The 144,179-nt window shown below is 33.0% G+C and overlaps 4 protein-coding genes across 5 annotated transcripts; 1 reads left to right on the plus strand and 3 right to left on the minus strand.

Annotated features, from left to right (window-relative positions):
• Window positions 1-46,180: 46,180 nt before the first annotated feature.
• Window positions 46,181-73,276, minus strand: LOC124368770 (RISC-loading complex subunit tarbp2-like). 2 transcript variants are annotated; one of them, XM_046826122.1, is made up of 5 exons: window positions 72,956-73,276; window positions 56,820-57,400; window positions 55,877-55,896; window positions 55,690-55,768; window positions 46,181-46,338 (listed from the first exon to the last, which is right to left on the minus strand). In XM_046826122.1, the coding sequence occupies exons 2-5, from the start codon at window positions 57,377-57,379 to the stop codon at window positions 46,260-46,262; spliced, it is 738 nt and encodes a 245-aa protein (XP_046682078.1). In that variant the 5' UTR covers window positions 57,380-57,400; window positions 72,956-73,276; the 3' UTR covers window positions 46,181-46,259. The 2 variants fall into 2 exon arrangements, with proteins under 2 accessions (XP_046682078.1, XP_046682077.1); XM_046826121.1 differs by having other exon boundaries at window positions 55,690-55,896; window positions 72,956-73,268.
• A 7,537-nt stretch (window positions 73,277-80,813) lies between these two features.
• On the plus strand, window positions 80,814-83,691 carry LOC124368772. The gene is made up of 2 exons (XM_046826125.1): window positions 80,814-81,191; window positions 82,422-83,691. The coding sequence occupies exons 1-2, from the start codon at window positions 80,814-80,816 to the stop codon at window positions 82,590-82,592; spliced, it is 549 nt and encodes a 182-aa protein (XP_046682081.1). The 3' UTR covers window positions 82,593-83,691.
• Window positions 81,213-84,110, minus strand: LOC124368771 (putative nuclease HARBI1). The gene is made up of 2 exons (XM_046826123.1): window positions 83,691-84,110; window positions 81,213-82,101 (listed from the first exon to the last, which is right to left on the minus strand). Exons 1-2 carry the CDS (start codon window positions 84,108-84,110, stop codon window positions 81,301-81,303), a joined length of 1,221 nt encoding a protein of 406 aa, XP_046682079.1. The 3' UTR covers window positions 81,213-81,300.
• Window positions 84,111-110,081: 25,971 nt separating this feature from the next.
• LOC124369392 lies at window positions 110,082-114,675 on the minus strand. The gene is made up of 3 exons (XM_046827392.1): window positions 114,600-114,675; window positions 112,965-112,998; window positions 110,082-110,379 (listed from the first exon to the last, which is right to left on the minus strand). Exons 1-3 carry the CDS (start codon window positions 114,673-114,675, stop codon window positions 110,172-110,174), a joined length of 318 nt encoding a protein of 105 aa, XP_046683348.1. The 3' UTR covers window positions 110,082-110,171.
• Between the last annotated feature and the right edge of the window lie 29,504 nt (window positions 114,676-144,179).

Genomic DNA, 144,179 nt, shown 5'->3' on the forward strand with positions numbered 1-144,179 from the left:
TGGATAAAACTCGCGTATTTGCGTGATTAGTTTATGTTGATACGTAATTGAGTAGTATACATGGTTTAAACACTGAACCTTCACATTCATTACAAACTAAGAAAATATAACTTTAATGGTGATTTTAAATACTTTATTTTCTTGAGTAAAACCAACGCTTTATTGATAGATTATACCAGGTGTCTGTAAAATGTTTCGTTCGCGAGCCAAATGGAAAGATTTCAGGAGACAGGCGTAGCAAGTATTTTCACGTGAATATTGATGAAAGTTAATATGTTTAAAGATATATACTAACTACCAATTATTATTCAGTAGAAGGATTACAATTATTTTTACAAGGAGCGGCCGATCCTACTTGAACCTTATTCTGTCCACTCTCATGGGCCACTGGCCTGTGCAAGGATCTTATCAAACAGAATAAGTTGGTTCACAGATATATGTTGATCTAAAAACTGAAAAACATTCTACTTGTAAATTGCTTTCTTCTCTTGAAATTTGAATCGTTCAATTGTATTACTGTTGAACCCGTTGTCATATGGCAGCAATGACACGAGAACTCTATAAGTTTTGCCAGTCTTCTAAAGATGCCCGCCATAGTGTTCACGTTCTGCCTCCTGTCGGCCACATCGTTGGTCCCTGCTAGAATCACAAAGCAGTGCTCCGGCGACGCTGTTGAAGCGAGGCGTATGTCGGCAATACAGTTTTAGATTTACATGTACCGATCACAATGTTACAATGGTATTAGTCTCGTCCTCTCCTTAGTAACCGCAGCAACATTTGGATGTGACTGTTCCCTACTTGAACGGAATAACACGTTTTTAGCGTTACTATTGATAAACGTATATATTTTCTTTCTTTGTTGTTTTTGTGATGGATTAGACAAAGCTTTAGTGTTTTATTCTTTCCTAAACCTTTTCAAACTGAACCTCAGTACCTTCGCTTATACCGTTACGTAACACTTCAGAACAATTGCGAAGAGGTATGGCGTGATGGACATATTTCAAATGGAGGAAGTTTTATTTCCATTTCTTTAGTTTTTCCAAATCTGTTATAGAAGATATTGCTCTGTTCTTTTAAAATTATATAGCTTCTGCGCGCGATATCTTTACTTTTCCAGAAGAATTATTTAGTTTTTTCAGCTTCTAAATATAATTATAGCATAGTATTGGTATTTTTAAAAGACTCAAAAAGTTCTACTTGTTTTTTCCCGTCTCCTCAATAAATTCCGTTTCCTGGTGTCAGTGGTTTTGATAAAAACGCCTTATTGGTGTACAATCTGACCAAATAGAGTGGTGTAATATAGCTTCCTTTTCCATTTGGAGTTTAGCTAACTGTTCCTTCAAGGCAGCAATATCCGATAGCAAGTCGGGGCTGGCCGGGGTGTGCGGTGTTGAAGGGGGTGGTGCACGATGATGGTGACCACCCAGGCATCGCGACGCGTTGTCGGTGCCGTGGGGGATGAGTCTCTGCTGGTATATGCCCAACGCAGTACTTACTTACAACTAAACAATGCTTGCTCTTAAAATCAGCCATTGTTTTTATCCCAGCATCTGCCTTAATCCAGCTATTACATCCTTGCAACAACAGCGCTAACAAAGTGCACCATTTGCTGAAGTAATTGTTTCTCTGTACTTTTACCTATTTTTGATTAAATATTGCTTCCTAGCAGTATTAATAATTTTGAAGTTCATTTTCGTCACTAATGCCAAATGGGGCAGTGTAGCGGAAACAACGGCTATCGTAAGACAACCAGATCAAGCAACGTCGAGTGTGGCTGCTGTTTGGATTGGTGACCGCTAAGCGATCTTGTCCTTGCAAGTATATAGTCCTACCCGACCGTTGGTAGTGGTTCGGAAGTCACCTTTAAGCCGTAGGTCCCTAGGTTAAATGTTAGAGAGGGCTTCTTAGCCCTAACTTCGCCTGGTAACATAAGGCATCTTCACTTTACTTTTACTTTTAATAATTCGAGATTACACTTTAAAATAAATTTAAAAAAAAAATGAATGATAAAACCAAACCTTTTAGTAAATAGGATAAATTCAATCATGAATTAGATTGCATAAATAGCATACCCAAATTGATAGCACTTAGCTACTGCGGACTTGAGTGACGAGAGCAAAATGTTGCTGTTAAGGCTCGTAATTAAGACTCTGATTGAGCGTAACTATACGTGCCAAGTATGTCTAGATTCCTCTCAACCTTACTCGTTAAATTATGTTAATGTGTACGTTGAGTTTTTGAAGCTGTTATTTACAGCACAATAACACCGAAAAACAATGCGGGCAATGAAGTTACATAATACAACTATTTTATACCTACCAGATTTATGATTTAAAAAGGGTGCAATATTTAGAAATTGCTGGTAAATTGGCGCATACGCACGCAATCCTCACACCCCTTTACTCACACGCAGTTAATAGCACACCATACCTTCATTATCACCTGAGTGTGAAGAGTACCCAACAAAAAAAGTTTAATAATGCTGTTTCAGGTTTTGGGTAGGTTACAGGGACCTTTCACTCTCCCTTTCTTCACTTCCGCTGGCTTACGTCGTTTGAAAACAGGCTTACTAGTCTTTTGTGCTATCGAGAATGTGGATGAATAGATCTTCTTGGTGATGACCGACTACAAAGGGACCTTCCATTTGATCAAAACTATCGTAGCTATCAGGTAAAACACAATTATAAATTCCAAACCATGCAACCACATGCATATCTAACTCAGTCTGAAAAAATCTCGATCTTGTCTGACACTGTTGCAGAAGTCCAACGATAACAACTGTCATGACCAAGAGGATAAGCGATAGACTAGACCTTGGAGTTTTAAGGTATGGATTGAAATTTTCTGTTGCTTGAAGGATTTAGTTGTCCAGAGAGAATGGACGCTGTTTCTGCATGATAGTTTAAAAACATTTTTAACAAATTCCAGATTCTACTTTAGGTTAAATGATTCAAGTAAATTTCTCATAACCGCATCAAACTTCATGAGACATCATAAGTAAATCGAATCCCCTTTTCCAGCTGGTATAATTATTAATATGGCCTGATCTTGCGGCCATCTTTTGTCAGTGATCTTTCTTAGTATAGTCACAATTTAATATTGCTCTGATATTAAAAGGCTATGTTATCATTATCATGGAGTAAAGACATCAGACCTTGATCTTAACTATTATTCAGGTTTTCCCTCGTACTTTTTGTAGGCCATCCTTAAGGTTTGAGCATTATATATGTCACATACATTTGGTATATAATAAAAATATATGGATATTACATTTGAATATAGATAAACGGGAATCCATAGGAGTGACATATAGATCCACGTAACGTCCAACAAATTTGCTTATATATTTTACAAATTAAAATTTTGCCATACCATCTTGTCTATGTCATAAACGCTTTATACAAAAGATACCGGCTTAATTTAAGTTAGCGCTCAAAAGGGCAGATCCTGTGAGGTGCGACAATGATAAAAAAACACTAACAGTATATTTATGGTTAAGCTGTTGAAAATAAGATCATAAACTCGAAAACAATAATTCAAACGTCTATTGACAAAATGCATACAGCCAAACATACAAAATGAAATGTTTTAACACATAAGTTATCAGTTTCAGTATGCTCAGCCAATTCACTAAGTTCAAATATTTTAACTTGTTTAGGTAAAATAATCGTAAAACCCAAGGTTTCCACAGAAAATGTTCTTTCAGACTTCAGTCATTCTGTTAGTATCTTGACTTATGAATCACAAGATGGACATTGTTTGAAATTGGAAATTTTGTGTGTGTGTGTGTGTGTGTGTGTGTGTCTTAACAATTTGACAATTTCTTTGTAATCTAATAAGCGATATATTAATTACATATACTGCGTCATAATCAGTTTACAAACTTTTAATTTTTTAACATAAAATTTACAGATAAGATTCCTTTCCGTTTTTTCGGTTTTTTTTCTGTCTGTATCTATTATTATCATATGTCTATTTATTTTCATATCTTTAAATTTGTTATAAACAAGATAAGGGGCAATAATGGTAATAGCTAAGGACATAGCCAGCGAGGAGGTCCTAGGGGTCCGGACCCACCCCCATATTTTCAAGGGTTTCAATTAATTTTTAGCAAACTATTATTTTTATTTAAATAATTCAGTATTACTTAAATGTAGGGTCAATAACTGCTTAAGGAAAAAAATGGGGAATGAGCGGTTGACTGCACTTGCCTTACTTTCTGTCCACTACGGGAAAATATCAGTCGTCTTGAACCCCCCCCCCCCTCTCAAAACCTTATGCCTGGCTATGTTCTGGGTAACAACCATGTCTTTGGTTTAAGTGAAACAGAGCAGTGATACACTTGCATGGGAAAATATCAGTCGTCTTGAACCCCCCCCCCCCCTCAAAACTTTATGCCTGGCTATGTTCTTGGTAACAACCATGTCTTTGGTTTAAGTGAAACAGAGCAGTGATACACTTGCATGGGTCAATGGCTAACCCTTACTGAAGTGACTGTAAAAAGTCCACACATTAGTAGGCGGAAATAAATTTTAAAAACAAAACGTGTAGCGTGAATAAGTATTATTAAATGATCTGTTTCCTATTCCTATTGAGTTTTACAGAGCTTAGCGATTCTGCCTATACAACCTAATGCTAGATAACATTGAGATTTTTAAACTATTTCAACTAATTAGAAACATTTAAGAGGGCACACTAGTTGGCTGGCGACTGCGCATCTGTGACCGCATAGGCCTAAAATTTAAAACTTTCAAATATGAGAAATGGCAAAGAATTGTACAGAAGGAAACATTATTTGGATAATTCGTCATGCTCGTAGGTTAGAAAATCAAATACTGTTTACAATAGCCATTAAATAAATAACACTTTAATTATTTTAATCAATAAAAGTATAAAAATATACATAATTAAAATATATTGTAAAACATATGAAGAATAGTAATATAGAATATAGGAATACGAATATTAATATTGACGTTATGAAGAAAGAGGAACATTCTATAGCTGCTCGTGGTAGTTGGTGATGTCGCATTCAGCTACGTGCACAGTTGTGAGTTAGTGAGATAAGGAGGTATTTTGTGGCTGGAGTCAGCAGAGTTCTCGGTATTCAGTAGACTGGAACTGATAACAAATAGGATGTGACGCATGGGTCCAGACTACAGACTGACCTTTTCTTGTTTTAACGCAACAAACATGTCACCTCACTACAGTGGAAGATCCAGAATTTGACTTTTGGGGGCTACAACATCTAATATCTTATCCAAAGGAAGAGGGAGGATAGTTTTATATCTTCTTGTCTGAATATTACGTAAGGTACAGGGTGTACGGTACACCACTCCCTCCCCCTCCACCCATAATTGATACAAATATTCAAGATGTATCTTGTGTTACACTGAAAGAATACTACTAGCTGAACTGTGTCTGATATTTTAGTATATTTGTATTTGTTTTGATATTTGAGGTATAACAGCTGACAGACAGTACGATACAGGTTTCTCGCTTGGTAATTTTTTGAATGACGAGTCGATCTGCGACCCGTAGAGGTTCAATCACAGCCAACCACTGTCGCTTTCACACTTACCTCATTTCCAGCGAGAGATACAGCGGAGTAATGAACGTCTGCCGATCATCTCTTTGTGCGACTAATTATGGTCTTAAGGTAGTTCTCCCCGCTTTCGTGTCTGACGCTAGTCGTATATTAGTGAGTTTTAATAATGTAGTACTGCTAGGGATAGTATTAACGACAAAATAAAAGTACAACACCTTTAGTTAGCTGATTGTACTATTTTAAAATATTTTATTTATTCAAAGTAATCAAATGTAACTCGCTGTTACTGTTACACGTCTCGGTATTGATTCTGTCAAATGTGTCTTAGTTCATAGTTGACCTGCCTCTAAAAATAAAATAAATAACTATCAACCCTTTGGCTGTGAATCGACAGTTGTGCAATAATCCTTTTAATCGATTTTCTAACATATTTTAATCAAATTTTAGAACCGCCAAAATAAGGACATGTGTTTGTTTTTTAAATAATATTTGAATTGAAGTTCATGTTCTTTAAACTTTCGTATTTTATACATTAATAGAACATTGAATGTTTTTATACATCTGTTACATTAATAGAATATAAATAATTATAATATTTAAAAAAATTCAGGAATTAAATATTAAGATTATATTCAAATGATGTTGGGAACTTGGTGCAAAACTAAAAACCTTTCCAACCAGATAACGTCCAAATGTTGTCATACATAATGTAAACATTTTTCTTTCAAGAGGCAAAAAATAAAATAATTAAGAATTACGTCCAGACCAAAAGTAAAGGGTAGAATTTTTATAAATGATTACCTTAAAATTCTCTATTATTAACTGATTTTAGTATCTATTGTTGTAGCTATGGCCTGGAAATTCTTTTAAAATGTGGTTATAATGTTAGATTAATACGGAGGGGAGTGTTATCTGGGAGAGAATATTCTCTGCAACTAACTATGGCAGTCCGAGACCTCGTACGATCCGCAAGGCCAATGTGGAACGAAAATTCTGTTTACATTCCATATAAAACTAAATCTTCTGAAAACTATGCCATATCTCAGCCTTGACGCATATACCACCCTGAGAGTCTCGTAGTCGACAATGTCAAAAGCGAAATGGTCATTTGACTCAACGGAAACCAAAAAATAATAAAGGAGTAGCTAAAATTCTGGAGATTATGATGATATTCAAATTGAAATGAACATATCATATTATTAGTTCCAAGAAAGTAGTACATTAATGAATTTTGTGTATAGTGTATAGATTTAGACTGAACTGTGATAAGACAGGCCTGTTTGCTGGAAGAAGAGGATTTAGATTTCAATGTAGTAAAGCTGTGAATAAAGTTAGTGCTTAAAACTTGTAGAACTTTCTTGAGGATCGTGTATGGCATTTCCCACTTCCCGATTATATGACGTAGATGATAATTTAAATTTGTTAATAATTTTCCAAGTTCCTCTCAAAGAGGTGCCACCGGCAACAATTGAATCCCTAGCAAGATCGGATTTTACTCTAGCAAGAAATAAATTTATACTGTTTTTAGAATTAAAGGGAACACTCTGTTCGAATGGCCATTACAAGCGTCGCGTCTACAAACATTTAATGGATTTCTTTTTAGATCTGTTTTATTAAAAGTATTATTGAAATACGATATTCTTGATGTAATATTTTCTGAAAACTTCAATTAGTTTTTTAGACAAAATTTTCAGTTTCTTTTTTTTTAGGTTCAGTATGCTAGTTTCAGAGAAACTGCTAATTAACTGCCTTTGTGGTCAGACAAGCAAGATTGGAAAGCTCTGATTTTTTAAATGCTGTATTCACCGCAACTCGTCTGGCATATGTAAGGTGCATGTCTGTAGTTTGTCGGAAACTGTAACAAAAAGCAATATCTAATATGGCATTAGGTTTTTTGTTATTACTAGTAGGACAACATTAAAATAATATTTAAAGATTTCTTGTTATTACTAGTAGGACAACATTAAAATAATATTTATAGATTTCTTGTTATTACTAGTAGGACAACATTAAAATAATATTTATAGATTTCTTGTTATTACTAGAAGGACAACATTAAAATAATATTTATAGATTTCTTGTTATTACTAGTAGGAAAACATTAAAATAATATTTATAGATTTCTTGTTAATACTAGTAGGATAACATTAAAATAATATTTATAGATTTCTTGTTAATACTAGTAGGATAACATTAAAATAATACTTAACCTTAAGTTCGTAGCTATGTGCAGAAAGGTTGATTCAATGAGAATGTCGAGTTCAGGTCCATTTTACCCTCTGTTTAGTGCATCACCTGAACTCTGATGCTGTCACAGCCATCGCTCCTGGAATCTAGGATCCACGTCATTCTGAAGGGGTCGAAAACGTTGAAACGATGCAAGGGGTCAGATACAGAGGGACTACAAAATTAAGTGTAATTTAGATGACGAGGAATTCTCATTGTCTCATCAGGTGCACAATTGAGTGCACTACGATGTTTTAGACACGATTCCAAAACACAGATGAGTACCCAAGTTTTAATAGATAGCGAAGCTATGGTGGGAAGGGTTGATTCAATGGGAATGTTGTATTCAGCTCCATTTCACCCTTCATTTAGTGCAGCTTCTGAAATCTGATGCTGTCACAGAATTTTTGGATTCCTTAAGGATTAAAGTGAAGTTCGTATTTTCTACGCCCATAGGCATACTTGGGAGGGGAGTTTGTAGGGTCGAAACCCCCCCCCCCCAATTGATACAAATATTCAAGTTACATTTTAAATTGCGTTAAACGGAAAGTATACTCGTATTCGAACAATACTTTAGTATATTCATAGTTCAGTTTTGTTTGAATTTGTATTGAGATTTTTGTATAACAGCTGACATATAGTAAGACAATCATCCTTCGTAATTTTCCGGAATGACGAGTCCGTCTGCCACCCATGAGGTTTAAAAAATATAATACTGACCTCACTGCCCGTGCTTTGGGCGAGAGAAACAGCGAGTAATACCTTGCTTACCAGTCATCCTTTTAACGGCTAATCTGTTATAGTCTTAACGTAGTTCTCATCTCTTTCGTTGTTTAGTTAGTTTAGTTTTGCTAGCTATGTATTAATGACTTTTTTATTAATGAATACCGATTTTATTTCTTAAGATATAACAATTTTTCTGAACCTCTGTTATATTAATACAGCGTCATTTTCTTGAAATTCTTTTGTGTTATCGGGCACCCTCCAAAAGGGTAAATTTCGCTTATGTTATAGCCGTTTTCATAAAACATAAAGTAATAATCATAATAGTGCTCTCAGACGTCTGTTAAACATACAATTTTTAATATTATTACCATTTAACATATTCCGGGTGGGGGGAGTGCTCCCCAGCTTGCCCGGGAGGTACGAAAATTTGTAGCCCATCCCCTTTAGGTCATCCCAGATACGCCTATGGTATCTCCCCCCCCCCATAATTTGGTTATCCTAGATACATTTATGCAACACTCTTAAAAATTATCATTGGAATTAGACCAAACAAACGTTTCTTATATTTTAAATCACCTTTCTCACTTTGTTTATCACCACTCTTCTCCTATATAACCTTACCTGGAAAATGCCATATTAACATTCTCTACTCTTACACAAACTGGTGTGTGTGGCTGTTGTCTCCAACAAAACACTCAAATGTGGTTCCTGGAACCTAAATAGAAATCCCTACACCCAAAAGTATCCAAGGTTACTTATATTAATGCAGTAGGCAGTAGATTTAAAGAGTCAATAACTACTTGTCTTTCTACAATGTATATGGAATGCTAATTAATGTGTATATACTAATAATAAGATATGAGATTATTTCTGAAAATTTTGACATGTGAGCCTGAATTAAAACTATTCTGCTCAGTTGTCCATACTCATTATCTCATTTCCATAGTGCAGATTGACCTATTTTTTTATTTTATGTTTAAAGGTGTTCCAATCTACAATTTACTTTAAAGAGTTAAAGTACCATTATGCCATCCTATTAATTAAAATGTGGGTGTATCCATATGTACTCTGTCTTGATGGCTGACATGGAATAACGTGAATAATTTTTCCCTAATCCTATATGAGTTGGAATCCTTTTTTGAAATAGATTCAAATCAGCTATAATAAAAATCCCTAAACTAAAATGACTGCGAGATACACTATCCAAGCATGGAATAAATAATTATATATTTAAACTAATATCTGATTTTAATTCTTATAGGATTAACTTGATCGTGATGGAAATGGAAGGGTTTGGGCAGAATAATTAATTGTTTATGATTAATTGTTTCTCTCTGGTTTTGATTTCACATATTACAATGGTCACAACTATAATAGGGATTTTTATAATGGTCTTAGGGTTAAGTTAATGTAAATTTGTTATTTCTAATAAATATTAATGTTTGTATTTCACATTTTAAACTTGAAAATTAATGAAATACACAATTGTATACAATACTTAAGTTATCAGTGCACCTAAGAGAGAATTGTAATAATTTCTATAAATGGGTTGGGGGGGACATTGCCCCCTTTTGCTTTGTTCATAGCATGAGTGGTTGTAATTAACCAACAAGTTATTCCTAAATTACTTGTTCCAATAAGAGGGTAAAGTATATGATTCAAGGATTTCACAATGATTGAAATTATGAAAATGTTAAAAACAACATTAATTGGTAAAATTTACTATATGTAAAAATTTTGCAGTCACAGAGTAAACATTCTCTTCAGAAAGTTGAGATTTTATATCAATAAATAACAGTAAATAATATAAAATTATGAACATGAAATAATATGTTACATGCAAGTAAGAGATATCATAATTTTATTATAAGCAAATCATGTTGTATGTGTTAATTATTAGAGCATAAATTAAATGTGTTTTTAATTTGAAAATTGGTACGGTAATGTATTTATATTTGTACAAACATACAAAGATGTTAATCCTGTATATTGCATACAGTCATGTAGCAATGGAACCAGCGGTGCAACTTCCTACCACACTGTACCAAAACAGCTGTTAAATTGTATTACATTTCTAATACAATATACGGGATAATTTTGATTATTGGTTTATAAATTAAGGAAAACATTAATATAACAGTTGATAATAACATTGATAACAGTATGAAAGACATGAATATTTTGCGACAAAAGTAGCTGTGTTGATACAGTGGTGCCATCTGTAGACTTCCTTCCACTCCCAACCATACCAGCCACTTCCTCCTTACTTCTCCACTGTACTCTGTGAGGTGAATACCTGCTCTGCAATTAGTCAACAGGTAAGGTGTATTTGAAACTACTAATCATTTCTCAGTTTATTGTATTTTCTTTATGAAATCGAAAACCTTTTTAAATCTTAAATGTTAATAAAACGAATTTGATCAAGTAATATTCAATTTTAACATTTTTATTAATTATTAATCTTATAGCTATATGATACAAAATCTCTGTAAAGAATGCATGAAAACACAGGTGTTAAGAATTTAGCTTCATGAAAACTATTAAATTCATTAAATATCATTTAATTTGAATGTAAGAAAATTAAAACTCATAAAACAATAGAACCAAGAACTTTGAATTATAGAATAATGATAGTTTTCAAAAAAGTGTTTGTACTACAATGTTTTCCTAAACTTCTTGATAAGACAACGTTTTGTCTATGTTAAATATTTTTCTATATTGAATTCAGCCTTTTGAATCTTTGTTAAAATGTTTGAAACGTTTTCTTTTTAAGCATGATTGTAATGGTAAAAAACTGTACCTTAGACAACTATTTTGGAGTGATTACATTCTATCAATATTGCACCAGACATGTTTCATTTTTCATGCTTATTTTACGTTATAGTTACTGTAATAGAATTTACATCCAACCGTTTTGCCCAGTATAAGCTTAATCTAATAGAGGTACAGATTGTAGGTCTCTCTCTTTGTTTAATTTAGTATTTATTTTGCACTACATGGATAAAAGTGTTCTTGAACTGCATATGGAAATAGAATCTTAACTACTTAACAAAATATGAACTAGAGCGGTGCATTGAAATATCTTCTAAACAGTTCACATATTAAATCAGAGTTAACTACTATAATATTGTCTTTCATCCACTTGTGGTGGAGTTGTTTTAAATCAAATAAACTCACTCTGTATTCTAGCACTGCTAACGTTTCTACAAAAATGGATCGTGACGACCATAAGGAAGATCCAAAGAAGAGGGTGGATGAGGAGAGAAAGGTTCGATTCAAATCACCTGAACGTACACGAAGATCTCCTCGCCGCAGAGAAAGAAACGAACCTAAACCTGAACACATAGGTGACTCTAGGTAAGCCAAGCAAGTAGCTTTCAGCATGGCTGTCACGATAGTATACTTTATATCCTTTACCATCAATGTTGACATTAAATGGTCCAAATATAATGACAAGCCAACTTCGTCTCATTAAATGATACAACTTGAAAGTGGCGTACATAACGGAATGTTTAATCTAAACAATAAAGAAATTATTAAATTTGTTTATACTGTTTTGAAATCTTTGGAATGAACAAATCACTGTTGATTAAGTATTTAACACTTTGATAACTATCCCTGTAGTGTCTAAGAGACCTTGAAGAACCATGTGGACTGACGTTACTGTGCGTACCTTCTCTCTTCAGGCTATAGAAGTGGGACCTATAGGGAGGTTGTTTTCTTCTCAGGGCTGTAGGGTTTCCGCACACAGATGATTATGCCTGTAGAGACTACATTTTCAATGCAAAACTAACTGCCAGAGTTAATCAGACTTATTAGTGATGTCAGAAAAATGTTTTCTTTGGGATTAGCAACCTTTACTTGTGTACAGTAGACTTTCAGTTGTGTTCTTAGTGATATGGCTCAATGTTTTTTCTATCACGCCAAATCAAACTACAGTGATTGACTTTTAGAACTTATTTACTTATAAGACAGTTTTAACTTTTAAAATTCAGTGGTTACACTTCTTTTGGATTTAATAGACCAATTAATTAGGTATCCTTACTTCAGTTAAATCCAAAATCAACCAGTGTAGTGTTCTCACTCATTAGATTTTTTGGTGATAACAATCCATGATCAGACTATAGCTGTAGAACCTACCAGTAATATAATCGTTGAACTGTTCATGTCACGGTTTGTCATGAAAATGTAACCCTACAAAGATTTAACGGTTTTAATTGCACCTGTGTGAAGTAAGTAATTGAGTTGAGCAAATGTACAATAACGAAGCCATTCGGCAGATTCACTTTATTACTGTACTTTGATGATGGATTAAAACATATAACAACACCTCATCGGTTGATTTTGGATTTGACAGAGATAAGGATACTTAATTAATTTGTTTATACTTTAATTAAATCTATTTACTAGTGCATTTTAAGAAGTAATAACATTCTAAACTCAACAACTTTTCTCTTTTTATGTAAGAATAGAGATGTAATTTTTAAGTTTTTAACATTTTATTTTAAAAGCTTCTATTAATTTAAAGTATTACAATTTGATTGGTTTTTTTTCTTATAATATGTCTATTCATTTTCATGTGTTTAAATTTGTTATAATTCGTTATAAATAAGATAAAAGCCAATTATGGTAACAACCAAGGACGTAGCCAGCAAGGAGGTCTAAAGGGTCCGGACCCTCCCCAAATTTTCAATTTTTTCAAATACTTTTTTAGCGAGCGATTATTATTATTTAGGTAATTCAGTATTACTGACATGTACTGCTGAAAGATCATTCAACATTGAAACAGGTTAAGAACTTGTTAAGGAACAAAATGGGGAATGAGCTTGCTTGGGGAGTTGACTGCACTTGCCTTACTTTGTGTCCACTATGGAAAAATATCAATCGTCTTGACAACCCCAAAATTTTTTACTGGCTATGTTTTCGGGCCGTGGCAAACTTGCTGCTCATATGGGCATATTGATCAGATCCAGATATTATTTCACTTCAAATATGTAATAAATCTCATAAAAATTACAGTGAGTCAAACTGTTGATGCTTCTTGCTCTACAAATCTATGAATCTATACATTGTATGAATGTTTTCATCTATCACCCACTCTAATAGGGCTTCCAATCTTGTTTTCATAATGGATGTTTTAGATGTTGGGCAGTGATTTATTAATGATTATTTTCTCAGTGTAATCTTATATGAGTATTATCTATATTTGATATTATATTGTGCAGAAAGGTAATAATTATCGTCAAGGTTTTGAGGTACAAACAGGAACAAAAATTGTCAGCACATTTTAACTTGAACCGTAATAGAAGTTGCTAACACAACTCAACTTGTACTGTGTTGGCAATTTTTGATACAGATTGGAAAATCTTGATAGTCACTATCAAGTGACTGAACTTTGTTGAAATGTGGAGGAATTGTCTCACAGAGCGGCTATAGTTGTTTCACATGTATAGCTACTGATACATGTGAAACAACAGTGACTGAACTTTGTTGAAATGTGGAGGAATTGTCTCACAGAGCGGCTATAGTTGTTTCACATGTATAGCTACTGATATAATATTCCAATTAAAATTTAAATTTTTAATTACCATAAAAAATATACATTATATGGTAAAAGTCAACCATTTTGTATACAATTTTGTAATCATACCACAGTGTCAATTTCACACATACAAATTTTGCTCTCATTTACTCCAGTCACTCTTCAGTTTACACCATCTTCAACGTCAAGGTCTGTTTTCGAAGTGGGTGGTCTCCTAGTTACAGGCCAAAAACTCGCCGACATTATAAAATGTCATTTAGGAGAGCTATTACAGTTAAAAATTAAAAGTATCTTCTCTACAACTGTTTGTTGTGTGTTTGAACCATAAAACTTTTACAATAGTTGTTGGTGTTCTTTTGTCACATGAAAATATTGTCTCACAGAGTGGCTCTAGTTGGGTCAAATGCATAACTACTGAGAGTATATTACACAGAGCTATGACAGTTACAGTGTATAGTGTCTCATTGTCTTCTCAATAGCCACTGGTGTTCTTTTGTCACATGAAAAGATTGTCTCACAGAGTGGCTCTAGTTGGGTCAAATGTATAACTACTGAGAGTATGTTACACAGAGCTATAGCAGTTACAGTGTATAGTGTCTCATTGTCTTCTCAATAGCCACTGGTGTTCTTTTGTCACATGAAAAGATTGTCTCACAGAGTGGCTCTAGTTGGGTCAAATGTATAACTACTGAGAGTATATTACACAGAGCTATGACAGTTACAGTGTATAGTGTCTCATTGTCTTCTCAATAGCCACTGGTGTTCTTTTGTCACATGAAAAGATTGTCTCACAGAGTGGCTCTAGTTGAGTCAAATGCATAACTACTGAGAGTATATTACACAGAGCTATGACAGTTACAGTGTATAGTGTCTCATTGTCTTCTCAATAGCTCTCTGTTGGGCTTGTCGATGCCTGTCTTCTGTAGCTTTCAGTAATAAAAAAATCTCCTAATATTTTACTAAAACCTTCTACATGCTTTACTAGAACTTTTGGTTATCCAATATTCTATAAAAACATATCAAAAGCTAAAATTTTTTGTTGCTCTGAAACGTTCTGGTTGTACTTTATCTAATAACAAATAGAATAATCAGTAGTTTTAAATAAATTACACAATTTATGAAACATCATTCAAAATGTAAATTCTGACAGAGATATTAAATTGTATACAATATTTAATTTGATTCTTGTGAATAATTTAAATTTTATTTACAAGATGACTTACAGCGCAGAATCATGTTGATATGAGTTGGTCGCACTTAGTATATAGCTGCAGTGAAGGTGTTAAACAGCGGTTTTAGCAACGTTTTAGACATTAACACATTGACTGCAGCAGATGACTTACAGCGCAGAATCAGGTTGACATGAGTTGGTCGCACTTAGTATATAGCTGCAGTGAAGGTGTTAAACAGTGGTTTTAGCAACGTTTTAGACATTAACACATTGACTACAGCAGATGACTTACAGCGCAGAATCAGGTTGATATGAGTTGGTCGCACTTAGTATATAGCTGCAGTGAAGGTGTTAAACAGTGGTTTTAGCAACGTTTTAGACATTAACACATTGACTACAGCAGATGACTTACAGCGCAGAATCTGGTTGATATGAGTTGGTCGCACTTAGTATATAGCTGCAGTGAAGGTGTTAAACAGCGGTTTTAGCAACGTTTTAGACATTAACACATTGACTGCAGCAGATGACTTACAGCGCAGAATCAGGTTGATATGAGTTGGTCGCACTTAGTATATAGCTGCAGTGAAGGTGTTAAACAGTGGTTTTAGCAACGTTTTAGACATTAACACATTGACTACAGCAGATGACTTACAGCGCAGAATCAGGTTGATATGAGTTGGTCGCACTTAGTATATAGCTGCAGTGAAGGTGTTAAACAGTGGTTTTAGCAACGTTTTAGACATTAACACATTGACTGCAGCAGATGACTTACAGCGCAGAATCAGGTTGACATGAGTTGGTCGCACTTAGTATATAGCTGCAGTGAAGGTGTTAAACAGTGGTTTTAGCAACGTTTTAGACATTAACACATTGACTACAGCAGATGACTTACAGCGCAGAATCAGGTTGATATGAGTTGGTCGCACTTAGTATATAGCTGCAGTGAAGGTGTTAAACAGTGGTTTTAGCAACGTTTTAGACATTAACACATTGACTACAGCAGATGACTTACAGCGCAGAATCAGGTTGACATGAGTTGGTCGCACTTAGTATATAGCTGCAGTGAAGGTGTTAAACAGTGGTTTTAGCAACGTTTTAGACATTAACACATTGACTACAGCAGATGACTTACAGCGCAGAATCAGGTTGATATGAGTTGGTCGCACTTAGTATATAGCTGCAGTGAAGGTGTTAAACAGTGGTTTTAGCAACGTTTTAGACATTAACACATTGACTACAGCAGATGACTTACAGCGCAGAATCAGGTTGATATGAGTTGGTCGCACTTAGTATATAGCTGCAGTGAAGGTGTTAAACAGTGGTTTTAGCAACGTTTTAGACATTAACACATTGACTACAGCAGATGACTTACAGCGCAGAATCAGGTTGATATGAGTTGGTCGCACTTAGTATATAGCTGCAGTGAAGGTGTTAAACAGTGGTTTTAGCAACGTTTTAGACATTAACACATTGACTGCAGCAGATGACTTACAGCGCAGAATCAGGTTGATATGAGTTGGTCGCACTTAGTATATAGCTGCAGTGAAGGTGTTAAACAGTGGTTTTAGCAACGTTTTAGACATTAACACATTGACTACAGCAGATGACTTACAGCGCAGAATCTGGTTGATATGAGTTGGTCGCACTTAGTATATAGCTGCAGTGAAGGTGTTAAACAGTGGTTTTAGCAACGTTTTAGACATTAACACATTGACTGCAGCAGATGACTTACAGCGCAGAATCAGGTTGATATGAGTTGGTCGCACTTAGTATATAGCTGCAGTGAAGGTGTTAAACAGTGGTTTTAGCAACGTTTTAGACATTAACACATTGACTGCAGCAGATGACTTACAGCGCAGAATCAGGTTGATATGAGTTGGTCGCACTTAGTATATAGCTGCAGTGAAGGTGTTAAACAGTGGTTTTAGCAACGTTTTAGACATTAACACATTGACTACAGCAGATGACTTACAGCGCAGAATCAGGTTGATATGAGTTGGTCGCACTTAGTATATAGCTGCAGTGAAGGTGTTAAACAGCGGTTTTAGCAACGTTTTAGACATTAACACATTGACTGCAGCAGATGACTTACAGCGCAGAATCAGGTTGATATGAGTTGGTCGCACTTAGTATATAGCTGCAGTGAAGGTGTTAAACAGTGGTTTTAGCAACGTTTTAGACATTAACACATTGACTGCAGCAGATGACTTACAGCGCAGAATCAGGTTGATATGAGTTGGTCGCACTTAGTATATAGCTGCAGTGAAGGTGTTAAACAGTGGTTTTAGCAACGTTTTAGACATTAACACATTGACTGCAGCAGATGACTTACAGCGCAGAATCAGGTTGACATGAGTTGGTCGCACTTAGTATATAGCTGCAGTGAAGGTGTTAAACAGTGGTTTTAGCAACGTTTTAGACATTAACACATTGACTGCAGCAGATGACTTACAGCGCAGAATCAGGTTGATATGAGTTGGTCGCACTTAGTATATAGCTGCAGTGAAGGTGTTAAACAGTGGTTTTAGCAACGTTTTAGACATTAACACATTGACTACAGCAGATGACTTACAGCGCAGAATCTGGTTGATATGAGTTGGTCGCACTTAGTATATAGCTGCAGTGAAGGTGTTAAACAGCGGTTTTAGCAACGTTTTAGACATTAACACATTGACTGCAGCAGATGACTTACAGCGCAGCTGACAGCGCAGCAGAATCAGGTTGATATGAGTTGGTCGCACTTAGTATATAGCTGCAGTGAAGGTGTTAAACAGCGGTTTTAGCAACGTTTTAGACATTAACACATTGACTGCAGCAGATGACTTACAGCGCAGAATCAGGTTGATATGAGTTGGTCGCACTTAGTATATAGCTGCAGTGAAGGTGTTAAACAGTGGTTTTAGCAACGTTTTAGACATTAACACATTGACTGCAGCAGATGACTTACAGCGCAGAATCTGGTTGATATGAGTTGGTCGCACTTAGTATATACCTGCAGTGAAGGTGTTAAACAGTGGTTTTAGCAACGTTTTAGACATTAACACATTGACTGCAGCAGATGACTTACAGCGCAGAATCAGGTTGACATGAGTTGGTCGCACTTAGTATATAGCTGCAGTGAAGGTGTTAAACAGTGGTTTTAGCAACGTTTTAGACATTAACACATTGACTACAGCAGATGACTTACAGCGCAGAATCTGGTTGATATGAGTTGGTCGCACTTAGTATATAGCTGCAGTGAAGGTGTTAAACAGCGGTTTTAGCAACGTTTTAGACATTAACACATTGACTGCAGCAGATGACTTACAGCGCAGAATCTGGTTGATATGAGTTGGTCGCACTTAGTATATAGCTGCAGTGAAGGTGTTAAACAGTGGTTTTAGCAACGTTTTAGACATTAACACATTGACTACAGCAGATGACTTACAGCGCAGAATCAGGTTGATATGAGTTGGTCGCACTTAGTATATAGCTGCAGTGAAGGTGTTAAACAGCGGTTTTAGCAACGTTTTAGACATTAACACATTGACTGCAGCAGATGACTTACAGCGCAGAATCAGGTTGATATGAGTTGGTCGCACTTAGTATATACCTGCAGTGAAGGTGTTAAACAGTGGTTTTAGCAACGTTTTAGACATTAACACATTGACTGCAGCAGATGACTTACAGCGCAGAATCAGGTTGATATGAGTTGGTCGCACTTAGTATATAGCTGCAGTGAAGATGTTAAACAGTGGTTTTAGCAACGTTTTAGACATTAACACATTGACTGCAGCAGATGACTTACAGCGCAGAATCAGGTTGATATGAGTTGGTCGCACTTAGTATATAGCTGCAGTGAAGGTGTTAAACAGTGGTTTTAGCAACGTTTTAGACATTAACACATTGACTGCAGCAGATGACTTACAGCGCAGAATCTGGTTGATATGAGTTGGTCGCACTTAGTATATACCTGCAGTGAAGGTGTTAAACAGTGGTTTTAGCAACGTTTTAGACATTAACACATTGACTACAGCAGATGACTTACAGCGCAGAATCAGGTTGACATGAGTTGGTCGCACTTAGTATATAGCTGCAGTGAAGGTGTTAAACAGTGGTTTTAGCAACGTTTTAGACATTAACACATTGACTACAGCAGATGACTTACAGCGCAGAATCTGGTTGATATGAGTTGGTCGCACTTAGTATATAGCTGCAGTGAAGGTGTTAAACAGCGGTTTTAGCAACGTTTTAGACATTAACACATTGACTGCAGCAGATGACTTACAGCGCAGAATCTGGTTGATATGAGTTGGTCGCACTTAGTATATAGCTGCAGTGAAGGTGTTAAACAGTGGTTTTAGCAACGTTTTAGACATTAACACATTGACTACAGCAGATGACTTACAGCGCAGAATCAGGTTGATATGAGTTGGTCGCACTTAGTATATAGCTGCAGTGAAGGTGTTAAACAGCGGTTTTAGCAACGTTTTAGACATTAACACATTGACTGCAGCAGATGACTTACAGCGCAGAATCAGGTTGATATGAGTTGGTCGCACTTAGTATATACCTGCAGTGAAGGTGTTAAACAGTGGTTTTAGCAACGTTTTAGACATTAACACATTGACTGCAGCAGATGACTTACAGCGCAGAATCAGGTTGATATGAGTTGGTCGCACTTAGTATATAGCTGCAGTGAAGATGTTAAACAGTGGTTTTAGCAACGTTTTAGACATTAACACATTGACTGCAGCAGATGACTTACAGCGCAGAATCAGGTTGATATGAGTTGGTCGCACTTAGTATATACCTGCAGTGAAGGTGTTAAACAGTGGTTTTAGCAACGTTTTAGACATTAACACATTGACTACAGCAGATGACTTACAGCGCAGAATCAGGTTGATATGAGTTGGTCGCACTTAGTATATAGCTGCAGTGAAGATGTTAAACAGTGGTTTTAGCAACGTTTTAGACATTAACACATTGACTGCAGCAGATGACTTACAGCGCAGAATCAGGTTGATATGAGTTGGTCGCACTTAGTATATACCTGCAGTGAAGGTGTTAAACAGTGGTTTTAGCAACGTTTTAGACATTAACACATTGACTGCAGCAGATGACTTACAGCGCAGAATCAGGTTGATATGAGTTGGTCGCACTTAGTATATAGCTGCAGTGAAGGTGTTAAACAGTGGTTTTAGCAACGTTTTAGACATTAACACATTGACTGCAGCAGATGACTTACAGCGCAGAATCAGGTTGACATGAGTTGGTCGCACTTAGTATATAGCTGCAGTGAAGGTGTTAAACAGTGGTTTTAGCAACGTTTTAGAAAATTAATCTCTATAACCAAAGTAATAAAAACAAACTTGCAGATAGTAGTATGTTTAAAAATCTTTTAGAACTGTTTAAAAGGATAAAAATTTATGCACAGATTTTACAACAAACTTTTCACCACGGTTATATTGGCCAGAAAATTTCTAATAGCAGGATCTTATTATAAACTTTCCTTTATTATTAATTTCAACTCCTGGATAGAAACTTTTATGTACACTATACAAAAAAACAACTAAACAGGCTTCAATTTAATTTTTTCAATATTATTATTATTAACTGTTCTTAAAATATTTTAATATCAACTCAAATGTACATTGTTTTCTTGTAAAACATAGTAAAACCTCTTACTCATTTCATATTTTATTGATCCATCAACAAATTCACAAACAACTAAAAAAGTAGAAAATAAATTAATTACAAACAATTAATTTCTTTTCTCTATAAGAAATCATAGTACATTATTTTTTGTAGTTATTTCAATGTTTTATGTCGAGTGCTTGAGATGAATTTAATTACTTTTATTTCTGATTCCAGATCACGCAGTAATGTTAATGAAGAAGATGACAGGAGCTACAGCCCTTTGCGAAGGGTAATTGTTCTAATACTTTTCTTATATTTATCTATAGAATGCTATTCGGTACCTCCTTATCAGAAATACATTGTAATCGCCAAAAAAATCCAGTGTAAATACAAAATACTAGATAAATCACTAGATCTTTTCTTTGAGTTAAAATTGTTATTATAATTATTCTATTATCACATTTCTTATGCCAAATCTTGCTTACTCCTTGAAGCTTATCTCATCTTTGGTAAGTCAGGTAATTCACCACCTAAATTTTATCTAGTAATATAATTTCTAAGATGTCTTGAAGTTACTAAAGAAAAATCTCAGTTGACAAATTTTTAAAATGTCTAATAGAATTTATAGTAATAAATAACATTAAAATAAAATGTTATGGTGAAATTTAAATAATTTACATAAGCTTTATCCAATTCTAAATAAAGTTGCAGCCCTTTCCAGTTACAAATAAATTTGTAATGTGTACTGTTTTAAAATAATTTTCTTTGTGTTATTTAAGTTGACTGGCTTTATAGTTGTGAAAGTCCCAATTCACTTTCAGACTGATATTTGGCCATAATTAACTGAAAGTCATTATTTTTAGTGGTAAATTTTGTATTCCTGTGCCTGCGCAAACAACCAGTTGACGAGAGTTCAAATTGCTGAAGAAGAATAGAATAAATGCTCATTTGATTTTCAGAGTCTAGTAGAGAAACCTTCATAAAATTTCAGCATAATGTTACCGAGTTTATAGCATTTGATTGGGATATTGCCCAATCTGGAGATTGATTTCGGTGCTGTAGGTGGATAGTTGGCAAATGGATGAAGGATGCATGAATATTGAATTGTATGTTTGAATGTGATCCTGATGTGGTAAGAATGTGCAAAAGTTTAGCATAAATTCTAATTATTGACTTTTGCTATGAATGTAAATCATGTCTCCGAAATAAGCATAGATTGACTGATTGGTTGGTTTAAATTAAACACGATGATGTACTCAGAAAAATCCTCATAAAACCCAAAAACAGCATGACTAAATTGTGATGACAGTGAACTAAAAGATTATAAATCACAAGAGCGTGTTTCTAAAAGTATATTTTTGCAGGCTTGGTTAGAAAACAATAAAAATAACTTAATAAGAAAATTCCCAATGTGATGTTAATGAGTTTTATATATGACAGAGTTAGCTACAGCCAGCTAGATTTCAGTAAAAAACTGTTCATTACTTAGACAGTGTCAGAACAAGTAACAAAAAGTCAGATATAATTACATTTTATAATAATTGAGAATGGTTGCTCTGGAAAACTTCACTTCTCATTCTTTAAACAATAAAACACTTAATTGATTCATTGTCATATATGAGTGTTGATGTTATATATTAATGTGTTTGTTGATTGTGTGTCGTCCTGTTTTTCAGGTGCGGGGACAGTTGGATTTCTCGCAGAAAAAGGAGCAGGAGCCCGGTGACAAGGGTCAAAAGTAAATTTGTATAATTTACCCAATCAGACATGAACCACTATGAATATAAATAATTTTTAATTGAAACATTTCTGATGCTATTTCTTGAATTTTTTTTGGTATTCTAGTGTATGTCTTAAAGATTAAAAAAATTAGAAAAATACAACAAAGAGTTTATTATTAGAACCACTGCACAAAATCTTCAATATATTTTGAGGGGTTGGGATAGATTTTCACATCCAAAAATAATGTCTTGTGAAATTACTTCTTAAAGATTATACTTTAACAGTTGTATTATTCCATAATTCTGTTACAAATAGGTTTGTCATCAGAAATTTACCTGTGTCGATTAGCTTCCAAGCAATACTAGTAACACATTGCACAATGTATTTATGATCATGTAATTATTTCCAATGACAATAAAACAATTTCATCTTGAATATCCATTTTATAAAGTAAGCTTTGTCTTGGTCTGGGGTAATTTATGAAATATGTTATCACTATTTGTAACAACATAATATTCTATACCACAAATTCTAGTTATTGAGTAGGGTGTTAACAAAATAGTCTACTGGAGGATGAGTGGGTGTTAACTAGTGAATGTCGTGTAAGAATTAAATGAAGCAATGGATAGCTATTACATTAGGTGGGTTAAATAATAATGGAATCCACATTACATAGGTTATTTTAATTCTCCTAGTTACAGTGCAATAAATCCAAAATGTAATATAGAATATAGTCATTAGAGAAATACAGTTATAAAACTTATTATATTATAAGACAGAGCACTGGTGTTATGTTTTAAAATTTAAAGCATTAAAGTAAAAATATTTGTAGGTAAGGTAAGTAAACAAAGTAATTGCACAAGTAATGATACAAGAGTATTACTTTATCTTCTGACCTAACACAATACTTGTCTAATTGCAGAGTTGTAACTGTGATATAAAAACTTAATCAACTACATCTGTTTTCAACACAGATCAGTGTTTTTTGTAAAACTTTGACTCCAGTCCCATGGGTAGGAATTAATAAGGTAAATGTTCATAATTATAAAAAAACTTAAAGTCAGTTAAAATTTTATCTGAGTTTTGCTTTAATAAAGAGCAATAAATGATACTTGCCTAAATTTAGGAAACTGTGTTGGTTGAAGAAGTCACAAAATATCTTAATTACTGTGCAACACAGTTTTGATAGCTACAATACATTATAAGTGTACTTTCATAAGTATTAAAGATTATTAATTTTAAAATGAAGTTTATTTATGAAAAGAAAACCATATAAAGAATAAAAACTAGATTATGTTAAATTACAAAATGTTTTTATCATGCCACTATACAATCTAAACTAAAGGTTATACACTTGAAGCTAGTAATATAACTTTCCCAAATAGTACCCAAAGTATATGACACATTTAAGATGTATATCCTTGTGACATATCCGTGAATAGGTTTCATACATGTAACTAAGCCTAAAGTAGTGCCAATATGACACTAGTGCAGTACATTCACGTATCAGATGGTAACCATTAATGATGTTGCTGTCGATCAGCTGACAGAGTCAATACATAGGAATTTTGAGTGGCTCATCACCACTCATTTGGATACTGGCAAAGTTCTGGTAGTCACGTTGCCTTTCGGGCACGATCATCGCTACCACCAGCTCACCAATAAAATACCAGGCTTGTAAATGCCTGCAGTGAAGAGGTAAGTTTGCTCCTGTCAGAGTGCAAGTCTTGGACATCCAGCAGCTCAATAGGGTGGGGATTATTCACGAAGCATGGTATGCACCTGAAGATGAGAGAAAAGCAACTTCTGGCCGAGTTGGTGGTGATGTCCTTGTGGAGAACCTATAGATCTCCTGTGGGTCGGCCTGATCTTTCTTTCTCTGGACAGTCAACACAGACTGACTAAACACCCATAACCTCTCACCCAGCCAATAAACCAGCTTCAATATCTGTCCTGCCTCATACTCCTTCTGTTCTCCCAATCAATTCTAGTTCTGCTCCTGCTGATACAACCCAGCCTGTCATCTCAACTAAAGTAATCGAATCTGCCAGCCTAGGTGTCAATCGATCAGCTTCTCTGATAGTCAGAGCAGGTGCACCACCTGAGGTGGTTGGTCGTTCGTCCGGAAGCTCAAACCAACACTTGTAGCAGTAAAATTACATTTTATTTTGAGTTAAATTATAATCTTTATTTTATTTAAGTTTCACAAGAAAGTTACATTATTAATTCGATTTTATTATTTAAAAAAGAAGTTAACTTTAATTTATTTTATTTGAAGAAAGAAAACTTTTACAAAAAGAGTGGTTGTGTAGCCTACCTAAGCTTTTAGGATTTAAATTTAAATATCTTAGTTAATAGCCATATAGCTAGTTAATAAACAATGTTTTAAAGTAATTTGAGAATGTATTCTCCTGTATATCTACCCTAATAAATATAATTAATTAATTATAAAACTAGATAATTAAGTACAATTAAACAAATAAAAAAAATTATGTAAAGGGATTTTGTGAAACTTCCGGATGTCTTTACACATGCCAACAACAGGTACTACATATTCTAGCAGAGCTACCAAGAACATTGATACTTCAGTCTCTGTATTGGACACAGCTATTGCCAACAACAGGTACTACATATTCTAGCAGAGCTACCAAGAACATTGATACTTCAGTCTCTATATTGGACACAGCTATTGCCAACAACAGGTACTACATATTCTAGCAGAGCTACCAAGAACATTGATACTTCAGTCTCTGTATTGGACACAGCTATTGCCGATCACTATGCTTAGAAAGTTAGGGTCTTAAGTCTAAACCCGCACAGACCTTGTTTAAGGGACCATCCAAGCTGAAAATATAAGATGTCTCTATAGGTGCTTAATACAACTTTAAAATCTTGTACCTTCACACACACAAATAGTAAAGAACTTAGATCTACTGGAATAGTGTTTAGATGTGTACATTGCAGTCAGTTTGTTAAAATATGATAGTACTCTAACTATTTTGTTCATAATTTAACATGGCACGAAATCTATGACTATGGACAGTCGGAATAGTAGAACGTTGCTTCTGCTGCAATCCATGTGTTACATTACAGCATCTTTTTATAGGTAATAAACATATGTTATTAACAAACAGAAATCATAACAGTTTACACTGTAATTGACTGCACAATCAGCTACACCAACGGAGAAAGTCCAATTACCAGGGGGTTGTTGTCAAAAAAATATTTACAACCCAATCCATGCAGTTACAAAAGGAAAACGTGAATAGAATATAATACTATGTTTAGTTTTTCAGAAAGTTGAATAGTGGAATAGTGGAGAAATAAGAGAAAACTGAAATTTGCAGTAAAATCAAAATTTAAAATTTAATAGTCAAATCATACAATTACTGTAAAGTGTAGAGAGAGAAAGTAAGGACCCAGCAACCCCATGTGAGAGGCATCACTTCATATTATAGTTCATATTAATTAAGTATTATAATCATATAAACAACACAACATTGCCTTCTAAACTCAGATAGGTTCCATGTCATGTCAAAGTCATCTGCTATTGAGTTATATAGCGTAATAGATCCAGTGAGTAAGGAGAACTGGGAGGAGGCATGTGACACTGTCCTAACATAACCCTAGAATAACGCCCTGCTTGCTCCACTCCCACACATCAGCAGAGGAGGAATGTGGCACTGTCCTAACATAACCCTAGAATAACACCCTGGTTCCTCCACTCCCACACATCAGCAGAGGAGGCATGTGGCACTGTCCTAACATAACCCTAGAATAATGCCCTGCTTGCTCCACTCCCACTCCTCAGCAGAGGAGGAGGCATGTGACACTGTCCTAACATAACCCTAGAATAACGCCCTGCTTCCTCCACTCCCACTCCTCAGCAGAGGAGGTATGTGACACTGTCCTAACATAACCCTAGAAAAACACCCTGCTTGCTCCACTCCCACACATCAGCAGAGGAGGAATGTGGCACTGTCCTAACATAACCCTAGAATAATGCCCTGCTTCCTCCACTCCCACTCCTCAGCAGAGGAGGTATGTGACACTGTCCTAACATAACCCTAGAATAACGCCCTGCTTCCTCCACTCCCACTCCTCAGCAGAGGAGGTATGCGACACTGTCCTAACATAACCCTAGAAAAACACCCTGCTTGCTCCACTCCCACACATCAGCAGAGGAGGAATGTGGCACTGTCCTAACATAACCCTAGAATAATGCCCTGCTTGCTCCACTCCCACTCCTCAGCAGAGGAGGAGGCATGTGACACTGTCCTAACATAACCCTAGAATAATGCCCTGCTTGCTCCACTCCCACTCCTCAGCAGAGGAGGCATGCGACACTGTCCTAACATAACCCTAGAATAACACCCTGCTTGCTCCACTCCCACTCCTCAGCAGAGGAGGCATGCGACACTGTCCTAACATAACCCTAGAATAATGCCCTGCTTGCTCCACTCCCACTCCTCAGCAGAGGAGGCATGTGACACTGTCCTAACATAACCCTAGAATAACACCCTGCTTGCTCCACTCCCACTCCTCAGCAGAGGAGGAATGTGGCACAAGAGTCAGCGTCTCAGCATTATCGATGGATCCGAGATGTCTCATGAAACACAGATGACTCACTTTATGCCTCAGTTCCAACCAATCAAATCCAAAAAAGTTAAGTGGAAAACTATACTATATAGGCAAAATACGGTTGATACAATTTCTAAACGTTATATATGTAGTTCTCAAAAATAGAATTTGCAATTTTATTCAAATGGAATGTGTATTACTGTATGAAGACCAAACTATACTAGCGATCGTACTTATACTTTGAGCAACCAGACAAACGTGTTGTGTTGTTGAACCTAGATCATTGAATAATCTGTTTGTACGTGTGATGAAACTTAACATCTTGTGAGCATTGCTGACAATGTACCCTAATGGTCCTTAAAATACGTCATTCATCATCAAAACACTGAGATCACAAAACTGTGCATTCTACCAAGTTCGGTACCTGTAAATTTACAGTGTTCAATCTGTAAATTTTATATTTGAACACAAGCAGTTTTATTTTGTGATGAGTTCACACAAGATAACATTTATAAACATTTAACTTCAACTTGTCAAGCTACACCATTGAAACATAGAGTTTGTCATCTTGCAATATTATACAATCTTCCATTATGTTCATGCTATTATATACTGATGGGTCCAAAAAGATCTGATACATTTTAACATAAGCATTTATTCACAGAATTTAAACTAATACATAACAGTGTTTTTAAACTCAAAAAATTGTTAATTTAACTTAGTAAAATTTCGATATGGCCTCCGCTTATGAACTCAAAATTGAGCATATCGCACAACTTTCCTGCATTTCTTGAACACTGAATTAACATTTAACCTATGCTTTAGTAATTCCTCTATTGCCAGCTACTATTAGCAGTTCAAAGTGCAATTGAAGTTTACTGAATTTAGTTCAATACTCTCAGTTCAAACACGTTTTAGATTTGAGTATGGTGTAGCTCACTCTCCTTCATGTAACTCAATCAAGCTATAGGTATAAGGAAGTAAGTAGTAAGTAAGTAATTATACAAGAAGTATAAGGAAACAGGCAGTGTTTTGAAAGGCAAGTCATCAGGGAGGCACAGACATCAGAAGAGGTCATAGATTGAATGTGGCAGTCTGTTCTTCAAGTCCCACGAAGTCTGTAAGTAAACAGGGTTTTGAGCTAGGACTTCCAAAAAATACAGTCCACAGGGTGTTACATAAGAGATTTTGTTTATATGCTTACAAAATGTAGATACATCATCACATTAAGCTAACAGATAAACCTAAAAGGGTGGAGTTGTGTAATGTTATACTAACTAAAAGTAAGGATGACGATTTCTTAGAAGAGTAATTTTTTCTGATGTGGCAACTTTTCACATTAATGGTTATGTCAATCGTCGTAACTATAGAATGTGAGGTCAGAATCATGACATGAATTTGTCGAGCATGAACGTGACACTCGTAAAAGCAATGTTTGGTGTGCTTTAATGCACAATAGACGTTTGGAACCATTTTTTGCAGAGAATTCTGTAACCAGCGCAATTTATTGTGATATGATGGAACTTTATGCATTTATCTATATAGACGAAAATGTAAAACTACAGAAGGCCCAATTTACTTCCAGTTGGATGCTACTCCACCACATTTCCATAACAATGTTCGGCATTTCCTGGATGACAAGTTTAAAAGATCGATGGATTGGGAGGGGAGAATCGTTACAATGGGTACCAAGGAGTCCAGACTTAATTCCAATTGATTTTTTTTCTAGTTCTGTTTCAAAAACATGGTGTACCTATTCAGAGATTAGAAAGCGTTACTCAAGAAATGCTGAGATGTGGTGAGAGTTTGAATTTTCGATTTGAAACATTCAGAGCCATAAATGATGGCCATATTGAGATTTATTGAGGACTACTAAACATTGTTTGGGTTTTCCTATTGGTATATATATATATATTTTTTTTTTTAAATTAATATTGATGCTAAAATGTGTCAGTTCTTTGTGGACATTCCTGTGTTTCATTATAATGTGTATGCAATAAAACTTGGCTACTGAAAGAGAAAAAAAAGATAGTTCATGAATAAATTAAATAATAAGGGATCCAAGTTTTTCATTTTGTATCAAATTAATATGATTACCTCAATGATACTCATTTATTACTGGTAAAGTTTACATTGCAATTTGTCATACATTGTCACATTGAAAACACATCATTTTACACTTCAATGTTAAGAGCAACAAAATCCTACAGTTCATCCAGATCTTTAAATGTAGCAATACATTAAATAAATAAAAAATTAATTAAAACAAATCAATCAATTAATTAAAAACTAATTACAACATAGATACAAGAATTTTCTAAGATCAACAATTGTTTAATTCATGATTAATCCCAAAAAATTCATCCACTTCATAAAATGGGTGTTCCAAAAGGAAAAAGCCAATTTGTCTTTTAAAATACCAAATAACAGTTATCTTAATCTTTTTGGCAGTGCATTCCATAATTTTGGTCCAAGATAAATGTTGCTAATGAATATTGTTTGGAAGTAAGTTTTTTGGTTACAATATTGTTTGCGCCCCTTTTGTGTTATATTGGTGGATGTTTCTATATGTTAAGTTGTTTGACGTACCCATATAAAGTAACAGTTTATACACAACTAATCAAGAGACTGTCATAATATGAAGTTCTTGAAATTTTTGTTTACATGAAACATACTACAAATATAATCACCGTTTATTATTCCCTTCATTATCTCATAAGACATTTAATTATGGCTGGCAAACTGGATTTTCCCCTTGTGAATCCATGTTAATTTACAAAAAGTATGTTCTTAGCTTCTAAAAAATCAATTAACCTTACAAATAGCTTTCTAAAAAACTTTAGAAATAACAGGAAGAAGTGCAACTGGTCTATAGTTAATAATTTATGAGCAGTTTCCCTTGTTTCTAAAAATAAGTACAATTTTAGAAATTTTAAGACTCTCTGGGAAAATCCCTGATTAAAAACTTGTATTGATTATAGATGACAAAGGTCCTGCTATAGCATTTGAAATATTCTTTAATAAATTAGTATTTATGCAGTCCCAACCAACTGAAAAACTATTTCTCAAGTTCCTTATTATTTTAATAATCTCTTTTTCAGAGATTGGGTAAAGAAACATGCTGACTTTAACCCTTGAAAGAGTAATTCAGATTATTGAAACTAATAGCCAATTGTTCAGGGATGCCTTTAAAATATTCATTACACTGATTGGCAATAACATTAGGATCAGTTATCAAATTAACATTGTTTCTTAGTGAAATGTTAGCTCTATTTATTGTATTTCTTCCTAAGTATCTGTTTATGATTTTCCATGTATTAGCAATTAAGTTTTTTGAATTCATAATTTTATTTGTCATATATTCTTGTTTTGTTTTTCTCAGCAAACTTTCACATTTTTGCTTTTGCATTTTCAAAAGATTTTTAATTGCAAAATTATTACGATTTCGAACCCAAAGTGATTCAAGGAAAATTAAAATACTTTTTATATCAGTAATTTCTTTAGTTATCCAAGGTGTTTTATTTTTAATTTGATTCTTAATATTTTTATTTTTATTGGGCAACAAATATTAAGATTATGATTTAATATTTCAACAAAACTAGAATATTGCTTATCAACATCACAACTTGATGTCACTATATCCCAGTTTTCTTTTTGAAGAAGATAATTTAATATGCGTAAATTTTCTGCATTGTAAGACCTTGCTTTTGTTGGTATTCACTTTAAGGAATATTCTGTTGCATTATTAATAAGAATATTAAGTGTGATACCAAAATGATCTGATAATCCTGTAATTATGACTTATGAAGTTACCTACTTTTTTAAGGCCAACTTTTTATTGATTAATATGTTATCCAAAGCTGACTGTGTATTTTGAGTTACTGGTTGGTTGGGTTATAGGATAATTAAAATTGAATTCATTAAAAAAAGTCATTAGTTTAAATTTATTGTTAGAGTCCATTAAAATATAAATATTAAAATCTCCCATCAGAATACAGTTAGAACTAGAATCAACTGAGTCAACTATTCTGAATAATTTACATATAAAACTGTCAATATCAGAATTGTGCGGCTTGTAGATACAAATAATTATGTAATTCTCATTATTTATTATAGTTATAATTCCTGTAGCTTCCAGTAATCCTTCACATGAAGCTATGTTACGTTTTTGTAATGATACAGTATGTTTTGTGAAAATTGCAGCTCCACCACCTTTAATTGAGGTTCCAGAAAAAGAATTGGCCATTGCATATATACCATTATTAAATTTGATGCATTCAAGAATGTTGTCGCTCGACCAATGTTCAGTTATCAATAAAATATCAGGATTTATTTGGTCAATTAAAATTTCAAAATGGTTTAATTTTGGTTGTAAGCTTTTTGCATTCTTATGGAAAACCATAAAGTCTGTTACTATACATTTGTCTTTGCCTGTGTTAATTGCAAGTTTTTTTCTGATCTAATTCAAAATTTATTCTATTATTATAGTATACATTAAAACTATTTAAAGTGTCACTTGAACTTGATACTGAATGCTCCCTAGTAGAAAGAAAATCGATGAAAACCCTTTTTTTCTTAATTGCACTGTGAGGAGTAGACCACCCTGAAAAGTTAGTGGCCACCGATTCATTGTCGAGGGATTTGGTGTCCGTAGACTCTGTTATGTTCAACACTTCACAGGAGTTACCATCAACAAATGGTGTAGATGTCTCTGATACTATATTTGGGTTTGACATGTCAGGATTTTCATGATTCTGCAGCAGCACAGAGATGGTATGTCGCAGATGTTCAAACTCGGCATGTGTTACACCACTCCTTATAACTCTTCTGGCATGTTCATCATAAGTTACAATAGTTACTGAGGTTCGGGTGACATGCTGAAAATCAACTATTTGAGCAAAAAAATGTTCCGGATTGACACCATCCTGCACACATCCCATGGGCGAACAAATCAGCTGACTGAAATTTCTTTTCTTGAAGTCCTCTTTGAGTTGTTGAAATGCTTTATCTCATCATTGGGTTTTTGAAAGTGATTTTTGGTGATTAGACTATATACAACCACTCCCATTTTAGTTACCTGGCAAGCCAAGCAATCACTGAAATAATCCTTACCAACATCTGGTTTACCAAAGTGCCTCTTGAAAACTTTAGCTACACCAGCGCTCATATTTCTGTCATTGCTGAAGTCCCCCGATACATAATGCGCAAAGGCAACACTTTTGTCTGTACAGTTATAATAGATTGCCACAATCTAACAGCCTTTATTATTAAAGCAGCCAGTTTCTATTTCTCACTTTTATTCAAACAGAGGCCATGTTTAGTATAGTGAAATCTTCTAAGAGAGTTTAGATTCAGTACATAGATATTTTGCCGGAAGCTTTATATAAATATGAATAAATCAGGTCAACTTGAATGTTTTTTTTCTAGATTGTTACTATTAAATGAACATAAATCCGTGTTGCTTATTATTTTTGCTAAGCTTTATATGAGAGAAAACTATTTCATGAATCATTATTTTGAATAAATTACAGGTGTTGATTAAACCGACATTGGCTTATATATTCAAAATACCTTTCTGTAGTAATGATATGATTCTGGTTGTTTTCAAAATTTTTGGAAATTGACTTATTTAAAATACATAAATTAAATATATGACATCCTTTGAGAATATAAACAAGTATGAGATAGGGCCTGAACGGACACGAATAATGTACTAAATTTCAAAAACCGATTTACAAATATTTACTTGATTGAGGCAGGGTGAAAATTGTACACAAATAGAAAGTGAACCCGATAGAATAGAAAAGTTTGAGTCATAACATGGACATATTATCAGCAGTGGTGAGATGATGTAGCTGCTCGGATCACCAAACATTACTCGTGAACGCTGTCAATACTCCTGAACTCTTGCCCTGTGCTAGCCATCCTGTCTGTATATAGGAAACTGCGTAAAAAAATTCATAATTGTATGCTGACTCATCGAGCCAAGTCCAGTCAGACAAACAATTATGTGCTCTAACATAAGCACATTTGCAAAGAAAGCATTCATTTTAGGTTTTAGCAGTCTTACATTTTGATAGTATGATAGTTTGATAGTACATATTGATAGTTGACAAGAAGCTTATAAATTGCACTTAGTCCTATAAGAACCTTAGCGCTGCTTCCGGAGTGACATGATATTCAGGATGGGTAAGGTTGGGGGTGGGGGGCCAAATCCTATCGAGATCCATGAGGAAGAATTAGGGCACTAAATCTCAAAGTCATGTCTCTCTGGAAGAAGGGGAGTTAAGCTCTGAACCAGCCTCTCCAGTCAAAGCAGGCAGGGTGTGGCACACCCTTGTTGAGGCTAGCAAGAACCTCTGATACTTAGGGAACAAACTCCACCAACTCCAACAGTCATCTCCCGCAGTAGACTAGACCTATCGAATTGCCCTTGAACCCCAGAATCTCGACATTTGCGGTTAGTGATGTGTTGCTCCTGGACATCCGTAAGGTTGCCCAGATTTAAGTGACACATCGGTTTTGCTGTGCCCAGTGGTAGGTTCAACTGAAAGGTATAAACCAGCCAGAAGTGATCCCTACTGGATTAGCTTGACATTAATTGTCCCTCGTATTGACTTTGGAAAGATTTAGAATGCTCACAAAATGTAGCCTATAAGGTTTTACTTTTTAGAATTTTACTTTAATTAATTGTTTAATTAAAGAATTTAAAAAATAAAAAAAAATTGAAAATAAGCAGTCAGTTTATCTTTCTTTATTAGTTTTGGAGTAAAGCATTTGATTTTGTTCTATTGAATTGTATTTGAACTAAATTAGACTTTTATGGGATATCTTCAAAGTCTATGAAAATTATAAGTCGTATTTAATAAATTGTAAACAGTATGTAAGTTTAAGAGGGACATAGTCATCATTAATATATGTTTCTTTAGGTGTTCCGCAAGGTTCTGTCCTTGTACCCTTCTTTTTCCTTGTGATAATTAACGATTTATAAAAAAATTTTGGTGTGAATTCTGTCATCTATGCTGACGATTCAACACTGTTTTCCTGTCATAATAATCTAGAAAGTATAATGGTTACAATGGCTGCAGCTCATAGTAATGCTCAGAAATGGTTCACAACTAATAAACTTTTCTGCAATTAAAGTAAAACGCAAAATATATTACTTAGGCTTTCTCAAAACGATCACCGATCTGTCAAATTATTGAGAATTTGTATTGACACGAAATTGAGTTGGAATGATCATGTTAACGGTTTAAGCAAAGAACTTTTGAGAGTTGCTTTTCTGTTTGGGAAATTAAGTTCTATAATATCTACTGAGTACCTTAGGACAGCATATTTTGGATTATTCTAATCACATTTGCTTACGGCTTGATATTATGGGGCCATTCTGTCGCAGTCGATATCTGTTAATTGTCCAAAAAAGGGTTATTAAAACCATTTGTTATGCTGCACCATTAGATCATTGCAAATGCTTATTTATATAGTTACAAATACCTACCATAATTAATCTCTACATTTACCATATTATATTATTCACTAAAGCAAACCTCAGAAACTTTATCATTAGAAATCAATTTCATACACACGACACCAGAAATAGAAATAAGCTTGACATTCCTCAACATTGTCTGACCTAATTTGGAACATCCCATGGTAAATTGGTGTAAGACTTTTTAACAAGCTTTCAGAAATTGCTCATATTACTCCAATAACTAATTTAAAATGAAAATTTTACTTGTGGCTTTTAAATAATCCATTTTATTCAATTGACAAGTTTTTAAATATGTATGTCAATATTCAGTTTTAAATCATTGGGTTTTAATTTTAAAATATATGTTTATGTTACAACTGTAAGGTAAATGTTCTTAAGTCTGTTAAATCTGTTTTGTGGTTTTCAATAATGGTTTGTTTCTATATTAGTATATGTTTTATACTAATAAGTATATTGACAATGCCTATTTCATTGTATATATGATCAACGGCAATAAAGATCTTATGTCTTATGAAACAAACTACATCAAGCATATACAACTTTTTATAAATATTGCTAATATTTTGCTTATACTTTGTCACATTAGCTAAATAACATATCTATATTTTCCCTTTTCTCTTGCAATTCTTTCATGAATCAGTGCACATTTCTTTATGTAATAATTACTTCTATTGCTTTAATTTTTAACGTTTTCTAAAAAAACTACTACATTATGTACTGTCCGCATCTGACTTGTTTGCGAGCTCATGGAATGCACCTGCCATTGGCTGAGGCTGTCGACCAAAACTGTCACTTCCCGCACTACTACCCGGCCTAAAAACTATTATTTATTTGCCTTGACACATTATAACGCCAGGAAATTGGTGTATTTAAGTAATTCTATATTTTGGGTATAATGACATTTTTTACATGAGCTATAACATTGTTTACTCTTATCCTAAAAACTGTGAAGTTATTTAAATTATAAATTATTATTTAAACCATAGCAACATGGAAGTTGTTTTTACTTATTATCTTGAAAAATGTTGGGATTTGAAACCATACGTTTTATAATAAAAAGTCCGTATATTTTTCAAAATATGACACAAAATACGTTTTGTTTTCTAAGCTTAGTCGAGTGGACATGCGAGATCTGATTCAGAAGAACTCTGGTCGTCGTCACTTTTCACTGGAGTCCACGCCACCAAGTTCAATAACGAAGTGGTCAATGACGTCTTCTATTAATCCATCCTTTATCCAGAAGTCCTGCTCTAGTTTTAGGGTGTGATTTGTAAAACCTTCCCAGTCTATTTTGGTAACAGAGTTCATAGCATGTGTTGTCACTTCCTCAAGTTAAAATCACCTTTGATATTGTGATTTTTAATTTCGCGTTTCATGGTAGCCCAGGCCAACTCTATAGGATTTAGCTCGCACATGTAAGTGTGGTAAACGGATTACTAAATGTCCATGTGCCTTTAGTAAAGAATCTATATGGAAAATCTTTTGTGGAGGTTTGTGTTGCACTATTAAATCGTACAGTTCAAATTTTTTCATAGTCGAGGAAACAAGCTATATTAGTTTTCATTAACCATTCAACCATGTCATTTCTAACTGCATATTTTAGAAGGAGGTTTATTGTCCTGAAGGCAGTGATATGGTGCATTATCAAGGATAACTACGCTGTTTTTTTGGAAGATGGGGCAATTAGTTTTTCGTGAATCCATCGTTCAAAATTAACGCCATTTATTTCACCATGGTAATCCACCGGTAGCTCTGCCAGCTTTGAAAATTAAATTGCAGTTATGAAGAAATCCATCTTTCGTGCCGGCACTAACCACTATTAGTCCTATTAGATGAACTCGTGTTTGTCGAGACGCCAGGAACACCAGACCACTCCAACATTTTCCAAAAGTTTAATTGTTGTCCACCCACGTCTCGTCTAGGTACACAATAACATTAACCTCGTGTCTACACTTATGTATCTCTCGCAAATAACGAGCACGCCAGTTTAATATATCAGGCCGTTCTATTAAAATGTTCCTGATTTTTCCACATCTCTTCCACTTAAACCCCATGGTACGAAGTAAGCCGTCGTAAAGTGTTTTACTCCCAAGGAAATTTAATCTTTTCTTTAATTGCCGTTAATAAATTTATGTACCGTTGGCACTTTCATTTGTACAATGTAAAAATCATTAATGGTTACCACGAATCACTCTCTGGTCAAATTCATCGATGTGAAATTTTTTTTCCCTCTGAATATGGTCTTTTTTCCCAGGAGTACTTAAGGCTTCATTTCCGGCTTCGACACCTTCTTTCCTTATAGATGTTACACTTCGCACTGATATACCCGTGTAATTAGCTACCCGGATATTACTCTGCTTCAGTCTATGTTGGAGAGTACCCGTATTTGATTCTTCATCACACTTTTTGAATAACTCGCCTTATAACATCCCTTGCCTTACTGTGAATTGTCTGTCCCTTCTTGCGAACGGAAGCCATTTTGAAAAGCTAAAAACTCACAAATATACACTATATTAAATTAAACTTCCTTTCACCTAATGAATTTACACTATGTTATACAATAAATTATAATAATACAAATTTGAGGTGCACTGGTGAAATCACAACTCTCTACTACAAGGTATTCGCGGGCGAATGTGCGGAGGTGACTAGTAGCGCCGTTGCCGGGGACAAACGGTGACGTATTGTCTGTGGAGGGGAGTCCTCACCCTCGCCCCCCTCATCCCGCCGCGCGCAAACAAGTCAGATGCGGACAGTATCCTTTCTTTATAACTGACTAACATTCGAATATGCTAAAGGAGTTCACAAATTGCATTCACAACACCACAATTCAATTTTTCAAATTTTACACTCATTTTTTTACTAATTTTCTTATTTTTATGTAAATTATTTTAAATTTCATCCTCCTGGATGTCTGTTATTTGTATGTTTTAATCGACTTCCTCAAAATTGCTTACTCAAAAACTTACGCAAACTTACACAAAAATTTGATAGAGTGTTATGTTTTCCTTTCATATGAGTTGTTAGTATTTCTTCACACTATCTCCCTACTTCCCTTAATTTCCTAAAGTGGCTTAGAACCCAAACTAAAGCTGAACTGTCAATATATGAGGGTTGCTCAAAAAGTATAGGACCTTCTGTCCTCCTGCTTACGAATGAAGCGCTGGCAGCCAAGCTTAGTGGGGATGTGGAGGGGACTGTCATGCGCACGCATGCACTGTTTTGTATCATGACAAAGCTTTAGTTGCCGGAAGTCAGTCTAGTAGTATCTCCCTGTTGTACACGGAGGTTTTAATCAATTTATATAATGACAGAAAAACTAAAATTTTGCCAAAAGCTTGGTGATTTGCAAGTGGAAACATCCACAAGATTCAACAAGCTTTTGGAGAGTCTGCCATGAGCAGTACTCAATAAAAAAGAGTGGTACAATCAATTCAAAAATGGTCAAACGTTAGTGGAAAGTGAATTGGGTTCAGACAGGCCATCGACAAGCCGGAATGAGAATGTTATTGCACAAGTGCAAAATTTAGTTACCAAGGACCGTCGTCTTACAGTACAAGAAATAGAAGATATTGGAGCCAGCATTGGGTCAGTACTTTCGATTCTAACCAAGGATTTGAAAATGAGAAGAGTGTGCACAAAATTTGTTCCAAAGTTGCTGAAAATGGAGCAAAAACAATTTTGCCTTGAATTTGCAAAAGACATGCTTAACAGTGCAAACAGTAACCCTGACTTCCTGAACACAGTGGTCACTGGTAATGAATCCTCGATTTAAGGATATGACCCGAAAATCAAGATGCAATCATCTCAGTAGAAACACACAACATCTCCAAGACCAAAACAGCATAGCAAGTTCGCAGCCAAGGTCTTCTTTGACTTCAGTAGAGTGGTGCATCATGAGTACGCACCTCACAGCCAAACCATCACAAAAATATACTTGAAGTTCTTGGTGGCCTAAGTGATGCTGTGCGGCGCAAATGACCGAATCTGTGTGCAACAAAAACTTGGCAGCTCCATCACAACGATGGACCTGCCCTCTCTGCACATATAATTCAGAGTTTTGTGGCTAAAAACAACACACATTTGGTTCATCAAGCTCCATACTCCCCGGACATGGTTCCCTGCGACTTCTGCTTATTTCCTAATCTGAAAATGCCCCTGAAAGGAACTCAATTTCAAGAAAGAGAAAACATTATACAGAATAAGATGCTCGAGCTTAACAGTGTTCCACAAGATGCCTTCGAGAAATGTTTTGAACAGTGGCAGAAGCACTGGGAGAAGTGTGTTTGTGACTCTAGTTCAATAAATGCACTTTTAATTAACAAAAGTCCCAATATTTTTAAACAGCCCTCATATAACAAATTCTAAATAACAAATAAATTTTAGAAAACTATATATTTGGGTTATAGCCTCCTTTACATATACATACAAGAATCTGTGAATATTTTTGAAAAATAAGCGACTGGTTTACAATCTCCCATTTGCTTCAGGACAATCTCACACACAACATACTTTACTGGCATCTGTGTACAAGTGAAATGTGTTTTCAAAATTTGGTATCATTAAAATACAGGTGGATAGCCTACTACGACATTCTTTCAACTCTTGAAAAACATGATCACACTGTTGGGTACACTTCATGTTAACGTTCTTTTTCTGAGTTTGTTTATGGGTGCCACAATGGTACTATAATCTAGTATAGTATATTTACTTCAATATCATGCCATTCCTTTGAAATTAGTTACTTCAGCAAGGTTTCTGAGCCTCTTACACTTCATGACACTTTTGGTTTAATCAGGATCTATTCTTACTTAATACTCACTTACAATATTTCTCAAAATTCAACTTTATATCACACAATATTTAATTTTCTTCTGGTTGGCTGTTAAACTGTTATCCAACGGTTTCTTAAAAACATTTTCCAAATCTCTCAAATGCTCATTTAGAAATTTACTGACATTCAGAATGTTCTCAACAAAATTGTTCCTCTTGAAACATTTTGTCCAGACAACCACTTAACAGTACTCTCTCTATATGCTACGTGTCTTTCTGCACTAAAAGCTGTATACTTTCTATCTACTCTTCTCTCTAATACAAAACTGATTGAAACTATTTGTTGGATCTATAGATCTAAAATACCTGGCACCATTTAAATACTGCTAACATTAACTCAATGATCCTAGTGGATAATTGACTGTTTCATTGAGGGTATATCCACTCAGAATATGCCGTTTTAAATTTACAAATTCACTGTGCTTTAACTTGATCTCAAACTCATAATTAAAGGCTTTACCAATTATATGTGAATACATTGGAGTACTTTTTACCAACTTTTCTACCCCTTTTCTCGCTTCGTTACAACTGTCTAATGGTGAGTCAAAAATATTTACATTTTTCATCTGCCTATAGTCTTTAACATTAGGACTAAATTTAAATTAACTTTGATTTTCATTAAAATCCATTATCAGATGGTCTCTTTGATAACAAGTGCACCAAAAACCATTTTCAATTCTAATTCTTTTGCCATTAAAAATTGTACACACCAGATGAATCTATTTATTTTATCAGACAAGAACCAAGAATTTTAATCTCTTCCTTAATAGCTGAACCACATTAAATCTGAATTACCTATTTTTCTGACTGATTTATTGTCTTTAGTTTGATTCACCATATCTTGATATATTAATTGATTGAGGAACCTGAATCTACAAGAGTACACAAATGTTATTAAAAAAAAAAATGATTAACTAACTTCCCTGATTTATTTTTTTGCTTCGCTAATATATTTTTTTTATTATGTATTTTCCCTTATTTTTATACATATTTATTTTCTTATCTTTTAAGAATGAAGAACAAATATTGCAGATGGCCCCAGATGTCACAATCTCCTGGAGTTATAACAACCCGCAACATATACCTCAGCACACTTTGCAGTTGCGTTGAAAAATATTGCAGGGACTAGAATCCTACTCTTTTTATATATATATACACACACACACACATATCAAAAAATTTTGCAGAACTCATCCAGCCTCCAGCCAAATTTTTTTGGGTATTTACAACACTGGACTTGACACCAAGGAAGGATTAATGTTTTGATAACATTTACAGGTTGTAGTTCAGAACATTTACACAACAAAATGTCATTGTATACTTTGACTTCAGATACCTATAGACTAATATGTTCTCCTAATTTATGTGGCCAATTTAAAAATTCTTTCTTCATGTTTTATAACATGTTATGTGGTAAGAAAGAATTTAAGATACAATAATTTATTTCAATTACACTTAGTATAAACAAGTTCATTGCAAATTTAACAAATTATCAAGAAGTGGTCTTATGGAACTATTTAACAGTAAGCTTGAAACTTATCTGATAAGTTTTCACACGGTATACCCCAAGGATCTGTGCTTGGTCCGATTTTATTTTTAATTTATATTAATGATCTTTGCGATGGACGTTTTCACGGTCACATAACTTCTTTTGCTGATGATACAGCCTTATGTTATGTTGAAGATGATTAGGAAACGGTCAAAAATTCCCTTAGTTTTGATTTGAATGCACTTCAATGGTGGTTTTCTAGTAATAATATGCTGCTAAGTCCTGCCAAGACAAAATATATAAACTTTAATTTAAGGATTGAGAAGAAATTCCAAGACTGTATAGTTTATAAATGTGCTAAATGCCTTTGTTTTCAATCCAAATGCAATATTGAATGTGCTATAGTAGGTCAGACAACCACTATGAAGTATTTAGGAGTTATATTAGATCATGAGTTAAATTGGAAGAAACATATACAAAATTTGAAGTCTAAACTTACTAATGTATTGAGATGTTTTTACTTTTTGAAAACAATTTGTAGAGAACAAGTTTTAAGAACGGTTTATTTCTCATTAGTTAATAGTAGATTGGAATATGGTTTAATTTGTTGGGGTGGGAATTATGAATCAAATATCAAACCGATTTTTCTTTTGCAAGTTTTTTTTTTAAGATTAATGACAGGAAAGGTGAAGACAGAAGCTTCATATCCTCTATTTGTAACTAGTAAAATTCTTCCTCTGAGGCATTTGTTTGTTTTCAAGGTCCTAAAGCTGTTTTATGTAAGAAGTGGGAATTTACCACAAATAAATAGTAGTTATATCTCTAAATTAAGAAAAGAACCTGTATTTACTGTGCCCAAGCCTAATTTAACTTTTTTTCAAAAAGGTTACATCTTTTTAGGACCCAAAATTTACAACGTTTTGCCAAGTGTAATAATAAATTGTAATAATTCTAAATCATTTTCAAAAAAATTAAAAACGTGGTTATTGTCTTTTGAAAGTGTTGATTTTCTAGTAAATATAAATAGTTGATAATTAATTTTAAGTTTATTGTTGGTTAAGTCTATATGGAAGATATAATAACTGGATATGGTTATAATTTATATTTATGGCATTTTATGTACTGAATTAGCTTTAGACTTTGAAAATTATATAATGTGTTTTTTATTCAAATTTGTTTTATTAAAGCTTAGTTTAAATGGGAAGATTTATCGTATTTGAATTTATTTGTTAATTTCATTTGCTTGAGTGTTGTTTTCTTTTCAACAGGCAGTTCCTTGCCTTTTGAGGTCCTATTTTGTTTTCTTGATTTTTGTTTATTGATGTACCTTAGCTGTATTAATATATAAAAAAAAGACATGTTCATATTTCTTTAACAAAAAGTTACATTGTTTTATTTTTATTTTCATGTCAATTGTGTCTACAACTAAGGAGCAATGTTTGTGCTTAAGGTATAAATGATGTTTATATAATTTTACTATTGTACATATTTTCAAGAAAATAAATAATTTTTCTATTCTATTCTATTCTATTTTATATAATTTTTATGAAATTTAAAAGTTCACCAATTTTCAAACCATCTTTTCTTACTAAACTTGGCAGATATTTTTAAATCAAGGTTTTAACCCTGTTAACAATGTTTGCTTCAAATGGTAAGCTCATGTTTTAGTTTAAATGTTCACTTTAAAACTTGTTTACATTGTTCAACGGTTGTACTTACTTTGCAGTTACCCTCTTTCCACATTATAATATCCATAGTACATACAGGCCTATTCGTAAATACATTGTTATCCTGATCACACATTTTTTCCTTAATTTTACTGTCTGATATATGCCTAATTAAATTGTCTCTTGCATGGGACTGAATATTGAAACTTGTAACTCTAATTTCACATTCTTCAAACTTATATTTATTGTCATGTACTTCACTGATTTCCTCTGGCTTTAGTTTGCGCTGTAGTAAATTTTGATCACACCACTTAGTATGTATCATTTTGTTTTCTGCGCTCACAATGTCTTGTGATCTACCATCACTTTTAATTTCAGAAGCAATAATCTGAATATTTAAGATTTGATATTTTAACAGTTTAGTTTCATTATCCAAATTTAACTTGCCTTGTGAATTCTTGAGTGAACTTATATAACATACTGGTAACTACTGTTTTTCCCAAAGTTTTTCTTACATTTTTAACAGTTGTATTTTCTTGAAAGGTAATATCTCTGCATTGTAGTTCACAAATCAATTCTTCTCTTATTAAGACATCTATTTTGGCCTCAGTCATTTTGTTGCACTTTAATTCCACTCCAAAAGACGTTGATTTTCAAAATAAATTTGGAATAGAACACCAGCTCAAATAAAAATAGCAGAGTTGCAAAAGTTTATTCCTCCCATTTTGTTGGATTAATACAATTTCACGTATGTTAAAGAGTCTGTATTTTATATATATATATATATATATATATATATATATATAGACAAACAGCAAACAGAGTTAATCAATAAACAAGCTTCAAAGACCATATAATGAAAGACAAACTGCCGCTTCCGAATTAACTTTAAAATGCAACTTACATTCCTTTTTAACTATTATAAGGAAATGCGTGTTTTGACTAACGTTATACGAATCTTTTTACAATCCTACTGGAATATAGTTAGATCCAACACCCATTTGGACAATCCTAACCTCCACCCCTCTAAACTCGAATCTTACTGAAGTGTGGTCTCTGGTGTACAGTGTCCACTTATGAGAGCCTTTCTAAAACTTTCGAGATACTGGCAGACAGAGAACACTGTAATATCTGATTGTCTGAGCATCTATCAGTACCTGACAGTAACTTGGATTCGTCAGTGTACTTGTGTTGTTTGTTAGCAAAGATCTATTTTGTGAAGTCGTGAAGTTATCGAGAGAGCATTTTCGCCTTATAATTGTCTACGATTTAAAACTGTTTGTCTCAAGAGGAGTGCATCAAACATCTCAAAATTGCCTTTGGTTCTGAAGTACCTTTCCATGATTCCATGCTACTGTTTTAGGTGGTATTCAAAATTTCAAAGTGGCTTTAATTCACTAAGATGAACAATCGGGAAGGCTGCATTCTGCCGTCACTGAAGAAAACATTGATTGAATGTGCACTATGACCAAAGAGGATATACACTGCACTTATTTAATGATTGAAACTTCCATAGGGATTTGATCCACATCAGCGTGAATAATAGGACTGTAAAAGTCAGGGAAATCTTTTCTCGATGGGTATCTCACAATTTGACTCATGAGCAAAAAGCTGAGCATGTAAGAGTCAGCCAGGAGACCTTCCAACTGATTAATAATGGTGATCATCGTATATTTCCAAAATTGTCTCTGGTGAAGAGACTTATATACTATTTCGGGATGTTGCAACTCAAGGAGAGTTTTGTATGGGTGTTTGAGAACGAGGCATCCCCATAACTGTCTAGAAAAACAATTGATGAAGGAAGTAATATGTACAGTGTTCTCTACAGGAAAACAGGGCTGGAGAAGGGTATTAAGCTGGAGGAATAAATGACTGCCATAGCAAGTTAGTACACCAAAAATTGCTTGCCAAAAGTTGTTCCTCATTACTTGATGATTAGGGTTAATATTTTGCACCGCAACAATTCTTCTCACACTGCTGGGAAACTTTGGACTTGTTACTAAATTTCTGTATCAAATTAAAATATTCTTTTTATCAATATGGAGGTTAAAACATAAAAGTTGACTTTAGAGAAACTCTCTCACTATGTAAATTAAAATATATCTACAAATGTATGTGCTAATAAAATAATGGGAAACCTAGTGTCCCAGTGTCAATAACTAATTAAAAGTGTAATTCACAACTAAAAATTATATAAATAATTAAATTTTATGAATTAAAAACTGTAAGTAACCTTTACCTTTAATCATGTACTATATCACAAACTCAAATTGTAACCATTAAACAGAAATTTATGTTGATCCAGGCCCAGGTTTCATTGTGTATATCCTGCAGATTCTCCAGAGGTAAAGTCCGCTGATTGCTGTGGTCATCCCCAAGCTGATTGCTGATCACTGACAGCATAAATTGAAGGTGATCCCTGGAGATCTCTTGGATTCTGACTGTCAGTTCTCCATATTAATACCTTTCTATTCTAAGCAATTTTACCTTTTCCTTTCCTCACTGCATCGTTAGCAAAATAAAAAAGTTCTCGGTGAAACTTACTAAGGGAAGGAGATACAAACACTTTAAATTCAGATTCAAAATTATGTTCTGAACCAGACAGTCCATGATTAGTTTCTGGAATGATCAAACATTCATAACTGTTCTGTTGTTCTGGTGTTGAATAACTTTCACTATAACTCCTCAGGGTTTTAAATGATTCTTTCCTGTGCCATATCATTCACATCAAAATTCAGGATAAAAGACACTTTTCCCAACAACGTCACAAACATTTTCAGACCCATCTTCTGAGATACGTGAATGTCTACAGAGCTCTTACGTGTATATTGTTGAAGAGAATAGATGTTCTAATTCAACACCACACCAGTGGCGTAGCTACCTTGGGTGGCAACCGGTGCGGAAGTTGGTGGTGTCAATTTTTTCATGAGTTCAGAAGAAATACCCATGTCCCTCCTCTCAGCTTGGAATTCACACATTTTGTTGTACACTCTCTCTATCTTCTTACTAGATTGGACAATACTGTCACTATCATCTTTGCTGTTTGTTCATGTTTTAGGTTTATCTAGAGGAGCCATGGCACTGTTATCACTGTGGCCCAGGTACAGACTGAGCACTTTTTATGTCGAAGTATGCACCATTCTCCTCACCATGCCAGCTGGTGTTGTTCATGACTATCACTTAGAAAGCAAATATTCTAGAGGGGGAGTTTCTTGTTCAGTAACAATACCTTTATGAATTTTCTTTTTTCTTCCGTTCATCCTGAAGTCATATTAATTATTACTTTGAGTCACTAAATTTATCTCGCTTTTTGTCTTCAATAACAATTTTTCCTTTTTTGCTCAATTTTTTTTATTTTCATTCTAAAGCTGTTCCAAATAAGGCTCTCAGGAGAAAGTGGTTGAATCAGCAACTATTTTTAACCGAACACCATCTGAGCCGTTTGCTTTAGAACATATCTTAGCTCTAGCAATGTAAAAGTATAAAATATGTAAATATCTACAAATTCAACTCTTTAAGTATGTCTAGAAACCATACAAATCATTCTTATGAAAACACAACAAATAATTAATCATTATTTTTATTATTATAAAAATCACACTGAATACATTGTGTAAAACATTTTTCAAATACCTGATATACCTCAACTAGAACAATCTTCAAGACTTAAGGATTCCAGAGCTTTGAAACTTTGAAGATCATCAACTGATGGTTTGACAAATCTGTAAAATAACAAGATATTTTTAAAATATTGTTATGCGTGTTCATAAGTAAAATTTTATATAACAGTTTATTTACAATGCCAATGGCATGTGCTATGACATACATTAATTTTAAAATAACATAATTATGTAAATAGATAAGTATTTCAAAAGATGTATATACTATGTGTGATTTAAAACTTGTTTTGTATATTTTAATTTTTGCCCAACAAAAAATACTAATTTATACTTTTTGTTTTTCTGATAATTTTTGCTAAATGCCTAATCAGAATGTAAAAGTAAAACATATCTAGTAGCCCAATTAAGTTCATAACAATAGTTTAAAACCACGCATTTCCTCTAAAAATACATGCAAGTAAAACAGAACATCAAGAACCAGGAAAACCGAGTGGAAAGGGTTAAAGGATTGGATGAAAACCTGTAACATTAGTACTTCAGACTAATTTCATTCTCATTGATACTCCTGTCGCTGAATGTTATTTCAGGAACCTCCCACTGTTAAGATTACTACGGACTGATACCAGATAGCCCCTGATCCTCTCTTTCATCATACTTACACACATCATACACGGCTCAAAAGATCCGGTGGTAGTTCAAATGTGATTGTCCTAACAGCCTAGGTGGAATATACTGTATTTAGATATGGACTGTGATCAGTCTGTACGTTTTGGAATGAATATCTCTGTACAAGAATACAAACTATAAGCTGAAGATGTCCTATACTAAATTATCTTGTGCCATTATGTGATCTATTATGTAAGGATGTATTTTAAATTAGGAAGGCCTAACAAATGCATACTCAAATGTGTTACAAATAAAAAGTTAATTTAATTTTTTTAGCCTTATGCAAACTGAACTATTGTAGAATTTGAGTGTTGTACATTTATGGTACTAAAAGGAGTAATCTGATAACTTACCCTATTCCATTTGAATCGTTGATGAGTTTGCCTAGCATTTTACTGGCTACCAAAAGTTTTGCGCCTTTCTTCGTTGTGTCTCTGCCCTCAGCAGATAAAGTTCCCAAGGAGCAGTGTCTACCCCTGGTCTATGCAGCATAGCCAGTATGTACGTTCACTTTGACTACCCAGGAGCAGAGTGTCTACCACTGGTCTATGCAGCATAGCCAGTATGTAAGTTCACTTTGACTACCAAGGAGCAGTGTCTACCACTGGTCTATGCAGCATAGCCAGTATGTACGTTCACTTTGACTACCCAGGAGCAGAGTGTCTACCACTGGTCTATGCAGCATAGCCAGTATGTAAGTTCACTTTGACTACCAAGGAGCAGTGTCTACCACTGGTCTATGCAGCATAGCCAGTATGTAAGTTCACTTTGACTACCAAGGAGCAGAGTGTCTACCACTGGTCTGTGCAGCATAGCCAGTATGTACATTCACTTTGACTACCCAGGAGCAGAGTGTCTACCACTGGTCTATGCAGCATAGCCAGTTGTAAGTTCACTTTGACTACCATGGAGCACAGTGTCTACCATTGATCTGTGCAGCATGGTCAGTCGGTAAGGTCTGGGAGCATACTTGATAAATTAATTAAAAGGGATGAAAAATGTTTAAAGTTTAACATTCTTCTTACGGGTTTGAAACCAAGGTGTCAACAAGTACAATTGGCTCTTAAATATATAACTGTACAAATAGTCTTGAACAATTTAACCCATTATCTATTTATTTTTTCCTAATGCAATCACAAATACTGTTGTTTAATAAGAAAATGTGTACTAAGAAAATAAGATGCATTGTTAATATTGATTTGGGACAACCAAACAATTCTAGCACTAAATTAACCCTAGAGTAGACGGGCTGGGTCTGTGAGACCCAGGCGGTTTTGTTTTGTTCAGATCTTCAAGGTCAAAGTGACTCACGGTGGCGAAACTCCGTGTAGCTTTCCAAAACACTCCACATAGTGCTCTGCCGTCATTGTGTTTGTTTCCCACATCTCAGTCTTTGCGTAGTAAGTGATTGGTTACGTTTTGGGTCTGGTAGGCCCAGCCCGTCCGTTGGCGTCACGTTTTTACAGATATTTCGAATTATTCTTATTTTATTTCATCGCCTATTTTACATCGGAAAAGTGTTTATATACGATTGTTTTTTATTGTAATGAAGTTTTAGACCATTTAAATCAACATGGCTCATAGACATATTGACAGAACCAGTGATATTGACAGACTATTGTTACGAGACAGTGAGAGTGAATCTGATGACGCTGATCCAAACTTAAAATATACAGTGACCATGATTGGATGAAGTTTGTGAAGCAGGACAACATGAAGAGGAAAGTGACAGGAAGGGACGGTCACTCTTACAACCTTACATGTCACTTCGGGCACAACAAGGCAACTTACCTAGGGAAATTCGAGCCTTAGCTGCAAAATTTTTGGGAACTCCTATTCCTGCAAAAGAAACCCCTGAACCAGGAAAATGAGGCAGGTGCTCTTTGTGCAAAGACAGCAAAACCAAGTTTTTTGTAAGCAGTGTAAAGCGTGGCTGTGCTTGTCTCATGCGGAACTGCTGTGCCGGGATTGCGCTGAGTAGATCTAAGATAAGGACACAACCGACACCTACAGGTTGTATCTTTGATTGTGAAAGTAATTTACTATTATTTGCCCCTTATTAAGTTAGTTATAGTAATAAAATGATAGGTTTTATTGTGTAAATATCTATTAGTAGAGTAAGAACAGTACTTGTCTTCATTTTGCTTTCCTGTATACGGAAATGTACATTTGCAAAAGTAGATTTTTAACGCCTATATAATAAGAAATCAATTTTATTACAGAAATATTTTAAATTTTTGTTTTATTATTTAGGTCTTTCTTATTTCAAAAATATGTATAGTTTAATTTTTATATACACATCATGGTAAGGATAACGTGTTTTTGAACACGTTTAATATTTTAAGTAAATTTGTAAGATCTAATTAGCTATTTTTTATAAAAGCTCTTCATTTAATTAAGACATTAAAACTAGCCAATACTAATACAGTCATGCCTGTATTTTAATGTAAAAATAAATTTATATTAATAAACTGGTTAAAACATATTTTTTTTTCATTGTTTTTATTTGGGTCTGTCAGACCCAACCCGTCCTGATACGTAACTCTTTTTGCCCGTCTACTCTAGGGTTAATCTTTATTCAAAATTGAGTAGTGTTATTTATTTTATGCGTGCATCTAAGTATCAGTATTATTTGACCACACAAAGAAATAAATTATGTAATCACAGCCATTTAAAATCAATCAAATAATATTAACAACAGTAACATTGCGTTTACAATTGCACACCCAAGTTAAGTCACATTGAAATATAACATAACATGTAGTGATATGTTTTTTTTAATAATTATTCATCCCTTTTTTATAATTATTGCATAAAAAATAAACTTATTTCCACATGTAATAAAAAATACAACTTGATCCCAAAAACCATAAGAGTAACACACACACACATACGCACACGCACGCACGCACACACACACACACACACACACACACAAATAAATAAAAACATGAACCTATCAAAGACTAAATTTAATTTAATTAAGAAATATTCTTCATTCCACTTCTTCTTCTAGACCCCAATGACTGAAATCATCCTAAAATAACAGTTCCATTAATATTCTACTTGGCATTTTATCTTGAATCTTTTTTAATATTCTATGACACAACTAATTTGTAAATGATGGAGTAATTTTTGTTTAATACTAATACATATTTTGAACATTGATACATTAAAGAACACAAGGACACAGTACGGCACACTAAGTGCTGCATACTACACTTTAACGTCCCCAGCAATCAAAACAGAAACTTTGTTAGTCTACTGAGTGATGGGGCTTCAATGATGCTCATCCAAATTCCATGGTTTGATATACAATGGTTTAAACCACTCTTGTGTATGTAGAAATGAAATTGCATACATAATTTCAAGCAACAGATGAAATCTTAAGTAATAAATTCTTCACACCAAGTCACCATAAAGTGATGTTGACCATATTGAGATAATTAGGCTACATGTGTTAATATGTTACATGTTACAATCTTTAAAGAGTATACTGTGTTTCTCACCCCATAAGACCAATGCATAAATATTCACTACAAATATTTGTTAACGTTTAGCCAAACTGCATAGAGTGAGAGGCACCATAATTGAATTCAGTGTTCTTCATATAGAAATTAAGCTTCATGCATAATTTCGAGTTTGTAGGCCATTTAGTTTTTGATATATGTGGATGGACAGACAGAAATGAAATTTTTCCAACACCAATAGTGAAAATCTTTGCTGATGCTCAACCAATTACATAATCGTAATTATTATATTGTAGTGGTTGAAAATGAACAATTCTCAGAACAATGTTATAAAAATGATCCATCCATATGAAATAAACTGATGGAACAGACTATCAAAAGGCTCAACTGAATATAATGAAAGTGTTTACTGAACTTTGGTAAGGTTATTACTGTAACTTTGTGTCCTCTTAGATCGCACAGACAGAGGACTGCCCTTTGACGTACTAACCCTGACCCTTGAATCCTCATTAATTAAGAATATCTATTCTATAAGATAAGTTGTGTTTAACTTATCTTATAGAATAGATGTTTACAATAAAGTTTCTTATTTTTGTGATAACATTTCTTACATTTTTTAATTTAGCCAAGATACACATTTCTAATTGTAATAATTACATCTAAGTTAACAATTAAGCTAGGAGATTAAACCCACAGAATTGTACATTAGACAATTTTTTTGAGGACATATTCCCTAGTCACTCATTAAATGTTCATGCTCAATCTTCTTGTGTTTGTTAGTTTTTCATGTTTGTTAAATAAACATATCATAATCATAAGTGTAATCATTCTGGAAATCAAGTTACTTAGAAGTTATTTTTTAGTTTAACTTAATTTATGTGAGCTTTAACAACAGAAACTTAAAAAGAGATTAAATACCTTAAAATCAATAATATTGAGATTTCCTTGTGTAAAATTGAATACCTGTGTGAAATTGTAAATTAACACGTTACTAACCTCCATTTCTTACATTTAATTGCATGTTATTATAACATGCTTTATAATTATATTGGCCTATCTCATATATCTATTGTCTATTATTGTTTATCAGAATGTGTATATGTCTTCCTTTCCTCCAAGTGTTTATTCTGGTATTAATTATTAACCTAGATGAGTACTATAATAATACTACTGTTTAAAGTATTAAGCACATAATAACTTTCCAAAAAATGCAATAAGAATTAAAAGTACCAACTAGATTTCTTTCTAGCACAATAAAACCTAGTTCTAATTTGGGCACTCAATGCTGAATTCAAGTTTTATTTTCACCAATGGACAAATTTTAATTATATGAGATTAACATGTTTTTAAATTGCATATTTAAGTTCTGGCAGTATATGACTATTGTAAATAATTATAATAATTAAGGGTATGCAAAAATCAAATATGTCAATTAAACCATTTGCAGTAACGTTTAAAACAATGTTACAATACGTTTAAATACTATGTTTATACTAAGCTGTACTTCTTACTCTTTTAATACATTTGTATAAAAATCATCTTTGATGATGAAATTAATGGTACAAATTATTAATAGGAAGGATCCTACATAAAAATTTAATCAAGTTATCAAAAATAACATACATCATGAAGCAGACATTTAAGTTTTGTGGTAAAAAAAATCATATCTATTTTAATGTTATTGAATTATTTAAAAGAAAATTGGATTTATTAATTTTGTTTCATGGAGAATGTACTGAATTATGTGATCACATTAGACGTGTGTGTTACTACTGAATAAGACTAACTCATTCATCTTCCCCCTCCATTAAAGATGTTCAGCTTAAAAGTTTTACTTTACATACAAAATGTGTTCATCAAGTTCTCCTAAGACTAAAACAACACTGAGACCTACATGGCTTTATAGACATACTTAAAGAGTTTATATACTTTTCTGTACTTTGACATAAAAACACTCATAGTTCACCACTTACAGCTCAGGAGTTTACATTTTTATTTAAAAAGATTTTCTTAATCAATTAGGTCTATAACTTGTAAGATTTTTATATTTTACGTACTACATACTTTAATACTTACTGTACCATTTTTAAAGCTCAAAACTATTACTCAGTTGTGTATATTTTTGTGAAAAATTCATCAAAAATTCATGGGACTCATACAGGATCAATACAATATATCACTAGATCGTCTTTTTGGCTAAAAGAACAACAAACAAAATAATGGTAGTTTGGGTTTTAGATCATACAAAAGTTTATATTTCACCAAAATTTCAACCCAAAACCAATTATACTTTTCACATTTTACAATACATTTGAAAAGAGTTTGATTCAATCAGAGACAGTGTGAGAAAAAATAATTGTGCATTCATTCAGTGATGTATGCTTTCACTTTTGACACCCTACAACTTGTGTATTGATGTGACTAACCCCATAGCTAGTTGTATGACGTTATGTTGGGTGAATATGTTTTGATCTAGTATCAATTGTGAATTGGGTTGCGTTTGCTTTCACTTTTGACACCCTACAACTTGTGTATTGATGTGACTAACCCCATAGCTAGTTGTATGACGTTATGTTGGGTGAATATGTTTTGATCTAGTATCAATTGTGAATTGGGTTGCGTTTGCTTTCACTTTTGACACCCTACAACTTGTGTATTGATGTGACTAACCCCATAGCTTGTTGTATGACGTTATGTTGGGTGAATATGTTTTGATCTAGTATCAATTGTGAATTGGGTTGAGTTTGCTTTCACTTTTGACACCTTACAACTTGTGTATTGATGTGACTAACCCCATAGCTAGTTGTATGACATTATGTTGAGTGAATATGTTTTGATCTAGTATCAATTGTGAATTGGGTTGAGTTTGCTTTCACTTTTGACACCCTACAACTTGTGTATTGATGTGACTAACACCCGATAGCTAGTTGTATGACTGATCTAGTATCAATTGTGAATTGGGTTGAGTTTGCTTTCACTTTTGACACCCTACAACTTGTGTATTGATGTGACTAACACCCGATAGCTAGTTGTATGACATTATGTTGGGTGAATATGTTTTGATCTAGTATCAATTGTGAATTGGGTTGAGTTTGCTTTCACTTTTGACACCCTACAACTTGTGTATTGATGTGACTAACCCCATAGCTAGTTGTATGACGTTATGTTGGGTGAATATGTTTTGATCTAGTATCAATTGTGAATTGGGTTGAGTTTGCTTTCACTTTTGACACCCTACAACTTGTGTATTGATGTGACTAACCCCATAGCTAGTTGTATGACGTTATGTTGGGTGAATATGTTTTGATCTAGTATCAATTGTGAATTGGGTTGAGTTTGCTTTCACTTTTGACACCCTACAACTTGTGTATTGATGTGACTAACCCCATAGCTAGTTGTATGACATTATGTTGAGTGAATATGTTTTGATCTAGTATCAATTGTGAATTGGGTTGAGTTTGCTTTCACTTTTGACACCCTACAACTTGTGTATTGATGTGACTAACCCCATAGCTAGTTGTATGACGTTATGTTGGGTGAATATGTTTTGATCTAGTATCAATTGTGAATTGGGTTGAGTTTGCTTTCACTTTTGACACCCTACAACTTGTGTATTGATGTGACTAACCCCATAGCTAGTTGTATGACATTATGTTGAGTGAATATGTTTTGATCTAGTATCAATTGTGAATTGGGTTGCGTTTGCTTTCACTTTTGACACCCTACAACTTGTGTATTGATGTGACCAACCCCATAGCTAGTTGTATGACGTTATGTTGAGTGAATATGTTTTGATCTAGTATCAATTGTGAATTGGGTTGCGTTTGCTTTCACTTTTGACACCCTACAACTTGTGTATTGATGTGACCAACCCCATAGCTAGTTGTATGACGTTATGTTGAGTGAATATGTTTTGATCTAGTATCAATTGTGAATTGGGTTGCGTTTGCTTTCACTTTTGACACCCTACAACTTGTGTATTGATGTGACTAACACCCGATAGCTAGTATATATAACGTTAGTTATATTAGCTAATCGCAGTGTATGAAACATCCGAGTCCCAGCTGGTGACATATTGTATTTGTTAACTCTTTTAGGATGAGCAGGCAGTTATCTGCCTGTACTAGTATTAAACAAAAAGAGGAACATGTACATATCAGCTCACTTTCATAAAATATTTATTTACTAAACAATTCCCATGAATAAAAAGATTTACTACATGGTAGCTTATCTTGTGATCATTACAAAGTATTTCAGAATTTATGTTGGCAGTACAATATCACATCTGTCTATTTTTTAGTACAGCTGACAGTGTGAGTAGTAGTTATTTCTTTTATTAAAACCTTCATTTTTCAAACAAATGCTTATGAATTATTGTATTGGGAGTAAATAAATGTAAAGATTACAATTAGTTCTCAATAACCTCTTTTTCCCCGTTTTCCGATACTACCATATTAGAAACAAGTAGTTAATATGTAAAAATCAGGTACATGTTTATTGACTTGAAAAACCTCACAAACCAAATTTCATATAAACCCATTTTAAATATCTGAAAATACCATTTTCCGCCATTTAGTGGCCGCCACCTTAGGGGAGATAGTGACATCGGGTTTGTACCAACATTTTTCTTTTTTTATTCCCTTTGCAACAATGTACATGTGGGGGATTGCCATTTGAAAGTTTTGAGCTGGGGTGGCCTAGGGGGAAGGAGGACATTTTTTTTACGCCAAAAAATAGGTCTCATTAAACTATGAATATTTTCAAATTTTTATTTCAATTGGTCAAACTGTCTAGAAATGACAGGGGTGGCCACTGGTTTTGGATGGACCCTGTATATTGAAAGTATTGATTTTGTAACTAAATATAACTCTTACGATTAAAATTTAATAAAAAACACCTCACTTCTGAGTATAATCCTATACATATTAAATTTATTCCCATGCATAGTGTCGATGGTGATGTACAATTACGTAATTACTCCTGAAAGGGTGAGCATGAAAATCTGAAAACATCTTAGCTCTAGCAATGTAAAAGTATAAAATATGTAAATATCTACAAATTCAACTCTTTAAGTATGTCTAGAAACCATACAAATCATTCTTATGAACACACTAAAAATAATTTATCATTATTTTTATTATTATAAAAAGCACACTGAATACATTGTGTAAAACATTTTTCAAATACCTGATATACCTCAACTAGAAGGATGTGACTAGTTACTAACCAGACTGTAATGAAATTAAAAGTGATAAGAAGCCCCAGTACAACAAATACTCAATCATAGATGTATTAAAGTAAGTATTAGAGAACTTACCGGGGATTGTGACTGCCTGAAGCTTGGTCTTCTCTCAACTTCCTTTCACTACTGTCAGAGGCAGAACAAACAGCTCCATTCTCAGAGCTAGTTATTTCAAGCGTTTGCTGCCCAGTGAAGGTTTCACCTTCTACAACAGAATCTTTAAGACTTAAGGATTCCAGAGCTTTGAAACTTTGAAGATCATCAACTGATGGTTTGACAAATCTGTAAAATAACAAGATATTTTTAAAATATTGTTATGCGTGTTCATAAGTAAAATTTTATATAACAGTTTATTTACAATGCCAATGGCATGTGCTATGACATACATTAATTTTAAAATAACATAATTATGTAAATAGATAAGTATTTCAAAAGATGTATATACTATGTGTGATTTAAAACTTGTTTTGTATATTTTAATTTTTGCCCAACAAAAAATACTAATTTATACTTTTTGTTTTTGTTTTTCTGATAATTTTTGCTAAATGCCTAATCAGAATGTAAAAGTAAAACATATCTAGTAGCCCAATTAAGTTCATAACAATAGTTTAAAACCATGCATTTCCTCTAAAAATACATGCAAGTAAAACAGAACATCAAGAACCAGGAAAACCGAGTGGAAAGGGTTAAAGGATTGGATGAAAACCTGTAACATTAGTACTTCAGACTAATTTCATTCTCATTGATACTCCTGTCGCTGAATGTTATTTCAGGAACCTCCCACTGTTAAGATTACTACGGACTGATACCAGATAGCCCCTGATCCTCTCTTTCATCATACTTACACACATCATACACGGCTCAAAAGATCCGGTGGTAGTTCAAATGTGATTGTCCTAACAGCCTAGGTGGAATATACTGTATTTAGATATGGACTGTGATCAGTCTGTACGTTTTGGAATGAATATCTCTGTACAAGAATACAAACTATAAGCTGAAGATGTCCTATACTAAATTATCTGGTGCCATTATGTGATCTATTATGTAAGGATGTATTTTAAATTAGGAAGGCCTAACAAATGCATACTCAAATGTGTTACAAATAAAAAGTTAATTTAATTTTTTTAGCCTTATGCAAACTGAACTATTGTAGAATTTGAGTGTTGTACATTTATGGTACTAAAAGGAGTAATCTGATAACTTACCTTTCATCTTTTATGTTTTTTTCCAAACCATCTCCACAAAACAAAATTCCTAAATTACGGCACATTTTTGATGCAGATTCTGTTTTTGCAGTCTTTTTATTAGAACCTTCACCGAAAGTTTTTGAACCATCAAATGAGCATTCACATATAAAACCATCCAAAAGTGAGTTTACAACATATTTTGGTAACATTAACTTATTTTGTTGACAATATTCTTGCAAGGCTGAAATTGGATTTTTTGAGGATGATGTAATATGTTGAGCTGCTGGTTGGACTCCAGTAGACGAACAACTGTCAGTTTCACTTATACCAAACTTATCAAAGTAATGTTTTTCTTCCAATAAAAGGAGCATATTTTTTGCCGCATCTGATTTTGCTTGTTTTTTCTGAATACCTTTGCCGGATACTTCAAATCCATCAAAAAGACACTTGCAAGAGAACTCTCGACTGTGATCTGGTCCCACTGCTGGTAGTTCGATATAATTTGGGAATTTTGCTGTCCTGTACCTTTGACAAAACTCTTGTAAATATCCAACTGGGTTTGTTAATTTGTTAGTCATTTTTCTTTATCTGATGTATATCTGAAATCAAGATATTTAAGGTTATTAATTATTCAACAACTTACTTCTTACAATGTAGGTGTCCAGCACACCTGCATGTCATGTAGCAGGCTTCGCTGAGGTCGCATACAAAAACTGAAATTTATAACTTATTTCACTCTCAAGATGTCCTACAGACAGATAAACTAACACTCAAATTTATAGCTCATTTAACTTTCAAATATCTTGCAGGCAGATAAACCAACAGACAATTAATCAAAAAGGAAATTTTCACTTTTGGCTTACAAAAGAGAAATTTTGTCAGACTACTGAATGGTAGATCTCAATGATGCTCAGTCAAATTTAATGACTGGATATACACAATCAAATACTAATTATTATCTATGTATAAATGAGGTTTCAAGCAAAATTTAAAGTCTGTATTTTATTGGATTATATTAAAGTCTATAGTTTATTACATTATATTTGAAGTTTTTTTTATATGTTTTGTCACATGATCATGCCCGTATTTAGTAATTCCATCCCCTCCCCCCAATTCAACCCATATCTTTCCATCATCCACCGGCCAGCCCCATACAATAAACCATAGATTAATTTACACCTTACACATAAGGGACCAAGGTATTATTTAACATATTTTTACTTTCTACACATTACAATGATTTTATTCATTACACATTAAAATAAGTTCTAAAATTTACAAAGATCACCCTCGGTAGTTTTGAGGTTTGCGTGCTTCAAAGAACAGGCACAGACAGCTGTAAATTAACAAAATCTGTCCAATTAAACTGTTGTTAAAAATTAAAAGTTTTAAATAGTGGTTTACAAAATTACACGCCGAAGATAATGACTAAGAATTCCATAATGTGACCTATGCCGAATGTTTTTAACCACTCGGTCATGCATAAAAGTTTAAATGGTAATTTGATAATAGGTTTTATTTGTGAAAGTTGAGTTTAGATCCAGATCACCTTCCTCAGCGTCTGAATGAAATTACACCAAATACCTACAAGACTATTTATTAGTAGCTTTACATTACTTTGTGGTTCAACTGGTAATGGATGGTCAACACTCCTTGAACAAAGAAAGGAGGATATACGACTAGTTGATAGGACATGGCCCTCTAAGGGAACATCTTATGAAGGTGGGTCTAAGCCAGACTGATGAATGCAGACTCTGCAAGGAATCAGGAGAATCTGTGGAACATATACAGCTAAATTGTCCTGCCATATACAAAATCAGGTAAAAGTTTTTCATAGGGGAGTATCTACTCAGCCCCAAGGATATCAGATACCAGGAGCCCTCAAATCCTATATGCTTCTGAAAAAGCCTCAGATTCTGAGGGCCTAAATCTTAAATAAGGGAGGTGCAAAGGTCTTTTCAAGACTAAATAAGGAGACTCTTGTCTCTTTCCCTCTATATAAAAAACCTGTCTGAGGGCAGTTCATAAAAATCTTTGCAATTCAGCTTATATACACCTGCCAGCACAGGAAAAAGTTATAGCCAGGTCTAGAGTTCATATCACACAAAAAATAAAAAGTTGAAAATACCACCTGGTTATTAAAACTACCAATGGTTGAATGTGATTGGAAATTTTTGTAGATATCTTATTTGAGGATGTTGACACATACCATCTGATTGTGTATAACAAATGAGCTATTTTACCATCAACAACTGTTGATATTTAATTTTGTAAAACACTATTACATAACACAAAGAGAAACATATGCATAAAATTAAGTATTTTAGGACATACTGTTATAACAAACCTTGCTTGTATAAATATAGAAAACTAAGATCAAAATAAATTATTTATTTCTTATTATTATAATGATATTACTATATGAACACAGAAGTTAGTTATTTATTCTTTTCATGTATTCTGACCAAATTGGAGAACTTAATAATTTATAATAAGCAATTATAAAATATACAGTAAGTACTTGCAAGCTGAATCAATTTGATGCACCACAAAAACACTGTATTACAGTTTTTATTATAAATTTTCACATTGGTTTATGGTTCACTGAAATTAAAACATTAAATTGTAAATTTCGTAAAAAGTTAACACAAAACTAATTAAGGCCTTCATTTTGTTGAAAATTCAACAGTAATTGGGTTGATATTCCTCCTGGTAACGAAGAATAGGACATTTTAATCAAGGTTGACACAGAAGCACAAAGATTTCACAGTTACAAAGCAATTTAATATGGTATTGATAAAGATGAAATGATATCCAGTCTAAGACAATGAATGAACCCATTGTTTTTAATACATTTGTGTGAATGACCATAAACAAACCACTTAACTGTTTATATATTTAATATTACTCTTTGTTCGCTGTAACTATATAAAACATGATTAGGGAATATTGTTTTAACAATCTACATTTTCTGTTAAGCCTATGAAAAACTTTTTGTTTTAAGCTGTTAGTAGGATTCAAGGTCATGATGAAGTTAAAAGAATTTATGACGTCATAAAGCACATGTTGCTAAAAATTTAAATAAAAAGCTTTGAAAAATTAATAAAAAGAAAATAGAAATACTTAAATTGATTAATTATAGTAAACGTGATAAATCTCGACAATTATAAGAAAGAATTAAATTAAATTTATTCGTGAAGACGCTGATTTGAACGAGAGAAGTGATGAGTGTTGTTTTGAATCAGTATCCGTCGTATTATACGGAGATTCGTTCTTCTACCATCAGACTCGAAGCAAGGAGGTTGTGTTAGTTCTCCTGGGAAAGTAATGATCTGTTGTATAGTATATTGAAATTTAATCAAGGATGGGATATTGTTTAGACTTTTAAAATTATCAAAGCACTGCAAGGTGAGTGAGTTTATAATATTGTTGAGAGTGTGACATTTAATAAACTAATCTCGTGGTCATTTGCTTTGACTTTCTTTAAATATCCCTTTTACAAAAAGTGTGGAGTGATGTTAAATTTTGTAATTATTACTTAATATATTTTGGAACCCTGACATATACACAGACTTGTCTCTGGTGATAACACCAGAGACATTCAAATCTAATAATTTTTGAGTAATACGAGGAAATACAGCTAGCATTGGGCAAGATGGCGACCGATACTATGATGAACAACATGGTATAACAATGTGCCACTGGTGACAAGGCGCGTACAACTACATGGTGAGTGAATAATTCTAAAGAACTGACTTTCAGCAAATTATCGTAACCAACGTGGGAGTGACACATAGCAAATTGGTGTTATAACCTGGGACTCTCATCAAATTTACACTCGCATCAAATTTGACCTACATCAATAGGCGCAGCAACGAGGGGTCCTCATCAAAATTGACATCTCATCAAATTTGGCTTACATCAAATGGCGCACCAACTGGAGGGCTCGAACTTCCACAACTAATTTAAGTAGGTTAGTGGTAGCATATTTTAGACTAAGTGAAAATTACTGTTTTTATATAATTGTAAATTGTATTTTCAGGTGTGTGTCTAGAAGAAGTATGACAAATTATTATTAGTCTATAAGTTTGATAACTTTGAACAACCTAGTTATAATATAAATTGGTAAAATTTTCCTGGTAGGCTAATAAAACAAAAATAAGGCCTAAATTAAATTTTCAAATTAAACATAGACTACAAAATGGAAGGCGAACAAAATAATGAAGGGCCCACACCAATATTTAGATCAATAGAAATAGATCTTCATAGCTCAGGAGATACAGGGTTTTTAGGTTGGTCATCCCCTAATACAGTAGAACAGGAGGTGTCGACAAGAGATGACAGAAATTCATTGGAGAATGAGGTTAGCAGAGTCAGTAGTCCAGTAGGAGTTGATAGGGATGAAGGTCTTATTGCATTCATGAGGACTATGATGAATAGTCTGAATGAAAAGATAGATAAAAATAATGAAAAGATGGATAAAAATAATGAGGAGTTAAAGAAAAATAATGAGGAATTAAGGAAGGACTTGAATGAAAAGATAGATAAAAATAATGAAAAGATGGATAAAAATAATGAGGGATTAAGGGATCTGAATTATAAAATAGATCAGAATAATGAGGAACTAAAAAAGGAAATTCAAAGAAGTAATGAACTGTTAAAACGAGACATGGAACAGATGAGAGGTGAGTTAAACAATAAAATAGTAGAGACAACGGAGGTTATGAGAGTAGAGATAAATAAAGACTTAAATACTTTAAATAAAGACTTAAAGAACTTGGAGGAGGGGGTCAGACTTGAAATAAACGAACAAGCTGAGAAAAACAAAGGTGACAGGAATAAACTTAAAAGTCAGGTTAGAGGAGAGGTTACTACGGAGATAAAGAAATTAAAAGATAAAAGAGAAGAAGATATGAGGGAAATTGAGAAAAGGTTTGTACACATTGAGGATGATAAAAAGAAAATATATCAAAGATTAGAAAAGATAAATAAGAGATTTAAAACAAGACTAGATGAATTAAATGGTAGAGTAGATAGGGACAGAACTAACTTAGAACTTGACCAGGATACAGAAAATGGTAAGGCTACTAGGGATGTAGAAAACAAGTCAGTAACGGGCAGTAGTTTACAGGAAATAGAGGACATGGGAAATAGGGTAGAAAAATCCCTGAATAAGAGATTGGATGAAACTCTAGGGAAATTAGAAAACAAACAAACACAACTAGAAAATATGATGAGAAATCAAAGCATGGTGGGCATGAGAATAAGCCAACCAGCAAACACAGAAATATTCTTATTGGAATTTGATCCAATAAAAAATAATGTACATCCTATGGAATTTTTGGAAGCTTGTAAAAAATATATAGAGAAAAATGGAGAAGGATGGGACTTCCAGGTATTGATAATCTTAAAATATATGAAAAATGAAGCAGGAAAGTGGGGGCGACAGCATATAAATAATCGGAAAAACTTTGAACAATTTTATAGGAGTTTTAAAGGGAAATATTGGTCCATAGGGGAACAGAAAAAATTTGAAAAAGAACCAATGGGTAACGGTACATACAGGGTTGGATTTGATAATCTAGTAACCTATGTATTGGAATTTTATAATAAAAGCCATTATTTGGAAACTAGAATTGACATGGGAACATTCCTAGCATATATAAGCAAACATGTTCCTAGAACCATAAGTAGTGCAATTGCTGCAGCCCAAAATGTTGAAAGATCAGAAGATCTAGAAAACCTGTTGAATCAACTTAATATACTGAATAGTGACACATATAGAAGTTATGACAGATCATTTGATATGAGAAATGAGACAACACTCAATAAAAATGTAAATCAATACAAGAATTTAGGACATAGAGATACACCATATAGAGGGACACAAGTTAGAGGGAATATTAGAGGAAATAATTTGACTAGAGTAGGCTCATACTACAATAGGAACACATATAATAGGGAGAGACTAGAGTTTGAGAATGATAGGAGAAGACAAAGCAATAATAGGGGTAGAGATACAAATGATTATGGAAAGGAGAAAGAAAGGTATGAAAACAACGAAACGAGGCATCAGAGAGATCAATATGAATATACAAGGGGAAGAGGAAGTATGAGAGGTAATAGATGACTAGAGGAAAACAGGATGGAAAACAAATGGGTAGGAAAGGCTAGAATGAAGGAAACAATTGAGAAAAAGGAACCTAATTTTGAGGGATACCAAATGATAGGAGATTCTCAACTTAGGAGATTTGGGGAGAAAATAATGAATTTAAGAGGTGAATATAGAGAGAAAGGAGGAAAGAGAATTAACTTATGCATAGGAGGGTCAGACAATTGAACAGTTGACCAGAGAGCTAAAACATACAAATAATTTAGAAAAACAGCTAATAGTAATGATAGGTACAAATTATTTATTAAGGGATAAAGAAGTAAAAAATATTTGTAATGATTATGATAAACTAGTAGAGGTTTTACTGGAGAAAGCTGATAAAATAATCTTGGTAACCATTCCACCCATACCAAAGTTAGGTGAGAATGACATATATCATTTAAATAAACTTGAAAGAATAAATGAACATATAAAAAGTAAAGAAAATAATGAAAAAGTTACAGTTTTAGAAGTGGCAGAGAAGTATTATGATAACTATGATAGTACAGACTGTAATGTGAAATTATATGAAAAGGAAATATTCTATAAAGGAAAATGGTGTGAAGATTTAATACATCTGAATAAAGAGGGTCTAACAATTCTAGCAAATGAGCTTAGAAATCTGATAAGATCAGATAAGAAAAAATCCGGACTAAGACTAGGGGTGAATACAGTTTTTATACCAGAAAATGACATCTTTGATGAATTGACCAATGAAGATAATTATAATAAAATTCCCATAAAACCAGTAGCAGAAGCACTACCTGAGATACTTGGAAAAATAAATAAAGAGGAGTATCACATGATAATAGATTCAGGAAGCCAGGCGACAATAATGTCAGAAAAGTATTATAATGAGATAAAAGAAAGAAGTGTACTTGAAATTTTAGAGCTGCCGGTAACAAATTTAAGTATAATAGGAGTAACAGGTATTAGAAGTAAAAAGATTGATAAACAGGTCATGATAGAGGTGGAAATAGAAAATAAATTATTTCAAATAAATTTTCTAGTAGTTAAAGCAGTGAACTTGGGAATAATACTAGGATGTGACTTCTTAAGAGAACACAATGCAAAAATTGACTTTGAACATGGTAAGATAAAGTTGGAGGTAGATAAAGAAGTATTAAATGTTGAATTTACTGAATCAAACAGTGAATCAGAGGATATATATAGTCAATGGTATAAAGTTAATTAGGTGCAATTACATAAATACATTAGTAAGTGAAGATGAGCTGAAAAATTCTTGGAACAACATAGAATTTCTATGTAAAACACATACAGAAAATATGAAGGACAAAATTAATGATGAGAAGGATAAACAGGTTTTAGAAATATTAGAACATTGTGAAGTAAAGGAAAATGAAGATTTAAATAAATTAAAAAGTATACTGATGAAAAATAAAGATATTTTTTCAGATGAACCAGGTTGTATAAAGAATTATGAGGCCAAATTAAATATTACAAATGAAAAGCCATTTGTAGGGAGATCCTATCCAATACCTTATTCAAAGAGGGAAGGTGTAAGAAAGGAAATAGAAAATATGTTAAAAGGAGACATAATAGAGGAGTCTGATAGTCCATATTCTAACCCATTGGTGTGTGTAGTTAAAAAGGATCTGTCATTGAGAATATGTCTAGATAGCAGGAATTTGAATCAACACATAATACCAGATAGGGAATCACCAATAAACATAGATGATGTATTGAAAAAGTTTATAGGAGTCAAATATATGACATCATTAGATTTATCACAGGGATTTCTACAAACACAATTAAGTAAAGAGTCCAGAAAATATGTAGCGTTTGTCTTCGAAGGGAGGAATTTACAATATAAAAGACTACCATATGGTTTGAATGTTAGTACTGCGTTGTTCATTAAAGGGTTAAACAAAGTATTAGGTCATGACTTGACAGAATTTGTAACTACATATGTGGATGATATATTAATCACTTCAAACACATATGAAGAACATTTAAAACATGTAGAACAGGTCTTAAGTAGATTAAAAGAAGGAGGAATAACAGTCAAATTAAAAAAATCACAATTTTTAAGAAAAGAGATAAATTATTTAGGATACATTATTTCAGCTGAAGGAATTAAAATGGATAAAAATAAAATTGAACAGATAGTGAATTTTAAGCGACCTACAAACATAAAAGAACTACAAATGTTTAATGGATTATGTTTGTATTATGCAAAGTTTCAAAGACATTATGGCAATTTAATAGGACAGTTAAATCATTTATTGAGTAATAAAATAGAATGGAAGTGGACAGAAAAAGAAGAAAAGGCATTTGGACAAATTAAAACGGAATTTTTATATGCAGTCATTTTAAAACATCCAGATTTTAACAAACCATTTTATTTAAATACAGATGCAAGTGACCTTAACATTAGTGGAATATTATACCAGTTAGATGAAATCAATGAGGAACAGGTGATATCATTTTATAGCAAGGCTTTAACACAAGCGCAAAAATTTTACACGATCACAGAAAAAGAACTGTTAGCTGTAGTATTAACTTGTAAAAAATTTAGATCATATTTAATAGGACATCCCAGAGTGATAGTGAGAACAGATCATAAAGCATTGACATTCTTAAAAAGTTGTAAATTAACAAATGGTAGATTGTTGAGATGGGCTTTAGCATTACAAGAGTTTAATCTTGAAATAGAATTTGTTAAAGGGAAATAGAATTTGTTAAAGGGAAAGAGAACATTCCAGCAGACATACTGTCAAGGATTACACAGAAGGATAGTCAAAATTCAGTAGAAAAATACAGTATCAAGGTTTTGTACAACAAAATTGATTTAGGTTTTAAAGATAGTGAGATAAAGGAAATATTAAAGAATCTAGATAAAAAACAAGAACAGGATGAGTATTTGAGAAATATAAAAAATATCTTAAATGACAGCGAAGGAGTTCATTATGGAAAAATAAATAAAATATTTATGGAGTATAGAGGGATAATTTTTAAGAGAAAGGATGAAAATAGTGATGTATGGAAAGTATGTATTCCAGAAGGTATTAAAAAGGATTTAGTTAATTTTACACATTTAAAATATGGACATTTAGGAGGTCATAAAATATTTAATATACTTAAAGAGTATTGTATTTTTAAGAATATGGAAAGAAGTGTAAAAGAACAGTTAAAAAAGTGTATATTTTGCCAAAAGAGTAAACATGGGAATGTAAGACAAGAAGGTAGACAAATGAATATAATATCTCAGAATGTACTAGACTTGGTGTCAATAGATTTGATAGGTCCATTACCAAAGGGAAGAGGAAATGTACAATACATATTAACAATGGTAGATGTTTTTTCAAAATTTGTGAAATTATATGCCATAAAGAAACCAAACAGTAGAAGTGTATTAAGTAAAGTAACTAAAGAGTTTATACCTCAAGTAGGAAAAATGAAAGCAATAGTCAGCGACAATGGTCCATGTTTTAATTCAAATTTGTGGAACACAACTCTTAATAACTTAGATATTAAAGTTTATCACAGTACACCTTATCACCCACAAAGTTCAATCGTGGAAAGGACAAATAAAGAAGTAAATAAAATTTGTAGGATATATTGTCATAAAAGACATACTCAATGGCCTGACATTCTGTTATTTGCTGAACATGTGTTAAACAATTCAGTACAGGACACCATTGAAGCAATACCATATGAAGTAATGTTTGGAAGATCTGATAATTTTCTAAGTAAAATAATTAAGTTTCCAATTGAATGTAAATTTAATCATTTGAATAAAATTAGAATGGTAAGGGAAAACTTAATAAGTAAGGCAGAAATAAGGAATAAAAGACACAATGAGAAATTAAATCCAATTAAGTATAGAATAGGTGACAAAGTATTAGTAAAAAACCATATTTTATCAAATGCATTAGATAAGAAGATTAAAAAATATTTCTTACTTTATGAAGGACCATATGTAATCGCAGGCATTAAAAGAGAAAATGCATATGCATTAACCAGATTAGACAATAATGAATTCTTTGGGATCCGTAATGTAAGGGAACTAAAGAGATTCATAGAATAAGAGTATGAAAACTCTTTAAGTGTGAATGACCATACTGATGCTGAATGAGACCATTTTATTTAAGAAATGTTTAAAACATGGTCTATAAAATGGCTTGTGTGGATGGATGAATGTACAGAGAAGCACATAAAAAAAACAATACATGTTTATGAAATAAAACTTGTGACCTTCTCTTTAATGAAATGTGCCAATAAAAGAATAACCCCTCCAATTATATAAATATTTTTTTTTACCTGTCAAAATTTAACCTTGAGGGGAATAAGCCAGTTTTTCTTTCAAAATATTGTAGGCTCCCGTGTAGTCAGCCCATGCCCCGTCATAATAATGACAAATAAACCTTTTCAAAAAACGGGCTGACATAAAAATATCTGACCTTAACCGTCAGATAAAACAATAAAAAGTATAAAATTCATTTGAACCAAAAAACTGACAATTAGTCAGATTAGTATAGGGTTGTATAAATATTTAGAATAAGATGTGACAAGGATAATGTAATATAGTAGATAGTATATGTAATATGTTTCCAGTAGGAGATGACAATATAAGGATATTACAATATTGTTTATCAGTAAGAATATATTTAGGATTTTTACAAAGTATTTGTGTATTATTATAACTTGTGAGTGTATAATCTGATAGAGTTAACTTGTATTAAACATTGTGTTATGTGAAATGGACACGTTAAACATTATATTCAAAACATATAGAGGTTACAAGTATTCAATTTAAAATATTTAAAACTTTAGTACTATTCTTATATATATATATTCATTGATATTTGTATTAATTGTATTGATTTATATGTACACTATAATTTGTGTAATCATTTAATATTAATTATAAGTGTAGCTGATATATATATTCATTGATATTTGTATTAATTGTATTGATTTATATGTACATTGTAATTTGTGTAATCATTTGATATTAATTATAATTTGTGTAGCTGATTTATATATTCATTGATATTTGTATTAATTGTATTGATTTATATGTACACTATAATTTGTGTAATCATTTAATATTAATTATAATTTGTGTGAACATTTAATACATTGTAATTTGTGTAATATGATTGTAAGCTTTGCTTTGATATTTTACTTTCTTTTAAATGAATACTTTTAAACAAAATTATCAAGAAATTTAAATAATAGCTTAATTGGACAAAAATTTAAAAGATTTAATTGGAGGAGAAATATAAATTGATAACAAATATGTGATCAATTTATATTTGGGGGTTGTGTAACAGGTCAAATTACGACATTTGAATATTCGCGGGGAATTGGCAGACTGTGACGTCAATGAATCGGCAGACTGTGACATCAGTGAATCACATGTTGTCGGAATTGAGATTTATTTAATAACGAAGACATTTATTGAACTTTATACGGGAAAAGATTTGATTAATTAAAATGAAGTAAACATAACCAAAATTCGTGTTTTACAAAAACATTAAATAGAATTACGCAGAAGAGCCAATTGTGGTATGAATGACTTGTAAATTTATGACGTCATAAAGCACATGTTGCTAAAAATTTAAATAAAAAGCTTTGAAAAATTAATAAAAAGAAAATAGAAATACTTAAATTGATTAATTATAGTAAACGTGATAAATCTCGACAATTATAAGAAAGAATTAAATTAAATTTATTCGTGAAGACGCTGATTTGAACGAGAGAAGTGATGAGTGTTGTTTTGAATCAGTATCCGTCGTATTATACGGAGATTCGTTCTTCTACCATCAGACTCGAAGCAAGGAGGTTGTGTTAGTTCTCCTGGGAAAGTAATGATCTGTTGTATAGTATATTGAAATTTAATCAAGGATGGGATATTGTTTAGACTTTTAAAATTATCAAAGCACTGCAAGGTGAGTGAGTTTATAATATTGTTGAGAGTGTGACATTTAATAAACTAATCTCGTGGTCATTTGCTTTGACTTTCTTTAAATATCCCTTTTACAAAAAGTGTGGAGTGATGTTAAATTTTGTAATTATTACTTAATATATTTTGGAACCCTGACATATACACAGACTTGTCTCTGGTGATAACACCAGAGACATTCAAATCTAATAATTTTTGAGTAATACGAGGAAATACAGCTAGCATTGGGCAAGATGGCGACCGATACTATGATGAACAACATGGTATAACAATGTGCCACTGGTGACAAGGCGCGTACAACTACATGGTGAGTGAATAATTCTAAAGAACTGACTTTCAGCAAATTATCGTAACCAACGTGGGAGTGACACATAGCAAATTGGTGTTATAACCTGGGACTCTCATCAAATTTACACTCGCATCAAATTTGACCTACATCAATAGGCGCAGCAACGAGGGGTCCTCATCAAAATTGACATCTCATCAAATTTGGCTTACATCAGCCAGACTGATGAATGCAGACTCTGCAAGGAATCAGGAGAATCTGTGGAACATATACAGCTAAATTGTCCTGCCATATACAAAATCAGGTAAAAGTTTTTCATAGGGGAGTATCTACTCAGCCCCAAGGATATCAGATATCAGGAGCCCTCAAATCCTATATGCTTCTGAAAAAGCCTCAGATTCTGAGGGCCTAAATCTTAAATAAGGGAGACAGATTTTTTTTATTCCTGACATCAATCACTATTTTTATTTTATTTCTACATAATTTCCACTTTTGTTTAAACACTTGTCATAACAATCTCCAAGTTTTTGAATGCCGGTGTCATAGAAGTCGGTTGCCTGCGACGATAACCAGTCTTGTACTGCTTGTTTCACCTCGTCATCAGTATCAAAGCGCTTCCAGCTAGGAACTCTTTTAGGTAGCGAAACAAGTGGAAGTCGCTCGGCACCAAGTCTGGGCTGCATGGCGGGTGTTCTAGCTGTTTCCAACCAAACGATTTGATGATTTTGGGTTTGGTTGGCAGAGTGGGGTCTGGCATTGTCATGCAGCAACGAAACTCCAGCTGTCAATAGGCCACGTCGCTTGTTCTGTATTGCTTGTCTAAGGTTAGTCAGAGTGTTACAATAAGTGGCCGCATTTATTGTTGTTCCTCGCTCCATGAACTCGACTAGCAATCCCAAAACACTGTCGCCATAACCTTGCGTGTGGACAATGTTTGTTTTGCTTTCACTTTAACCGGTGACATTGAGTGACGCCACTCCATCGACTGGCGTTTCGTTTCTGGGGTTATGTGGGAAACCCATGTCTCGTCACCCGTCACAATGTGGTCTAAAAGGTTATCACCTTCCTGATGATATTGGATCAAAAATTCAAGAGCAATACCCATTCTTCTTTTTTTGTGTTCTTCAGTAAGCAGCCTGGGAACCCAACGTGAGCACAATTTGCGAAAATCCAAAATTTCAGAAACAATTTTAAACAATGTGGTTCTACTCACGTTTGGAAATTCTATTGCTAATGAAGAAACAGTGAATCGCTGATCTTCACGAATTTTTTCATCGACGGCTTTCACCAAATCTTCGGTGATCACTGACGGCCGACCAGATCGTGGTTCGTCATGGACATTTTCCCGTCTATCTTTAAAAGCTCTCACCCACTTCCGCACTTTGCTGTTACTCATTGCATTTGAACCGTACACTTCACTTATCTGTCGATGAATATCCGCTGAACCGTTCCTTGCTGTCAAAAACTGTATTTCACAGTCGGCGGGACGTTCAATAGTTTTAAACATTTTATAAAGGCACAGACAACAGCAGACTACGACGATTTCACTGCAAATGGTACGCCGTTCTGCACGCAATGCATGCCGGGAGTCAGGGTGCATGCGCATTCCGCTACTCGCTTACTGTTTGTCTGGTTAACGCGAATCGGACCTTACATTCCGAATTACCCTCATATATTAAAATCTTAATGTTACATAATTTTTGATACATAATTAATTTACCTTTAAAAAGAATTAAAAAGGAGCTTTTTAATATCTAAAATAAATTTTATGTGAATTTTTTGACAGACTTTAATACGCGGCCTACACTCGTTACTCTGATGTTTTAATCAAATGGTCCGATGTTATTATCCGAAGGAATAATTCGATATTATGATTTATTTAACTTAGCATATGATTTCAACTTATTAGTTATAGTAACTTTAATGTAAGCAATAAACAGCAAGAAGTAACTAATATTTTTAGACTTTGAAAATGGCGATGAATGAGGAAAATGTGTGAGATATTTGTGACAAGTGACGAAATTTGCTCAAGTGGCTTCAACATGTGGTTTTGGCTCCTGATAACCCATGGGGAGAATTCTTTCCTCCATTTCACAGAAGCAGTTACTCATTGATATATAGCTGGGCAAGTTATTAATATTATAAGGTTTCTTTGATATCTTAAGTCTAGGCCATAGTTGGTTTTGTTATTTTGAAACGTTAGTGTTAAACTTGATTTTTTTAAAAATTATAATGTACGAGATTCTTCTTGTATCTGTATTTTATTAAAACTTATTGTTTAAGAATTGTACATATTGAAGTAGGATAATAGCCTATATCGAATTGTCCAATAAAAATAACCAGTAGCTATAAGTAAAAGGCAGAGCGGCAAATCACGAATTTGACGTTATCAACGTATTCTGCTCACCCTCCTGAACAAAAAATATATATAGTACTAGTGGGTGCAAATGACAAATAACATGATTTTAGGGGGTATATTCATAAGTGGTTAAGTTTCTAATGTTTTAATGTTCAGTTTGTGTGCTGTGTCTGGATAATCTGTTTACTTGAATATTATCTGCGGCCGGGACTGATAGCAGCCTGATAACGTACCTGTTATCTGAGTTCTCCGGGGCATGGGTCAGTTCTACACAAGATATCGTGTTCAGTAGGTCGGATTGAGTGAGTGCGTTTACAATGATGAATCAACCATCCACTAGTTCAACCAACCCTAGTGAATTGTGTGTGTCGGAATGTTTCGTAGGGCACGTAAAGAGTTTACGTTTTAACCGAAACAAAATTATCTCTTTTATAATTGAACATGGAATTTTTTTAAATGAGTGTGTGTTCGTCGTGCGGTGTTTTTAAACCGGGAGACTTTGTCGTTTCGTTGTGATAGACGACTTTTTTGTTGCTGCTGCTCAGCTGTATCCGCCAACACACTAATGGTATGTGTTCTCTGATCCATCTATATATTTGAGTTTTTCATGATTTATTTAGTTTTTTAACTTTACATAATTGCCTTTGCATTACATTTCAATTTATATTTTTGATCAGCCCCTCTAGTATTTTATATTTTACTGATAGGTACTATCTCGAGGGATGTTTTTCTTTTATTGACATCAGCGCGGGGCAGCACCCAAGGTGCTGCCGAAGCCCGCGCTGATGGCCGGAGGCACTCGTAATTAATTTTTTTCTCGAAATTAAGAAAAACATTATTTATTTTGATCAAAATTCTGCTCATTTCTGTATTATTTTTCATTTACGTTTGCAAAGATGGCGGCGCAACCGATGACGTCATCACGAGGTTCAATCATTGGCCACAAAAGGTCACGTGACGCTAGACGTGGATGTAGAACATGGAGATATTACTGAAAAGTTATTTCATTTTTCATTTTCTAGAACTTCGTTATTTCTCATTTCCACCCCATCAAACTTTATACTTTTTTGTTCTATATGACGATTCCAATAGGTTTTTAACGCAAAACTCGTATTTTTCCGCCCCGGCCGTTAATATGATAATTACCGAAGTTTTTAACTTTAAAACATTTGTTTTTATTTCATTGTCCAATCATTTATATTTGTTATATAGTCACAGCAGTTAATTTGCACTAATTTCTTCAACCGAGGATTGTCAGGTATGTAAAACTTAGGTTAACTTATTAATACAATGTGACAAAAACTCACGGTAGTACTAAAGTATGATACACAATTAATTTTAATACTAAATGCTACATTCAAAAACTAATCTAGGCCTATACATTTGAAGGTTAAAAAAAATAGATTTGAGGTGTCTATACATTTACCAAAACTTCTTCTCCTGCTTCTTTCTTGCTTTGACAGTATCTGCAGATCTGCTTCCAACAGCCAAATTCAATTGTGCAGTGCCCCTGTGGTACGAGCTCCTCACGTGTGTGTTCAATGGTAGTGGTGGGAATAACTGAATGAAAATAACTAGTGATGCGCGATTACGAGATGTTACAATCGAAACGTTTCGATTGTTTGGACCTCTCGAGACATTTCGATTGTGATTCCCTTAACGAGAGGTTCTTACCGAGAGGTTTTTGCCGAGATGTTCCTAGCGATTGTTTCATTGCGACACAACATCTCTTCTCGTACCGGGCAATCGAAGTGTTTGACGAAATGATGAAAACGAAATGTTTGATTCCATCATCCATAACTTTGTTTTTGCGATACACCATAAACGCTTGACGAGAGGTTCCTACCGAGAGGTTTCTAGCGATTGTTTCGTTTACGTGTACGATCTATTCTATTCATTTATTAGGGAATCGAAATTCTAAGTGAGATATGTTTGCCGATCGACAGAAGGATTTAACTGAAATATAAATTAATTTAGTTACTTTTTTTACTGACTTGAATTCCGAGTTGTTTTAATGAATTACTATATTAGTAGCTACATTTAACATTATACTACATTAAACGCTTATTCACGTTACAATAATGACGTATGAACAGTAAAACATTCAAAAAATAACATTGTACAAAATAAAAACATTTAATATTTTAAATTAATAACCAAGATAAGCTATTTATTATAATTTAAGATAATATACTCAATCTTAATGCTTGAAGAATTATAATTTACATTTTGACTAAACGCTATAAAGTAAACTACTGGAATGTCTGGAATGGAGAGGAGAGTGGTGCAAACCAATATATTATTATGGAACGGAAGTATGAAAAACAGGTTGAGACAGGCTCGTGAAAAGTAAACAATAACAAATTGGCTTAACGAATGCAACAATCGAGAGAAACCTTTCGATTGTAAAGACCTCTCGCTAAGCAATCGAAACAATCGTTAAGCAGAACCTCTCGAGAAGGAACATTTCGATTGTAACAACCTCTCGCAATCGCGCATCACTAAAAATAACTGGTTAGTTCGGTTATTTTATTTTAACCGATTAGTCGGTTATTTTTGCTGCATCCAGTTAAATTAGTCTATAGACTAATTACTTAGACTACTTACTTAGACTAATTAGACTTGAATTAGTCGGTGATTCTGATCGGTTATTTTAAATTAGTCTTTAGATTAGTTTTTCTACCGACTAATTTTTCTATAAGTTAACTGGTTGTGAAGACTTAGTCTATATTTGAATTAATCGTTGATTCTGATCGGTTATTTTAAATTAGTTTTTAGATAAGTTTTTCTACCGACTAATTTTTCTATAAGTTAACTGGATGTGAAGACTTAGTCTATACAGTATTTGAATTAATCGTTGATTCTGATCGGTTATTTTAAATTAGTCTTTAGATTAGTTTTTCTACCGACTAATTTTTCTATAAGTTAACTGGTTGTGAAGACTTAGTCTATATTTGAATTAATCGTTGATTCTGATCGGTTATTTTAAATTAGTTTTTAGATAAGTTTTTCTACCGACTAATTTTTCTATAAGTTAACTGGATGTGAAGGCTTAGTCTATACAGTATTTGAATTAATCGTTGATTCTGATCGGTTATTTTAAATTAGTCTTTAGATTAGTTTTTCTACCGACTAATTTTTCTATAAGTTAACTGGTTGTGAAGACTTAGTCTATATTTGAATTAATCGTTGATTCTGATCGGTTATTTTAAATTAGTCTTTAGATAAGTTTTTCTACCGACTAATTTTTCTATAAGTTAACTGGTTGTGAAGACTTAGTCTATATTTGAATTAATCGTTGATTCTGATCGGTTATTTTAAATTAGTCTTTAGATTAGTTTTTCTACCGACTAATTTTTCTATAAGTTAACTGGTTGTGAGACTTAGTCTATATTTGAATTAATCGTTGATTCTGATCGGTTATTTTAAATTAGTCTTTAGATTAGTTTTTCTACCGACTAATTTTTCTATAAGTTAACTGGTTGTGAGACTTAGTCTATATTTGAATTAATCATTGATTCTGATCGGTTATTTTAAATTAGTCTTTAGATTAGTTTTTCTACCGACTAATTTTTCTATAAGTTAACTGGATGTGAAGACTTAGTCTATATTTGAATTAATCGTTGATTCTGATCGGTTATTTTAAATTAGTTTTTAGATAAGTTTTTCTACCGACTAATTTTTCTATAAGTTAACTGGATGTGAAGGCTTAGTCTATACAGTATTTGAATTAATCGTTGATTCTGATCGGTTATTTTAAATTAGTCTTTAGATTAGTTTTTCTACCGACTAATTTTTCTATAAGTTAACTGGATGTGAAGGCTTAGTCTATACAGTATTTGAATTAATCGTTGATTCTGATCGGTTATTTTAAATTAGTCTTTAGATTAGTTTTTCTACCGACTAATTTTTCTATAAGTTAACTGGTTGTGAAGACTTAGTCTATATTTGAATTAATCGTTGATTCTGATCGGTTATTTTAAATTAGTCTTTAGATAAGTTTTTCTACCGACTAATTTTTCTATAAGTTAACTGGTTGTGAGACTTAGTCTATATTTGAATTAATCATTGATTCTGATCGGTTATTTTAAATTAGTCTTTAGATTAGTTTTTCTACCGACTAATTTTTCTATAAGTTAACTGGTTGTGAAGACTTAGTCTATATTTGAATTAATCGTTGATTCTGATCGGTTATTTTAAATTAGTTTTTAGATAAGTTTTTCTACCGACTAATTTTTCTATAAGTTAACTGGATGTGAAGACTTAGTCTATACAGTATTTGAATTAATCGTTGATTCTGATCGGTTATTTTAAATTAGTCTTTAGATTAGTTTTTCTACCGACTAATTTTTCTATAAGTTAACTGGTTGTGAAGACTTAGTCTATATTTGAATTAATCGTTGATTCTGATCGGTTATTTTAAATTAGTCTTTAGATTAGTTTTTCTACCGACTAATTTTTCCATAAGTTAACTGGTTGTGAGACTTAGTCTATATTTGAATTAATCGTTGATTCTGATCGGTTATTTTAAATTAGTCTTTAGATTAGTTTTTCTACCGACTAATTTTTCTATAAGTTAACTGGTTGTGAAGACTTAGTCTATATTTGAATTAATCGTTGATTCTGATCGGTTATTTTAAATTAGTTTTTAGATAAGTTTTTCTACCGACTAATTTTTCTATAAGTTAACTGGATGTGAAGACTTAGTCTATACAGTATTTGAATTAATCGTTGATTCTGATCGGTTATTTTAAATTAGTCTTTAGATTAGTTTTTCTACCGACTAATTTTTCTATAAGTTAACTGGTTGTGAAGACTTAGTCTATATTTGAATTAATCGTTGATTCTGATCGGTTATTTTAAATTAGTCTTTAGATTAGTTTTTCTACCGACTAATTTTTCTATAAGTTAACTGGTTGTGAGACTTAGTCTATATTTGAATTAATCATTGATTCTGATCGGTTATTTTAAATTAGTCTTTAGATTAGTTTTTCTACCGACTAATTTTTCTATAAGTTAACTGATTGTGCAGACTTAGTCTATATTTGAATTAATCGTTGATTCTGATCGGTTATTTTAAATTAGTCTTTAGATAAGTTTTTCTACCGACTAATTTTTCTATAAGTTAACTGGATGTGAAGACTTAGTCTATACAGTATTTGAATTAATCGTTGATTCTGATCGGTTATTTTAAATTAGTCTTTAGATTAGTTTTTCTACCGACTAATTTTTCTATAAGTTAACTGGTTGTGAAGACTTAGTCTATATTTGAATTAATCATTGATTCTGATCGGTTATTTTAAATTAGTCTTTAGATTAGTTTTTCTACCGACTAATTTTTCTATAAGTTAACTGATTGTGCAGACTTAGTCTATATTTGAATTAATCGTTGATTCTGATCGGTTATTTTAAATTAGTCTTTAGATAAGTTTTTCTACCGACTAATTTTTCTATAAGTTAACTGATTGTGCAGACTTAGTCTGTACTTGAATTAGTCGTTGATTCTGATCGGTTATTTTAAATTAGTCTTTAGATTAGTTTTTCTACCGACTAATTTTTCTATAAGTTAACTGGTTGTGAAGACTTAGTCTGTACTTGAATTAGTCGTTGATTCTGATCGGTTATTTTAAATTAGTCTTTAGATTAGTTTTTCTACCGACTAATTTTTCTATAAGTTAACTGGTTGTGAAGACTTAGTCTATATTTGAATTAGTCGTTGATTCTGATCGGTTATTTTAAATTAGTCTTTAGATTATTTATTTCTACCGAATAATTTTCTGTAAGTTAACTGGTTGTGCAGACAGTCTATACTTGAATTGCTCGTTTATTATAATAAGTTATTTTTATTACTGAAATATCGTTCTTTAGCGATTAACTTTCGTGATTCGTAATTAAAATAAATTATAATTTTGCAATTTGAACGGTAATTATCTTGTAGTGTTATAAATGATATATGATAATATAACTTTTTAAAATGTTATGACTATAACGTATGCACAGGAAAAAGTAATAATACAATTACAGAATTTCGTTTTCAATTATGGTTCTGCCAGTGCGGGTTTGCTTGGAATTTTTTGATTGTATATTAAGGTCCAAACTCAGACCGGGTTTTCGTACAATTTCTTCCGGAGCCAGTCACACGTCTATATGAAGGGACTGTGTCTGGTGGGGGGACACGACGGTGCCCGACCGAATATCTTTACCAGGGCTCACCAAAGCTAAGTACGGCCGTGAGTAAATTGGCCGCGCCGCGCCGCGTACCTGTCTCAACAGGAATGGTTCATTCCCCCACCACCCCATCCCTAAAATGTGGATTGAATTTAAAAGGTAATCGGTTATTCATTCGACTGAAATAACCGATTGACGACAAAAATAACTGACTGGTTAGTCGGTTATAAAATCCATTCGGTTATCCCATCATTATTCAATGGGGCGATCATGCCAGGCGGTGAGAAAGAGTGGGGGCAGAGCCGAGCAGTACCGATAAATCCCGAACATTCCTGACAAACTCTGTACATGCGGCTGATAGCGACCTCAGTTCGGAACGGTTCTGATTTCTATTATCTTACGAATTAATGAGTCGTTTTATATCCGAACATATCTGCAAAACATAGAAATTATATCGAATTAATTATATTAATATTGAACTTTCTTTATAACTCCAAAGATACTTTACAAAATGTGAGATGGTGCACAACGAATAAAATGTCATAATCTAGAATAGAATAGAAAAATTATTTATTTTCTTGAAAATATGTATAATAGTAAAATTATATAAACATCATTTATACCTTAAGCACAAACACAAACATTGCTCCTTAGTTGTAGACACAATTGACATGAAAATAAAAATAAAACAATGTAACTTTTTGTTAAAGAAATATGAACATGTCTTTTTTTATTTTAATACAGCTAGGGTACATCAATAAACAAAATTCAAGAAAACAAAATAGGACCTCAAAAGGCAAGGAACTGCCTGTGTATAGGCTCCAACTTTCTTAGAAAAACAAAAGAAAACAACACTCAAGCAAATGAAATTAACAAATAAATTCAAATACGATAAATCTTCTCATTTAAACTAAGTTTTAATAAAACAAATTTGAATAAAAAACACATTATATCATTTTCAAAGTCTAAAGCTAATTCAGTACATAAAATGCCATAAATATAAATTATAACCATATCCAGTTATCTTTTTGTGCTATTGGAATATATTCAAATTAATAGGACAAACATATTATAATGTGGAGTCCTTAATTGGTAGTAAATAAATTAATAATTACTTAACCAAAAACATAATTATAGAAATATGACAAAATCAATGACAACTACCTGACTTAAATACCTAACATAGCACGTGACATCATTAATAAATACAAAATTGTCCTAATTATATTATATTACTGTACAGATTTATGATACAATTACAATTACACAAATTTATATAATTTATTGAAGTCTGCCATTGTCACTCAGAAGGCTTAAGTCTAGGCAAATCTCCAACTTTTTCTCCTCTGTGAGGCCTCTCTGCGAGGATTTTTTGTTCTTTTTCGTGGAAAAATAACTCCTTTGTTTGGTAATATTGGTATTACCTGGTTGCCTTCTGTTACACTCTTCTTCCTAAAACATAAATTCGATAAATTTGACAGAATTTTCCGTGGCATAGTTTTGAGCTACTATTACTTGTTTTAAATTTAATTCAATTTAAATTTTACTACTAAACAATAAATAGTAGTTTAATTAAAACTGGTCATAAAGTGATTAGACTTACCTTAACTGGTATCTGCGCAGTAGTGGCCATTGCCTCTAATGTAGTTAACATTTGTGTGAAATGTTTATCAATATATTCTTTATAGAAATAAGCTATAGACTTGAAATTGTGCATGCAACTTCGACCAAGCCTGATAAGTGTCATGTGTCGTCTGGCGTACGCGATTATAATGCTGATCTGATCTATAGTACATGGCAATTATCGAATAATTTCTAACTAATAGTAATGTAACCTACAAATTATATTTATTTGATTAAGGCAGTTAGAAAATGCAATGAACCAAATATAAAGTTACGAAACAATTTTATTGGTTTACATTTTAATACAAAAGATGCAATTAAAAAACTCAACTTAATTGTTGATTTTGTGTTTGGAGACCCTGAATATAATTCTTTAACTACTATGCTAAGTAGGGCTCTTTTTAATCCTCCTGGATGTTTAATCCACCCTCGAATGTTTTATAGCTACGCCACTGAATGTAACAAGGTTACTTTGTTACATTAGCCTTCCTTACGTCTTTTTTGGTATTTCGATACTCCGTTGTATTGGTTTATTTGTATGTAGACAAGAATAATTGCCTGCCATTAATTACGTTGTAAAATCACGGTGCAATGAAATAAATGTAATTGCGCTGCATCCTGCAGCATCCAGCTTTGAAAATGTAATATATATATATATATATATATATACAGGGTGACAATTAAGTCTGGAACCTCTTTTTTAATTTTTGAACCACAATAGAAAGAAATACCAAAGTTCACACGTGTTTACTGGTGATAGTAATGCACACAACTGCCCAATTACCGACCGGATAATTCCTTTGAGGGACGGTCCACAAGGAGTCAGACAAAATTCTTAAATAGCAGCATAGGTCAAGTTTGGTATCAAATTAAAGGTCTTACTTAGCACACGTTATACAGCACTATAACAACTGAAAAACAAGGATAAGTCCTATTATTCCTATTATTTGGTTTTCTCCTATTATTTAATTCCACCACAATCAGCACTTTCACAAAACAGACTGATTTTAGCGAGTGCGATGAGTTATTCGGGCCAATACGATTCCTGAAAGGAGGGTTTTACCCATGAGTCACAGGAAATGTTTTCGGGACGCAGCGCATAATGCTACCCCGCCACCCCTCCCGCCTATCACCACACACTCAAGGACACGCGCACAGCTAAAGTCCTCGAACTGTAAGGCCCCCCATCCACTTACAGTTCTAACTGCAGTCCTGGACTGAGACAGTCCGGGACTGCAGTTAGAACTGTAAGTGGATGGGGAATCCGGCAGGCGAATCGTTGGACTGTCAACTGTCGCACGGTGCGACAGTTCAACGATCGGACTGCAGGCGGAACTGCTAGTTAGTGGAGGCTCCCGTGACAGGCCACAGTCGACAGTCCAAGCTGCGAGATATGCGCATGCGCTAGCTCAGCTGCTCCGTGTCGGCCTCATGCGTCATTGAGTGGTGAGCGTTTGGTGGTTGCGCATTGTTTTGTTTGTGACGCGGCAATCATGGCCAGTTGGTCGAAGGATAATCTTTTACAGTTTATAGAGGAGTTTAGGAAACATGAATGTGTATGGAAGGTTAAGTCAAAAGACTATCACAATAGGGAAAAGAAGGAAGCAGCCCACCGTAGTTTACTATTAGTAGTGAAAGGGTTTGACAGTACTGCAACAAAAAGCGATGTGTTGAAGAAGATAAACAATATCAGAAGTGCATTTCGTAAGGAACAAAGAAAGGTAACAGCCTCTCAACGTTCTGGCAGTGGTACAGACGATATATATGTACCAAAGCTGTGGTACTACAGAGAACTTTTGTTTCTTATTGACCAGGAAGAATGTCTAGGAGGGACTTCCAACTTAGGAGAAGGAAGAGTCAGTGAAGACGAGGTAAGAGAATTAAATTACTAGTTTTGCGGTTAAATAATGTATTCACAATGCTACAACTAACTTACAGTTTGTCATCGGAGGTATTTTGTTTTCAAATAATCATTATAAACTAAGAGATGTATCTGTCTTGCCATTCCACTTTTCCTTTGTTGCTAAAATAATGAACAAATTTATTTCTTACTTCTTTTGCACTAGCCATTGGGCGATCGGTTTGTCTTACTTGTAATGCCATGTGATCGCTGGTTCTTGGTCCAGGCTTAGACACACCAACTTCGTCGTCATCTAAATCCAACCAGTCTTTAGGTGAGTACCTTTGAGGGATTGTCCTACGCAAATAGTTGTGCAGGTAGCAGCACGCAACAACAACACTATTCACTTTCTTCAAGTCAATGAAGGTGATTGGTTTTTGTAGAACCTGAAATCTCTCAGCGAGAATCCCAAAAACACTTTCGACCATTCGGCGTGCTCTTGAGAGTCGGTAGTTATATACCTTTCTAGGTTTGTTTGCAACCCTATAGGAAAAGGGTTTCATTATGACCTCAGTTAGGGGGAAGGCGTCATCTGCAATGAATACGTATGGAAGAGCTTCGCCGTCTACAATGCCCTCTTCAGGTAAATTGAGGCTTTTATCTGTTAGTTTCTTGTTGAAGTCTGTCTCTTTCAGAACTCCTCCATCAGATACCCGGCCATTAACACCAAAATGAAAATAAATTATTTCATAGTTTGCACTAGCAATGCAGAAAAGTACCTGACTATGGAAACCCTTATAGTTATAGAAGTAAGAACCACTTCCAGGTGGTGGTGTTATGGCTATATGCTTTCCATCCATGCTGCCTAGGCAGTTGGGGAAATTCCATTTTTCCCCGTACTCCTGTGCAATTTGTTTCCACTCCTCGGCTGTATTCGGTACCTGAAAACAATTCATAAACTGTCAGCTGTCATATTTCAGACCAGCGTTTTGTACGGAACAAATTTTAATGAAATCAAACCCATCGAGAACCGTATCACCCCTCGTTTTCCGTTCGCCACCCCCTCTGTAATTTTTTCAATATAATATTTTGAGAAAGTAATAAATAAGTAGTTAAGAATGTACTGTGGTGATAACTGAATCATTATTGATATTGTGGTTCATTATTAAGTAATGACAGGGTGTCTACCGGGCACGGAAATAAAGGAAATCCGCGAAAAGTCACGGATTTTGACATTTTTTCAAACATTTTTTTTTTACAGGAGATGCTGGACGATTCACAAAAAGAACCATTAGATGCTGAGGAAAATGTACCAGCGCCCCAATCTCTACAGAATCCTCCTCAAGTTGCTCGAACCGCTTCCAATATTACCTCTGCAACACCTGAACCTAAAGATTCTTTTAAACGGCAAAAAAAAATTGTCCCCGTGTGATCAAGTCTTGGTTAATATTGGACAACGACTGGCAACAACAAAAGAAGAAGATCACTACGACGCCTTTGGGAAGAACGTTGCTCAAAAGCTGAGATTGCTGAACAATGAGCAAAGGATTTATGCGCAGAAAATCATTAATGATGCCCTGTTTGAAGCAGAACTAGGTGGACTAACACGATTTGCTACAGTTAACCCAGGTATTCTTTACTCAAGTTCCACAACACCATCGGCAGCTAGTGTTACCCCAAGTTCAGGAGGTAGATCAACCTATGAACCAATGTATGATGATACAGCAATGTCTGGCTTCAGTGTCAACTATACAAATCTAAATTAAGTGTTCTATTATTAACAAGTAGGCTTAAACCTGTAAACTTTTCACAACCCAAGCTGTGCGGTTTTTTAGTAGGCCTACTCCAGTAGTTGAGTACATTGAGAGTTATATGTTGAACAAATTACATTTATTATTTTTTTTTTGTTTGTGGTGAAAATATTTTGCACTCAATTAAAATTACACTTTAATCTTTATTCATATGCGGTACTGTTGTGAGCTGCCATGTGTTTGTAATACTAGATTGCAATGTTATGTTTGACAGTGTCATAGTTTTTATAATTATTACTTTACTCATTTGTGGTTAAACATACACCATAGGTACGTATTACTTTTTATCTTTATACTTACATTAATTAAATTGATTTTTTACTTTTTCTTCCTTAGTTATAAAAAGTAAATGTGTTGTTTGTACAACGCAACAAATACAAGTATGGATAATATAATGTTTACAATAATTTTGTATGAGTTTCATTACCTTTTACTACTTTATAAAAATGGTTAAATGTTGTGTGCACACAGAAATGAACTCGTAATCGTTAGAGATACTGGAGTTGTAATTTAAAATTAGCAAAAAGTAGTGACATAATACAATGTGTAGGCTATGTACCTTAACAAATCCATAAGCAGATTAAAAATATTGTAATTTCTTAACAGTATGTTGGCATTCGAAAACAACAAAGACCTACTTTATTTCTTTTTCTAACTTTTATCTGGTTTCATATTTTGGATTTTTCAAAACTACTTGAAACACACATTAGGCTACTAACCTTGCAATAGTCATTCAAGGCCTTGACAATAGCTGAGCAGGTCTCTGGAATTATTCTTCCTAATGTTTGGGGGGAAATTCTCGTTGAAAACTTTAAATCTTCCATTGTTCTGCCAGTGCTTAGATACCGCAATGTCGCAGTCAGTTTTTCATGTGGTGTAATGGCTTCCCTCATTTTTGTATCTTGTTTGGTAATCAATGGTGTTACTATACGTAATAAATCAAAGTACGTTTTCTCGTCCATTCTTAAGTAGTTTTTCCAGTCTCTAGGATATGCTTCAAGCTCCCTAAGAAGGTGAACGTGGTTAAATCTCTTCCTCTGAAGCCATTCTTTTTTCCACATTTGATGCCTTCGTTTCTTGCGTTTTTTAATAGCTACCGCTATTACAGCGTATGCTGCCAAATCTTCAAACGTAGACATTGCACTTTAACTTCACATACGATAAGAACTTAGAATGCACTTTTCCTACAGCCACAAAACGAATAATATAACTAAAAATATAATAAATAATATAACGAATAATAACTACAAAGTACACACCTACGGCAAAACACCGGAAAGACTGACCACGACAACCACGCCACCGAACGGACTGCGGTCCGCGACTGCAGTCCGTACTGACGTGAACATTTTTCAACAGTCCACAGTCCACCGTTCACAGTTCTGACTGCAGTCAAGAACTGCAGTTCGAACTGTAAGTGGATGGGGGGCCTAACAGGATAAACATAGATGTTGCCACGCAGCAACTGTTTTCCCTGCAACGTATTGTTAGAAACTCCCTGCTATTGAGGCAACGTGATGATAACGAACAATAGTAACAAATTTAGTGGTTTAGGACGGTAATGTATTATGTATTATTATTTCAATAATGTTATATAACCAACAGCCACTGGAAAACGTTGTTCTAAGAACGTTACGCAATGCATAGGACAACCGCAATGGTAAGTCGGCAAAAGTTGCTGAAATAACACGTTGCCGCAACCTGTTGTCGGCTGGGAGAATAACACCGCTACACGTTGCCGCAAAATAACGACAATTCCATCTATAGTGACTCAACAGAACGATCTTAAGTCTTGAGGTGGGTCTATTTGGTTAGTATTCCGGTTGTCGAATCAGGTATTGTGAAGGTTTAGTCTCTCTCTACTCTCTGTGGTCTCTTTGTACTAAAACTAGTGAGAAATTATAACAACATAAGGCCTCGGCCAAAACTTGGCAGAGCAGTAAGGCGGTAGTGGCCGTGATACAAGAAGCGTTTTCGTGTTTATTCAATCATCGAAATCGGAAAGGGAAAACAGCTTTTGAAAATACGTTTTAGATAGGCTGGACAGACCTAAAAATTTACGGTGTTCACCCTAGAAAAAAACTTAGAGTTCGGTTCGATAATGTAATCGTCTTTTTTCTAATTCGAGAAGAGATGCAAACCTGATAAGACACCATTAAGAGAATGAAATTGTGTGTAGAAAAGCTGAGAAATGACAAAGCGGGCGTTTTGGGGTTTAAATCATGCCCAGAAATGGCAGAAACAGTTAAGCGCTAGGAGTTGGCGGCGACCTCCGGTTCAGCGACATCGTGAGGTACCGACCTGCCACTCACTTCTATCGTGGTCTATCGAGCGTATTCCCTGTGTACACTTCAAATTGAGTCACCGCTCTAATGCTCACCTCTTACCGCTCGTATCGTGGGCAAGACTAGAATATTTGAGTAAAGCATTTGATTGTGTTCCATTAAATAGTATTTTAACTAAATTAGACTTTTATGGAATATCTTCAAGTCTATAAAATTATTGAGTCGTATTTAATAAATCGTACACAGTATGTAAGATTAAGAGGGACACAATCATCTTTAATAGATGTTTCCTTAGGCGTTCCTCAAGGTTCTGTCCTTGGACCCTTCTTTTTCCTTGTGATAATTAACGCTTTATCAAAAAATGTTGGTGTGAATTCTGTCATCTATGCTGACGATTCAACTCTGTTCTCCTGTCATAATAATCTGGAAAGTTTAAAGGCTACAATGGCCGCAGCTGATAGTAATGCTCAGAAATGGTTTACAACAAATAAACTTCTCTGCAATGAAAGTAAAACGCAAAACATATTGCTTAGCATTTCTCAAAACGATTACTATTTTGTCAATTTACTGGGAATTTGTATTGACACGAAATTGAGTTGGAACGATCATTTTAACGAATTAAGCAAAAAAAACTTTCGAGAGTTGCTTTTCTGTTTTGGAAATTAAGATCTATAATATCTACTGAGTACCTTAGGACAGCGTATTTTGGATTATTCCAATCACATATTGCTTATGGCTTGATATTATGGGGCCATTCTGTAGCAGTCTCAGATCTGTTAATAATCCAAAAAAGGGCTATTAGAACCATTTGTCATGCTGCACCATTAGATCATTTATACAATTACAAATACCTACCATAATTAATCTCTACATTTACCATATTATATTATACACTAAATCTAACTTCAGAAACTTTTTCATTAGAAATCAATTTCATACACACAACACCAGAAATAAAAAAATAAGCTTGACATTCCTCAACATCGACTGACCAAATTTGGAACGTCCCATATGGTAAATTGTGTAATATGTTTTAACAAGCTTCCAGAAATTGCTCATGTTACTCCCATAACTAATTTAAAAAGAAAATTTTATTTGTGGCTTTTAAATAATCCATTTTATTCAATTGACGAGATTTTACATATGGATGTCAATATTCAGTTTTAAATCATTGGGTTTTAATTTTAAACTATACATTTATTTTACAACTGTAAGGTAAATGTTTTTGAATTCTTAAATCTGTTTTGTGGTTTTCAATGATGGTTTGTTTTTATATTAGCATGTGTTATACTAAAAGTGTATTGACAATGCCTATTTCATTGTATAATATATGATCAACGGCAATAAATATCTTATGTCTTATGACTGAACTTAAAATAATAACTATGATGAACTGTGAATCTGTGTATAAAAATCATATTAAGTTTTTCTTTATCTATATTTTAATAATGTTTTTTTTTTTCTTTTAACATTTTTGTTTGACATGAAGTCCTAACGGGCGTACTTTAACTTCAACTGTTAGCTGTCCATCAAATCAGTTAACCCATTTTATAAGAACACATGTCTTGTGAATTTTGAACTTAAGTTAGTAGGATTCAAACAAGAATGCGTGTAATACAGGTTGTATTCTATTTATTTCTTATGTACATTGACTGCGGCAGACCTCGTTTGGCATCGTTACTCTAAATGTACAGTCTGATTACTGGCTATCAGAGTTTTCCAACTAGGCCTGTGGAATCAGCCATTAAAACAGCGACTAAGAGAAAATATGCTAATATTTTTGGAAAGTAGTACGTTTGTATTGGTGCCAGGGTCCTGATAAAAATACTGAGTCCCCGGTTGGTGAATGATTTTCTGAGGTGTAAAAGAGGATTCAAAATTGCAGTTTTCACAAATATCTCAAAAGCTAATACGTTTAGCACAAAGATTGTTCAGTATTAAACTAAAGAGAACAAAATTGCGAACAAGAAAGGTTTTATGCATGTTTGTCGTTTTAAACATTATTCACAACAAATGTGAAGAAGACTTCAAGTTGTGATTTTTTTTAATATAATTATTACACGACCTCATATAACACCTTATAACCTCTCAGAATTTATTTTATTTCTGTTTCTAGCCACTACTACACAAAGAATTAGGCTGGGGTCGTGGGGCGTCTACCACACGACTTTGCCTGTGCTACTGCGCCACAGTCGCTCTTTGCCACCAAACACCGCCTGGCACCAGCCAGCTCAGACCTACGCCACCTCCTTCTCTCATCTTCCATCCTAGCCAGTCGCTATGAATAGCCTGGGTGTGTACCTATGCCAGTGTGTTTTGTGCACATTTCCTAGTTTAGGCTGCTCTATCACACACACACACACACACACACACACACACACACACACACACACACACGTTTAGTTTTTTGTGATGTCAATATTAAAGTAGATGAGATAGATTACAGAAACGTGTCGAATCTGACCATGGCTCTCGAGGTAAGTGGCTCTCGACTTCAGTGGTTTCACTACAAAATAATAAAAAATAACAGCAAAATAAAGAAAATGGGCTAACGACTGTACTGTAGGTTCAGATCTTTTACATGGTCAGTTACCATTATTAAATAGTTCCTGTTGTTCAACGTTGCAGTAGCTGTTATGCTCACCTTGTTTAAGTATAAAGAATTAAACAACTTTCTCGTGCCAGTGGTCACTTCCAGTATGTAAAATATACTCATTTGTACTACACTATGTCACATTATCCCTCATTATGCACTGCCATTTCCAACGAGTGCAATATTGCAAAGCTTACAGATCAAAGAAGAACATCAGCTGTACAAAAACGTATGTAGAGATAAACTTGTAGCTAAATATCGAAGTCACTATTCACCAAGAACACTTATTAACTAGTTATAACAAATCACATTTGTTTAAACTTTTGTTGCAAAATGTGAAAGGTGAAAGTATTGGAACCCGAACGTTTGCAAATGATGCCAACCAAGATTGTAGAAAATGTGACCGAGAAAGATACAACACAGACAAAGGTTGCTGTTGATGGTTCGAGTATTAACTCACCAAAAGAAGAATATTGTCTTAAAGGTTTTGCCAGGTAGAGGAAATGATTAAAGAAATAAATTAACTACCCAGCTTCTTTAACCTAGTTATACTCAGTGTACAATATAGTAGCGTACACATCGTTGAATTTAAGGTTTGTTTAAAACAGTCTAAAAGTAATATATGTGGTATCAAACTGGGCTTAGCCAATAAATGGTACTTAATTTTTAACGCTTGTAAATTTTCGATTTAATTTCATTCCATTTTGGGTATTGACCATACTGAACAACATACAGTATAATAAAGTATCGACAATTTTGTAATAATCTCTAAGCAATATACATTTCCATAGATCGTACATTAAACTTTTAAACACAACACGACTGTACACTAGGTAGTAAAATCTATATATGTTACATTATTTTCTATAAATTATACAAGTTAATATTTATGTGCAGAAGCTTGCAGTGGATAAGAACACTGATTTATCAAAACGTCGTCTCACTTCTCATCAACGAGAGGATTTTTAAATGTTGCATGCCATTTGATCTGTTATTGTATATTCATGGTAAAATATCAAATTGGCCAATTTATGAATTTCTAGAACTCTTTTTCTGTTTGTAAAAATACCTAAATTTTGTACTATTATATAACTGCTATAAAATAACTTAGAATAACTGCTATAACGAACTCAATATTCAATGTCTGTCACATTGATTATCTACGTTACAGACCAATCTTTTGAGCTTCAAAATGTAAAACTTTTTTAACATTAACTATTTAATAATTACAGTTCAGAAGTGGTAACATTTTTTAGATATCTGTTTGTATATCAAACTAAATATGAACAGTACTGATAAATGGAATGTAATCAATGTGATAATGTATAGCAAATTTAATCCCAAATGTTAATATTCGCAAAATTTTCTGACCATAAAATAGGACATGGAGTGAAATACACATGTATATATATATATATATATATATATATATATATATATATATATATATATATATATATATATATAAGTACCTATATACATGTATATATATATATATATATATTATATACATATACAAACACACATTTGTGAGAACTATTTTATAGCAAATAATCACTCATTATTTCATGTTTGTTGTTAAATTCCTATTTAAAAGACTGGAAGTCACTTATTGAAAATTTTAAATGTATGAATATTTTTTCCTACGTCTATGTGATTAAACTTATTTATATAACATACTCATATAAAATATAATATAAATTTAATGGTCGTAAGGCATCAAAATTATCATATTAACATAGAAAATATAATCTCAAAAGTTGGTCTTGTCTCAGTTGTTATCCTACCGTTGTTAATGGATTATTACCTTTACAGATTTATTTATCACCATTTTATTTTCAACATAAAATATATTTGATTCAACATAATTGCTTGATTTACACTGAAAGTAATAAAAAATGAAGCATATATAATCACTTAACATTTTTTACCGTTGTATTGCTGCGAACAATCGCTACCACCAGGCAGAAACAGATAAGTTTCTTAAACATCATTTCCTGTAACAATAACATAAAAGATAGTTCGTTATGTAATCCTATCTTGAATATTTTTAACTTTTTACTCATTACAACAATGATAAAATAGTCGCTAACTCTCAGCTAAATCACCAAACTGAGCGTGGCTTGTGTATAAATGAAGGCATTGAGAACCGAAAACATACGTTGAGATTTTCCCGATATCTCAAAATCATTTGATTGTGTAGACATTTGCGTTGTATTGCAAAATTTTAGCATGTTAATTAGTAGTGGAGTGTCACTTTTGTGTTTCCAAATTTATCTCAGCAGCAGAACATATCAAAAGTCAGCCCCTTGCTTTTTCTGACTTGTGTCAGTGACGTTGGATCATCGTTTGCTTCTGCACGGCGTATAACTGGTGTAATAAGCCGATGGTACTACTCTCCTATTCAGACATGATATAAGAGAATCGGTAGAAATACAAACATTCAGATATTAGTACTGATCCATAGACCATTTTAACGAACTATATTTGAAAACCAACGAAAACAGCTCTAGTTATTTGCAATTCGCTCTAAGATTAAAACGACTCCTGTGCAGCCTGAAAGGTTAGCTATAGTTGACGACAACCATTGTCGAGGATGTCGACTCTTTTAATTTCCTTTTTATATATTTAGATCCAGGTCTGACCATGTGAATTCAGATATCCTCAGCCGAGTATGCTCTGAGAAGGCTAATCTTCCCTCATCTCTCCTACTAGATTACTGTGTGGGGAGCATGTTCGGTTACTGAATAAATATCCTCTATTTGATTACCGGATAAGGGATCGTCTAATGGTAGTGTATCCTCTGTTTGTATCGTAGCATTTTTCAATAGTTTTTCTGAATTCACGAAACGAATCCAAGGAAATCAGTCACTAAAACATCAATTGAAATGATTTTTAAATGTCACACCTTATTTTGTGGAAGAGTTTTTACGTCCCAATTGAGAGTACAGAGGTGAAGTAGCCTCGAATGAGAGCCTGGTAAAGCTAATAATGTGTGTAAGAAAAAGTGGATGTCACGCAAGAACTTGCAACTTTTATTTGGGCGCACTTCACACAACAATAAGTGTCAACTAAAACAAATGAATAGTCTATTCTTTAACAGATCGTTAATAAGAACTACGTTTTACTCATATATACAAGTGACCTCTTATTTATTGCATTGTAGTGTCCACAAATTAATTTTGAACTTAAACTTAGGTTTAGTTTCAGTTTCTAAACATTATTTACCGTCTTCAGTTTACATGGATATCAATCAAGACTATAGGCTTAACCGTCTGATAGAAAGTTCATGTCTAGCTTTAGCTAAAATTCGGTACCCAACTAGGACAGAGTTTATAAAACTGTTCACACAAAGTCTAATATTTGATATGAGCTTTGTATCAAGCATCAATACTTCTGAAATAACAAGCACCCGATGCTAGGCCTAGACATCTAAGCTAATTCCAGTAAACATAGACCACATCAAAGGCAATTCCATCTCATATACTTGGAAACACCTAGATGCTAAATTATAGTTTTTATCGTGTGCAAATAATTTTGTAAACCACTTTTTAAAACACTTACTTTTTAACACGTATTTAATTGAACCGTTTTATTTAGTTTAATGGGATCTGTAACAACACTATATGTACCCTTCCTATCCATTAAAGTGAAGTTAAATGGCTGTAAATGTAGTAGTCATCGCGCAAGTCTTTCTTGGGTGTCTTCAGAAGATGCAACAATAAGACGCCGTTGTGATCGCTGATCAATTGAAATTCTGTATCCTGAAATAAGGTCTGAATCCTTATATGGCCCAGACAACATCCAAAACACTCCCTTTTAGTGGCAGAATACTTTTGTTACACCCTGAAGAGAGTTGTTCTTCATATGCCATAGCCTGTTCTCCCACCTCCTTCTCTTGGGCGAGTCCCACTCGTAAGCCTAACCGTAAAGCATCATACGAAACCACAAATGGTTAACCACATCCTATCCTGTAAGTATAGTTGTTTTCATTAAGCGGCGTCCGATTATTCGAAATCTTTTGAGCTTTTAACGTCCATGTAAACTTTTTATTTCTATTAAGTAGTTGTGTTAATGGATATAGACGACTGGCACTCGTAAATCTCCTATACCACAACTCTGTACCATAAAATTGTCTAACCGCCTTTTGCGTCTTTGGCAAAGGAATCTAAATTAGTAATTTCTGGATTAACTCGTATTCCAAAACGTCCTACCATGTACCCCTACTAACGGAGCTCCTTATGAAAATTACCAAATTTTTAATCATTTAGGGTTAGCTCCTTTTAGACATTTTAAAATGTAAACTTCGAATTGACGATTGAAGGGTTAGTGACTATAATAATATCGTCTAGATAGACAGATACATGAGGTTCCATATCGGCTCCTATTACTGATTCGATAAACCTCTGAAAAGTTGCTGGATCTGTTCCGTGTTACAAAAATGAAAATTTTCTTGGCTCTCCTTTCATAAAAGCATTTTCAAAAAATCGATTTTACGTCCAAAAAGTTGGAAGTGCGCATCACGAAGACGATCTCGTATCGTGGTCACTTGAGGGAGGGGTACGCGTCTATTGTCACAGCATTAACCTTTGTAAAATCTATGATAAATCTCTTTGACCCATTTTTCTGCAGAAGTATCATCGGTGAGGATCAGGCACTCTTATACGGAACTAAAATAACGAACTCTTAAATTTTTTTTAAAATTATTGTACACCAACTTCAGTCTTGCTGGTGATAAAGGATAATGCCTCTTTTGATTTGGACACTATTACTGGTGTCAGTGACATGTTGAACCAATGATGTTCGAGCCAACATAACATTTTTAGTTTTGAATTATTTATCCCCGAATTTCTTTACTTTAGTTATATTTTATGGACTCAAATGTACTTCGGATTGAATCCCGCCGTGAAGTACTACCTTCATCGATTACCTTCGAAGGAGAAAATTCCAAAATGTTATTATTTATATCGGCTACAACCAGAAACTTTCCCTAAAAGTTCATGACCAAAATAAAATGAAATAAAATTATAAAAAAATAATTTTTATTGAAAAACTGTAAAATAGAGAAATGTATTGATTGCAGTGTAAACAGGCCATCTTTATATATATATATATATATTTCTTGTGTGCGTGTGTATGTTACTGAACTCCTCCTAAACGGGTGGACCGATTTTAATGAAACTTTTTGTGTGTCTTCAGTTGGATCCGAGATTGGTTTAGATTCATAATTCGGTCCAATTTTAATAGTTTATTTAATTAATTTTTTAATAATAATTTGTAGTTGATGGTGGAGTGTTTTACATTGGATCCGCCAGACTGCGCCACGAACGACACGTAATACAAAGTGAACTGATACTTAACAGCTGTGAATATTTTCAGCTGAAGTTCATCAAAGAGGCAGAAACATTTGTTCACATTTAAAATTTAGAAAGTTAATATTTTAAATTTGTATAGTGCTTGATCAGTAGTGTAATGCAGATTGCAAAGATGAAGTTTCACCAATTGTTCTACGTAAACATTATAATATTACAACACAGCCATAATGTTTTTCTATTTTAATTCCAGGTTTTCCCGACATTTTGTGCTGCTATCAAATTTGTGTGTTGTTTTGTAACATTCTGTAATTATTGTGTGAGTGCTAATTGTTATAATACATTAATAGAGATTGAAGATGTTTAAAGTGCATAAAAAACTATAGTTATTTATTAAAGTTATTGAACTCATTTTGCACATTGAAGTGAGTATATTGGTCGCATACCTCAAATAACCTAAGTAGCATACAAATCAAAAGGTTGTGTTTCTATGTGTGAATAACTATTGTTGACATTTTAGATAAACAAGTTTTAAACTAATTGGATTTAAAATAATTTGTTGTAATTTACATTTTTTAATCTGCAGTCAGAAATGGTCACATAAGTTCAAATTAAGTAGCATACAAATCACATGTGTGAATAACTACTTATTGTTAATAGTGTAGGAATTGGTTTTAAATTAAATTCTGTTGGCCAGTTCCGACATTATACTGTAATTTTAAATTACTAATTTTATAACAAGTATATTTTTTTAATTTACAACTTAATTTATCGTAATGCTATTGAATGTACAATATTTTTTGTTAATCCTTCAGGAGTGTACATAAACAGATTAGATGGTTTTCCGATAGGGCTGAAGTATAATAAGTGGCCTCCATCACAATCGTATTATTGATATTTCTGAATAGCCTATCCAAACTACTATCCGAATTAGATTATAGTTATTTAAAGGCTGAAGTATAATAAGCAGCCACCATCACAATCGAATTATTGATATTTCTGAATAGCCTATCCAAACTACTGAATTTCATTATAGTTATTTATTCGGTCAAATTTAATTAAATTTTTAATTATAAATTGTTGTTGATGTTGGAGTGTTTTATATTGGATCCGACAGACTGTGCTACGACACGTAATACAAAGTGAACTGATACTTAACAGCTGTGAATATTTTCAGCTGAAGTTCACCAAAGAGGCAGAAACATTTGTTTACATTTAGATTACGTTATTATGAAGTGCTTGATCAGTAGTCTAATGCAGATTGCAAAGTTAAATTTTCACCAATTGTTCTATGTAAACATTATAATATTACAACACAGCCATACATTTAATCAATCATAGTCTTGAAAGCATAGAGTAAGCATAAACATATAAAAATAACACCACTTCTTATTTCAATATATTCTGTACTCACTTTGGAGGATAGAGATTATCCAGATATAAAATTGGAAGTTTTAGCTTTTAAGTGAAATTCTTAGTAAATTATTAAGTGTTGATCTTGGAAGAATGCGCTACGATCACAGTTTCAAATGTTTTTCTATTTTAATTCCAGGTTTTCCCGACAGTTTGTGCTGCTATCAATGTGTGTTTGTTGTTTTGTAAGGTTCATGTTTCAAAAGTAAATACGGCAAATAACATTAAAATATAATAGAATGAAGGTATAAAAAGTGTACTACGTGGCCGCGTTATAAGTTTATAAAGGCCAGCCAACAGGCAAAAAGAAGAAAATAAAAAATAAAACATCGTGTAATTATTGTGTGAGTGCTAAAATTGTAATAGTACAATAATAGAGATTATTGGTCGCATTACCTCAAATAACCTAAGTAGCATACAAATCAAAAGGTTGTGTTTCTATGTGTGAATAACTATTGTTGACATTTTAGATAATCAAGTTTTAAACTAATGGATTTCAAATAATTTGTTGTAATTTACATTTTTAATCTGCAGTCAAAATTGGTCAGATAAGTTCAAATTAAGTAGCATACAAATCACATGTGTGAATAACTATTGTTAATAGTGTAGGAATTGGTTTTAAATTAAATTCTGTTGGCCAGTTCTGATACTATAATGTAATTTTAAATAGCTATAATTAAATTCGGTAGTTTAGATTAGGCTAATCAGGAATATCAATAGAGGTTATCCAGATATAAAATTGGAAGTTTTAGTAAAATACACTTTTAACTGAAATTGGTAAATATTAAGTGTGCAGTGATTGATCAGTTAATTTTTGGTTTATAAATAAATTGTTTTTTATCTTGGTATGTTTTAAATTGGATCGAGCAGAATGCGCTACGATCGCAGTTTCAAATGTTTTTCTATTTTAATTCCAGGTTTTCCCACAGTTTGTGCTGCTATCAAATTTGTGTGTTGTTTTGTATCATTGTGTAATTATTGTGTGAGTGCTAATTGTAATATTAAATTAATAGAGAATCACATGTGTCAATAACTATTGTTAATAATGTAGGAATTGGTTTTAAATTAAATTCTGTTGGCCAGTTCTGATACTATACTGTAATTTTAAATATCTATAATGAAATTCAGTAGTTTAGATAGGCTAATCAGAAATATCAATAATTCGATTGAGATGGTGGCTGCTTATTAATTATACTTCAGCCTTTAAATAACTATAATTTGGATCATCATTTTAGTAGTTTAGATAGGTTATTCAGATATATCAATAATTTGAATGTGATGGTGGCCACTTATTGTACTTCAGACCTATAGGGAATACTTATTTAGTATATTAGATATATATATATATATATATATATATATATATATATACTTCAGCCTTTAAATAACTATAATCTAATTCGGATCGTCATTTTAGTAGTTTAGATAGGCTATTCAGAAATATCAATTCGATTGAGATGGTGGCCGCTTATACTTCACCCTTTAAATAACTATAATCTAATTTGGATTGTCATTTTAGTACTTTAGATAGGCTATTCAGATATATCAATAATTCGATTGTGATGGTGGCCACTTATTGTACTTCAGACCTATAGGGAATACTTATTTAGTTTATTAGATAAATTAAATTCTGTTGGCCAGTTCCGATACTATACTGTAATTTTAAATAATTATAATGTAATTCGGTAGTTTAGATAGATTAATCAGAAATATCAATAATTTGATTGTGATGGTGGCCACTTATTGTACTTCAGACCTATAGGGAATACTTCTTTAGTATTTTAGATACTGTAGTCTATGTTGTTATACATTTTTAATTTTAATTAAAATTACGTATTCAATAAGTTACTCATATTCATTGTGTACTATTATACAGAATTTTATTTTTACAGAAAAATGCCACGTCTTCGTGGAAGAGGACGAATAGTTATTCAATCATGTGATTTATATGCTACTTAATTTGAACTTATGTGACCAAACTGTTAACAATAGTTATTCACACATAGGAAAACAACCTTTTGATTTGTATGCTACTTAGGTTATGCGACCAATATACTCACTTCGTTCAATAAATTTTCAAAATTAGTTCAATAACTTCAATGAATGACTATAGTTTTTTATGTACTTCAAACATCTTCAATCTCTATTAATGTAATATTACTATTAGCACTCACACAATAATTACACAATGTTACAAAGCAACACACATATTTGATAGCAGCACAAACTGTCAGGAAAACCTGGAATTAAAATAGAAAACATTTGAAACTGTGATCGTAGCGCATTCTTCCAAGATCAACACTTAATAATTTACTAAGAATTTCACTTAAAAGCTAAAACTTCCAATTTTATATCTGGATAATCTCTATCCTCCAAAGTGAGTACAGTATATATTGAAATAAGAAGTGGTGTTATTTTTATATGTTTATGCTTACTCTATGCTTTCAAGACTATAATTGATTAAACGTATGGCTGTGTTGTAATATTATAATGTTTACATAGAACAATTGGTGAAAATTTAACTTTGCAATCTGCATTAGACTACTGATCAAGCACTTCATAATAACGTAATCTAAATGTAAACAAATGTTTCTGCCTCTTTGGTGAACTTCAGCTAAAAATATTCACAGCTGTTAAGTATCAGTTCACTTTGTATTACGTGTTGTAGCACAGTCTGTCGGATCCAATATAAAACACTCCAACATCAACAACAATTTATAATTAAAAATTTAATTAAATTTGACCGAATAAATAACTATAATGAAATTCAGTAGTTTGGATAGGCTATTCAGAAATATCAATAATTCGATTGTGATGGTGGCTGCTTATTATACTTCAGCCTTTAATTGTTGTTGCAGATTGTTGTGTAGCTATGCTGTATTTTAGACAAAATGTTCGTCTTGTTAATTTTGATGTATAATAAGAAAGTTTTTATATATGCCTGACATTTAACACTAGAAATTTAGTTATCAGAGATTCAGTAGAATACCTATCATCTTTCTTCAATACATTTTTTGTAAGTAGCCTATGTGCGACCACGAGTGGTTCTAAAACACTAGCTGAGACCCCTCCCTACGCTAGGATACCATACTGCAACAATGACTGCCCGTAGGCAAAGAAAACAGTCCTGTATTGATCCACGGTGAACACCTGACTCAACTGTGTAAACCCGTGTATCAGCTTTCATTTTAACATTTAGAAAGTGGGGACGCCAAATATAGTTTGTGACCTATAATAACTGCAAAATATTTACATTGGTCCACCAGTTCTATAAGACCACAGCCAGAGGGAGTCGACCTCACATCAGTGCTTTCCTAATACTCTCGCTCAGGTCTGTCTGATTACGCAAAATTATTGGCATAAATTTGGTGTTACTAACATTTAAAATTAATGAATTGTAATAAAACCAATTGCTTACCTTTTCTTAGTCCTCAGATGCGTTTGCACTAGCTTCATCCCAAGTGCAACCCGACGAGACCACAGCCGTGTCTCAACAAAAATATTTTATTTTTTATATCAAGTTTGTTGATATAATTGATATAAATATTAAATAAAACTACAGTGGTCCCAGTGTACCTGCATGACTCTATAGGGTACCACAATATAATCAATTATAAATATTTCGTTAATGAAAACTACCTGTTGTTGATTTTGAAAGTAACTCTTAAACAACTTTAATTATTTATTTTTTACACCATTTATGTCCAACAATAAGCTTAGATTTTTCAACTAACTAAAAGCTTTTGTTAAGGCTAAAACACTGACTATAACAAATTTCTTCATTCTTATTTGGTTTGATATAGACTTTGATACATAAAATAGTAAATTTCAAGAGTTTTATTATATCAGTATCCATACTTAAATCCGAGAATAACATTCTGCTGGTCAATATAGTTCGTCAGTTGCATTTTTAAACACTTATCTATGACCTTGGAAAGTTAATTAAGAGGCAAAAAGGTATATAATTATGAAATATGCCTTTTGACCCAGATTTACATATAGGTACCTCTTTTGCAATTTTGAGCGTTTGGAAATATTCCATTCCTAATACCAAGGTTTATAATGTGTATAAAAGATTATGTTAAGCTATGGCAGTTGTCTTGATTAATTTTCGTTAGAAGTAAGTCCCACCAAGGTGCGGATTCACCTTTCATTGCACTTATTACACTTGTAAATTCTTGTTGAGTGACAGGCAGCAGTTAAAATACAGCATCCACGGTGTAGTCAGCGTCATTAACTTCCTGTAGCCCTGTTGGATGGATAGCCCTGCTAACTGTGATCACACAGAAAAAAGTATTTACTAATATAACTACTTATTTCTGTAAAATGAGCCTGAGTGACTCGGTCGCCGAGCTACTAAAATGCTCCAACTGGGAACGGTTCCCTTCATATAGGTCCTCCAGACACTCCGTTAACAACTCATCAAAACTGTTGACCATCTTGAGCAATTTCCAATGTTTTATTTCTGTGATAATCCAACTTTGCTTGCTTCATAGTAAAATGGAGTATATTTCTGTAAGTAAAAAACTCTTCTCCTAAGTTAGGATTAAATTTTATTTATGTTTTTTGTTTCTAATTTCTCTTAACGCCTAATGGAATTAATAATAGCAATACCTATACCTTTTTAATGTTTTCAGCTGAGCATTTAGCTTTACGAAAGTTTTGATTAATTGTACTTTTAAATATATTAATTCGGTAGTCAGAAGAAAAATTAACAGAAATCAGAAATCAGAAAGACTTTATTTGTTAATCAATCACACATTACAAAATGAATTAAGAGCCACATGGGACGAATCCTGTGCGTGGCTCTGAGTTCCATTAAAAAAAACTGTGCGCTTACTACGTAATATATAAAAAAACAGAAAGAAAGATAAAAAAGAAACACATTACACTAAAGAACTAAATAAATTTAGAAATATATGTACAGTTTACGTTAATAAAAATAAGTGCAAACTAAGACTGCTACAGAATAGTTGTAACTACACTTAATGCATCAACCACCGTATTTGACTAGCACTACAGAAATACTTTTCTTCCTCATGTAGGTTCAAAGATGTTTTTAACCATTTACTTTATGAAAAATATTTACGAAAAAAGTAATCATTAAAAACAATTAATGAATTAAAACATAAAAACAAAGTATGAACTAATAATAAAACCCTCTACTTCAATTAATTTAAAATAGGATAAAAAGTTCAATTTAAAATAAATTCAATTAAAAAATTGAGTGCTTTGCAAAAAATTTAGAACTTTAATATTTCAATACACGCATGGACGAGGGAAGACCAGCTCAGACACAGTGCTTGTGTAGATGGTGTCAGTCAGCAATTTGACATATTCATGTATACTCAGGGCAGATTAGCAGCTCCGCGTAGTCAGCCCCCACCTCCACCAGCCAGGCGGTGATCAGTTTTTTGTATAAACTAAGTGAAACCTGCAGATCCCTTACATGGGCAGGTATTGTTCTGTAGAGAAAATTTGCGACATAGAAAGAATTTGTGCAATTAGCAGATGTTACTACTCTGGGGACCTGCATACCAACATGTTGTGCATGTCTGGTGAAATGTTGGTGTGTAACCTCAGTTATCACTGAGTCACGATGCGTGAAGGTGTAGACCAAAACCGATTTTATATACAGCTGCCTTACTGTAAGTATTTTTGTCTCCTGAAAAAGCTGATTTGAGGGGTAGCGTTTCGGTTTTTTAAACCCGGCTTTTATTACTGATTTTTGTAAAATGTAAAGAGGGTAAATTATGTTTTTACGAGCGCCTCCCCAAGCAACTATTCCATACAACAGGATAGATTGCGCATACGCAAAATATACACGCTTGATTTCATCACAATTTAGTATCCGATTCAGCTGATAAAAAACATATATTAATTTTCTAAGGTTGTTCTTAATTTTCTCGATGTGGTTGTCAAATTTCAATTTCGAATCCAAAATTACTCCCAAATACTTATACTGGTCTACCCTTTCAATGACGTTACAGGAACAGCACTGATTTACTGCGTTACCACAAGAGTGGAGCATCAATCTGAGATCAGCGGGCGGCCCACCCGCGGCACGAAGGGCAGTTGGCAAACATTTAGTTTTGCCTACGTTCATGGTTAGCACATTATCATTAAACCATTTATGTATTAATGTTATTTCCCTTGATGCAATTTGATACACTTCATTCCAGTTCCTACCTTTTAATATTATTGCCGTGTCATCTGCAAATAGAAAAAGTCTTCCTGTTAAATTCAGTTTGTCAATATTATTTATATATATTAAGAATAGTAAAGGTCCGAGTGTACTGCCTTGAACTACACCATACTCTACACTGAGGACATCACTAGTTTGATTATTAATTGATACTACTTGTTTCCTATCACTCAAATAACTCTTAAACCAGTTCAAGGCCACACCCCTCACTCCAACACATTCTAATTTTGAAAATAGGATTTGTCTATCAATTGAGTCAAAGGCTTTCGCCAAGTCAATAAAAATAACTAACACTTTTTCATTAGCATTGATTGACTCCATGATCACTTTGTTTAGCAGGAAAAGAGCGTCTGTCGTATTTTTTCCACTTCTAAATCCAAATTGGTTTTCTGATAAAATATTACTAAGTTCCAAATACGATTGCAATTGATATTTAACACACTTCTCCAATACTTTAGATAGTACACTAAGTAATGAGATCGGCCTATAATTGTTTAAATCTGTTTTACTGTTTGCTTTGAATATTGGAATGACCTTTGCAACCCTGAACTGATCTGGAAAGATTCCAGAAGTTAGACTTTGATTAATGATGTGGGTCAAGGGTAAAAGTAAATACTCAATACAATTTTTGAGAATAGCGGCCGGAAAAGCATCCATGCCGGGGGCCGAACCGCCACGCATCTCCCCGACACACCTCAACACCTGGCTGGCGGAGACTGGCTCCAGATGAAACTCGTGCCCGACTCTGTACGCGGAATCATCGATCAACGGCGGGCCCAATGGCGGAGGCAGCTCAGTGGCCAACTTATTCCCTACATTTGAAAAAAAATGTATTAAAGGATTGTGCCACCGCCGGCACGCCCCCACCACCGACATCCGAGCCCCCCATAAATGATGCTATTGGAAAATAATTTATATTAATTTTTTTACCGCTTAATTCATTGACTATTTTCCAGAAACGTTTTGGATCTCCAGATGAATCCAATATTTTTTGTCTATAATAAGTAATTTTTGAAATTTTTATTTGGCCACTAAGTTGGTTTCTAAACCGGGTGTAACATCATTGTTGTTTGTAATTATATCCTAATTTTTTACCAGCAATGAACTTTTCACGCTCTCCCAGTCAACTTAAGTGATATACTTTTGGCTGTTATCTTTTGCTAAATGCTTAGGAGATGTTATATGTATGCCTATAAGATAGTAGTCTATGCCTTAAGTGATTTAACAAAGCAATGATCTAGGCAAGTATTTATCTCTCGCCACGTAACTTTGTACATGCAAACTACGGACCCCGCATTCATTGATTATATCTTAATAGCGCTCTACTGGTGAAGTGAGAGCAACTTTTGTAGTGTTTATATTGAAGTTCCTAGCTACAATATTTATTCCTCTACCCTGCATTCCCACATTAATAAATTCCTAAACCGCTTCGTTGAATGCGGGAAAACTATAGTTTAGACTTCCATGAACAGGTAGCAGATGGATTGACATACCGGCCCAGTCGAAGATCAAAGAGAAGGCAGTAGCCACACGGCCCAGCGTTACCTGGGTGCAAAACGCTGATAACCAACTGTCTAAGTAAATAAAAATCCCACCATTTACATTTAGACTATTTTGAGATCTAAAAATAGTGTAACTATTAATATGCATTTGTTCACTATCATTTTTTAACCAAGCTTCTGTGAAAGTTATGCAATTGAAATTTTCTTTTAAACTATATAATTTTTTTACTAAGATTAAACAGATTCATCTACGTTAAGCTTATGACTTCGTATATTCTGATGGATGACCGAAAATATATTTTCTTCTAATTATTAACGATTAGTAACCAGTAGTTATAAAAAGAACAAACAACAGCTACAGAAAAATGAACTATTTTAGTGTATAGAGAATTCTACTCTTTATCAAGCCTAATAACAGCTAAGCAACTTACCATATGTATTTGAAACTGCAGTACAATCTTTGTTAGTTACCTATTTAATGGTTTAACAAATTATAAAAAAATAACTTTTAATACAGGAATGAACACACACACACACACACACACACACACACACACACACACACACACACACACACACACACACACACACACACACACAACACGCACACGCACAGGCACACGCACGCACGCACAGGCACACGCGCGCGCGCGCGCGCACACACACACACACACACACACACACACACTTGTGTCGTGGCAGCCGAACGGTACAGACGTCTTTCCTTGTTGCTCCGTCTTCTGTCGCTTCGAAATGAGTGATTGCGCGTCGTGTAGTGATCCCTTGCCTAGTGAACCGCTTTCGTTTGCTGTATGTTCCTCGTGTGACATTAGACTACACCTGGAATGTGCTGATATTCTTGAGAAAAACTGGAACCGCATGGGTGATACCAGACGAGGTGGATGGAAGTGCAAGGGCTGTATTGGTGCAAGTAAGTCGAGCAAATCGAAAGAAACCGTTTCACAGGACATTATTACAAAAATGCAGAATGAATTCCTCAAAAAAATGGAGGATACAATCAAAAAAACAATTTTCAGAATTTTCAGAATAAAACAAGACTTGATGACTTTCAAACCTCTTTACAATATTTTTCAAATAAGATTGATGATTATGACAGTGTGGTGAAAGAACTCAAGTTGACAGTCAAATCTATTGAAACATCAAATTTGTCTATTGAGACTCAAAATTTAAACTTTAAGAGAGAATTGGCTACAATTAAAACTCAATTTGAAGAGCTGCAGCAGTACAACCGTAATAGGAACCTGCAAATTGAGGGGATCCCAGAGGTAGATGGTGAACAGATGACTTCCAGTCTGGTGGGGGAGTCTGTTGAATTTGATAACGATATTCAAGCCATACATAGAATACCTGTAAAAAATCTCAGAGGACCAAGGCCTATCATTGTGCAGTTCTCTAACCGGCAAAAGAGAGATGCAGTTTTGAAAAAAGCAAAATTGCATTAAAGAACAGAGGCATTAAGTCTTCTGATTTCGTTCAGGGAGTGCTCATGACCAACGTTTATATCAATGAACACTTAACACCGTATAATAAACACCTGCTTTTCAATGCAAAAAAAACTCAAAGAAATCGGTTTTAAATATGTATGGGTTGTTGAGGGAAAAATATGGGTGAAAAAATCAGACGATGATAAGAAAACCAGAATAACAACAATGGACGATTTGGCTAAATTGGGGTTGAAAATTGATGGGTTGGTGACGAGGGTACCTGATGTGTGATGTGGGTAAGGCTAACAGACAGTCAGACATCGTTGTAATTGTGTATTGGTCATGGCCCACAGTAATGTATTTAATGACTTTAAAATATTTTGTTTAAATATTAGAAGTATAAGGAAACACTACAATGAACTCATAGTTTATTTAAACTCACTGAACTATAGTTATACAATTATTATCTTAACTGAAGTATGGATCAAGAGCGGAGAGGAGGACAATTACAACATCGCAGGTTACAGCATGCTGTTCCAACCGAGACCTGACAATCAAGCCGGTGGCGTTATCGTCTACCTGGACTCTGCTCTCGTGTACACTCACGAGCCCATCCTACTGCCCACTGCCGAGCTGATCCACGTCACACTCCTCCTCCCCCATTTGAATAATAGTCTTGAGTTTTCGCTCTTTGCAATTTATAGGAATTGTAGATTTACTTATAATCAATTTAAAAACGAATTTGTAAATATTTTGAGGTTAAAAAATGATCCTACATTAATAGTGGGAGACATGAATATTTGCACATTAAAAAATAAAGGGTCTGGCATTGAATATCTAAGTACACTTTTTTCTTATGGTTTTGAGAATTTAGTAAATACGCCAACTAGAATAGTTAACGAGTCAGCGTCCTGTCTGGATCATGCACTGGTAAGAAATACTAAGGGGTTTAAATTTATGTGTAGCGTTTTGGAATTGGATTTGACTGATCATTTTCCCTTGGATATTCAAATTGACGATCTCAGGGAGAATAAAAATGAAATTAAGTTCTGTAAAATTCTGAATAATGGTCTTCTGAAGAGACAGTTATTTCGGGCCGACTGGAGTCTAGTTATGGACAGTATTGATGTAGATGAGGCTGTAAAAAGGTTCTATAATATTTATAATGCATGTCACCTTGCATCATGCACTTTGAAAAAAATTAACAGTAGAAATAGGAAAAGAAGCGAATGGGTTTCAGATTATCTTGTTGAGTTAATAAGGTACAAGAATAACATATGTAAGGCTTATGCCCGAGATAGGAATAACTTAGCTTTAAGAATTGAATATAGAAATATATCTAAGATTGTGTGCAGGCAAATCAAATATGCTAAAATAAATTATTAATCAAGTTTAATTCAAGAATGCAAGGGTGACTCGAAAAAGTACTGGAATGTTGTTGGGAAGTTAATTAAAAGTAAAAAGAAGGGTTTAGATAAAATTACAGTTAGCAATGTTACAGTGGGTGTGAATAACAATGAATTAGTGGTTGCAAATGCTTTTAATGAATACTACAGTGGCATTGTATCCAATTTAAGGTATGAGGAGTTTGGAGAGGGCTTGTTTTATGAGGACAACACTGAGCATGAAGTTTTCTTACACGGTATCGATATTAACCTAGCTGATGTTGTAATCACAATTAAAAACATGCAAAATAAGCATAGTTCTGGGTTTGATGGTATCAGTGTTAATGTCATTAATGAAAATGTAGATGTGCTTGCACCGGTGCTTTTTTCAATTTTTAAAAAATCACTAAAGGATGGGATAGTACCAAAAAGCTTCAAGTTAGCAACTGTCATCCCAGTTTACAAAGCTGGGGATGCCAAAGATTTATCCTCATACAGGCCGATCTCGTTGATCAGTACAGTGGCTAAGGTTTTTGAGCACATTGTAAAAGAAAAGTTAATGCATTATTTTACTACTAGATCAATTTTTTCCACTAGCCAGTTTGGCTTTTTGCCCGGGAGAAGTACACACATGGCGTTGAATGATCACATTAGCACGATTGTTGACAGCTTGGATGATCATAAATACACATTGGCTATCTATCTCGATTTTCAAAAAGCGTTTGATGTCCTTGATATAGATCTACTTGTTATTAAATTTAAAAAATATGGAATAGGTGGCAGGGCTCTATCTTGGTTGGAATCGTTTTGTAGAGGAATAAATCAAATTGTTAAAATCAACAATGTACATAGTGAGATGGTTGAGCTGATGTATGGCACAGCACAGGGTGGTGTCCTTGGGCCAATGCTATTTTTGATCTACATTAATGATCTATTAAGTTTACAGTTAAATGCTAACATATTCGCGTATGCCGACGATACGGCACTAGTCTGTTCTGCCTACAATAGAGAGGCTCTCAAGGTTAGAGTTCGTAGCGACCTGGAGAGGATTTCGACATGGCTTATTAATAATAAATTACTAATAAACGCAAAAAAATCAAAATGTTTATGTTTTTTGACTGTAGTCAGCATAAAGATAAATTGGAGTAGGATTTTGAATTTTACTGTCATAAACATAGATGCAATTATGAATGCACATGTTCTAGTATTGAAATTGTAGCTTCGGTTAAATATCTTGGTTTGTATATAGATCAGCACTTGAAATGGGAGCAACATGTTGATTATGTTGTCAAAAAATTAAGAAGAATAAATTACTCATTATACCACATGAAAAACTGCTTGTATAGCCAACATTTGAGACAATTGTATCTGTCATGGTTCGAGAGTACGTTGCGATATGCAATAATTCATTATGGTGGGGCTTACCCTACGGTATTGCGTTCTGTAATAATGTGTCAAAGACAGGCCTTGAGGATAATTTTTGGAATCTTCCGTCGGGAAAGAATGAGTTATATATTTAATGAATACAAATATTTTACATTTTTTCAGATCCACAAGTTTTGTTGTTTGCAATATGTGCACACACATTTTAATAACTATCCCTTAAGACAATATCAAAGATCAACTAGAGCTGCACAGTATATTACGCTGCAGGTTAAAAGATGGAACAAAGAAACTAGTAAACACCAGTTCTGTTACTTAGGTCCAAAACTGTATAATGCAGTTGTAGAACATTTTGGCAATGAAATAGTATTTGTAGGTAAACCTAAATTCAAAATGAAAATAATCCAATATACAACAGACTGGCAGACTTAATATTAACCACAATCTGTTGTACTGTAAGTTTTCTATGTTAACTGTTTCATCAGTTATCATTTTATAGTATTGTATATGTTATATCGCTGTAGTCTATTTGTTGTCATAACTTTATAGTTTATGTCCTGTTGTTCATTATATGGTCTATCTGTTGTTATAACTTTATAGTTTATGTCCTGTTATTCATTATGTAGTCTATCTGTTGTTATCACTTTATAGTTTATGTCTTGTTATTCTTTATATAGTCTATCTGTTGTTATCACTTTATAGTATATGTCTTGTTATATTGTTATATTACATTTCCTTGTTATTTATTACATAGTCTAACTGATTTTATTACTATAGCTTACGTCCCTGTTATCACATTATAGAATATATCCCTGTTAATTAATATACAGTCTACAGATTGTGTTTTATAAAAATTATTTTTAAGAGAGTGTGGAGCATACTCCTAGTGCATGGTCTAGAACAAGATGTTGGCGCGGTTATGGGGGTATAAATTATATAACCTATAAATAATTGTTTAATTTTATATTGTTGTATATTGTTAAATTTTATTTCCTTGTTATTTAGTATTATTTAGTACTATTTAACTTTATAGGCAAAAATGTTCTATAGCACGTTGTTGGTGTCAGTTTGAAGTTGTGTGTTTATTTATGATTGTTGTATAGGGTGATATTTGTATGTTGGTTGTGTTGTTGAGTTTTGGCATATTTGTAAAATTTTAAATTTCTAGTAGTAATCTAAATACGATACAAATAGCTAGCTGCCACGAGGACGAAATAGATATAGTATTTGTATATTCATATTGCCCTAACCCTCGCACGCCCTTTTGGGTGCTTGGGTGTAGGAAACATTGTCAGATTTGTAATTTTTTGAATAAAAGATTTTTGACTTTGACTTTTGACTTTGACACACACACACACACACACACACACGCACGCACGCACGCACGCACGCCCGCACACGCACGCGCACGCGCACGCGCACGCGCACGCACACGCACACACACACACACACACACACACACACACACACACACACACACACACACACACACACCTTTAACCTTTTAGAGGCAGTGTTGGAGTAAGAATTTAATTACTAGTGCAAAAAAGTAATCGGCTAATACTAAGGTTAACAGCTAGCTAAGACATGAGATACTGTACATTATATAGATAACTATAAAGAGTACATCTTTACACTTAATTTTTAAGGTATGGTAAATATAAATACGGTTCACCTTAATTAGTTGAAGAAGCAAAATGTTTTGTAACTACCTTAGTAGAATAAAACAGTAATTTAATTAAATCCTTTTAAAATTGAGTTTATTGTAAATATACAATATTTGATATAAAAAGTATATACAACTCTTTGTATGTTTTAGCTCAGATAAAATGTTTATTAACAATCACATTTAAACGTTATATTTAAAATGTCATTTTAAACGTTTGGATCACTTAGCAAGGTACAACCTTTAGATGAATTTAACTACTACTTCAGGAAACTAGTCAACAATAGCCTATTTACTGTCCCACTTTACTACAAAAATTAATAAACAAATAAATTCATATTTAAGCACATTTTAGTAACTACAACGCGAGAGCATTTAAGTAGTACAAGTAGTACATCTACATGTCAAAAATTCATAATCATTGTTCATACTCAAGAATGTTTTATCGGCTTAAATTATTATTTACATCAATATTTATTACTGAGTTTTAGATTTACAAAAATAATAATATGTAGTCTTAAATTAAATGAAGTGTCATTGGTCTAACTGTTAAATAAAGTGAATATTACTTAAAACAGTTATTTAATAGCAGCAATATTTTTATACAAATATTAAGTAGGGATTTGTTAAGGCAGAAAAGTACAAACAATTTAACAGTCCACTCAGAATGAAATGTATAGATGTGGACAATTTCGGCAATTTTATTATCAGGCAAAAACAACCAATAAAAGAATTTCCGATTGCAGAGCGGTCTAATATGTCGGACAAGGGATCTGAGTTAAATATAGTGCAGGTTCAAATTTTATTTATCAGTACCATAGACCTAGTACAGTTTAGACTCTGTCCCTTATTCTGTTTAATATGGTCCTCTCACAGGTTATTGGCCATAAGGACGGACACAATAAGACTTAAAATGAGATCAGCACCTAACTATAAAGTAATAAAAACGGCTGAAGCTTAGAACGTGAAATTTTTACGAAATTTACATGAGTTACATGTGGAGAGTGTGATATGTTTGTCATTCATTATGACTTAAGAAAATTATATATTTTAAATAAAATATAATTAAGAACATGGCGTGTTTTAATATTATTTAAGGGACTAAAATTGTAATAAATAAAAATTATCATATTAAATCCTTGTTTCCGGTTTTTTTTTATTTAACGACAACTACTGTTCTTAAAGGTTTTAGCATTACTCGTTGAATTCCAAGATAGTAACTGTACGAATTTTTAAGAAGATTACATTCGTATACCACTAGCAATGCCAATTAACAAGATAGCTGTTATTTCTAATTGATTTTAACCATAAAAATACGCCAAAAGTGTTGATTACTTAATTAACATTTGCTGGATGTCGACTAGTCGTGTTAATTGTGAAACATTTTTAACGCATACTACACAGATCAAGTATCTCGTATAATGGTACGTATTTTGACTTACGATATTCACATACAATTTTCTATCTTGTAGAAAGTTTCATGATTTGGTAACGCGTTATGTTTTGTAGGAATAAACTTCATTTGTGTACCTACTTATAAAAAAATTTGACAAACTGTTTACTTTTATACTAAACAGTTTTATTTAACTACACAAAAAGATATAAAAGTACCATTCGGCTGTATTAGTTACCTGAATTGTTTACTGGGATTGTTTTTATATCGTGCAACAATTAAACACTTTTACATTGCTTAGTTATTATTGCTTTACTAAATCAAATCTCTGTAACACAATTATGAGTAGTGCGGTTTTGAAGTATTATTTTGGTTCTGCTATTGACGTCTTCAACTTAAGTGGACTCGAAGGGAGCAGCATTACTTCGGAAATTTGCCATAGTTTAATGGTACAGGAAATAAGAGACTTAAGAAACTTTCTCCTTCGCTTTACGATTAGTTTAACAGGTATTAATTCACAAAACAAAATTTTATTTTAAATAGTTTATTAAGACTGTACCCATATCAGTAATAAAGAGTCAGATATCTTAAACAAGGTGGAAATAAGAAATATAATATTTAATACAAGAGGGGGATTTTAGGTTTGCGCCTGGGTGGTCGTGTCCATGACGTGACAATCACAGATCCGGAGCCCGAATTGTAATTCGGTCCGCTTGGAGGTCCCTTACACGAACAGCCGGACATGATCCTCACACAGCCCTCTCTGCAGCCTAAACGTCTTCCAACGTAATTCGGATCCAAGAAAGAGTAGTCATAAGTTGGGCCCCTTAACAAATAAAATCTATTAAATCATACCTCATTCACGGTAATGTTTTTTTAACAAGCGGTTTTGTGACTAATACAAATTGTTACTACCGCAACCACTACCAGTTATCTCATTACCTTTGTTGTTTAATACTTAAAAAAAATGTAAAATGCTGTAACGAGTTCAATTTAATTTTGTCAGATTTTTAATACTTCACGTGCAACCTTTATTTACAACTCTATGGGCGTTACGTGTATACCAAAGCATCTAATGCAACCAGGAAATTATAAACTTGAAAGGAAATCATAAACTTAATTATTAGCCCCCACATTTAAATATAATATTACTATCACGTATTATGAATGCACAAATGCTATGTACTTATAAAATACTAAAATTAGTAAAGGATTTAAAAATAAATGCCCTGCAAAATCCAGATTAAAATATCAAAAAGCAGCTATTCCTTACAACTAATAGGTCTCTATAACAAGTTTGTAAGCGAAAATTTATTATATACTATGATCATCCTGTTTTAATGACAATTTGTTTTAAATTTTATACTGCAGTAAAGTGTGTTTAAATAAACACGAGTATAGTATGAAAATATATAAATATATCATCGAGTTATTACTTTATAGAAGGACTACTATATATTATATATTAACTATATATTATAAAGGTATATAGTAAATATTTATCTTATTAAACACTTACATACTCTTGGTCTATAAGTTTAAGGTGTTGTTAATAATTTGAAACTGTTTATTTTGGTTTATTTTGTTACTGCTGTATAATCGTATAACTTATATCTTTCGTTTACTTACATATGAAACTGAACTAGTGATTACATTCCTCAGTAATACGTTTAATTATATTTAGTAAAATTATTTTAATTAGTTGAATATGATTGTTTTATTTCATTAATGCAAAAAGGAGGAAATTTAAAAACCCATAGAGTAGAATGAAAAATGTAGAAAAGGCCCTGGCAACCAAATGTTAGTATTTTTAGGTGACAGTGTGCAGCGCTTCTTTTATTTTATTCCATCTGTTACCTAATCTAACAACACGTCCTTGCTAGTAAACATGCATTGGGCAACACTGGTATAATCATCCTTTTTAGATTATAGACATATTATTTCGCCCAGGAGTATAACCAGGACAGTGTTGATAACTTTATAAGACATGTTGTAAACGAAATACAAGTTGTTTCTAAGCTCTTGACTGAAGTTCTATAATATTGTTCCTATATTATCAAATTGAGATTGAAAATACACTAAAATATTTGTCCATGTAGTTTTGTCAACCCATTGTGTTTTTATTTGAACTTTTAAATAGATTTCGAAACATATGCTTTCCATTGCGATCAGGATGCAATCTTTGAAATATATATTTTTATTAAAATTAATCACAATGTATATTTATTTCACTTGAGGTATCAATCAGGCTCTTCTTATTTTAAGTCTAAAGTTACCAAAACATCTGATTTGAAACATCAACTGCGGGCATTTTTTTTATTTTCTAGAGTAGTGATTTTAGACTAGTAATTGTCACCACTGTCATCTTCCCTTTACAAAAGCAGTATTAAAATATGATTTTTATGAGACTTGCATTTATAAATACTTTTTCAAACACAATTTATTTTAGCCAAACCTAGAACTCTTCTCATGTTCCTGATATACGAGTACACATGCAATACTTTAGGTTTTTAATGACTTTCTTCACACTAGGTAAAATTAATTTTCTAAATTTACTGTAATAACGCATACTATTATTTTACTTATATAACTGTGTTTTATAAGCAAACATCCATCAGTGCGTTGTCCTATTTACGTCCATAGTTATTAATGGTAATTGAAAATGTTTCAACGGTTGTTGTTTAGGTAAATGGTAAAATCAAGGAAGCAGTCGGTTTCCAAACCCTGAACCATTTTCCCGAAGACTATCTTAAGGTAATTTTGAAGTGAAGCTATAATTTACACGTATTATGGTGTATATTGGACAGCTAAAAATATTTTCATGGTACAAAGGATGTGTATTAATATTCCAATCTAATCTTACAACTATGTAGTATTTTAATCTGGTAAGTGCAAGTAGAAAATTCTAAGTTGGAACTATATGCACGTGTGATACCAATAATCATTAGTAATATATATATATATATATATATATATATATATAATATAATTTTACTTCCAGGTTCTTTACAGCCTGATTGCTGAGAACCTCTGATCTCTAAGTGCACAGTGCCCCATCTTCAGAGCAACCCAGACATACAACGTATAACTACTGTTATATTGTAGTCGATTAGTCAGAAGTTGCTGTTTTAAATTAGATAATGTGCAAATCTGTGAGGTTCTAGGAGCGGTTTTGGACCTTTAACAAGGCCAAAAGGCTCTTGACGCGGGAAGGTTTAGTACCCCAAAGCAAAGTGGCCGAAACCTCCCATAGACCGATGTCCATTTCACGAGCCTGGAACTTCACGAAGTTATGGACCTTTTAGAGGCTGAAAGCCTAGTTGTGATATAATTTGAGTACCCTAAACCTCAAATTCTTAAATATGACATATATCATAGACTAAATTAAAGTTTTTGTAACAAAAGACTTACACATAAACATAATATCCCCATCGTCCATCTACTCCTGTAAATTAAAGACAATTAAATTAGTAATAAAAATGCTTTAACATCCAAGTTTTATTCTGATAAGTTAGAAACTTTCACATTTATTTTGATGAAATGTGGTATAATATATCATAAATGCACATATAATCTGTCAATTCATAGTCAAATATGGAAGCGATATAAAACAATGAATCGATAATCATTCTACAAAATATAATCAACGATATAAATATATTTGATTAGACAATTAATGCAATTAATGTGCAAGGATTCTCTTCGTTTTTATATTTGGTTCTAATTATGTATTGTGTTCAAAAGATTGATATAGAAAAATTACATTTTTACTCCCAATTCACATAGTTTGAATATTATACGAGTAATTCTGTTTGAGATTTACTATATAATAGTACGAAATTATTGCTATTTAAATCAGTTCTACAAGTTGTGTGACTGAAAATCTTTGTCAAATGATATATCAATTTTTATCGCAAAGATCGTAGGTTCCAAGACTCACTACCTATAATCTTGTCACAATCATTTCTTTCATCTGAATACAACCTTAACCAACTTATACATAGGCTTTGTTATTCCAGAAGAATGTTATACTCATAAAAGCGTCTTAAAAGATGAACTTTCTTAGAGGAGTTTTAGATTGAGAAATTTGTCAATGCATGTGTTGTTGTAGGTGCAGTAGCATGTTTTTAATAAAAACGTATAGTCTGATTGATACAATGTCATCACCAAACTACCACCCGGTTGGTTGGTTGATCTGGTGGAGGTAAAGCACCTTATTTTATCTTAAAAATGTTTAATATTTTAAATTAGTACTTAATATATTTAAAAAAAATTGAAGAATAATTGAGAATCGGTATAATTAGATAAAAACTTGGGGTCTCACAATTAAAGTAAACTCTTTCTTAAAGTATTCATTTTTGAAAGCACAGTCTTGCTTCATTGCAAATAAATTTTGACACTGCAGATTAAAGACATTAAGTTTTTCTTCTATGTAAAGGTGATGGCTGGACTTATAACTATGTTAAATGTTACATCTACATTACAAATAAATCAGTTTTTAAAGTTGAATTATTTTCTTTTTGTATCATAATTTACTTATGAGCTTTGAAATAACATTGCTACAATAAAAATTTTTCTCCCCAAAATATTTTACACTTGGCAGAACCACTGCAGGACACAAGCTCGTACAGCTACTATTATAAATATACTATTTTTAATGGCAACTTGAAAAATTATTAGTTTTATATTATTAATGCGTATGATTAAAATTTCGACTATGTTAAATGTTACATCTACATTACAAATAAATCAGTTTTTAAAGTTGAATTGTTTTCTTTTTGTATCATAATTTACTTATGAGCTTTGAAATAACATTGCTACAATAAAAATTTTTCTCCCCAAAATTTTTTACACTTGGCAGAACCACTGCAGGACACAAGCTCGTACAGCTACTATTATAAATATACTATTTTTAATGGCAACTTGAAAAATTATTAGTTTTATATTATTAATGCGTATGATTAAAATTTCGACAGCAATTTACTACTGTTTTAAACAGTTATAAGGTTTTAGTTACAAATATCAAAATTTAGGATTGCCTCTGACCTGGTCCATAGTACACCTGTGAAGATGCGTAGCAAATTACCAGCACTAGCAATAACAAACCTTTCAGAATCCCCATGTTGAATGAAGAAGTTTGTGGAAACCGTCACTATATACGCTCCCTGTTTTCTCTTCGATCACGTACGAATATGAGTCATTCGTTAAAATAATCGAATCAGTTTGGAGAAAATAAATTCACAAATTGGACTGAATCCATACTGAGTAAACAAAAGAGTTTATAGGCTCTTGACAACCTACCAATCAGTCTTATTAAAACGAACAATGGAAAATTTTCAGATTCAATTGCCTTGTTAACACTGTGGTGATTTTAAATGGTATACTATAAAACAAGATGTGACTTCTCTGATATGACGGTTGGTTCATTAGACATGTATATTATGTAACAAATTAACATAATGAGGATATCTCTAAAGAGTAATCTCCAACTATGAATGAATATAGTTTATGGTGTAATTATCCAATTTTTTTTGAAGAATAAACTTATTGTATTATATGGTAACATTTTTTGTAGGTTAGAATATAAAACGAGTCTTTGGGACGCGTTTGAAAATTTTAACACATAAATATATTAAGTATATTTTTGCAGGTTTTGACTCCGCTACCATGTCAAAATTCTTATATGCAGTATTATTGTTCGGGCGAATGTTTTAAGCAACAGTGATGGTTTGAACAGGTTTTCTAACCGCGTTTTCTTTCAAACTGTGTCTGTAATTTGCTAAAGGTGGGCAGGTAAAATCTGAATGTGAGGCTCGATTCTAGAATTCTTAGTGAGGTTGACCACGATAGTCAAGTTTTAGATAACGGATTAGAAACGTGATGCCAGTACCTCCGTAAAATACATTAAGGGGGGGGGGAGGCATGCTGACCTACATCTCTCTGGAGGTCAGTTACAAAGATTCCAACTCTTCTTTCACACTAGTTTATCTGTTTTAATATGATGAGAGAATGGTAGGCCCTCAATTCCCATATTTCTAGATGCTTAAAGCTTCGGTTATTTGAGATCTAATACAGACTAGAGTGCTCTTTGTAGTACCGATTCTAACTTACCGCCTAACAGAATACAGAAGCTTCATAGAACAATCAGTGACCATGTAACTGACAACGAGTTAGTATAACTGCCTCCCCTCACGAACCGAATCATAATAGGTTGAAAATATTAATTTGAAATACCACAAATAACGCTTCCTTGAAATAAACATTTATCACAATTTTACAGATGATTCTTAAAAGTAAACTATAACTATTATTTTGTACTCAACATTCTTAAAGTGTATTTTGGGGATTCAAAGGCGTGGCAGTATAATAAACTGCTTTAATTGGGGATGTTCTCTGATAATGTTACGTCATGTCCGAGGACGGAACTAGGAGTCCCATCACCGAGCCGCAATAACAGAGCCGGAACCGTGGGGCCTACACCCGGATATGTCAGGTAAGCAGTGGTCAGTGGTGATGACCTCTCAATCTCTTTGACCTCCTCCTCCACAGACTGCTACGGTGCGGGCGGGCGCACAGTGGATGTTTGTTTTGTGCAAAAATTTCGTTCATATTAATTTTCATTTTACTATGTCTGGAAAAAATGTCTTCATAATCTTTCTGCCCGCACGACATGACAAAATCAAATTAAGGTATATAATTTAAATGTAGCATGAACCTTTATTTTATGTATCATTGTGGATTTGATCACAACAAGGGAGGTGGCTGAGCGTCAACAAAGCCTAACTTTTCGCAGGATATATCAAAAACAGATTGAGCTACTGACTTGAAATATGACATACAGTAAGCAGGCAAAACTTTTCTTTTGTCTGTCTTTTTGTTTTTCTCATGATATCTCGATAACGAAATGACTTGTGGCATTTAAACTTTGTATGAGCCTCCATTTATACTAAGGAAATGTCAAATACTAAAGATTAGTTCGGTTATAGCCCACGTTCGTCTGTGTGATATGGATGAACGTTAGCCAATTTTATCAGGCAAGGGAATATCTGAAATTGATCCATAAACTTTTAATTTTGCAAGATCCTACATCAAAGCTTGTTACGCGACACGTGGTCTGACGTACTGCTGTCCAGTGTTATATTGTGCCTGTAAACGTTTTATTATATTATATGTGTATATGATAAAATAACATTGATTGTATTAATGTTTTAGGAACAATATCTACATTAGTTTCAATCTATTACAATTTCACGCCTTTATATTTTAAAATAGAAGGAACCAACAGCTAATAGAGATTAAATTAAAATATACTGACATGTGACAATATACTGCCACTGCAGAGATATACTTAAAGTTAAGTAAAGTAAACTTTGTAAATGATATTTTCAAATGTTTTGATGATTTAATATTTTGTGGGAAACATCTAAACGCTGCTTCAAGTTCTTTTGCGTAACTTCGAAAAATTTTGGAAAAGATCTCTTTGAGCTGATAGCATTTTCTTATAAGAAAATATATATTCAAATTAGGACATTCGAGTATGAATGGTGAGGCTTATATTGAAAACCCTAACAAAATTGTGACTTTATTTTTAACTTGTAATAATAAATGTCTATCAGTTAGCTCTTGATTGAGTCTTTTACACAGTCTCAGACAATGTAATACAAAGTTCATTACCCATAATCCACAAAATCCTTTTAGCCCTCTATCATGAGACCTCACCTGATTTATGGGGCAATTCTTTTTTTAATTTATTTTAACCCACATACTATACTTCCTTCAAAAGTGATTTTTGGTATGATATGCTTTGATATGTTTTTGTGTTAAAATTGTATTGAAATATGTTTTGTATTCCGTAAAATACTTTGGCAAATTGAACTTTACTATACTGCGAATATATTCTCATAAAACATTGATCTGATAAGCACTCACTGTTAAGTAACAACTCGCATGAAAACACATAGAATAGCAAACTGTGACATGTTTAACTATCACATTAATACAGTAAAAAGTAGAAAATTATGGTATACACTGCTTGGATACAAATATGGACTTAACAGCAGACTTTAACCGTGCGTGGAAATAACTATGGATAACAGTGATAAAAAAACAGTGATGCCAACCGTTACGGTGTATCTAGAATCAGTTATAATCTCTTTATTCTAGAATAACAATTTTTACCATTCAATTGGTTTTTCATCCCCTATAGCCGAAGCGATTTGAAAGGGAAATTTAATAAAAACGTATAAACATAAATTAAAAATATTACTTACAAATACAAGCGGAGCTGAAAGTTTGTTAGTATCTTAAATTTTAACTTCATATTCATTAAATAATTATACATAAAAGGTAATAATGCATTGGGCTATCTTAATGCTACGGGGAGTGGCTGAAGATCAGAAGCCAACTATCCAAAATATTCTTAAAAATTTTTCTCAAGAGACTTTATAATTTTGATTTTCACTATTTGTTGACTTTAAATAAGGTAAATAAAATATTAGTTATAAAATTAGTTCTTGAGTTTGATTTTAACTTTTTATCTGAAGTATTTATAGATTAGAATGATAAACAGTTTATTTTGAATAGATATTTACCGATAATTTATTAAAATTTTAATAGTAGGCAAGCACAATTTGGGCGCAACTTAGGTGATTCAAACAATTTACCATCTCCTTTTTTCAATATACTTAAATATTTTATACACTCAGACAATTTCTATTTGGTGCACGAGGATATAAAAAATTTAGATGTATTTATTTTACCTGAATATTTAAATTATATTGTGCGATATGAAGTTTCTTAGATTAAGACAGTATTTGGAAACAAATAGGTTATGTAATGCATAGCTTGTATCCTAAATAAATATGCATATTGCTACAAAATAGCAATATGATAATATACATTTTTAATAAGACTATCAGATTTAAGAGATTCAAGGAATTCAGTAAATAACAATATAAGCAAGAATTAATTATAGTAAATAGGAGACTATTGTATGATAGTTCTGAGTGATATATCCTAAAGTGATAAGAATGGTAATTAGACATTCGTAGGACCAATAGATGATGAAATGTGGTTAAGACAGTGTAGTATAATGAGTCTCTTTTTTGGTTACTTTGTAACGTATTGCCGGATTAACTGACTGAAGGGGATATTTTAGGGAATATAAAAGTGAATCTGTTGCTTTATATATAATTGTGCTAGTGCGTTCAGCAATAAGTTTTTACGATTCATGGATAAAAATGTTCTGCGAAAGTTGGGATTTTATTGAAAATTTTAATAGATGAAAAATAAAACTGTCAATAGTGTTCGGAAAAGGGGGAAAACTAAGCAAAAATTAAAGGTGGCGATATCTAGGAGCAGAGATCGAGGTGAGGATAAATACCTGAGGGTCAAGTTTACATCACACATATCGTGGGAACAACATAACAAATCTAGAATATCAAATTGAGTTATGAAATCAGTCTAGGAGGGTCTTTTAAAAGACAATAACGCGACTCTGTTAGTAAAATTCACAATTATTAGTGCTGTTGTCGGGTCAGTTATTTTTTTACGGGGTAAAAATATTCGGTGCAAGTTTCAAAGTTCAAAGAATGTTTTGAAAAACAATTTTGTCTTTAACTCATCAAATTGCACGCTTTTCATCGAAACTGGTTTGGAAAGAATTAGACTACTCTACCCTTCAAGGAAACCTAAATAATCTCGGAAGAATCTAGAGTATGACATCGAATCATTTACTTTTTATGCTAGCTAAGGAAATTTTATTTAATATTAAATAAAAGTAAGTGTGAAATGGAGGCAAATATTAATGTTGATACGGCGTGTGTTGAGTGGGGGGCCAACTGACAAGAATGGTTGAGTTGATGCGTACAGACTGGCGAGTGGAACGTTCAGGTCGTGAGTGTCTATCTTCCACTTATTAAACAATCAGATTTCTTGGGCAAATTAAGACTAGGTAGGCTCGGCTTACTTGAATCACGTTGTTCTTTGTGTAACCGGAATGAATATTAAACAGTTATTCACTTTGGAGCTATTTGCCCTATTCTGGTTCGAATTGAAGAGAATGTTTTGGGAGTAGCATAAAGAGTCCGAAATTAAATTAAAACTAATATTATATATTTGAATGTGCTTTCTACTCTCCCTTTTTCGCTTCTTAAACTATTTTTCGCCTTGTAAAACAAATTTGAATTCTAAATGTTATTCGTAATCTTGTAATCGCTCTCATAGGTTGATTTATTTAAATTGGCAGAATGTTGTATACCTTCCCCGTTTTCCGATGTAAGTTAGTAAAACGTGATATGAAAATTTCTTTTCATTAATCAATTTATTAACTTCAAAAATTTTTTTAAGTTGTAACATTTGAATTCATTTCATGGTTGTTTGAATATTGGATCTACCTTTCATGTATCATCGCAGCGTTTGTTTGATTGTTCATTGAAATCTTAATTCAATCAATTATATTATTAAAGTTTAGTTGATTGTCTTCGAAGAGCTGGTATTTGGAGCAGCCTAAGTGACAATCGCATAACAATACGGTTTATTTCTTTTTCCAATTATAAAGAGGGTAATATAAGAAACTACTTATTCTTATTACTGAAGTTTTAAATTTTATCACATTTTTTTAATTTTTAATAAAATTTTAATTGATTGGCATGTGATCCAGTGGCGGGTGAAAGGCAACCACAAAGTCGCGAACTAAGTGTAAACTTTGGCCCTATATGACATAACTGCGCAGGAGCTAAACAGAAGTGTAATTACCATTCATATCACTTCCAGGTATTCCTTTCAAAACTATCATATGAAAGTCTCCCATTAAATATAACAGTTTCTTGCCTTTACTATTAATTACAGAATCCTTTGATTCTCTTAAGTTTGAAAGATTCTGGTTTTAAATTTCAATGACGCCTTCAAATGGAAGTTGTTCTTTATTAGTACGCCATTTAAGTCATCTACAAGCAATAGATAACTTAACATAAGGTAAAATTTATGCTATAATGTGAGAATAACACCATTAGACAAAGTCGTATAGATTAACGAGTGCCGTCGTGAAATTGTCATAACATCTCAATGTAGTTTTGGTTACCAATAATCTTCTTATAATTAACATAAGGTAACACTTAGGCCATAATATGAGATTTTAAATTAATAAAAATCGTACATATTGACTAATAAAAATTGTACGTGCAGACGTGAGAGAGCGATAACTTCCCATTCCAGTTTGTTTTACTAATCCTCCACTTTTAGTTTTCTTAATTTAACATATGGGCCGTATTATGGGATTTTTATTGAAAATAATCTTATACTTTGACTAAAATGGTTTAAGTGCGATCTTCAGATGTGATAACCTCTAGTTCCAGTTTTGGTTACCAGTCCTCCTCTAATAATTTCAATAATGTAGCGTGAAGTCTCTGATATTAAATTTGAAATTGATAAATATTTTATAACTGGTAACATTTAGAGTGACAGAGTGAGATAGTAATAACGTCTTCTTCCAATGTTTGTTACTAGTCTTCCTCTTATAATTTCAATAATGTAGCGTGAAGTCTCTGATATTAAATTTGAAATTGATAAATATTTTATAACTGGTAACATTTAGAGTGACAGAGTGAGATAGTAATAACGTCTTCTTCCAATGTTTGTTACTAGTCTTCCTCTTATAATTTCAATAATGTAGCGTGAAGTCTCTGATATTAAATTTGAAATTGATAAATATTTTATAACTGGTAACATTTAGAGTGACAGAGTGAAATAGTAATAACGTCTTCTTCCAATGTTTGTTACTAGTCTTCCTCTTATAATTTGAATAATGTAGCGTGAAGTCTCTGATATTAAATTTGAAATTGATAAATATTTTATAACTGGTAACATTTAGAGTGACAGAGTGAGATAGTAATAACGTCTTCTTCCAATGTTTGTTACTAGTCTTCCTCTTATAATTTCAATAATGTAGCGTGAAGTCTCTGATATTAAATTTGAAATTGATAAATATTTTATAACTGGTAACATTTAGAGTGACAGAGTGAAATAGTAATAACGTCTTCTTCCAATGTTTGTTACTAGTCTTCCTCTTATAATTTCAATAATGTAGCGTGAAGTCTCTGATATTAAATTTGAAATTGATAAATATTTTATAACTGGTAACATTTAGAGTGACAGAGTGAGATAGTAATAACGTCTTATTCCAATGTTTTTTACTAGTCCTCCTATTATAATTTCATTAATGTAGCGTATAGCTTTTAATATTAAATTTGAAATCGATAAATATTTTATAACTGGTAACATTTAGAGTGACAGAGTGAGATAGTAGTAACGTCTTATTCCAATGTTTTTTACTAGTCCTCCTATTATAATTTCATTAATGTTACATGTAGCTTTTAATATTAAATTTGAAATTGATAAATATTTTATAACTGGTAACATTTAGAGTGACAGAGTGAGATAGTAATAACGTCTTATTCCAATGTTTGTTACCAGTCCTCCTCTAATAATTTCAATAATGTAGCGTGAAGTCTCTGATATTAAATTTGAAATTGATAAATATTTTATAACTGGTAACATTTAGAGTGACAGAGTGAGATAGTAATAACGTCTTATTCCAATGTTTTTTACTAGTCCTCCTATTATAATTTCATTAATGTTACATGTAGCTTTTAATATTTGATTTGAAATAATTAAATATCAAATAACTTGACTGTCAAAGATTTTGAGTGCGAACTTCAAATAGTGAAAACCTCCTATTCCAGTTTTAGTAAATCATACACCTGACTTTTGTTAAGTTAATGATCATTTCGAAGAAATGCCTTGCCTTACTCAGCGACAACGTGCCCCTTTCTAGGAAAACTGTGTTGGAATATCTGTGAGTTCTTTTCGACTCTACTGGATCTGGGACTTGCAGGTTTATTGCGCATCTAATAAGGCGTCCTACCGCTTGGGTCTTGTCAGAAAGCTGTCTAGACCCTTCGTCGACCTTTCCACAGTTTTAGTCTCTACTGTACACTTGTTCGGCCTTACATGGAGTTCTTTATTGTGTGGTTACCCCATCAGCAATACTTTCGTAAGGAGTTCAACAATGTCCAGACACGTTTTCTTCATCTGTTTAACTGCGTCTTGGCTACAGATATTTTGAATTCCCAACTGATATGACGAAGGAAATGCTGCACCTGCAAACTCTGGAGTCTAGGTAGTTTATTCGTGACGTCATGTTTTGGTTTCGTACTTTAAATGCAAAGATTGACTATCCAGCTCTTCTTGAATTATTCAACGTTTAGATCTATAGTGGTAACATTACGTCATGGACTATTTTAACTACTCGTCATAAGTTTGTCCCAAGTTTACAGACAGCCACCTCAGATGGTATTTGTTAGCGGTGTGCCCTATCTGTTATCACTTATTCGTCAAGGTCTGGTTGCATTAGTTAGTTAGCTTGATGTTTCCAGTATGGTCTGTGATTCATGTATACTTATTCAGGTTATCGCTAGATTTTTATATCCTGTTATGTTTATGATATTTATGTTATGTTATTATTCTAATTATATATTAGCTTTAAAATAATTCTAGTTGCATAATCTAGCACGTCCACAGCTTTTTGCCTCTTGAGGTGTGAACTAGTTTGTATAGTTTTTAGTTATATTGATTTTTATATCTTTAGCTTCTTTTGAGCTAGTTGTAATGTTATTTATTTAATACTCAATCCCGTTAGTTAAGTTGCAGCGTGATAATAATTTAGCTCGTTATACTATCTACACTATATATTAATTAGTTCAATAATGTGTATTTAAATGTTATTTTGGTATAATTTCTCACTTAAATAATAGAACTATAGACTGCTATTATATTTATCTTTGATGTAACCTGTAATAATATCTTTTACTTACCATTAAAAAACCTTTATTTTGAAACTACGTTCAATTGGCTATACCGTTGAAAATATAGTAATAAAAAAATAACTTCCTATAGTTTTCATAAAATAACATTTAGGCAATATTAAGTGTCAAAATAATGAATAGAGTTGCAAACATTGACTAAAATAAGTAGGAATGCAAACGTGAGGTAATGATAACCTGTCATTCCAGTTTTGCTTAGTGAATATTACTCTTATAATTTCCATATGGTAAAATTTAGGTCGTAATATGAGATTTAAGGGTAATAAAAATCGCATACCTTCACTGATAAAAATGGGAGTGTTTACATGAGATAGTGATAACATATTATTATTAGAACTGGTTGCCTGATCCTCTCTTATAATTTATATAAGGCAAAATTTAGGCTTTAATAGGAGAATTTAAATTAATTTAAATCGCATAACTTGACTGAATGGGAGTGTGAACGTGATATAATGAAAACCTCTCATTTCACTTTCCGTTACAAAATCCTCTTCTTTGTTATTTTATTTCATTGTGTCCAACTTCGTGTCTCACACTCGAAATAGTAAATTATGCTTATATTTTTATGCTACTATAAAGTTTAAATTTAAAATAAGGAGAACCCCATCTAAGTATCCTGGTTCTTCTACAGAAAATCTAAATGTAGTTTTAACCAATCTGATAGGTTAGCTCTCTTGCTTCCTTGTTCATCGGTTATAGCAACGGTGGTATAATCAAAATATGTGCAATTAAAGTCGAAATTTTTTATTTTGCTTAATAGATGTCTACTTCATTTTTATTTTCATTGAACTAACAATATACAGAGTGTCAAGAACTTGGGATAAAATAAATAAAAATTACAACGGAACCTTCTCCTAAGTTGTTGTGTATATTTAGTAGAGAAAGGTACAACCACGTTTGTTATTATGCATTTGGATTATTTAAACAAATTTCACTATCATAAATAAAATTTCTAGCTGAAAAATTTTATAATAAGTTTACCTAATTTACCATTTCATAATTTTGCCTAACATTTACTGCAATTAAATAGCCATACTTAAAACATTATTTTCGTTGAATAATCTAGCTACTGTTCATCACACAATTATTTTAGCAAATAAACAAACAATTTTATCTCCATACGAATCTATTTAATAACATTCTAATCACTGCAGATAATGACTAGTAAATTTTACTATTTTAGTTAACTAACAAAATATTGGTTGCTCGTTACACAATAGTCCCAGTATTACTTTCCCATTTAACGGTTTAAAAATCCTCTTTAATAAGTACGACGTGCTAATGACACAACATCATTTCTTACAAGGGCTCTATTAACACGTTTTATTTTATTTGTTTTAATGCGGACTTTAAATATTTTTTTTTTTAATATCTGGTATGTTTTACTTTGAAATAAATATAGAAATCATCCTGTTGAAAAGCAATTACAGCCGTTATCTTTTTCAATAGAACCAATCATGTTGAATGTGACGGAAGGGGTTGATTACGTTTAATTGATAAATTGCACTCCCGTGTTTTGACTGAAAACATAGCTGATGTTTCTCTCGTGAATTTACTTTTACACACACATTTCTACATATTTACTTTTGTGCATTTCCTATATTAATCTATAAAACTCTATAGTTATTTAGGGTCCGTTTCATTACATAAAATATTATTGGAATATAGAACGCCACATTTCATAGCGTCAAGTTTAATTATTATTTTTCATAAAAGTATATAATGAAGTGGTTTTTTGAAGATATATATAAAGACTCATCTTTAATCGTAGTTTTTATGTTATATGTAGTGGAGAAACCATTAACTAATATAAATATCATTAGTTTAGTACAAAGTATATAAGTGTTGTAAAAAAAGCTATTTGAAGCTCGTGGCAGCTGAAACATTAAATGGACTAAAAACACTTAATCATTCAAAGGCTACGATTTCAAAAACCAGTCAACTCTTATAAAATTGATTTTTGAATGGAATAACATTCAAGGTAGAAAGTTAGAAATTAATCTTTTCGTGTGAATATTATTATAAGTAACTAATGTTGTGATTAATTAAATTAGACTGTTACCTACTTCATATAACATTGGAATTACTTGTATATATTGCTTTTCATTGTATTTATTGCTATTCATTGCTATTAAGCCAAATCTAATACTCTCCAACTCTCTTCCTGTTGCTTTGCACGATGCTGAGAATCTTACCATCTCGTTGCCTCCTGTATGAATGACAGTGATATCGGACTTGTTCTCAAGCGCCTCTTAGTTTAGTAATGTTCAGTGTAGAATTTTAAAAGTATTAAATCCTTTCACTTCGTTCTGAACCAGACACAAAGATCTTAACATGAAGGCGTTCAATTAATCACAACAACTTCAGTATACAAATCAATGAATATAAAAGTAGAGGGTAAACAAACAAATTAAGAAGATAACATTGGGTAGGTGTAAAAGTGAACCGTACATTCCTAACTTCACCTTTTGTAATATAAGTCATTCTCAAATGAGTTGAATTGTAATACTTCAGAAAAATGAGTGGCCAGCAATAGAAAGTAATTTCCTCTTTTGTGATTTCATTTGACTTTGATGAAAGAAAGATCCATAGGACCAATGGGCATCGGCAATAGCTACACGATGAGTTAGTAAGGCCACACAAGACAGTATTGGACAATCTAATGGCCGTTGTAGAATGCACATTCTAATGGATTCGATTGGTCGAATGAAGGCTTTGGATTATTAGATCTCAAATTCGTGTTTAATAGAGGGTAGTACATATAGACTGTTAAACCGAGTATATAACTTTGGCAGTTCTACTACCTTGATATACAAACCACTAAACGAACATTCAACGAACTGTATTTATACGTTCTTTTTAGATTTTGCTCATAAATTTCAATTGATTTAAAACTATTTATGTACCCGGATTAAATAGTAAAACTTTCATAAGTAAGTGTTTTAGATATTAGAAAGAATTAACGATGCTCTTTATTAACTATTAATTAACATCGTTTTCAGTCTATTAGATGCGTACAGGGCAGTGGCCCACGAGGACGAGCTGATTAATTTACAATAAGACCGGTATCTCTTTATTATAAAAAGTATGATATCTCCTCAATCTGTGTAAACGGTGTCATTGCACCATTGTATCAATGCTTGGAGCATTATATACGTTTGAAGATTACGTGTTGAGAATCTAAGCATTAATATTGCGGATATTAAAATAGGAGGCAAGAAACGTCAAGGTAAGAGTATTGGCCTTCGCCTAAGATAAAGTTGTACGTTGCCCTATATCATCATTCTGGATGTTACTTTGAAGGCTACACCCATAAAGTTTAGCTTTGAGAACTAGCGAATCCATACTTTGGGATTTAATGATAATCTGGTCTTGCTTGCGGAATCCAAGCTGAGTGTTCACATTCTCAGGAAATCTGAAACTCTGCATTCTGTGGAACAGGCATTGATGGCACAGAGACTCATCTTTACTCGTCGTAACTGCAATAGTTTTTCTCTTGTCTCCAAATACATAAACATAGGAGAGATGTATCAACTCCTAGTAATTATAATTCTTCATGAGTTAAGAATGCCAAGGTTAACTATGTATATATAGATCTATATATATACACGGTATGAAAAATATACGTTTGTTCTTTACATAATGTTTGCCTCTAGAGAACGATCAAGTTGGGACTGAAGAAAGTTAGCGGAGTCATTAACCCGCAATTTGATAGCCGTAATTTGATAGCTTGGCATATTGCCGAACTTTTTCTTTATCTCAGTTTGAGGTTGATAAAAGAAATGTAGGACGTTGGATATCCCGATATAGCTATCCGTGTTTCATGTTATGGGTTCTAATCTTTTGTAATTTATTATGTAAAGCCAATTGTTATTTTTGTTTGTCTAGTTTAACTGAAATGTGTTTATGCTTTTAATATTATATTTATCTTTTTTAACAAAGTACAATAAATCATATTGAAGATTAGATCTGTATTTTCCTAAATGTTTTGAATACAAATAAATAATAATAATAATGTTTTGAAAGTTAAATATTAGAAATTTGATACAATAATGGTACAATAATACAAAATTAAATTTATTGTCTCAAAAAAGGGTATTATTTAAATACTCAGTTATCACTATACGTTGACTACAGCAACACTCACTGATGGGCAAATATAGGACTTGGAAATTTTTCTGTTATTGCTCCTTAAAAACAAATCCTTCAATCTTAACATGAACTATAAGACTGTATATATATAGACACATATATATATACAGTCTTATAGTTCATGTTAAGATTGAAGGATTTGTTTTTAAGGAGCAATAACAGAAAAAATTTCCAAGTCCTATATTTGCCCATCAGTGAGTGTTGCTGTAGTCAACGTATAGTGATAACTGAGTATTTAAATAATACCCTTTTTTGAGACAATAAATTTAACTTTGTAACCATTATTGTATCAAATTTCTAATATTTAACTTTGCTGGTTTAGTAACACATTAGAATTCAAAGTAGGAACCAGTTTATAGTAGAATAATTAATAATACCCGTACTTTTTATTCGATAAACAGCAGTGGCCTTTTTTGTCTCTTCGGAATAACCATAATAAACTGAAAATTAATTAATATATTTTTTAACTCATGTTATTCTAGTTGGACTTTTAGTATAGCGTAAATATGAAAAAGATGAACTATGGTGTTCATAGACGAATACAGACTCAGACCTGTATACCTAGGTGGAAAAAACATAATGTTTTATACCACAGGTAAATAAAGGTTACAAATTATATAAACTGTACATTACGTCATTTGATCTACTATGATTTTCCGCATTTTACTGTCAAATTTTATTTGTACGATGAAATATTATTGATCATAGAAACATACCACATCCAATATCCAATAAACGTTTTAGCTGCGTTTTATTGCCGAGTATAAATGTAGAACAACACAAACTCGTTGTGTGACACGATCTCGTGTTTGTTATGAACATGGAGTTACACGAGAGTAATCTGAATTTACAATGATCAGTGAGAATTCATACGTTAGTTTTACATGTAAATATTATTGGACATTACTCCAGGCATAAAGTCATGTTTGTACATAGAGTGTTACGATATAAATTGGCTTTCACACTGGCCAGAGGAAATTCATAGTGTTTTACACCACTACACATTCTCGGACATTACTCCGGACATAAAATCATGTTTTTACATGGAGTAATGCAATATATGCTTCATATGTGAGACTGCATATGTTGTTTACACCAGTAACTATTCCCGGATATATAACAAAAACAGTCATAAAAGGAAAACAGGATTTTGGATATTTGCCTTTGTAATAGGTTACAAAAGGTATAACACAACGTTTCGAGGATTGGAGTTTATCCTCTTTGTCAGGAGTGGGACATATTAATGACAAACAGATAGAAGTAAAGAAGGGAAAGAAAAGCGTTCAAACGTATTCAAAAGTTGCTTAAAGTCTAGTCCAGGCGTTGTCACTGCACAGGGTGCAAGTCCGGAGCACAAATCACAAGTACGATGATAACAATCACACATCTCACTAGCACAGGCTACAGTGGGATACAGGCAATTCGCTTCCGTTCCTAAGTTTACCTTTACACCTAAATCACCCTCATGTCCCATTGTTTCAGATGACACTACGTGGTGCCAATGGAAGAGCCGACATCGCCATTCTTGTTAGTATTTATTTAATATTTTATATGTTTAAAATTAAAAATTAAATTTTCTGTTCATGTACATTCTAAGAAAATTTAATTCAGGTGACTTCAAATAGGTGATTATTCAACATTTCTCACAAATTATGTCAATCATACAAATTATTATGACCCGTTGTAACGACAACACCTGAATTAATTAGATTACTAAATTTTGTATTATTTCAAATAATAATTTCGTCCCAATATTCGTAATTTATTTTGTAAACACGACTTTCGATTTTTATTTTTTTGTTTGGATTATAATTTGTTTATAGTATAAATAGAATGGACCCTAGGAGCGATTCCTGGTAGGCAGTATAGTTCAACTTAGATGCGTGTTATAAATGTCCTGAAGTCTTAACTTGCAGGCTACAGTTACTGAGACAGGATCGTAGTCACTATCCGGTAGTTATTAAAAATTATTTATGTAAATGAGCTCTTGGTTGAGACTCTTTTCTGATGCTTTTACTGGAGATAATCACCGTTAGTCCAGCCTTTTAAAATTGACAAACTTAATGTCGTCTGTATTCTGCCTTTACACACTACTACCTACACAGCTATCAATGTCACATTTATGGAAAACCAGCAAACCTTTTATGGCTTCGTCCGCCGCGTACTATTGCACAAAACATTAATGTTCATGTCAACCACAACATCGCTACCCAAACATCGCTATAATCTGACTCATTAGAATAAATTACAGTTTTCCCACAATAGCTCTCGGCACTAAACCAGGTCCGTAATATAATGGGTTCAATTATGAGTATTATCATTATCGACCATCATTACATTACCGTTTTATGGAGATATTTTAAATTTTCTATTCATATTTCAATAATATGTATCCAATATTTACGAAGTGTATTAACTTTGGTTATATCGCCATTTTCCTCGAGTACTTTCGATTAGTTATGAAAGCATACAAAAATCATACCATGAAATGGTAAATGTGTTTCGTGATGGTCCCTGCTGTTGTTTTGTTTTTAAAACCTATCAATACCAAGACGTTAAACCTACACCAGTATTTCAAAAATTTCCACGGTAAAACAGCAAAAGTTTAATAATCGTTTCATCTATAACTCGTACTTGTGTTTTGCTACGTTCGTTAAACTGAAAAAGTAAAGCACAGGAATTCAGTAGCCAGCTGATAGAAATGAATATCAGATTTCCATAAAAAATCATAGCAACTAATGTATTGACATTTAAATTTTTTATGATTTTATAGCTTGTCCTTTATCGGTATAGTACAATTTCTGTCTAAGCATTATTAAATATGAATGTTTATTCAATTTAAAAACCGATATTTTAAGGACCAGTTTCTTGTTAGTATCATATTTGTACATGGAATTGTGCAATAGGATTATCATGCGATATCTAGGAGTTTTCATCAATCGATAAAATTTTTTATCATTTTTCATTTAACTTTAATCACATAAATGGACTCGAGTCATTCTGCTACACAGGATTATGAAATAATATTTGTAAAGATTTTTACTGTTTCCTTTTATACTTTATTGGCTCAGTACTTCCTTGTAAACAATATTCCTGGCTTTCTCTCCTGTTTTATGATTACCGGAATGTTGATAAACTGACTATGGACGTTACATAAATGGAAAATACAGGTATAGTCCGAGTAGTGATAGGCTTTCCTGAAACTCAGCCAATATTCCTTTCTATATAATCGAAATATAAGAAAAAAAAAGATTTAAAAATCATTGGAGGTAAGTAATTGATAAACTAATAAATATATTAATGCGGATTATAGAATAAGATGAATTGAAAACCTGTAATGTAATAATATACTGGGTGGGTGAAAAGTGACTAATTGTTATAAAACCAGTTGTAACAATGATTTCATGATGGCAATAGTGTCATAATACATAGTATGCATTAACATTGGATGCTGCTTTATTTTAACACCCTGTATAATTAACCTCAATATTCTCTAGCATCAATCAAATAAGAATAATATTCCCTTCTAAAAAATTTCTGAAAATTATACCATTGGAGGCTTTTTTGGTAGTTTGCCTAATCTACGCAACTACCTCCACAAATACTCTAAAGCAACCAATGCCAATAAATCGTCAGAAAACACAACATTTAAAAGGTTATTATATATGTCATCTCAGCGCCAACTTTGACTAGTGAAAAAGAACATTCTTTACCCTTTATAAGATTTTTCACCTTCCGCTTGTATAAGTTTTTAAAATGTTACTCTTTCAAATAACAGTACCTAAGTATACTTTTGGAAGACTTTTAAAATATTTTTTTCTGACTTGCAAGAAAAATTCCCAACAAATTATATAGAATAAAACAAAGGTAGTGCATATTTACCATTTGTAATAAAACCTGACCATTTCCCAAAGATATTATCCCAATACACCAGTCTAATATTATAAATTACGAAATATTTAAGTTAAAATCTCTTACTTTGTGAAAATATCCTAACAATGCAAAAATAGAAACTACTATAGGTCGAGCGAAATCTTGCAACCACGAAATTAATAGGTTTTGGGCAAAAGAGAAAAACATAAATTAAAACTCGAAAATATGATAACGAATAAAAACATCTCGCTAATACCGTTGAGTGTACACTCCGGCCAAAAAGTGTTAATTTAACATGTTTAAAATTGAAAAGAATTACTTGAAATCTCAAATTATACTTTGACGCTACGAACATTTACAATATAATAAAAGAAAATACTCTCTAATACTTCACTCCAAAAAAATCCACCTTAAAAAGAGAGAAACATGAATTTCCACTTAATAAAAGTTGATCAGTACAAAAAGAAAACAAACAAGACATTCTGGTTGGTATCCTAACTTAGACCTAATTTCAAATTTAAAAACATCATAGAATTTCAAATAACAAAACTTACAGCCAGATAAATAAAATTTGAAGTTACAAAACTCATTAAAACAATGATGTTGACCAAAATAAATCATTTAGTAAAAAGCCTTTTCATAAAAAATTCCCTAACCGACTTTTCCCAAATTATAAAGTATTCTCCAAGAGACGCAATAATTTAAGCAACCATTAGTCCTAATGTATCTCAAACAACATAAAACCGAAAAATATATCCCACCAACTACATTCCTGACATGTTTATGATTTATAAAATAAGGAGTACTGTTCCATTTAAAAAGTGTCGAAATACAAAAAAATTAACTATAAAAATTCTCAAGGCCCATTGAGGGTAAAATGCACAGTTTAAAAAAAACAGTCAGGTGAACAACACTCTGTCCGAGTCTCACAGACAAGAACGTCTTTAATAATATACTATGACACGAACACTCCGCATCTTAAGTTTAGAGGTCAGCATACACGTCACACAAGGATCAGCTGTTTTTTAGAAGGACACATCTAAATCTTCTGGAGACTCGCCTACATCCCACATCATGTCACAGCTCCACGAAAGTAAAGTGTCTACGTTATGATACAAAATACCTCACACAAGGATCGACTGTTTACTCAAAAGATCACGCCTGCATCTGCTAGGAACTCACATTTATCTCGTACTACCTCAATGACATGTCACCAATAAAATGCTGTTACCAACATACGCCCTACATTACACAACCATCAGCTGTTTTCTTTCAGCAGACTGCCGATTCGACTATACCCCACCACCCCGTTACAGGCGCACATAGCCACTATCATTGGAACTTGCCCCAAATTATGTATCTGAATAAGAAGAAGATTTAAGTACCTTACCCGGAATAAAGTATGGACCCTCATTCGAGCAAAGTAACTCTTGTATCTTTCAAGATATCACTGATGCAGACCACAAAATTAACCACTTAAATCTTAAAAGCCGATTTACGTCCAAGCGGAAAACATTCCCCTAGGGAAAATAACTCTTGACGCACATCTATGACCTACCGTTCAAAAATAAACACTGTACGTGACATATAATAATTTTTAGACAAAATTATTAGATTAGCGAATAAATCGTCTTAGGAAAGCAAGTCTCGTGTTACAAAACGAAACTAACATCCTCCTTATGTAAGTGGATACCTACGTCCGGTAAAACACCGCTGCTAAACAATCAGAAAATGAAAAAGAAACATCATTATGACAATTTACCAAACAAGCTGATATCAAAAATATTGGTAATCACTATTTTCCATCGACAGATTTAGCAGGGGTGTGGTCAGGTGAGCTGGAAATGACGAGACCCTTCAAGAAGGTCAGGGTCAGTTTCCTCCAGATTAATGACTAAAAAGAAAAAAACTGGATGTGCACATGAGCGTCTTCGTCTGCAGTATAAAATTACTTTAATCGAAATAGTGTCGTGTGTTAGTATCCATTGAAAATAAAGTTTTCAAAGTTTGAAAGTTAAGAAAAGTTTTATTTAATTTAAGGATCGTATCGTTAGATAAAATCAGGGTTTTATCAATATAATTATATTTAATTTCCTTTTCAAGGTACCTGTACCTACAGGGATTAATCACTATCATGATTTATTACCATGTCTAGAAATAAAATTAATAGTTTGATATTAAAATACAGGTTTTTTAATTTCGTATACGTTATGTAATTGTTCTTGATTTGGAAAAGTAAGTCATTCATTTTAATCAATTACAAATTATATAAATGATTGGATATTTAAAAAGAAAGAACTTATCATAATTATTTTGTGAATTAAAACAATTTGAAACAAAATAATTTAGAATATGAGGTTTAACTTTAAACTGTGTCATTAAAATCAATGAAATATAACTTATAGAAACCGATATTAATTTTTTTCATGCTTAATATTATTTGATATAAATAAATTATGTGCTAGTCCGTTTGGGTGTGTTGTAATGCGGATCGAACCTACTAATAAATCCTCTCAAAATTTCCCTAGCTTGAAATATATTCCTAATTCAGAGTTAAGCCATGTTTAGTGATTTATTGACCAACGGTGTGAGTCGGCGGAACTTTCTCCTGGGAGTTGAGATGTCGATACCACGCAGCAAAGTCCAAAATAGCCAGGCGGTTTTCAAAGAATAGAATAATCGGTTGGAATATCACTGACTGACTTAATAGTTTTGAATAAGTAGCCAGCAGTAATAAAGTGCTAAAGTTATAACTGAACTTATACAAAAAACATTTAGCAAAACACAAAGATCTCTAGGATTTAATAGTATGAAATTTTGATGGGCCAAGATAACAAACTTGATATGATGTTACTAATTGCCTCGGTTAAAAACCTCCTCAAATCTTTGAATAGAGAGTGTAGTTGATTACAATGAAAGTAAATCATTGCGAACCATGCTCAAGTTGCAGAAATACAAACACGATTAAAGCCATATATAGATAATTTCACTTGTGAGATGTACCACTATTATTAGGTCTAATCCTCTTTCTAATGTTGACCACAACGTAGCACACACATTAAAGAGCAATTGCTTGTAGGAGAGTTTGACGATCAGTTGGTAAGAAAACTGCTTTCCGTACAAGAAGATACTGTAAAATTTAATTTAATTTAATGTACCCATATCCAAAAACTAAGATAACTTAATATTTGTATTAAAATAAAAACTAATTCTCTCACAATAGATAAAACTACATTACTAGTATAGCTATGTGAAATGTCCGTCTACCAATTACTAAAATATTGTATTTAACATAAATTATAATTTCCAAATTTGAATTATATTTGAATAAAGTTTATCTAGCAATACATAGATTAAACATAACTCTGTACAATTACACTAATAGTTAGATTTAATTTAATTAGATGTTTCAGAATATGAGTTATATACCTACTATTGTTACAGTGTGTATAGTCAAGTTCTACTCAAATAGAGAATGATACACGACCATAATCTAACTCACGAATTCTGTAACTCACTTCAACAGCGCACCTGAGGTCTGTTTGACGAGGTCTTTGCCAACCGCAAACGGATCTCATCGGACGTTACAGAATGCTGTTGATAGTTTGTACAGTTAGGGTCTGCTCAAATAGAGTGTGATGTACGACCATAACCATACACATGAATTGTATAACTCACTTCAATGGCGTATCTGAGTTCTGTTTAACGAGGCCTTGGCCAACCACACTCATACGTCAGGGAATGTTTCAAAACACCGGCTATATAACTTCCCAGAAGTTTAGCAAAACCTATAACTGCTGAACCGATATATAGAATATTCAATAAAGATCGCATGTGCCTGAACCATGTCAGTTGTAATTTTTGTTCGAACTGAAATGATAATTCACTGGAAAAGCAAGTGTAATCGTTTTCCAGTTAAAAATGTACATTCCAGCTAACGGAAATTGTAACAAAAATAATATTTTTACTATTTCAATAAATATTTTCGTAGAATGACTGTTGTCAATGCCAAACCTAACTAATCGAATATGAGTTCCATTGTACTCTTTTGATAATATATAAATGTACTACACTACATAAAAAACACACTATACTATTAATACTATTATATTTACTATTATTATTGCATTTTTGTGTGTGTATATACTATTAATATTGAAAGAAAGACTGTTATTAAAAGTATTTGTGCACAGCAATTTTTAAGAACGTCAGAGAGCCATGTTTCAGAAGTGAGAAGTTATATGTGGACAGATGTTGGAATGAATAAAAGTTCACTAAGTAACAAGTTTAGACGTAGTTGCGGAGCACGTGTCACTTATCTCAAGGTTATGTGACTTTTACTGTACTCATTATATCCTGTCAGGTGTTAACGTATAGAAATGTTTACAAAGTATAAAATTAGGAATTACTTGTGGAGTACGTGCCACTTGTTTTGAGTATTTGATTTTTAATTAATGTCGTTATAATTTATGAGATTTTGGTACCCCTATTTATCAGAAAACCCAACACTTTGTGATTTATTTTACTTTTCAGAAAACACAACATTTCCATTATATATATTACACAATATAAAAATATCAATTATGCATCCATTACCTATTTATGTATTATATATGATTACATATTTTATATATATATATATATATATATATATATATATATATATATATATATATATATATATATATATATGATTTTCTTTTCTTCAGTTTAATAATGTCCGCTTTATTTCTGAAAAATAAGGAATTTTAATCCTCCCATATTTATTTAGTGGTAGAATGTATTGTATTTGATAATTTGGAACATAATAAACAACGGAATATACAGTAATAACGAAAATATTTCTGGTTGGTAATAAAGTTTAGAGTTAAAATAAAATAATGAAACCAAATTTTAGGAAATACATGATCAAAACACAAATATATAAATAATCTCAAACTTTTAAATTGGACAGCATAATTATAAATTTTTTAACAAGTACGCAAAAGTCCTACTTATTAAAAAGAATATTCCAGATTTACACACAGATTTCCACTAAAGATATCTAGTCATTGTTTCATCAGAACATTTTAAAAGTATTTTATTCTTGCCGGGTTTCACTTTCTTCAGCTTATGAGTGGACCACTTTATTTCATAAAAAATAAATATTTTGAATGCTCCCATATTTATTTTAGTGGCAGAATTTATTGTATTCTCTAATTTTGAACATACTATACAGTAATAACGAAAATTGTCTGGTTAGTAATAACGTTCAAAGTTAAAATTAAATATTGCTTTTATATTTCGTAAAACAAAATTTGAGGAAATCCATTTTCAAACTAAAAATATCTAAATATCTTCTAACTTTTAAACTGGACAGTATAATTTTTTTGACTTGCATTTCTTAACATTTACACAAAAAGTCATACTTATTAAAAAGAATATTCCAGATTTACACATGGATTTACACTCAAGATTTCTAGTCATTGTTTATTCAGAACAAAAGTTACAATATATCCTGCAATATATATTTATACATGTTTAATAATATACTTAGGCTTTTTCCTTGGCCTTTCTGATATGTTTTAGAAATGCCATATAATAATATTATCGAATGAAAAGATAACTTTTCTAAAAAATGTTTCTAAAATTTGATCGTGCGAGGATTGCCGTTTTAGATCGTTCTGATAATAACTTGAAAAGACCCGAAAGCTTGTTTTGATCTGTAGAAATCAAGAGATATATATTACTCTCATAGAAAGGTTTAGAGCAAATTATAATTTGTGGTGATTATAGTGTAAAATAGACCGATATAAAACATTTCCAGTCTTTTTTATACTGTTTAACTTCACTAAAGTGACAGGTGTTAAATCGAATGGGCAGTTTCCTGCGCATATTATTTTGAACAGTTTTGATCCTTCAGCAAAAAAAAATAATTTTTATGCACACATATACCAATAATACTACTGTTATATTTGTATAGTCTACATATTTAGCAACCGTAATGGCAATGATATAAAACAGTATATAATTACCAAAGAGGTTCGTAGCTGCATGAAGATATTCTGAGAACGAAGCATATGGTCTCAGTATAAATCCTAATATCTGAACGTCTATTTCCCTACATGAAGCTTGTTTCATCTCGTCATGTTAACACGATCATGCAAATCAGTCTTTTGTTTTGTCAAAGATGAGGAGGGATATAAAATAATTTTTTCTCAATAATATATGTATGTGGATCAAAAGTGTTTTTCAATACGAACATACTAAAACGTTTCCTTGTTAATATATTGGAAATGTCTTATACAAATAAAAACTATTCTTTCTATTTTGAATTTCAGTCACAAAACTAATGTACAAAATGTACTTTGGTCAACTAAAATTGACACGGTTATCTATAATTTACTGGAGGAAATGATATCACAACAAAGTCTATCTGTTCCTCACGTATTCATAAACTGATTTCTTCACAAGTAAGAAAGTGAGATTGATATAACAAAGTATACTTTAAAAAAGTATAAAAATATACAAATTTAGTAATATGTAAATTAATTTCCAACGTACTTAAAGCAATATATATATATATATATATATATATATATATATATATATACTTGTTATACATGAAAGTTCTATATAGTTTATATTTGAAAAAATAGGTAGATTTATAAACACTACAATGGTATACACCCTATTAATATAATGTAATAATAATATATTGGCAATTTACTATTATATTACCTTATGTAAATAATTCTCTTGCTTTTAGTAATACACATGGACTTATAACAGAGATTACACAACAGACATATGACATGTTACTATTACCACACAGTAATAATAATCCAGTAACAAAAACTTTTTCAATATTAGACAATGTGTAACTCCGATTCAGTCAATTTTTAATATGTGAACTGGATTACACAAAAAAATGATTTTTAATTTAATATATAAAATCAATGGTACCAGATAACTGCTAAAAGTATAAGCACTTCCAAATAACTCAAAAGCCATGAAAATGAAACTACTAGTCAGAACTAATAAATAATTTACAGTCTTAAATTAAGTTCTTTATTGTTTTTATTGTTTATTGTTGACGATGGATGATTTAAAGGACAGCGGGATATCGGTCATTTGACATTTTTATAATATGGTGTTTAGTTGTGTTGTGTGAAATAATATTAGATAGTGAACTACAATATTAGCTGGAACCAGCCGTTGATTGTCGCACGTTGACGAGTAGTTAGTTGCCTTACCTGTATGTACACAATACCACACGATACTCCTATAGTTGTGTTGTGTTGTCTGAGATAATATTAGATAGTGAACTATAATATTAGCTGGAACCTGCCGTTGATTGTCGCACGTTGACGAGTAGTTAGTTGCCTTACCTGTATCTACACGTTACCACACAATACTCCTATAGTTGTGCTGTGTTGTGTTGTGTGAGATAATATTAGATAGTGAACTACAATATTAGCTGGAACCTGCCGTTGATTGTCGCATTTTGGCGAGTAGTTGTCTTACCTGTGTCTACAAGTTACCACACGATACTCCTATAGTTGTGTTGTGTTGTGTGAGATAATATTAGATAGTGAACTGCAATATTAGCTGGAACCTGCCGTTGATTGTCGCACGTTGGCGAGTCGTTAGTTGCCTTACCTGTAACTACACGTTACCACACAATACTCCTATAGCTGTGTTGTGTTGTGTTGTGTGAGATAATATTAGATAGTGAACTACAATAGTAGCTGGAACCTGCCGTTGATTGTCGCACGTTGGCGAGTAGTTGTCTTACCTGTGTCTACACGTTACCACACAATACTCCTATAGTTGTGTTGTGTGAGATAATATTAGATAGTGAACTACAATATTAGCGGGAACCTGCCGTTGATTGTCGCACGTTGGCGAGTCGTTAGTTGCCTTACCTGTATCTACACGTTACCACACAATACTCCTATAGTTGTGTTGTGTTGTGTGAGATAATATTAGATAGTGAACTACAATATTAGCGGGAACTTGCCGTTGATTGTCGCACGTTGGCGAGTCGTTAGTTGCCTTACCTGTGTCTACTCGTTACCACACAATACTCCTATAGCTGTGTTGTGTTGTGTTGTGTGAGATTATATTAGATAGTGAACTACAATATTAGCTGGAACCTGCCGTTGATTTTCGCACGTTGACGAGTAGTTAGTTGCCTTACCTGTATCTACACGTTACCATACAATACTCCTAAAGCTGTGTTGTGTTGTGTGAGATAATATGAGATAGTGAACTACAATATTAGCTGGAACCTGCCGTTGATTTTCGCACGTTGACGAGTATTTGCTGTACCTATACCTACATGTTACCATACAATACTCCTATAGTTGTGTGATTTCCTATAGGCCAATTAAATTTTATGAACAATCGCGGATAAACATTTAAACTGGTCAATCTAGTTTTAGTTATTATAATCTATGGAAACTTAGAGGTAACTTCTGTATTCAACTGTTTGTCTTATCCAGCCTCGTGGTTACGCTTAACACTCATATTTATTTTATTGATGTTTTGTCCAGTTTACATTACACTTTTACTTAAAAAAAAAATACCTTTTGTGAATATAAATAGTGACATTGCATATTTTCTTCTTATTTTCACTGAACAGATCATCAGTTTCCGCAGCGCTTCAATCCTTTCTCACTTCTCCCCCCTCCTTTCTAACCCTCGACTACTATATGACAGGTCTCTGAGATCAACTTGTTCATGTGATCAAATCTGTACTGGTACCATAAGCAAGAGCCCAACCACGCCCAATGGACACAGTTATGTAATATCTTATGTGTTTTAGTCGAATATTACTTCTACCAGCTTGCATTCTACACAAGTCAATAGTAAGCACTGAATAGTAAGCCCAAACCCCCAACGAATTGAAGAGGTTTCTTCCTTACTGACCTGTTAGCTCGGAAATAGCCAACACCTTTTATATGTTTCTAAATAAAACACAAAGGATTCAAGGATTAATTTTTATCTTCTTCTTCAGACGTCAAAACCTTAAATTACTAAAGCCAAACATACTCAAAACATTTAAAAACGAACAAATGTAGCACTCAACTTCGTGACATTGAAATGTACACACTATATTAAAGTTTACAAGAAAAATTACTTTATTAACAAATTTTTATGTAATTTTTAACTTCATGGATTAGAGTTTTTTAAATGGGATAAAGGGTAGATTTCAATCCTTAACAATTAATTATTGTCCTATTTTGTAAGATGTATCGATAACTAATGGCCGTAATACTGTTATCCCTATACTAAATTTTGCTGTATTACTTTAATAAAAATTGAACCACTGATGTCGCACATTGATTGAAATGATTTATTCAGCCGATCTACAAATTGTAATAGGCTACGTCTAGTGAAAACAACATTCAATTACAAAACTTAGTTGCGTGCAATAATTAGAGTCCGTGCACAAATAAATGTCCTTCAGGTCATGTACTAAAAATATAAATAAAACTAAGCATTACAATAGGTATTAAAATTAAACACTAACCAACATTTAAAAAAATTACTACATGTAAGAAAATAAAGTTTTGACTAATAGTTACAAACAGTTTGCACTAGTTCGTGTCCCTGCACTAATTGGTTAATTAATACATAACAAGCCCTGCACTAATACAAATATAAATATAACTAGGCGTAAATGTGAATATTAAAACCAAAACTAGGCTACATTTTGTGAAAGACTACATCTAAGAATACAAAACAGTCGTGATTTGACTAAGAACCGTTATTTAATCAGGTCTCATTAATTCAAGTACATATATCAATCTAAAGAGTATTGGGTCATGCAATATACAGATAATAACACTAAACACATGCAGATATTTAAAAAAAATTAGTTTAAATAGCCAAGCAGAAGGGAATGGTCAGATTCAAAATATTCAGTTAGGCTGTAGAAAGGGATATCTGACAACCAGGATTTTAGGACAGGCCCAAACTTCTGTACCGGGAGCTGTCTAAATGTAAGGGGTATGGAGTTTGAACATTTTAGTGGCTATAATAGGGAAGCAATTTGAGATCTTGTGTAACCTAGATCTATTTACATGGACATCAAGGCATCTTCTGGTTTCATACCTATGTACACCTGCATTAGTGATGTAGTCATCTTCTTTATGTTTAATTGCTAAAAGACATTGGTATATATATATACATTGTACACTGTCATAATTTGGGGTTGAGAAAACAGTGGTTTACAGTGTTCAAGAAACTGTGCCCTACTTAGTACCCTAAGGGCTTTTTTCTGTAACCGAAGAACTCTAATTACACTGGCAGAGTGTCCCCAAAGCCTGGTACCATAAACAATGTGGGAGTGGAAAAAGGCAAAGTAAGCTAACTTAACAAACTCAAAGGGCATTTCTGCTTTAAGCTTTCTTTCGAAGCAAAAAAATTACCCTACTAAGCTTACTACACAAGGCATCAATATGCTTATTCCAGACAAGCTTCGAATCAAGATTAAAGCCAAGCAACTTCACTCCCTCCACATTAACACCATTGTTGCACATGCTAAAAGTAATCGCCTGAGTCTTGTCCTGGTTTAGGCACAAACTGTTATAACTGAACCAATATGAAGCATTAGTAAAAAGGTTCTTAACAAGTGTTTCTGCGGTTGTAGAGTCCTTATGAGTTGCAAACAAGGTTGAGTCATCGGCATACAACAGAATATTATCCGCTACATTGTAATAAATATCATTAATGAAAATGATAAACAAAAATGGCCCCAGAATTGAGCCCTGAGGCACTCCATGTTCAACAACCAAGGGGTTTGAGGTTGTACCATCCCAGGTTACAGACTGTTTCCTTTGATCTAAGTAAGATTTCATGATTTTCAGGGCGCAACCCCGTACACCGTACCTTTCCAGTTTCTTCAAGAGGATCTTGTGCGACACGCAATCAAAGGCACGTGAAAGGTCGCATAACAGTACAGCAGTAAAACTTTTTGCTTCAAAAGAATTAAGAATGGCCTGAAGAAGTGAGTCCACAGCTTCGACAGTAGATCTATGCCTTCTGAAGCCAAACTGTGCTGGTACCAAGAGGTGATGTGACTCAAAAAAATTGCACAGCTGCTCCAGCATGACAGATTCAATGACCTTGGCAAACATAGGTATTAGAGATATAGGTCTGAAGCTCGATACCTCGTTTTGTGGACCCTTCTTGTAGACGGGGACAGTCCTCGATGCCTTCAAAACCTCAGGGAAAACCCCTTCGGACAGACACAAATTTATTAAGTCTGTTAGAGCAGGAGCTATACTATAAATAACCCTTCTTAAGACATCCACAGACATGTCATAGATGTCTTTACTCTTGGAACTCTTAAAACCATGCACTACTTTTATTACTTCTTCCACGGCAACTAGCTTCCACGCAAAATTAAAAGGTACCACAGGGACCGAAGTTAGATACGCGTCCCCGTTCCCACTAGGAAGAGTTACCAGAGACAAATTACTCGAGTTAACAAGATCCTTGGCAGAGTTAAGAAAATATTCATTGAAGACTTCTGCTGTGGCAAAATTGGTATCAGGGGCAGACACTCGGTGCTTACTCCTATTTATATAGTCCCAGGCTGCCTTGCATGGATTTTGAGACTGCGCAATAAAGTTTCCCACGGCAGCCTGTTTGGCCTCCATAACCTTAGCACGGTATTCCCTCCTCAGATGTTGCACCCAAGGTTTCAGATTGGACCTACTCTTAGACATATCACACACTATGCCAATGAGACTACGTAGGTCAGCTAAATCCGGTGTGTACCAGTTTGTAGATCGGGCCAAATGCCTTTTTCCTTTTTCCCTCCCGTAGGACTAAGGATACGTTTTTTCAGCTTCACAGGAAAACAAGTATCAAATGTCTTCTTAAAGCTAAGAAAAAAACTAGTAAATGCAGCTTCTGCAGGAAAACATAGAGCAAGTTCATGCCAGGAACTGACCTGGACTGCGACAGATTCCACAAACCACTGGAAATTTGTATCATTGAATAATCTAATGGTTACAGTTTTAATCAACAGACCGCTTGCTAAATCTATGACCTGTGGCCTCCAATGCTTGAGGGTGAAAAAAACATGTTTATGGTCAGCGATCTGAGATTCACTTATCAATAAATCATAGTTCCACTTATCAATATTAGTTAAAAATGAGTCCAGGGAGGCAGCACCTCGTGTAGGCTCGGAAACACTACTATAAAAATTAAAACTACGTAGTAGATTTAAAAAGTCTTGAGCATCATCCGAGTTAAGACATAAATTAATGTTGTGGTCACACCCAATAACTACTGAGAGGCCCAGTGTGACCAAAAATCCAAGACACAACTCAAGCAAGTAGAGGAATCTTGCAACCTGTCCAAGGGGTGAAAGATACATGGCTAAAACCACGAGCGAGACTTCATTTACAATAGTACCAGCAAATTCGGCTTGCTGCACTTCACTGTAGCGTTCAAGGTCCAGTGGCGTACATTTAAGAGAATTTCTAACATATACCACTGCACCACCCCTAGGAGTTTGGCGACAGAAGTAAGCAGACAAGTCCAGATCAGAAGACTGGAATAATTCAACAGTTCATCCCTGGTCATCCAATGTTCAACTACACACAAGATATCAAGTTCATTGCTATCACAAAGCACTTCAAGCTCAGTTGTTTTACTCCTAAAACATTGCACATTAACTGTACATAACCTAACAGTTTCCATGCAGGACCTACTACTAGTG

Source organism: Homalodisca vitripennis, chromosome X (assembly GCF_021130785.1).
Source record: "Homalodisca vitripennis isolate AUS2020 chromosome X, UT_GWSS_2.1, whole genome shotgun sequence".
In the NCBI taxonomy this organism is placed as follows: domain Eukaryota; kingdom Metazoa; phylum Arthropoda; class Insecta; order Hemiptera; family Cicadellidae; genus Homalodisca; species Homalodisca vitripennis.

Bases quoted from the DNA above. Each gene is read 5' to 3' on its own strand.
- LOC124368772 (XM_046826125.1), top strand. From the start codon at position 80,814: ATGGCCAGTTGGTCGAAGGATAATCTTTTACAGTTTATAGAGGAGTTT. The intron at 81,192-82,421 runs GTAAGAGAATTA...TTTTTTTTACAG, and splicing joins GAAGAGTCAGTGAAGACGAG to GAGATGCTGGACGATTCACA.
- LOC124368770 (XM_046826121.1), bottom strand. From the start codon at position 57,379: ATGACTAACAAATTAACAAACCCAGTTGGATATTTACAAGAGTTTTGT. The intron at 55,897-56,819 runs GTAAGTTATCAG...GTTATTTTACAG, and splicing joins AAAAACATAAAAGATGAAAG to ATTTGTCAAACCATCAGTTG. The intron at 46,339-55,689 runs GTAAGTTCTCTA...GTTATTTTACAG, and splicing joins TCAGGCAGTCACAATCCCCG to ATTTGTCAAACCATCAGTTG.
- LOC124369392 (XM_046827392.1), bottom strand. From the start codon at position 114,675: ATGGGGATTCTGAAAGGTTTGTTATTGCTAGTGCTGGTAATTTGCTAC. The intron at 112,999-114,599 runs GTCAGAGGCAAT...TTTAATTTACAG, and splicing joins ACAGGTGTACTATGGACCAG to GAGTAGATGGACGATGGGGA. The intron at 110,380-112,964 runs GTAAGTCTTTTG...TTATTTGTTAAG, and splicing joins TGGGGATATTATGTTTATGT to GGGCCCAACTTATGACTACT.
- LOC124368771 (XM_046826123.1), bottom strand. From the start codon at position 84,110: ATGTCTACGTTTGAAGATTTGGCAGCATACGCTGTAATAGCGGTAGCT. The intron at 82,102-83,690 runs GTTAGTAGCCTA...AATTGTTTTCAG, and splicing joins CCTTGAATGACTATTGCAAG to GTACCGAATACAGCCGAGGA.